The 144,179-nt window shown below is 39.4% G+C and overlaps 4 protein-coding genes across 9 annotated transcripts; all 4 read left to right on the top strand.

The window, feature by feature from the left end:
• Positions 1-55,865: 55,865 nt before the first annotated feature.
• erfl1 (Ets2 repressor factor like 1) lies at positions 55,866-62,749 on the top strand (the record flags this gene model as incomplete). Its single annotated transcript, XM_079241192.1, has 5 exons — positions 55,866-55,926; positions 56,606-56,840; positions 58,482-58,659; positions 60,278-60,407; positions 61,938-62,749. The coding sequence occupies 5 exons, from the start codon at positions 55,866-55,868 to the stop codon at positions 62,747-62,749; spliced, it is 1,416 nt and encodes a 471-aa protein (XP_079097318.1).
• A 5,682-nt stretch (positions 62,750-68,431) lies between these two features.
• Positions 68,432-113,515, top strand: arhgef1 (Rho guanine nucleotide exchange factor (GEF) 1). 5 transcript variants are annotated; one of them, XM_079240467.1, is made up of 31 exons: positions 68,432-68,487; positions 89,531-89,617; positions 89,709-89,822; positions 91,755-91,853; positions 94,497-94,539; positions 94,693-94,798; positions 96,707-96,847; positions 98,546-98,575; positions 99,281-99,386; positions 99,524-99,590; positions 99,754-99,783; positions 100,185-100,388; positions 100,849-100,987; positions 102,708-102,872; positions 104,155-104,351; positions 104,453-104,599; positions 105,049-105,131; positions 105,400-105,525; positions 105,679-105,793; positions 106,436-106,536; positions 106,687-106,761; positions 106,839-106,914; positions 107,387-107,554; positions 107,665-107,752; positions 107,839-107,931; positions 108,030-108,082; positions 108,184-108,315; positions 108,420-108,545; positions 108,752-108,936; positions 109,374-109,478; positions 110,368-113,515. In XM_079240467.1, the coding sequence occupies exons 2-30, from the start codon at positions 89,567-89,569 to the stop codon at positions 109,476-109,478; spliced, it is 3,165 nt and encodes a 1,054-aa protein (XP_079096593.1). In that variant the 5' UTR covers positions 68,432-68,487; positions 89,531-89,566; the 3' UTR covers positions 110,368-113,515. The 5 variants fall into 5 exon arrangements, with proteins under 5 accessions (XP_079096593.1, XP_079096591.1, XP_079096594.1 ...); XM_079240465.1 differs by having other exon boundaries at positions 99,521-99,590; XM_079240466.1 differs by having other exon boundaries at positions 68,448-68,487; positions 89,534-89,617; positions 99,521-99,590.
• Positions 113,516-115,740: 2,225 nt separating this feature from the next.
• Positions 115,741-117,856, top strand: cd79a (CD79a molecule, immunoglobulin-associated alpha). Its single transcript, XM_079240763.1, has 4 exons — positions 115,741-116,183; positions 116,786-116,901; positions 117,128-117,190; positions 117,397-117,856. Exons 1-4 carry the CDS (start codon positions 115,811-115,813, stop codon positions 117,520-117,522), a joined length of 678 nt encoding a protein of 225 aa, XP_079096889.1. The 5' UTR covers positions 115,741-115,810; the 3' UTR covers positions 117,523-117,856.
• A 309-nt stretch (positions 117,857-118,165) lies between these two features.
• Positions 118,166-140,978, top strand: lipeb (lipase, hormone-sensitive b; the record flags this gene model as incomplete). 2 transcript variants are annotated; one of them, XM_079239992.1, is made up of 14 exons in its annotated part: positions 118,176-118,256; positions 121,468-121,508; positions 125,819-126,060; positions 126,921-127,205; positions 127,823-127,913; positions 128,878-129,023; positions 129,383-129,568; positions 130,237-130,389; positions 132,674-132,818; positions 135,460-135,687; positions 136,559-136,759; positions 137,939-138,120; positions 138,843-139,109; positions 139,647-140,978. In XM_079239992.1, 13 exons carry the CDS (start codon positions 121,481-121,483, stop codon positions 140,049-140,051), a joined length of 2,559 nt encoding a protein of 852 aa, XP_079096118.1. In that variant the 3' UTR covers positions 140,052-140,978. The 2 variants fall into 2 exon arrangements, with proteins under 2 accessions (XP_079096117.1, XP_079096118.1); XM_079239991.1 differs by lacking the exon at positions 121,468-121,508 and having other exon boundaries at positions 118,166-118,256.
• Positions 140,979-144,179: the final 3,201 nt, after the last annotated feature.

Here is a 144,179-nt window from a genome sequence, read left to right as displayed (position 1 = left end):
AGCAAGACCTTCCTGACTTAATAAAGAATAAAAGAAATGAATCGGGTGAGTAAAGAACAAAAAGTAGGTATCATTTTTTTTTAAAGTGTTTTACTGATAAAATGAGTGCAGTGTGGATGGTCCAGATTTGTTTGTATGTGTTTCAACATTTTGAGATTGCACCATCTTGTTTATGAATCAGGACATTTTCAGAACATTTCTTTGGTGTTAACAGTTTTATCTCGTGTTGGGGTTGGTTGCATCTTATGCTTTCAGTTACTTAACTCCAAAAGTATGAACTGCTTTGCAATGATTTCAGAATGTTTGACATTATTTTCTCATTAACAAATCTAGCAGGATAGGCTTAAAGTGATGTCACTTTCATCACTTCTCTGATTTTTCCGTCACAGATGTACAGAAAATGTCCATCACTGGGACATAATTGAATTCAAAACAACACGCAAACTGCCCCAAGAGGCTTCAGCTGAATTAATTCTCATCACATTACAAGAGCCAGAGTGCCTTAGTACTCCCCCACTAGACCTTTTCCCAAAAAATTACAGCATAAACGAATTAATCTCGCTCATCATTGGGGTCTGTGCCAAAATTCCTTTTTAGATGAGGGATAACAAGTGATCTCTTGATACATAAAGTTATGTTTGCACAAACTTGCACTTGGCAAATACATCACTTCTTTATTTTTCCATGAATGAATCTATCACCTCCAAAATGATCGTCTTGTCTTCTGACAGTTCTCACTTTTGATGACAATCGCGCCCCTTCCTCCTCCTCATCCAGCCTAATGACACTCAGATTGATAGGGACCTTCACCATCAGCCCAACAAATGGCCCAGCATCAGGACCAGAGGAATGGAGCATAGTGGCGGATATGTAGATTGGGGGGCGCAGACAGAGATGGATCAGGGGGTTCATGTGTGGATAAACAGAGTGAGGTTGATTGCTAGCACAGAGAGGGGCCATTACGGCGAATCCACATGCTAATCATAATGAATCACTTACTTATTAAGCGTTAATTATGGCGCGCAAATACATCCCATGCAGGCGAGAAAGCAAAGAGGCAGGCGATGGTGCTTGCCACTGTTATGGGGGTGTGGAGGAGGAGGAGGCGAGCAGGCCACATTAATTTATTCTTATTTATTAATTTCCTTAATTAAAACAACAAGGCTGTGGAATAGCAGTGTTTTCTTTGGGTTAAACAAATGAAGGCCCTAGAAAAGCAATATGAAACCAGGCGTGGCCTGGTGTAAATATTAAATCATGTGAACTGATGGTGCTTGTTCAGCTGTTCATTATTAAAATAGCTTTATCCAATTGGGCTGCCCCATCTTACCCCTTTTCTTTGTTATTATACAGCACAGCAGCACCTCCTCTGTCACAGCACACACACACACACACACACACACCCATACACACACATACAAACTCATGTACTCTGGTAATGCGGATGGCAGATTTCATCATCATTATTCAGTAAACGGTTTACTTGCCACCCACACAATAAACCACAGTTGCTCCTTGAACGCATCCTCCTGAAAAGCCATTTCTTCCCTGTTTGGTTGCATGATGTTTATTCCTCCTCCACGTTGCTGAAGCTTTAGTTTGTCCTTTTTTTCCCCACACAGAATCTAAAAGGCATCACCTATTTTCACAAATTCATCCATCTCTTCGTCATCTCTCCCTCCTTTTCCACACTGCCTTCCCTCAATTTCCTGATCTCCTTCTCGGTCCCGGAGTGGGCCCACCTGAGCGGGCGGGGCGCGGTAATGGCGTTAATGCCCGGTAATGCGGGCCAGATATTATAATCTCGACACTGTCACATTGCGTTAGCCGTGGGAGACTGACGTGTCAATGCCACGGCGAGCAGGTGACGCGCGAGGCTCAGGAAGCGTGGCCCGGTAATCGCCCAATACAGACACATTTATTTTAGAGTTGAATATTTTTTGCCACGCTGCTTTTGCAGCGCAGGAGCAGATATTCAGGGCGAACTTGTTTCTGTCCGCTGCCAGGAGAAGAGGCACTAGATAGAAAACTTTCTTACTTTTTTTTTTTTTTTTTTTTTTTAACCCAGCCAGCCTTTGAATTTAAATATGGCACCTCACTAATACATTAATATCTTTTAGCAATCTTTACATTGCCCCAAGATTTATGTTGTTGGAGGGGGGTGGAGGGGGGTAGTGGGTGGTGGGGTGGGGGATATTAAGCATACTAAACCTAAAGAGGCTGTATGTATCTTAAGATTTTATCTACAACTACAGTTTATGGATACACGCATAACTCTTATTGCTATTATAGAATTGCGTTGTGTCTTAAGAGTCTGAAATGCATTATGGTCTATTTGGATCAAAACACAAGCATCAGTCAACAACCAGGATGTCACATTTATCTGTCATGTGTATCTGCATGCAGTGCACTGGAAGATATGACCCCCTTACCTGAGCTGTTCTCACGTTTTGTCTGCATTATGGTAACAACTTGCGAGGAAGGAAACTTATGAAATGCAGCTTGACTTTAATGCTCCAGATCTCACCACAACAGCTCACTGTGTCTCAGTTAGCGGTGTCATGATATGGGCTACTAATATTGTTATTGTTAAAAATGAAGCACTAAAACTTTGTTGGCAATGCAAAAATCCTTAATGTCACCATTTGATCTCAGCAGATGGTATCAAAATTCAAAGGCATTCAAATTGATGAATAGAATATATTTAAAGTTTCATCTTGTTGTAAGTGTTGTTAATTTGCAAAGAAAACAAAAGAAGCCGAATTTAAAAACAAAGCTGAATTTGTCATAACAATATAGTGATTTTCAAGTTTTCTTCCGATGATAGAATATTAGCAGTATCAAATGTGTTGTATATAATAATCGAATTTAACACAATATATATGACCACAAAACATAGTATCTGATTATACAGCCTAGACATACTCACTGCATGACTTCGAATCATAGATTGAAGTCATTATTTGATGCAATCAGTTGGTTTCTATTATAGGTTATGTATGATTTTTATGTAAAATGCCCTGTGACAACATTGTTGTGAAGTGGTGCTATACAAATAAAGCTATTTTGAATTGAATTGAATTGAATTGAATTGATGGTCCTGCGATGGATTGGCGAACTGTCCAGGGTGTACCCTGCCTTTTGCCCACGAACGGCTGGTATAGGCTCCAGCTTCCCCGCAACCCTGAATTGGATTGAGTGGTTCAGAAAATGAATGAATGAAGTTAAGTTGAGTTGAATTGAATTGAATTGAATTGAATTGAATTGAATTGAATTGAATTGAATTGAATTGAATTGAATTGAATTGAATTGAATTGAATTTGCTCTATCCAATATGTGGCATTTTCAGAGTTGTGTCATGTTTTTATTTATCTGTTTAATATTGATCCATATCAGTTGTCCAGACTGTAGCTTGTGGGGTCAGAATGAGTTTTTGAAGATCTTTATTGAATTCCTTTTTCACCTGACCGCCACATCTTTTAATTTGGACACAGGTAAAACTGAGGAACTCCTCAGATCAGAAGTCAGTGGTTAATTTGGTTTACTACGGTGGGTGACAGAGTTGATCCCTCTCATATTCATTAAAAGAAGAACTTCCTCATTTACAAAAATTATAATATTGATCTGCTGTCAAGAAAGTGACATAGAAGCACAACACTGTACTTGTGATAAGCTTTAAGTTGTTTGAATTGTTTCTGTGGCATTCTGTCCGCTGGGTTTTCCTCTATATAATTCCTACCCATTTGTGGAGGCAGTGGCAAAAGAAAATGATCGGTCTTTCACATAGCAGTCTCTACCTTCATGGGTGCACAGTTTGGCAGTGATTTATGCGCGTGTGTAATTGAGTGTTAATAAAAAGTGTGTCCGAAGTGCGTGTAATTGTGTGTTTTCAGGACACACCATGTGTGAGCTTATGTGTAATTGGGTGTTATCGATGTTGTGAGAGTAAGTTGGGAATGAAAGGGCAAATGGACAGGTTACTGTCCAACTGCACACTGAAAAGTTGAAAGGGTGCGCGCACACACACACACACACACACACACACATATATATATATATATATATATATATATATATATATATATATATATATATATATATATATATATATATATATATATATATATATAAAATAAATCTTGTGGCTGTTCATCATTTATATAATGATTCTTTTATTTATAAAGAAAAGACAAACAAAGAAGTAGTTTATAAGGTAAGTCATACATTGAGCATAAGAGAAGATCATCTAGAGGGCATACCATAAGTAATCATGAAGGTGCTCAAGAGGAAGAAGCAACATGAAGTTCATACATGAACAAGTTAAGTGGGCAGCAAAATAGAGTAGAATAACAAAATTATGATAGAAAAATATTAACATCACAGTATCTTAGCTGTTCCGAGGACTGTGCCCTTCTGGATGGAGATGTCTAATGTTTCTCCAATGTGTCTGTTGTAGCTGTTTCACCAACATGGGGAACACGGCCACCAGTTCTCCAGTGACTTCTTGAAATACTATTGTGTTCACCTTCTTGACTTTATCTAGTTCTTTTTTAAACCTTGGTATTTCTTCTATTTCTTGTGTTCCTTTTTCCTGATATTTCCATTAATGGGGATGGCTATATCGACCACTATCTTCCCTCTGCTGCATATACATGATCACTATGTCCAGTTGGATGGCCACCACCATTTTGTCTGTCTGAATCTGGAAGTCCTAATGGACCTTAGCTCTTGCTCTCCACCACCTTGGGAGGTGTTTCCCATTGAGACGTAGGAGTCTCCATTTTATATTCTGCATAGATGTTTCTGTAAACTGTATTCTTTCCCCCTGTTGTGGGGTACTGGATTGTTTCAGAGGTTTTTTTGCACCTGGAGTCCTGCCTGCCTGCGTGTGATACTCAAGGCTAGCTCCTGAGCTGAGCATATATATGCATATATATATGCATATATATATATATATATATATATATATATATATATATACACACACACACATATATATATATATATATATATATATATATATATATATATATATGTGTGTGTGTGTGTGTGTGTGTGTGTATAAAATATTGCATTTGTTAGTGTGTGTGCGTATGTGTGTGTGCGTGTAGCAGTAGTAGTAGTAAGGTGTGAGGTGCGGGTGCTGTTTAATTGGTGCGGGCTGGTCATCGATCCCTCCCGCCCAGCCTAATGAAGGCCTGATTGGTTTGTGAGGGTTGGCTGGTTCTGCTTAGCTGCCTCTGCCTGCTGCCCAGGCTGCACACACTACAACACATTCACTGAATCCAACATCATTCTCTTTTCTTGCTTCCATGGTCTCCTGTTTTTTCTCTGTTCCACTCTACATTTTTGTTCTGACTTTCTTTTCATCTTACTGTAACCCTCTCCAACTCCCTGTCTTTATATTGGTCCATTATGACCAGTTTACATCTGAATTCCCCCAAATTATTACCAAAGTGTGACATTTATTTGTACCAAAAAGGCCTTAAATGTACCTTGTATGTTCAAACCTGGCCCAAACTGTGTGACATTTTTGATCAACTTTAAATAAAGGTAGTTTAGTGTCAATAACAAGAAACATTTGTGATACTCTGTTTGCACATTCCTATGTACAGATATCAAAGGGCCAGATACACCATGTGAATCTTCCCTCCCTCTGGCATGATCAGTGTCCTGTCTCTTGTCTCCATCACCGAGTCACTCGTGTCTGTGTCTGCCTGCCTTCATATGTCAGCCTACGTGCCGACCAGTCAGTCAGATGTCACAGTGCTTCTCTTGTCATGGCAGTGCCCATAAATGTCTCTTTGTGTCATTCAGCTCTCTGCAGACACAGGCATTACACCACCCTGTTAATAGCTTTGTCAGATGGCCTTTTCACAGAGCCAGTCAGGAATACAGACAGCACTTCTATCAGACTGTGTGTGTCTTTGTGCATGTGTACATGTGTATATTTCAGTCACGGGCATCAACCCTCTGTTCAGGAAATAAAAAGCCTCTGAAGTATCTGCTACAGTCATGTATCAGCAAAATTCCTCTGATTGCCTTTACAGTCAGGTAGCAGAACAGTTGTCCTGTTGTGTCACTGGGTGTCACACAGAAAGCCAGCACATCTGTTTTCAGGTTGTGTTCAGTTTCCAAAATGCTAAAAAGTAACGTTACTCAGATTAATCGATCAAGCAAACAAACATTTTAGACGATGATTTCTTGATTTTTTGAGACCACATGCTTATAATCATTGGACATTATGATTAATGTATTAATAGGCCATGAGGTGGTAGAACAGGTTGGAGAATGAATTGCCAACTAATTGAAAGATTTTTGCCAATCCACAGTCCCTAATGATGCTTTGGTAATGACATGTAGCACTTTGCAATATTTTACATAAGTTAGCAATTTGCATGTCACAAATAAACATAGTCATGAAGCACAGCCAGTTTTTAGCACCAGTTTTACTGCAAATGGGACTGTAGTTTTACAAAATAAGCATCATGTTGTGGTAAAAATCATCTAAAACTGTGGTTTGATCCACAAGCTAATTTACAAATTGGGATTATGGTTCAGAAATCATACAACACTTGGTAAAATTGGTTAAGATTAGAACATATTCTTATTACAATATGTCTGTTTCCCTCAAGGGCACCATTTTTTTAATGTTAAATTGTATTTATTCTATGAAACAAGTCACTTTATGACAAAATCTGAGATATTATGAATGTCAGCGGCATCATGTGATCTTTTTCTGGTATGTTTGGACAAGAGGAAGGAAGTATTTTGATAGCATTGTTCTGACTGCAGGCAAAGCTTCACAAACAGTGTAAAAGAAGGGAAAGTACAATATGTATTAATATGCATTGCTAAAAAAAAAAAGAAAAGATAGAAATGAGGAGAAAACTGGGCCCATTTTGGCAGTTGCAGTTTTAGAGCAAAAGGGTGTCGTGAGCCCATGACACAGCATTGATCAAACTGCCTTTCAACCTGTGGTGCATCTTTATTCCATGACTGTCGGTCTGGTAAGGTAGTCGACACCTCTGGCCTCATATACCACAGTCCTCACCCCTCCAGCCGTTGCCAACAAACACACAACAGCATACACTGTGATAAGTGGTGTGTGTTTACAGCTTGTTCATTTCCACTCTCCAGCTCTCAGCTGAGAAAAAGAACGGGGGAGAGTGGGGGAGAAAAGAGACAGAAAGGTATAAACGATGGGGAGAGAGAAGGGGCTATCGGAAAGGAGAGGGAGGGTTTGTAGGGAGTGTTTTTGTCCTGAGAGAAATAGCCCTCTGGGTTGTAATTGGAGGTGGAGAGAGGAGGACACAGGGAGAGAAAGAGTGTGAGGTAGAGGAGGGAGGAAGAGACAGGAGAAATTGCTTGGCTGAGGCTGTGTGGGATGATAGTGTTTTTGACAGGTAAATAAGGCTGTGATTGTCGACAGTTACACTGCACCTCACTGACCCTCACACACACCGGCCTCTTCCATCTATATTTCACTCTGACACACATGCTGACTCTTTGCCTTGTTCATGTCTTCGCTTGCACGCACACCCAGCCACGCACACTGCTGTGCATGCACTCACGCACACAGGTGGGGGATTTTAACATAATATAAAGTTTGTTTGCATTATTTTCTCTCTTAAATGCATATTTAAAATGCTGCTGAAGTTACTCCACAACTTCATTTTTATGAAAAGACTCAACTCACCATAGGAGCACAGCACCGGCCATTTCTTCCAGCCAGTGCTCCTAAAGTTTATTTCACGTTTAGCACATGAAAATGCTTCAAAATGCACTTTGTATTCTCAAAACTGAAACATGGAGAAAATAAAAGGAAACAGCTTCAGAAATTACAGTTATTTCAGCACCTTTGACACAAAATAGAGCAAGATAAACTTCCCATGTATGTTGCAGGGTTTATTGCTAGATAGATAGATAGATAGATAGATAGATAGATAGATAGATAGATAGATAGATAGATAGATAGATAGATAGACTGCTGTTGTCTCTAAAACACCACCAGTAGTATCTCTTCTTCTTACCCCGTTTTCCCCTTCCTTCCATCTTCCCATTCTCTTTTATCAAGTCAACAGCCGCCTCCCCCTTCCCTCCTGCCTGCCCTTGCCTCCCTCCTCTCCTCTCCTCTCCCCTCGCTCTCTCCCTCACTCCCTCTCTCACTTCAATCTCAAGTGTTTTCAATTTTATTCTAGAGTGGAATTAACTACCCCCGATGTCAAATTGCCGACGAAATCGATAATAATATCTTTACAAAAGAGGATATTCCAGTCTCTCGCGTCGGCTTTTGAAAAATGGAAAATTTAGCCGAGATTGATTCATTAGTTGACACGTTATAGGACGGTATAAGTATTGATCGCGGCCTGTCATGTCCCATCTCGGCTAATCGAAGCTGAGGCGCTCTGTCGATGGGCGCATTTTTCATAATTCCGTCGCCGGGGAGAGAGACCAGCCGGCAGAGGCGACTGCAAGGCACACAGAGAAAAAGGAGGAAAGTAGGCTATAGGGGGGCAGAGAAAAAGATAGACAGTGGGGGGGGGGAGAGAGATGACTTCAGGGGGGGGAAATAGGTAGGGGGCAAAGAGTGGAAGAGCGAGAAATAGAGTGAAAAAAGAGGCATGGGGTGGAAGAGAGAGAGAAAAAAAAGGGAGAAAAGATAAAGAAACAAGGATAGACCGGTTGTGTGCGTTTGTGCGTGCGCACGGCTATACGCTCGTGTGTCCGTGCACCATCCCCAGCCCAGAGGCCGTGAGGTGAGGCAGAGGGGGGGAGCAACGGGGAGGAGAGGCTATGTTAATGGTGCAGGTATTGGGGCGTAGATAATTAATGCATTAACTAATTAAAGTCAAATGGGGGAGATAAGGAGGTGAAGGGGAGTATAAGGGAAGGGAGGAAAGACGGTGGGATGGAGAATTAGGGCGACAACAGGGGGAAGAATGGGTTTTAATGGCGAGCGAGGGGGGTGCAGAGAGGTGTGAAGAAGGAGAGATGAGTAGGAGGATGTGGAAGACTGAGATGAGGGGTGGGGGGGGGGGGGGGGGGTGCTGGAGTCGTGTGTGGAAGAGGAGAAGGAGGAGGAGGAGAAGGGGGGGGGGTCAGATAAATAGAAATTGAATGGTTTAGGTGCGAGCAGAGAGAAGTTCTGAGGCGGAAAAAAATATAAAGAGGAGCGAGAGAAGACACAACGACAATGATGGAGAAACTTTTGATAGTTGTGCAGTTCGTTTGGAAAGTTGGCGTGCTCAGGACTTCTAAGTCCAACATAATGCCACTCCTCCGGCAGTCATGTCACGAGCTTCACAAATCCAGGGTCTCCGTCAATCAACAAAAAGAGGTTGTTGGAGAGGAATGGAGCCTACCTGTTTGTCTTTTGCTCTCTAAAGTCTGAAACCCCATTGTTCCCCTGTTGGATATAGAGCACTAGATTACAGGTAATCACATTGCAGAAGAATCCATACTGGTTTTGAGATAAAAAGGCCAAAAAGGTAGTCTCTAACCACTCAGAAAAAAAAAATCAAACCAGATGCCCAAAAAAATACAGTTTTATGATGCTTTTCAAGGTTTCACTGTAGAACTAAGTTTCATTCATTTGCTATAAAATGCTGCCACATAGAAAACCCCATTGCTCTATAAGAGGAAGACGGGTGTGCTGGTTTTTGTGGCACTGACAAGAGTCCATCTTTAATAACTAAACTTCAGATCTGCAGGCGTGTGTCATATATTGAGATAGTTAGTACTTGTGATCACTTTTCTCCAGTTTTGCTCCACTCAATCAGTCAATCTTTACAGTGAGTCTCACAGGTTCTGACTTCAAGAAGATCCCAGTCAAGAGTCACTCTGTGAATGATGCAGTTGAGCTAAAAGTCTCTCATTTAGATTTAAATGTTGTGGTTGGTTGTAATCTGCCTGTAAAACATTTGGACAAATATTTGTGCTCTTTCTAAAAACATTATGGTCTAATATCGCCATTCCAAATCAATACTCATAAGTGTTTTTATCTCTTAAACTAAGCTTATATGCCTAAAATGGCACATCCATTGTCAGGGTGAGGCTGAAGAGGAGTGCAACACTGCTTTGCTCAAGCATCGTGGAGGCAAAGGAGATTAATTTCAGTCCTATGATTGATTTTGATAAACTAGCATGCATGGCGTGAGGAAGTCCTCTTGCACTGACAGAAAATGGGAGTGTGTCCAAGAGGCCGCCCCCAAATCAGCAATGATAAAAGTGGAGCTGAAATGGGTTGTGGGACGGAATCAAGAGAAATGAGATACACCAAATTAGAAGAGATTGGCCTGATGGACTTGGATTAGAAGGAAAAGAGGTATATAGGGAGGGGATGACGAGAAAAGGAGGAGAATGAGGGAGTGAGTGAGTGCATATGTGGAAGATGGGGAGAAATTGAGGGGAGGGGGGGTGGGGGGTCTCGGTACTTGGCAGTCTCTGGGTATCTCAGGTTCTCTCTGGCCGGGAAAGCGGTCGATATTTAATTGTTATTGCTAGCATGGAACGCACGGAAGCGGGGCCTGTACGAAAATTTCTCATTTATTTGGTATTCTTGTTTTCTCTCCTTTTCCTCCCTTCACCCACAGCCCCTCTTTGCGGGGTGGGATGGAGGAAAGTGAGGAGAGGTGTATGGGGTCTCGTGTGCGCACTGGGGGCAAATGGGAAAAGGGGATGAGATCCTTGGATGAATCTGAAAAGGGGAAAAAACACAACCTCCTCCTCTCCCAAGTTTAGTTGCACATCCCCCCCCCCCCCCCCCCCCCCCCCCCCCCCCCCCCCCCCCCCACACACACACACACACACACACACACACACCCCTCCATCACCTCCACCCCATCCCAGCCCACTTCTCTCCACCTGCCCCCACCTGTCCAAAATGAAAAATCCGTCATTTTCATCAAACGTCCCACCAAATATTATCTACACTCCATTCCCGAAGATCGAATCTTATTTAGGGGCAACGGGATTCGCCATCTGTTTTCAAATTTCATTCCCCCGTGAACTTTATTTTCCCTCTTCTTCGGACAGAATTATAACCCGATCGATCCGCTTTCTGGCTACCACCCGTCTACATATTTTCCTTGTGTGCAGGTCAATTTTCCAAACCTCACGTCCACATGAACACGTGCAGAACAGTCTGCAGCTGGTAGAAACTTAAATGCAGTCGGGCTGATGTGAAGGTGTGAGGTGGAGGTTCAGGCTCTGTTTGTTTTAAACCTCCCCCATCTCTCTGCGCTCTCATCCTCTCCTTTCTCCCCAAGCGCCCACGTCGCTGCCCTGCGCGCTTTCTCCCCTCGCGCCTATGACCGCTTCTCTTCACTTTCTCTTTCATGTTCTGCCGGCACTGCTCATGTAAAGTAAAACCTACCAGTTTCGGACAGCGGCAAGTTGCAGCGGAGTCCTTTTTTTTCCTTCTCAACTTTTGGTTACTCCGAGGATAACTTTTCATCTCCCGCTGTTTCCTAACTCCTTCCTTCGTTTTTCCTTTTCCTATCGCCCTACGACTGCTTTTCATTCACATTGTCGCTTATACATCATGTCAGAGAAACTCTTCACCAATGTAGTTTAATGCAGGAGGAAGGATGCGCTCTCCCATCTCTTAAATTGCGCGATTACCATCAGTCCTCTACGCACGTCGACAGGATTCCCATCAACCCAACTGGGAGCTGCCGGACAAGTCAATGAAGGTGCGTCGGTGAAGGTAAGCATCTTACTTCCTTATGCTGTTACGGACAGGTGGCATTAATAATTTAGAAAGCCGCCAGAAATTACAGTCTCGTGAGAAATATGATGCACTTTGGTGAGAGGGAAACAAGCGCACCTCTTGCAGAAATTGATTGATGGAGGCTTTCTATGCTTGTGCGCAAGAGTTGTCTAATAATACTCTGCGCGCTGTGCATCTCCCTTCAAATAGATCGCCAACAACTCCTGAAAGATTCTTTTAAAGTGGAAACGTATTACATTTGTGCAAGTGAGTCGTATATTTTAAAGACAAGTCTTGATGACAGACGGGTAAAAGTAAAAGACAGACTTGAAGCTCGGTCCAAAAAGTTGTCCAACAGAAAACTACACATACGCAAATGCGCTTACATTTATAACTTGTAGTCTATTTATTCTGTGAAATAGCCTAAAAGAAGTAGCCATAACCAGGCAGTAGAAGCTGACAGCACTGTAAACCACAGCTGGAATAAAACTACTGGAATATTACAGAATGTTGATGTTCCTCATTCTGTGTTGTGTGGTTTACATATTGTTAAGATATGACTGACTGTCAGATACGATCAAATTTAACATGCTGATGCTAATAAAAGAGAATTTCAATCAACTCAAGATCTTAGCATCATTGTTGTGGCCTGGGGTGGTCCGCTCGGTTTTTGTGATTATGAAGGAGTCCTTCCCAAACACAAGAGATCAGAGAAATGAGACTCCTCATCTTTGATGTGGCACTGATGCTCTGCAGAGCTGTAGCTTTGATGCAGGAATGCAGACTGACATGACTTTGTGAGATCGTGCAGTTATTGAACTTTTTTTCTCTACTTCTTTTCAAGTTTTACATTGTGTTAATTACAGTTATAAAACAGAAATGTGCACGAGAAGTCACCGTGACATTGGGTCTTTTATTACTTACATACACCGCCTGGCAGGTTGTCCTTTTTATTACCCTACAAATAAGTTTACGGTTGGTTTGATTTGATTAAAAAAAAAAAAAAATCCAAAACATGTTTATTTACATAGATTGTTTTACATTTAAAAAAGGAAAACAAAACTAATTTTTTGCACTGATTGAGAACTGATGCTCATTGTGAGTTAAATTTGTGATCTGCTTATCAGACTGTCCTTTGCGCATGAGTCCTCTAGTGATGTTCAAGGTGTCCAGAAAGCCCCCTCTGGATACCATCACATTGACCTCTTCATTGATTTCAAGTTCATGTCGCACAAGGTCACAAACATCCCACTGATAGCCCAGAATCCAATCTGCTGCGTGAAATGATGAGAGTGTAACACAGCTGCCGCTGTTAAATGCTATTTGGTTAATACTTTGAAAGATCAAGGTCATAAATCTGAACAAATGACTTGCAGAGTACTGACAGAGTGCAATCTAAAATGGGAGCTGTGCACCACAGTAGTTTTATGTAAGTTATTTAGTTTTATGTAAGTTTTAGCCCCCCTCTAAGTGATCCTAAACCTCTGGATGGATTGCAGTTTGAACCCACAATAATTCACATTTACTTTTTTTTTTTCCCCACCTATGTTACTTTGGCCAGAACTTTGCATCATAAAAACCAGCTGGGATTTGTGAAAAGCACTCAGATCTTTACAACTGCAGACACAGATACACTACTCAAAAGGTTTTTCACTGAAAAGACACTGAATGACAATCTTAAAACATGCACAGCAGTCACATTCTGAAGGAAGTCAAGCACAAGTACAAGTACATACAAATACACGGCTGAACAAAATAGCAAAGCTTTTCAAATACAGACTCAGGCCACACATAACAGTCCATCACAGTGATTTGCTAACATTAAGTGAGGTGCAGAAGCTTCAGAATTATGTAATAAAAGCAAAACTAAGTAATACAATAGTCATTGAAATTATTGTGAAGAATAACATCAGAATGTTGATTAATAAATGTATTTATATCCAGTCAGTTTGTACCTGTATGCAACCATTTTGAATTCTTGGTGCTGTATTTTTATCTAAGGGGCTCGTTGTTGCATACATCTTAGGCTTATTCTCAGGGCATCAAATACTATTTGTTTCATAAAAGACCTAAGACATATATGGTAAACATAGACATACATTTTTAAATAACTGATAATTTTAATGGGGAGGATCTCAGATTTTTAGTCGGGGTGAATGTTTTTAAGAACTTGAACCTGCAACAAATCTGTACCACTGACACCCAATACAAGGGGAGTTTTAGGCTTAAAGGTTTAGGTCTCAGTTCCAGGTTCCATATAAGAACTGACAGGATGATGATAATTTCCCTCCATTTTTATGTTATTTTATTTTTTTCGCTTTACCCTTGTCTCTTTACTGCCGATGTTTTCACTTCTTCTGGAAAGAACATTTCTTATTGACATTGATAATGTGTTAATCAATACAGTATCTTTGTGCTTATTTAAACCATATTAAATCTGTAGCTTCTGTTTGAATCAAGGCTCCGAAAGGGTCCTGTGCAAGGGAGTGTCCCTGCATTGATCAGGTATTAGCTTCACCCTCTCCAACGCCCAGCCACTTGTTTGCAAACACTGGTCTATTTCCAAGGTATTTAAACGATCTCTAAGCATGGAAGCCAATATTTATAGAGGCTTTAACAGGTTCATTATAGTCTGTGGGGATTGTTCCACAGGGGGGATGAAGCACGCATAAAGGGCCTGGCAGAGTTAGTCCCCATCCACTGAACATTTGACAGTACAGTCAATGACTCCAATCATTCCTCATCCGCTTTATGGCCACTTCGACATTTATAGCTGTTATGGGGTTAAAATAAAAGCATTAACGGATGCAAAGGGTAAGGTGGTGCATTTTATCAAGGTTCACTCTGTGTAAAGTCCATAATCCACTTGCTGACAGATGGTGCCACCCCAGGGTTTTGCTTCTGTACACACATTGTTGCTTCAAAAGAGGCATTTTGTGAAATGCAGTTTTGGTAAAGAAAAAATAAAGCCCCACTTTGGGAAAAACACATGTAAACAAAAACACTGGAGACATTAGAAGTTTTGTTCAAATTTATCTTTTGTAAACTCCTCATGTGACAAATATGTATAACCGTATTCATATTTGTGCAAAGAAATAATGAAGTTTAAATACCTTTTTTTTTTGCATTATTAATTTTGCAAGTCTCAGGTGGTTTCAGGTGTGATTTTAGACCACTTGTTGACTTTCTTTTCTGGTTTCCTGACGGAAACTCCACCATTTCTGCCAGTTTTTTTTCCAGTTTTTTTCTTCAAAACCTATCTTACAAAGAGTCCCCTTAACCTTGTAGCGCCTCTGTTTGAACTGTGACTAAAATGGCTTATTTGTGTTCCCACATTTTTCTCTTCTCTTTCGCCATCTTTCACTATTCCCAAAGCAGATTTTAGTCTGTGTGAACTCTGTTTTGGAATCACTGACCCCCCTCGGCTGTCTCCTCTCCTTTCCTCATCTCCCACTTAACCCCATATTTCACAGCTGAACTACGACTAATTTCCCCCCAGTCCTCCGAACAGAGCTCTCTATACTGCTCGAGCACGCTTAATTACCCACAATTAAAGCCAAACGCTAACGAGAAAATTGCTCTGTTATGAAATGACTTCAAAAGGACTAGAATAAGTAGAATGGATTGAAGGTAAAGTTGGGTGGTAGCCTCGGGTGGCAGGGAAGAGCTTCGCTGCCGTGTTTCCCCCTCAAGCTGTCTCAGGGGAAGGTGGCAAGCAAAGATTCTGCTGGCGATACCTAAAGCTGTAGATTACAGCTAAACTCAAGTGTTGATACTGAGAAAGCACAAGTGTTCACTTTACTAACGGAGGAGTGACTGTGGGGCTGCTTTGTTATGAAAGTGGAGAAGACTTTAGCTTTCACTTTGGTTAGAGTTCAACATGTACCCATGGTTGTTAACCCTGTAATGGTAAAAGCGGTCTTTGTTTTTTGTGTTTATGGCAGTGAGAAGCTACTTTTGTCATGATATAAACGGACACATTTTTGTTTTAATCTTGAATTGAAAGGTATTTAAATCAGTGGAGAAAATATAACAGATATCAATGCTTCAGAAAGATTCTCCAACAAGCAAAAATAATGATAAACTGTAAAAAAAATCCCTTTTGTTTGCGGCAGTTCGGAAACATGCCTGCGGCTGTAGCTGCCACCTGTTTCCAATGTCATGGGAAAAAAGCATTTTAAACTGCATTCAAGGACGTTTAAGTACAAGAAGAGAGAACTTGTCTGTGTAAAAGCAAATCCCAGTCACCCATTTGATCCTTGATCCCTCCTGCTGGTCAGTGGCAACCTACCATGCACTTTAGCCGTATTTGCATTAAAAGTTTCATTTATTGATTAATTACATCAACATGATTGACAATAGGTTGGAAGCATGTATACAAAAAACACAAAGTGGGATTAACTGAATCACTATCCCATACTGAGGTATAAACTGCCTTTCCATGAAGCTACAGGCTAGCTAGTTAGCATGCTAACTCCAGTCGACACCTGTGTTACACAAAGTGTGGGCTTCCTTGGTTTAGATTTAGATTTATTTTAATGTTTTAATTTTTTCAAGTTAACCTTCTGGCAGTTCTCACCTTTTACTTCCATCTCACAAACAAATACTACACATGCGATCACATTTGATGATTGCATTCAAATAATGCTGCGCGTAGCTTCTGTGACCAATGGATTTTTAATAGGTTGCCTGCACTCTATATGATGAGAAAACAGGATTGTTCTCTGAGCTGATGCTTATTACATTTCATTCATTTAAGCAACATGGGCAACCCGTAATCACTATACATGTCATGGTACATTTAGGTTTAACAAAAATAAATAAAAGGTATATAGAGTAGAGTATTCGCTAAAGAGGAATTTGTGCAGGATTTTCTCAGCCCCTGTTACAACTGGAAGAAGGCCTACTTTGTGCTTAAATGAGCTGCTGATTATTTTGCAAATTACTGCATTTAAAATATTTGTTGTTTGTTGTGTTTTAGGTTGCTGCACAAATCACATGACCTATCACAAGTCCCCTATTTCTGCAAGGCAATCCTGAGTGTAGTCTTATCAATAGCATCCTCATCTGTAAATACTTTTTTTTAATATATAATGAAAAGCTCTATTTCGCCAAACTCTTGGTACCACCAAACAGCAGCTGATGTGAACACTTATATATTAGTGTATCTGCTTCAATATGCCTGACCACAGACTCCATTCCTGTTACTAAGAAACAAACCAAGTCTTCCACACCATCAACAATCCCAGCCCAATCCAATCTACAGCTGGCAAAATGAAACAAATAAACACTAATTCAGATTATTTACGTCCAGTTTACACTTGGTGATGCAAGGTATGAGGAGAAGAAAAAAAGAGAGCTATATGGTCTTTTGGTAATTGGAACAGTGGTAGTAATAAGTGCAGCGGCTACAGTGATAACAATTAGATTTGATTTCATTTGAGAATGCCTCCACAGCTGCTCCCCACTCACCCCCTTAACCCCCTTCTTCCCCACGTTCCCTTCCCCCTCTTCTCCCTCCCCTCGCTCCTCTCCCCCTAGATTAAAGTGGGTGTGTTAATTCCGTGGTGTAGCGATCGAACAGCTCTGGCAACAATGGGAAATGGGCTATTGATCAGAACAGCTCAGATTAAGACTAGGCAGTCGAGCTCTTTCTTGCTCTCTTTCCCTTCCTTTTCTCTTCATTTCCCACCTTCTACTGCCTGTCTTCCTGTCTGTCCTGCTTGTGTCAACACCCCCCCCCCCCCCCCCCCCCCACACACACACACACACACACACACACACACACACACCTTTCTCTTGTCTTCCACTCTCAAAAAAGAGGTGTTTTAGTCCATGAGGAATTCCTCGTCCTGCTCCCATCTCTTCTCCGTGTCTCATTTCAGTACCAACTTTGCTTCCTTGAATCTTGTAAAAGATTGAAGCATATAGTATCTCTGAGTCAAAAAATGATTTTATCCTTTTAGCAGTTCTCTCTGTTTTAATGTGACAACCATTCACATTACATTTCATATCAGTTTGTCACACCAAGGCCCTTTGTTGTGCCACAATTAAAATCCATCCCATCAAAACACCTCACATCCTAAAATTAGCTGTCATGATTGTGCCGCAGGACGGAACACATTGAGTTTGCATTGAATAGACATAAAACATACCAAATGTGAGGAGACAGCAAATCCATAGAGTGAAAAGTGAGCTAAGAATCCCCTGCTCTACTTATATTAATTAACTCAGTCAATGGGGATGTGATAGGTCAGTTTTTCATCCTCTTCCAGCGCCTCCCCACTCTGTCACATATACCTCCCAGGTGTCAGAGGCTCCGACGCTCCAGCTGCTGAGCATGGATCGGCAGAGGAGGGAAGGAGAAGCTGCTAGAGTAAGAATAATCTGGTCTGATATTAGTTGGTTAGGGGTTATTGACGTGTTTCAGTGCGTCTGTTTACGTTTTGGCTCTTTTAGATTTTAAACAGTGACATGTAGAATTGCAACAAACATACATACTGATGTGCACCAAGCACACACACGCACACACACACACACACACACACACACACACACACACACACACACACACACACACACTACAACAGTCACATCAATATTGCCAAGACCCTCAAGGGATTCAGAGTATTGGCAAAGCTTTCATCTGCTGAGTGTGTGAGCGTCTGATTCTCTGCTCACGACACACGTGCACACACACATACACACACAGCTAACATATACTGAGAATATAAAAGAAGAGAAAGAAGAAAAAAGAAACAACTGCTCACGCACTTGCCCCAAAAATCGGGGCAAGTAGTTGAGAACAGATAGATTCACTAGTCCAGGGGTTAACAAGCACTGATGGAAGGCTGAGATCACGAGGTGACACTAGAGGGCGATAAAGAGGTGCATGGGTTGTTATGTGAATGTATGGTGATTTGTATATGGCTGTGACTGTGACCATGGCCTTGTAGTAGTGCTTGCAATGCTCCATTTACTCCCTGCCTCTGCCTCCCAGCTGTTTTGCATCATATTGTTTGTAAGCGAATAACATCAAACACAAGTCAGCTACTGATAATATCACCAATTACAATACCTGCAGATTAAACAGTTTGTAGACATTGACAGTAAATTTTAAATCAGATTTAAACATTTTTGCTGAAAAAGATTACCAAACTAAACTTGCTGCAAGATTAAAGTGTTTTTTTTCCCATTTGGTCATTGTTACTTTTACCTTTTGACCAGTGGTGACATAAAATGTTGGTAGTGTTCTTGCTTTGTTCCATTGCCATCTTAAATTGACGACCAGTAGGGACCACAGCACCCCATTGCTCCCACAACCTCTCCCCCATCCTTTCGATCTTTGCCCTCCTCTCCTCTCTTCTCCTGATTCCCTTGTCATAGACTCTGGCTCTCTGCACTCAAGTGGGTTCCATTGGTTTGTCTAATTGATTATTAAGTTGTTGATTAGGGATCAATTAAATAATTTAAGTTTGTTAAGGACAGAGTCGATACCCTGGCACATGGAGCTGGGCTGTGGAGAGCTCTGCCCATGCTTTGCAGGACTGGTTTAACTTATAATGGTTGATGGAAGTCACAAGACTTAATTGTGAGTTGGATTTTGCTCCATGAAAATTCCTGTGGAGTCGAGCTCAACATTTACAGATTTATGTTTATGTTTCCTTTATTTTATCTGAAGATCAATAAAATATTCAATACATGTCAGACACCCAAGTTTTCATGTGAAGCTTTTGGGTGGCAAAATAAATCCCACTCCCACTGACGGTTGAAACTCCCAGAAGTAACCACTTTCATTGTTTGTTTTGGAGGGATCTGGTGAGTGATTCAAAGTAAACAACTTGTGGTGTCTGGAGCGCAGTTATACCTTCAAGTGGAGGCGTGGAGACGCTGTAGAGGGGCTCCTCTTGTGGCAGCAAAGGGAGCCCTAAAAGAAGAAACGCACACCAGTCACAAACACAACACTGCGCTGCACACTCACACACACTCGCAAACCTCATATATGAGACACAGGAGCGGAAACGGGTCGAATCCTACTTCAAATTCTCTTTCCTCTCGGCTTGTCGACCGGGGAAAACAAACCGACCCGAGGCACAGCGAATGGGGATTTACTAATTAACTACTTACATACACGCACACACACACACACGGAGTGAGTGAGAGAGAGAGAGAAGGAGAGAGGGAGAGATGCACACCTCATCTTGTCGCTCCCTCCTCCCCCCCTCCCTCTGCTCTCCTTCCCGGGTTCAGGTTGTAGAGCTGCCTCTCCGGTTGCTGCCTCCGTGCACCGTCAGAGTGAATGCATGTGGATTGACTGGTCGCACGTCAGCCAGTGAGAACACCACTTCCAAACACATAAAGCGGGAGGTACGTTGTGTTATTTGCTCATTTTATCATTACAAAATATCATTGTCATTATTTTAAGTCCATTTGGAAATCTCCGGTTGTTGCGTTTGTCCCGAGAAAAACAAGTTGTAATTGTTGTGTTTTAACTGTTATGTTCCAAAGAGTGGGGACAGATGCTGCTGGTGGATTTTTTGTCATTATTACCTCTTGTTTAGCTCTGATTATTCTGTCCGAATCACTTTTTTTTATCTTTATAACTACATTGTAACTTTGCAACAAAAAGTTGGTTCGTGCGTAATTACGCAGGTTCCTTTTCGGGCGTTCACGGGAATCCTCGTGTCTTTTGGAAACACTCCTAAAAGTTCAAGTGCGATCCGCATTTTTCGCGCACACACTACTCGGGCTTGTCGTGAGCAGGTGTGAAAAGCTCTGCTGTACGCTCAGCTGTCTGCGCTGGCCCGGATTAGCCTTTAAATGTCTCTATTTGTAAAGGCGTCCAGCTCTCACCTCCACGCCGCCGTATCAATCAGTCAATTAAACGGCCATTCACGCGGCGAGCTGCACGAGACCTTAGCCGGTGCATAACGCTCTCCCCCCCCCCCCCCCCCCCCCCCCCCCCCCCCTCTCTCTCTCCATCTGATCTGCGTGTGTGTATGTATGTATAAGTGTTTGTGTGATTTGGCCTATTTGATTTACCTTAAATATGTCAGACGGTTGGTGTTTGTGTGAAATGTCGTGCATTCATCAGGCCCATTTGTTTGTGTGTGTGTGTGTGTGTGTGTGTGTCATACTTTGGCACATGTTTGCACATGTTGATCTGCACACACTTACTTTTTGGTTTGTATTTTCATTAAACTGATTAATAGATCGTTTAAATTACATGTTTAAATTAGTTTTAAATTTTCGACTAAAAGTTGGAGACGGTTTTGAAGTTCAGTTGAGTTTTTAAGAACATCTCAGTCATGTCTTGTGAGCATTTTTCAACATTTTTTAAACCTTCAGTTTTATAAAATACAGTACCCTCCCCCCCAAAGGGAAAAAATCAACCGAGCAGCCTGAAGTGATGGGCTTTTTGTGACCACCAGTCAATGCGTTCACCAAAGGAAAATGCTGAAGTTTACTCGAACAGGAGTGAAGCTGCTGATGTGTGTGTGTGCTTCCAGACTCGCTTGGGAGTTTGTTTTAGAAGTGGGCGCATCGATACAGTGCGGAGTCCAGTTTTTTTGAAAAAATATATATATATTTGGAATAATCTTTATTTGATATGGCTAGTCTCCCTCTCATATGATTTTTTTTAGGTGTTTGCTCCCTTACAACTTTGATGCATATTTATGCGCACCGTGGGTGTACTCCATCAATTATTTGTGCCAGTATTTTTCCAGATAAACAGTGTTTGTAAATCAATACATACATGTAACTATTGCAGATTAAGAGATCGATCAATGGATCCACCCTAACCCCAACCAATGTTGTTTTTCTGGTGTCAGTTATTCTCATTTAACTTTGCACAAAAACATCAGCCTGACTCCCAAAGAAGTTAGGAAGGGTGTGCACGTGAAAGAGTAAGTGCATGACACACACTGAAAAACAAAATTAAGAAGATTTCGGAAAATTCTATAAAATTATTAACATATAGGTATTTTATTTACTCTAAATTATTTATTATTATTATTATTATTATTATTATTATTATTATTATTATTATTATTATTATTATGTTGTACAGTTGTACTAATTTACCTTTTTTGGATTATGATAATTATTGTTACTTTATTTTTAGGGTAGAATAAATAAAATAGCCTGACTTTATATTCATTTTGTCTTTTTTTTAATTTTTTTTTATCATGGCCTCATACAATGTTTCCTGTCTGTGGTATACGTGTGAAGTCTTTCAGGCCAACCCGCTGGACGTCTCATCATCATGAACTCTATGTCCAAGAACTCAGTCTTTCTTTTCTTCTGCTTTTTTAAAAAATGGATAAGGTTCCCCATGATTTTGCGCCGCCTCTTGCGACTGTCTCCGTCTGTCTGCTGCCAATAGCAGGTGAAAATATTTCCGACAAGGAATGACATGGCATTTGGGGAATTTTTTCTCCTCGTCCCTCATCCTCGCCTGCTTCCATGTTAATTTCGTTAAGTCGTTCATATTCACTGTCATTGCAGTATTTAAACATTGCTGTTAAAAAAAAAAAAAAAGGTTTAGACAAAATTGATAAATATGTCTTCAGTTCTTAGTAGAACTTGCTTGACAAGCAGGCATAATATAATTTATTATTATTATTATTATTATTATTATTATTATTATTATTCTAAAGTGGGACAATTACTTGTAACGAAAATTGTGCATACAATAATTTTATTTGAAATTTATTGTTATTATTTAATTCTTTTTAATAATTATTATCATTATTGTTATTATTATTATTATTATTATTAATAATAATAATAATAATAACAATAATAATAATAATAATAATAATAATAATAATAATAATAATAACAATGATGATGATGATGATGATGATGATTATGATGGTGATGTTGCAGCGAACAATCATACTTTTTAGAGTTTGGTTGAAATAAGATATCTACTCCATTTTTTTTTTCTCTTTTACAAAGACGTTATTTTTATTATCATCATCATCATCATTTTTTATTTAAATTAGCTCAGATTTTTGGTTTAAGTTCCTCCAGTTGGGCCTAATAACTATTTAATCTCTGATTGCATTATTATACTGTCTCTGTTATTTCCAGTAAAATTCAGTCTAAATGAAACCTCTCACTTTGTTTATTTTAACACGTAACTTATCCTCGTTTTCTTTCAACGATATCAATTTTCAACTACCAAACTATTTCGAAGTTATTTCAGCCTTTTTCATCCGTCATGTGCCCAGAATTCAACTTTTCTTCTCTATTTCTTTCTTTTAACCTTCTTTTAGTTACGATCGCGATTGGTGAAAGTTTGCGGATGTAAGTCCCACTCCACATTTTTACATGTTTGATTTTCATCTTATCTTCCTTTTTATATAGGCTAATCTTGCTTATGAAAAGACATGTTTTTTATTTATCAAGGCAGCTGTGTCTATTTGGGGGGGTTTACATCTCTCCACCTACATCTACGGAAAAGAAACTTCTGACAGGTACGAGAAGATTGTTGGATTTTCCTTTTTTCCACCGTCTTCTCCTTAAAAATACTCTCATCCTTAATGTGTTGTCATTTGGAAAGCAATTTCGTATGATCAAAGTGTGGCTAGTTAGTCCGGTCAATATTCTTTCCAGCAAGCTTCTCAAATATCGATAACAAGACAGCAAAGCTCCCGCCGTGCTGCATTCAGGTCCTCTGTATCCGCTCTGCGTGTCGATAACCCGGGGGACATCCTGTGCGGAAAAAGAGATCATTTCATATGTACATTTCGGAGTGCTTTAGTGAAACTGGGGGAAATTATGTCTAACTTAAAAAGATTTTTCTGGAAAAATGCTTAAGCAGAAGAAGAAATACTGTAGCCTACCACTCTTTAAGGTCGTTGCAAAGACGCGACAAGTTGTTGAAGGTAACGAGTTTTTTCTTTTAGTAAATTCACGCGAGCATCTTCCAGTTGCTGCATGTCAGTATGGAGTCAATAAGGTGATTGATCTGTGGTCTGTTAGGCAGTGGTGGTCCTCCGGGAAAACATCTGAACACAATCGCCCAGAATCGGCTGGACACAGCTGGACACCTTTCCGACTTCTTTTTTATGTGTTTCAAAGTATGATTTCAGTGGAGGAAAGAAAAAGTCCACGCAGACGTTCCACTGAGAAGCCGCATGAACCATTTGTTTGTTTTTAGTGACGCCTTCGAGCGGTGCGACAGCGGCACTTTCTTCCGTCGCCTCCTTCTTCCCGGATCGGAGAAAGCTGAGCGGCGAAGAAACTCCAGTCCAGCCCGGGAGACGGTGATCGGGCTTCGGCCTCAGGTGCATCTCTGAGGCGGGGCGACGCGGAGGTCCAGGTGGGTGAACTTTCTCCTTTGGCTTCAGAGACTTACAACAACCATTTGAAACATTATCCCAATGCAGCGTTTGTCATCCTTCCTTACTGGTAAGATTTTATGAAGCAGCAAACTCGAAATTCTCAGTTTTGTTTTTTTTTTACTTTTACTTTTCCTTTTTTTTTTTGCCATTGTTTTCTTTGTCATATCTTGTCTTGTAATGAAACAGCACAGATGTATATGCAAATTATCTATGGTAATGTTGTCCACGTTCAAGATATTCCAGCCAGTAAATGTTTGAAAGCTTCACTCATCTCCTCTTCGACCTCCAAATTCCCTCCTCCCCGTCTTATTTTAGCCCCTTCATGCACCTTTGCATGTGTTTCATTATTTAAATCTCACTACTCTTTGCTAGACACTTCTACCTGTTACACCCAAAGTCTACAGGCAGCGGAGGAGTCCTTTTTGTTATCTCTAAACCACTGCCGTTCTCCTCCCTTCACTCTATTTAACTCCTACCCCCTACTTTGGCCCTCGCACCTCTGTTGTCTCTCGCTGCCACACCTGGTAACTACAAACTTGTACACAATAATAACAGCTAGATGTATCCATCTATCTCTCTATCTAGCCTGTCGGCAGTTAGTGGAGTGGCTGAAAGACTTGCAGGCGTGAAAGGTCAGTTAATCAATGGCTCACAATTTGACAAATCCCAGCGACTCTTATCATCCTCACGGGTGTTTAGGGCCGAAAGGAGGACCACCGAGATAAATGCTTAATCCTTGCTGCTCAGAGGGAGAGAGCAAGGCAGGACAAGCACTGGGGTGTTGGTAAGATGGGCATGCAGAGAGGTTGGGGAGCTGCAGGAGGAGGTGGAGGAGGGGATTGTTTTTGGAAGAGTTGGCGAGCAGACAGAAATAAAAGAAAGGAGACGTGGAAGTATCTCCCAGCAAAACTGTGAGGTGAACAAACACGCCTGCATTTGGAAACGACAGCTTCTGCTTTCGTCTGTCACGTTCAAAAGCATCAGGTGACTTTCTGGCTCTCAGATCATTGAATTTGCCTCTAGCTGGACAGGCCATGGACATGCCTTCTGGGCTGACATAAGTCCTGGTTCAGTCTTAGTTATTGCTCTGCAGCTGTGTGTATAGTTGAGAAAAACCCGAGGAAAACAAAGGTGTATGAGTGGTTGAATTCTCCTGTGGCATGTTAGCCCGCCTGCAGCAGTGTGCAACCAAGAGGAAAATGAGCTTTTGTCCACAAGGCTGGCCTCTTTTTTCCCTCTGTTTTTTTGAGCTGCAGGGGTTTGGAAGGTGGCACATTTCTTTGCCCTTACACCCTTAACAAATATCACCTCGATATCACATGAAGTCAGTTGTTTTTTTTTTTTCTTTTTGCTTAACTGTTAGCACTTTTTTATCTTGTGGATTTATCGGCATTTAATGTCATTTAGGTTCACAACACTCAAGTTGCCAGTAATGACAGTAATTGTTATTGCTGCCATTAATTTGCGTGTGGGCCTGCAGTTTTTAAGTGAGAGAAGAGAGCTAGAGCTCCTTTAGTGCTCACACAGACAGACGCTCATGTCCTTTATCGCCATCTCAATACAAGTTCGATGTAGCTCGATTGAGATTAGTTGAGCTGGCATGACAGGAGATCCCTAGTATTGCCAAAGCACTTAGGAGGCAATGACAAGACCACATTGACGCACGCGTACTAACACAACACTCCGCAAATGGCCAGCCTTGTAGCAGACTAAGACTCGCACAGACAAAGCAGCAGGTTGACAGCCACGTCAAAGAGGTTTTTGGCTAATCTGAAAAAGATGAAGTAAAAAGATGCTAGCAAGATGCGAAAGGAAGTTAAAAAGAGGGGATGAGAAATGATAAGCATGACAAAGTTCATCCAGAATAGATGAGAGAATGATTGACTCTCATGGTGGGTGATGAAGAGCAGGAGGAACATGGAGTAGGATAGAAAAGGGTGACAAAGAGGAAGAAGTGAGAGATGGGGACAGAAAGCAGTGGAAGCAGAAAAAGAAAAGGACAAGAGATAAATAGAACAAGGGTTTTGGTGGGGGTTGGAGAGGATAAAATGTATAAGAGTGATGTACGAGAAGTGGGGAGAGGAAGAGATTTACTAGAAGAGAGATTAAGTCAAGTTGTCCCCGGTCAGTCATTAATCCGATTTAAGTGCAATTAAGGTGAGACTGATTCCTTCCTAGAGAGAAAGAAATAGATGGAGAGGGTGAAGAGAGGGAGGGGGGGAGGAAAGAGGAGACAGAGAGGGAGACAAAGATAGAGTGATTGAAAGAGAAAAGTGGGAAAATGAAACAGGTGTCTGGACTCAGGATGCTGGTAACTGGACAAATTAGAGGTAGTACAGTGTATACTGCAATACAACAAGAACATCTGAAATATTTGATCAAATACATAAACCATGAATATGTTTTCTGCGACTTTAAGAATCATGCAGTGCTGACTCTTCACCAGCTATCAGTTCGACTCTTCATGTTAGAGCTTCATGTGAGAGAACTTCGCCGAGCGTGGACAGAAGTTGTGAAATTCAGTCCGAGTTGAAAATATAGTTGCTTTTTCACTTTGATCTCACGAGACAGCGAAGGGCAGAGAGGACACAAAGAGATAGAGCTACGCAGAAAGAGAGACAAAGTGGGTGAATCTCCTCTGAATGAAAATGAAAAGCACAGGAGCAATGAAGAGTTTCCCTCCTCCTCCTCCCTCTTCACCTGCAAGCAACCCTCCCAATCCTTGCTCGGTGTGCTCCGCTGTTCCAGATGTGTATCATAGGTCTCAGGGTCGACAGAGGGGTCCCTCCGCTGCTGTAGCGTTTCTGTGTCTATTGGGAGATGGTGGTCCTGATAGCTCGGCCGTCTGACACATACACAACAGTACATAAATCAAACGCGCACATGCACACGCTCGCTCCATTTATCTCCCTCTCGAGCAGTGCGGTGATGGCAGCGAACTCTGCATAGAGTCAGCGAGAGGGAGAGGTTGTGGTCTGTCTCGTTGTGGGAAAGTAATGGGTAGCTGCGAAAGGTTTACTTCTGTTGCTGCCATCTCTATTGTTCAGGCCTTTCCAGTGTCTTTGCCTCTTTTGTTTGATGTGCTTGAATTGTGTGTTCCACCCTCGACTACGAGTGTAATTGCAGATCCACATAACTGCAGGACAACAGCGTGTTATTACAAAGCTAGTTAAGGCAAAGAATGGCGCGAATTAAAAAAAAAAAGCCGAGGCCATGGATTTTGTTTGCAGAATTTTCGGGGTTCTACATGGAAATGGTGTTATGTGGTTTGGATTGACTTGCATCAAAACTGAATGCATGTTTTTTTTTGTTTTTTTTTTTAAAGCGTTTCGCCATTATTGGTCGAATACTTTTACGTCTATATCTTTTATATTGCATCTTTTTTTTTTTTTTTTTTGCGCTGTTCTCACTCCGTTAAAGATGCTTTCTGTTTTTCTCGAGCACATCTATTGCAGTTTCTATGAACTGTTTCTGCTACTCATCACAAGTCTCAGATTGAGAGGCCATTTGGCTGCTGTTGACAGGAGGGAGCAGCTATTGACAGGGCCCTGCCGGGGAGGCGTGTCTCAGGCCCCACGTCCAAAGCGTTTGTGGCGTTTAATACACTGTAGCAGTGGTCCTCACAGCCCTCGCCCTGCATGCTACTGCCATAGGGATCAATATGCACTGGGTTAGAGAGAAATGGACCATCTGATGCACACTCAGAGAGGGGGATGAGGGGAAAGGACTAAGAGCGACAAAACCAGCAGGGAGGGGTGGGGCAGTGTGGGATTTAAAGTAAAAAGAGAGGAACAGACTTGGAGAAAGGGGAGATGGCAAGACCAAAAGGAACAGAAAAGAAGAGAGGAAATTATTAGAGACATGGTTTAAAAGACATGGTGGCTGAGTGCTGCTCAGCACAGCGATGGATAGCAAAGGAGAGAAAGTGGTCAGAGGTTGAAAGAGACATTCAGTTGGGAGAGAAAACAGATTGGAGCGAACAGGAATAGACACCGAAAAAGAGGAAGACTCCAGACACAAGGGAGGATACACACAGGAAAGGAAAAAAGACATAAGGGAAGAGACGAGTGGGAGATGGGAAAGGAGAGAGGATAGAAGAAAGGAGGTGGGGAGAAAAACAGAGTGAAACGGGGGGGGGGGGATGCGGGGAAGGATGAGGAGGACAGGAGGGGAGGGGGGTAAAATTTCCATCAGGTTTTCAATTGGGGCGGATCAATAGTGTATTAGAGCTCACCTTGACCCCGTCTCTCCCCCCACTCCCCGACCCAGCACACAGGCCAAGCTACTCTCCCTCACAGCAGGGGATGGAGAGGGGGAGAGATTGCATTACGGCCTCTCTTTCTTGGACTAAAGTGGCAGAAAATGGCACAATAAAAGCAAGAGTGGACAGAAAGAAAAAGGAAAACTAAGTCACAGCCGGCAGAAACAGAGAAAGTAGGAGACAAGGAAGACGAGAGAGCAGAGTGAGAACCCAGCAGGTGTTGTGACACCGGTTTGGATGGAGCTTTCTGCGGGATGAAACTTGTTGGGGGGCCTCGCTGTGTTCATGACTTGAGTGTCTATATCACTATAACACACAAGCAGACTGAATTAAACAGGTTTGTCTACACACAACATGTGGATGCGTACGTCCATTCACACAAACTGCAGATACACATGGGCATGAGAATGTTTACTCTTCATCTCACCGGGTGAGTGCATTTCTAGTAGTTTGCTCACAATCCATTGAGTATATTTTAACCCACTTATGTATTTTCATCTCATAACCATAGCCATTTTCCAGCAGTGTAACTGTGTTTCTGCTTAGAAGAAATGATAAAATTAAAGAAGAAAGGTGAAATGACTGTTTAAGGTATTGTACAAGGTGTGTCATGCGTGAACTTCTGTGGTGGAGCACTTCCTGAATCCCATCCTTTCTTTCATGCTCACAAATTGTATTTCACAGTCAAATTTTACCTCACTGTAGCTAGCATGTTTGCTGTTTTAGAGTCATTCATGCCAAGTGAATCCCTGGACAGTAGAAAGAGCTGCAGAGAATAATGTGTGAGCAGAACAATCTTTACAAGACGACCCATCAGAACCCAAATTTCAAAATGATTATAAATGTTACAAAAACTTGCTAAATATGAAGTTTTGTGGTATTTCTGCAGTGTAGCTGTATCATATTCTCAGTAGTGACACCTGCTGTTTGAATGAAGAAAGCGGTGACTCCAGTTCACAACACCGTGTTGACACTTCACTTCTCATTCCCAGTTACCAGTATGGTGAATATAACTGGCTCAATCAACACAAGCGGACGTGATAAAGTCCACTTTCATACTTGAACATAATCACAAATTACAACGTCTAAAGATTTTTAAGATTGGCTTCATTGCATGTTGAAGTGTGAGCTGTGTCCCCCACATGAGAACTTTGCTGAGAAAACCATCATTGTGTAACTTTTAAGCCTTTTTTCAGTCAAGCTGCAATGCTGTGAAGAGAATTGATGCAGCTATCATGTTCAGTTGCGAGATAGTCTTCAGCCACTCGCGAGACCTATTATATTACACAGTTGTTATTCTATCTGCTGCCTGTTCAGGTCGTTAATCAAGAAGTTTTCTCACATAGAATCCTACACATTCATTCATACTTTCATTTATCAATTTGATGCATATGCACATGTACTTACATCACACTGTTTTTATATCTTTAGCTTTTTTTTTTATGTGTATTTAATCTGTCAGAAATGGTTCCAACAAGCAGGAAGTTTCACTGTGATCAGTGGTGTTAAGTTGACTTCACTGAGTTAGATTCCAGTAATACATCATTTTCTCTGCAATACGCCCCATTTTGTGGGAGTAACTGCAGGTCATTTGGAAGTGCAGCCATCAATAAAAGAGCAAAGTTACTGATGAAAAACTACAAGGATATAAAGTATAAATGTGACTAAAGAGAGTCAAGTCATAGAATCTCATCTTTAATACTAAAACTCAAACTACAGGGATTTTTTAAAATCCTAAATTATTAAGAGAAACTTCACTGGTAATCTCTCTCAACTCAAATACATGGATGTATCAGATAACGGGGCATCCCATGCTACGAGTTATTCTGACAATTACTGCCTCAGATTAAGCTGTTTAAGGGAAAAAAAGCAACATCTATAAACTCATGTGACCTAATAGTGAAGCAGATGTGATATGGAGACTGTTGCACTGTCATTTCTTGTAATATCTCCGATATTTTACACTGAAAAGGAAAAGGACAGCAGGTTAAAGCAAGTCTGAATGAAACAATGGTGACAGAGTATTCAGTAAGAACTGGAGGTAAAATTTTAGCACCAGTCTTGGGCAACAGCTTGCAAAGACCAACCCTAAAAGCTGGAATATTTATCCTGCACAGCTGCTTTAGGATGATCGTCAACATCGAGATTTAAGCACCTAAATATCAAACATGTTTGAGTTTGTGAGCAGTTGAGTGAGTCTTTTAAAGTCCTCACATTAGATACGGTGGGCTGATCATCGATAAACAAGGTCTCTGTCTAGATTTCTCCTCAGTAGAACGAAATGTGAATCAGGGTTAAAATGTCTCCCAAAACTTCTCTAAGCATATGAAAGCAACATATGAAAACAATTCCACAAACCTGATGAGACACAATCAAATGGTGATGCCTTTTTTTTTTTTTTTACGGGGAACTACCAGACAGTGAAAAGATTTGAGTACATCTGATGCAGGATACTGGTTACCACTGGTTTACCTTTAATGTAGGTGATATTATGATAAATAATGATAAATAATATTATGAGAAATAATGTACAACACATAAGCCTAACCTATAAATCATTTAAAGGTAGAAAGCTGTGAGCTTCAATAACATCTCCTGCCATGTCTTTTTATGCACCGGTGAAACAAAAGTGCAAAAATTAGGTGTTAACTTGTAATGATTTGCTTTACTTTGCATTAATATAGTTTTAGAGATGACTTTCTATAATGAAACCAAATATTCAGCACTGCTGATATGAGGTCTGACATTGTCCATGAGGTGCATAATAAGCTGGACATATGCACTTATATAAATATGCTGGCACCAACACATAGCATATACATATGTCTGCCCTCCCATCACTGGAGGACGGTAAGATTTGAGGACAGATGTAGGGGCCAGGGGTAGGGCGGTGATGTGGGGGGGGGGGGTTGCGGGGGGGTTGAATAAAAAAAATTGATCTGGGATTTTAGCATTTAGACACAGTTTACAAAGCGATATAGATGGGAGGCAGGGCGGCTGTGCGGGGGAGGACACTTAACTTTACAATAGGTCAGCTCTGCTTCCAACTCTGTTACTAACTGTAACCGTGGAGTCCCTCGCGCGCTCCGTGCTCACAGAAAATAAACACCAAATGCAATTCTCCGATTCTCTCAACGATCCATCTTTGGGCGAGCGCGTGATTTAGCTGTTTAGACAGGAGCCTGTTTGCAAAGGCGCAGACCTACTCGCAGCACCATCCTCATCTCTTCTCCACATTTCCTAATGCTGTTCCTATTGTCACCCATCCACCCTCCAGTGCACAAAGCACGCGCCAGACGCCCAACAACAGCACACAACTGCACCCCGCGCACGCGCACCCTATGTCAAACACACACACATACACACACACACACACACACACACACAGTTACACACAAACTTTGTCCCACTCACCGAGGGGGAGAAAAGGAAAGAAAAAAAAGGAGAGAAAAAAGAAATCGATCGCCGGGGATAGCGGTGCGCGTCGGAGGATCGTATCTTGTCAAAATAATATATTACCCTCATCCCCGCCTGATCGATGCGGTGGATTAGGGACGGAGGGCTCCCTCTCTCCCCCCCCTCCTCTTCCTCCCTCCCTTCCTCCTCGGTGCTTGGTGCAGTTTAATATTTACCTCCGTGAAAGAGCGGCCGCGACGGCTCTCAGCCCTAATTGATTCCGACACATGGGGCTCTGTGCTCAGGCTGCGGATGAGAGAGGGAGGGCCGGCTGGAATGCAGAGGGAGAGAGCGGGAAGAAAGAAATAGGGAAAGAAAAAAGGAGGATGAATAAAGAATAAAGACAAGATGAAGGAAAATAAGTTACGATAGTATAAAACAAACAAACAAAAAAAGCAAACTAGAGGAGATGTATGGAGGAAGAGAGATGGCACAAGTGGAAAATCTGAGCCAAAAGTTTTCAAAATGAAGAAATTAAGTTTCAAGTGTGATGGGGGAGAAATGGTGACAGATGAACTTAACACCGAGTCACCCCATTAAGAGGTCAGAGGAAATTGCTGGAAAGGTTCGAGATGGAGATGGCAGCGCCCATAACGCAGAGAGGGATGGCGATGTATGTGGCACAAATAGGTGGAGGGGAGTGGGATGAATGGAATGGATAGCAGAGAGGAAATGAATCAGGAAGAATGAGGGAAGCAGAAACCGTCGGTGGAAATGGGACTGCGCGTGGAAACGGCTGCGGGGAGAGAGAGAGAGAGAGAGCGGAGAAACGCGAGGGATGAGGGCAGAGGGGAGCAAATGAGAGGGGATTAAGAGAGCGACGTGAAGATGGATAGAAATGGAGGAGTGAAACATGACGGGTGGGATGGAGAGCACCAATAAAAACGCGAGAACGGGGAGGAACGAAATAAGGGGGATGATGGAAAAAAGAGCCTGGCGCAGAGGTGACAGAATGATATCAGGTGGGATAGACAGAAAACAGGAGTGATAGCGGAGCGAGAGGCGGGAGGGGAGAGAGGGACCATATTTTCCGTTGAAGGAACTGGCCTGTCATGCTGTTCCGCGAGCGCAGAGCGCCTCTATAAAATACAAGGAGCAGGCGGGTCGTGTCGGGTGACTTATGTGTATATCTAGGCTTTGTCAATATTTCTTTCTGTCGCCCTTCCTCTGTGCTTCCTCGATCCTTTGCTTTCTCTTCTTCATACCCAGCTTGCTTCTACTCCTTCCCAATTTGTCCCAGCTAAACACTCCTTCTGCATCCTTGTTGCCTCTTATTGTTTCCTCGTGTCAGCTGGACGCATATTCCAACAGTATAAGTTTCAGAAGTTAGTTGCACATGTGAACACTTACCTAACAAGACAAACTGGCACTGTGACTTGAGGACTTGGCAGGATCATAGTCCCTGATGATTCTCCATTATGAGACAATACTGCTGTTAAATGGAGGCTGACAGAGTGCCAGCGCAGACACTTTCATTGATGTTCGTGTCATGAAATCTGCTTTCACATCCAAAAGCAGGGAAACGGCAAAGTGGTGCAGATCTATCAAGCCTACATAGTCCTCGTTTTGCAGCGCCTCATCTGCATGAGTTTGTGGATGAATTAATGCATGTGTTTGTGTACATCTCCCAGTGAGTGTTCTCTAGTCTGTTTCTGCCACGATACAGAAGCACCGGGTGGTAGGTTGATTTATTCATGCGGTCCCAGGGAGGATTGCACCTCCTCTTCCTCATTTGGCATGGTTTAGTATCCTGAACACAGGCCTGTAGAGACCTAGGTCCATGGGGGGGCTTGACTTCCTGCAGGTACACTGGCTAAGTCTACAACTGGTGGATGAACAAATTACCCTACTCTACATTTTATGTATATTTATCAAGAAAACTAATCAAAACTTCTCCAAACAGTTTTCTTTCCAGCCACGTGAGGTTGCCCTAATTTTAGATTTACAGAAGCCCAGCTGAGTCCAGGTGGAAACTTGTGTTGATTTTCTTTTTAAAGTTTGTTTGCATGTGCCACAGATTGCACTGGTCTGAGTCGTGGGTCTCTAACAACCCAGTGTCAGAAACAAAGAAATGGAAAAAAGAAAACAGTGCTGGACAGAAAAAGTTGCACTCGAATGAAACAGAATTTCTTTTACAGAATAAGCAGAACATTTCCTATCCATCTCCATGACTTCCTCTTTCTCTGTACTATTGTTTCCCCTCCCTTACCCCCCCCCCCCCCCCCCCCCCCCCCCCCCCCCTCTCTCTCTCTCTCTTCCTCTGCTGTGTCTGTTCTTTATTTACACCTCTCCCCTGCTCTCTGCAGTGGCTCAGGGAGCGGTAACAGAAGTGTCACTTGTCATTATTGGTCTAATTCAGTAATCCGTCATCGTGCACTCACTGTATGCAGCACATTATACGCCGGCACAGCAGGTGTACTACGCACCAAGGTGGAGATTCGATTTGACACGCACACACAGGCGAGAGGGGCCGACGGGGGCCGGGGCACACGGAGACTGAGTGTGTGTACATTTGTTGTTGTGTGAAAGTGGAAGACGGAAACGAAAAGATGGAGAGATTGAATTTTTGCGTGCTTCCGTGTGTGTCGGTGTGTGGGTAACTGTGGATATGTGACTTTATATTACACGTTCAAAAAAAGTGCAGCAGCCCAAGCCTGTCTCAGTGAAGGGAAGAGACATCAGGAACGGCACAGGATAGAGACATGGCGCAGTAGCATATATGGAAACAATCATGGAAGATCAGGTGGTAGTTGTTTTTAGAAGAAAAGATATGTACTTATGAACAGCGAACAGCGAACTATATTATGGATGCTTCATATCCATTCATTTAGAATCTGCACTCATCAGATTTGGCGTTTGATGTGTCTTGTTTGTGTTGAAATGTTTTTCTTGACTTCAAAGTTTATGCATCTGCGGTGGATGTCTGTGTGCTCAATGCATTTACCCTCATCCTTTTATAATACAATCAACTGTTCAAAATAAGGCTATTTTAGAAGTGATTCACAATATTTGTGGCTCAAGATTTTAAGCAATTTTGTTTTATAAATAAGTTCATTTATGATGTTCAAAGAAAGTGCAGATTTTACCGTCTTTTCTTATCAGTATAAAGATGTCTGGAGTGTCTCTCATAGTAGCCCTCTTTATGTGTCTGAGATGGATAACCCTTTTTTTTTTTTACCCGAGTTGCAGTCACTCCTCTCTTTCCACAAAGGAAGAATAATAATAAGAGAAAATTGAGGTTGTGATTATAAACTGAAAGGCCAAAGTGGTAAGTTAGGTATTAAATACTTAAATGGTTGTTTTTGCCATGCTTTCATAGTTTTTTCCATGAAATCTTCTATTCCTGGGCCACATTTTCAGAGGCTTTCTTGCATTTTATTTATTTTGACAGCAATGGTTGGAAAATCAAAGCACTAAGCAGAGAGAAAAGAGCAATAAAACATGTTTTTATGGTCAGCATCTTTGATGCCTTCATAAGCTGGACGCCCACTCATTTTATTATTAGAATGCATGAGGTCCTTGTTTTATACTAATAATAATAAGATATGGGAAAGACTGTGGAAAAGTACTAATGGGGAGCCTTAAGGCTACTTCTTAGCCAGGAGTTATCTTCTTTCTCTTTCATGTTTCGTTGACAACAACAGCATGAATCTCTGCTCTGGCTCAGTTTTTATCTGCTTCATCACCCCAGTCTCTCATTCAAACATCTACCTTGGTCCAGTGCCAGAAATACTGGTTTTCAGATAAAGACAACGGAACTGTGCGATCCATGCATTTAGTCTGCTTGTTTGCTGGAACGCCTCTTTTTTTGTTGGTCTATGTGACCGCTGCATGATTTTAACTCAGAAGACTGACATTAGTGTGTCGTAATGTTCACTTGTGTTTCCATAATATTTTTAGACAGTCTCATTTTATTTTAGTAACTATTGAGTTTTTTAGTTCAAATGTACACATTCACCAATCTCGCATGTAAAAATATTAATTCAATTATATCTGTCTCTGGCGTGTTTGTAGGCAAGTCCAAAACATGCGATGCAAATCTGTAACTATGTATTTATTAATAGCTAGGCCTTATATTTGTTCTATTCCTAAAGCCAACTAACTACAACTCACAGCAGAATGAAAATGGAAGTCTTTAGACAACATGACGTTGATTGGTTCTCTTCCATTACAATCCACTTCACGGCACCACCTCCCACCCTCACCTCTTTGTGTTTCTGAACATGTAAATATTGTGCAGTTTTACATTTGACAGTTACTTGTAGTACAAAGAAGAAAACAGGTTGCTGTGTTTTAAAATGTGGACATGCTGCGTTTTAGAGCTTTGAAAGTGTAGCCATAGTTACCATTTCTGAGCCGTCATTAGGAAGCTGCTGCATTCTGCTTCGTGGATGAGCATCACATTGTGACTGCATTGGTGGAAAAACAACTACAGTTCCTAAAGAGGCCACTTAGAGCAATTTGATAAAAATGAGTCACTTCACATCATCACATATTCAAATGTTCATGTTTATTTTGGACATTTTATGATTTATTCACAATTGTTACATAACTCAGCACCTTTACTTAATATAAATGGAATCACAAATAGTTAGCTCAAGTGGCAGCTACCCAGTGTTGGTGCCATATTTGGCTCCAGAAACCAATGCTGGTGGCATTTAAGAGACAAACACAAGTCTTTAGAACTGTAATTTACTATTTGTTGACCTGATCAATATCGGTTTCCAAAGAATCAGTGGGTCAAACAGAATCTTATATGATATGTACACATGTAAAAAGTTTAGTTATTTTCTGATAGTCAGGGTGATATGACCTGCCCCAATCATTTGTGTCAGCATATATAAGCATGTCATCATTTCAAAGCCTTGATCATAAAACTTACTTTTGTTACATTTATGGGAGTTGTAAAAAAAAAATCTAACATTAAAGTTAGTCATGGTGTGACATAGACTGACCTCATTGTGGTGAAACTAACACACAACAAAAGCAATAAAAAGTGATAAAGACACAACAAAGGCAAAAAGTTACCTTCATCAAGGAGGTGGTGGAGGAGGTTATGTTTGTCTGTTTGCCTTTTTTTACATAAAATCTACTGGTGGACTTTCAGGATTTTTTTTCTGAGAATGGTTCTTTGTCCGACTTAGATTACATTAAATACTGAGAGTAATCTGGATCATTATCTTTATTATTGTGATATGGGAAAATTTTCAGTATATATACTGATAGTGCCACCATAAATGGTGCTTATCTAAAATAAAAATACAGAAGAAGTTCACAACAAGTTTTACAACATATCTAGAAAAAATCTGGATCCAGCAAAATTCTGGATCCAATGATCCAGAATGGAAATAAAATAGGGGATATTTGGAATTTTCACAAGTGCAAAATAGCAAATTAAGATATAAACATGCAACAAACTACACAACATAGCCAAGTCGCTGTGGATTGTTTATCAATGTAGTGTATACATATGAAATGAACATAGAACTATAACATATAGGGTGGAAATCACTATGTAGGTGAAATTGAGCTTCTTGGCGGAGGTCTGCAGCCTTCCGGGTGCTTTTTTATTTTACAAATGTTTTCTCAGCCAACTTTTATTAATATTAATGGTTGATATGTAGACCTGATTATTTTATCATGCTTGCTTTGCCCTATGGTAGGTCAGCTGTGCGTTTATTCTAACTTTAATTTACCTTTATATTTCAGATGAAAGGATTATAGCACTGCGCATGCTGTTTTTACAATCCAACATTCAACCACTCCAGCCCAATATTTCATATCTAATGTTCTCACACCTTGTTGCCAGTGTGAGACTGTTACAACAGCAGGGGATCCAAACTTCTTTATTCACTCTAAAGTGGCTCCAGCTGCATTCTGGGTATTTTTCTTGTGTGAACCAGGATGAGAATGAAGGGGTTTAAGGTTTGTGATAGTTGAGCTTCCCCTTCTCTCTTTATCAATGGCAATTTGTATGTAAGCGCACACCTCTGTAGTCCCAGCGGACAGTGGATTTCATCAAGTTCTTAACCCCACAAGGCTACAAATCCGGTTACCACTGTAAGTGTTTTAAACAGTTTAAACTATCACAGGACTCGGCGCCGAGTCCCAGACCATGTGCAAGTCACGCCCCGATCACGTCGAACCATATGAGTTTAACAGCATTTACTCTTCGCTTCTTCTAACATTTTGTTTTTTGCTTCATATAACACCTGCCACTTCCACCACCTTATCAAACTCCAGCTCTATGAGCTGACTCCGAGGGGATTCAATACTATTATTCTGTGAAAAGTTTTTGTGGCTGGTTTCATTGATTCATTTTTATCATTCCTTTTTTTTTCATTAAGAACAGGTTTGCAAAATGCAAGACAACTGTACATAACTTGTCTACTGGCAACTTATTGTGTTTGGATTTTACCTTTCTGTTGCTGAAATCAGTTTTTAGATTGTCTTGGGATCTTGCAAAGAAGCCTTAAATTGTTATAGTCAGCATAAAAATGACTAAAAAGCAATTAGAGCTTGAAGATTCAAGGAGTAAATGTCTGAATCATTATCGTTGGATAAAAACAGTTGAAGACACATTTAATTCAATTTATTCTTATTCATGCAGTTACTCATCTAAAGCTTGATCACTTCAGGATGTTTAGTTCCTTCTGGGTCTTTCTTGATTAAACACATCTTCTTGCTTTTCCAAAGTCATCCTTAAAGTTCTTACAGTTTATCCTCATGCAAAATGTTTTAAAACTCACAATAACTTTCCCATTTTACTTTCAGGCAATTCTCATCAGAGAGAATGAAAAAGTGGATTTGGAGAAGTAAAACCATTTGGAGAGTTACAACCACATGGAGTTGCCAGTCATTTGTAGCTTATCATTAATAATGCCAAAGCCTAAATACCAAGAAATATTCAACTATGGCCACTTATATCAGCTGGAAGCATAAAAGTTAGTTTAGCACACAAAACAGATGTACAATGCAGGTTTTCTTTGGTCCTATACCTGGAATTATTGCAAACTGAAAAACAGCGTTATAATTATAGAAAACTTTCAAAAAAGCATATTAATTGAAATAAAATGTTTTTTGTTTGTTTGTTTTTTGCTTTTTTTTTTTTTTTTTTACATGTTTAGCCTGTTCTTGACTTATAGCGCACCATAACCATACTCATCATCTTTCTTCATCAGAACCATGATGTATACATATTGCAAGAGTAACCCACGGGTCTAATAGGGGAAGATTAAAATGTTCATTATAACAAATCGAAAGTTTACATTGGCGCACTTACTTGGAGTTTAAGAGCTCATTTGCACGATAATATCCTAAAAAAAGAAATCGACGCCAAAGCACAGTAAGTTATTTTTCCTTGTGAAGTAATTTAATTGAAGCAGCCTGGGGTTAATGTGGTTAATGACATCATTATTGTTAAAAAAAAAAAAAAATAGTGGAGAAGAAAAGAAGACAGGGTGGTAGAGAAGATAGGGCTATGGTGACTTGTTAAAGAAAAGATGAGAGGTGATGCCAACGGTGTGGAGGAGAGAGGGAGAGGCAAGGCAGATGATGAATGGAAGGAGCATGGGGATGAGAGATGGAGCAGCATGAAAGTGTGTTCGGTGCGCGGTCCCGCTCCGAGGATGATGAAACGTTAATTAAAGTAAACGAGCTACCTGAGCTTCCCGGCTAACCCCCCTGTCACACTCTGTCAGGAGACAGACCCAGGGAGGTAGAGGGGAAGAAGACAAGGAGCAGGGAGAGGGTGGAAATTTGACTCTTGGAGAGGAGTTGGATAATCCAACTGTGGCTTTAGTTAGGTTGATTGCTGACAGTTTGAGGCGCACGTGCATCTGCAGAGCAGCAAATATTGATGAGTGTCTTTGAGTTTGTACTTTATTGTCACACCCCCCATGTGTTCAGTTCTTCTCTGGCATGAACGTCTTGTTGTGCAGCACCCAAGGATCCAGGTGACAACTTCAAGCTCGCTGAAGCAGCTTATTACACGCTTATACTGTTATACTGTTTGCATCAATTGCAAAGGAGTTTTTGACAAAGACAAAAAAGTAGGCCCCATAATTCCCCAAATGAAATCCCCATCCTCTTCCCTCGTGCATTGTTCCCGCCCGCGTTCCTCTGTGTGTGTAAGGCTCATTTCCCGTTCAGTCCACGCAAGGTTTATCCACCAAGATCACCTTTGTTTCTTTTTAATGCTCATATTCATTCAATTAATCTGAGCTCTAATTCGTTTATATATTTATTTACTTTCTGTGGCTATCACCCTCTTTTCTTTTCTTTTTTCATCTCTCCAACGATTATCCTGGCATCTAATTAGAAATCGATGCCGCTGGGCCGGCGGGTATTTGCAATGTGTTTGTGGACGTTGAAAACAATTCCCCGGACAGAAAAGACCGGGAGAAGAAAGAGAGAGGAAGAGGAAACGCTGCACTACACACCACACTGCACTGCGCACACGCACGCACGCACACACATCTTTTTTCTGACAGTCGACTTTTCCGCTTGCAGCTATACTTCTCTGTAAAAAGCTGCGGAAAAAAACAGAAAGAAAGAATACAAGGAAGGAAAAAATGAAAAGAAAATCACTTTTAACGACTGACGCGAGGGATTTCTGCAGAATTGTTGAGGATTGTTTTCCTGTCTTTTAGGAAAACAAACAAATCTGGCTGTGGAAGAGCACTTTAAATGTGATGGCCTACATCTAACCTCAGCCAAAAGCATTTATTACAAGATCATAACACTGTCTAAATTATTATTATTATTATTATTATTATTATTATTATTATTATTATTATTATTAAGCCTTCACTCTTTAGGCCTCATTACGTATCTTCGCTCTTTTTAAGTTTTTCTTGTTCAGTTTACGTCATCTTTAGAGAATGTAACTTATGTTTTTCTCAATGAACTAAGTCCATCATGCAGCCACACAACTATCACTTTTTTTTAGAGAAAAAAATGTAATTATTTTCTGGCCAGATAATAACCTTAAACTTCGGCAATGTAATTTCATTTTTAAACATTTCACTTGGGAAAAAGAATTTAAAAAAATTTCAGAAAACTGAAGTTTTTGGGTTTTTTTTTAAAATAAGGAAACTAAGACGTGGAACAAGGCGGAATAAAGCGCGTTTATTGTCTGGTGTTCTTGATTATTAGAAAAGAAAAAAAAAAAGACAGAACAAAACGTTCAGTTTTCACTTTGTTTATTTATTTGCTTTATATTTTATTGTTTTGTGCCCCAACCGAGGCTCTACCCTGTGTCACACATCTGGCTGATGCTCACTCCGAGCCCTCTGCATCCCGTGGAGGAGAAGTCGGTGTAGAGTCGACGCGTTAGCGCCATTATCGGAGCCAATCGAAGCTAACCGGATTACCCACTGCCAGATGAGGGGAAAAAAGGAGAGGAAAGAAGCAGAAAGAGTTCCAACCAAGTGAGAGAGAAAAAAAATGTAGGAGATGAGAGCGTCGCACTTTTATTAGTTCAGCTTTACACCACGCACGGTGTGTTTACGGGTTGTGTGCAACGTTTTATTGGCTCTTTCCATAATCTGTTTTCCAGCCGCTGCTTCTCTCTGTTGTCTGCGTTCGTCATCCCAAACAAGATGCACCAGCTTTTTCCCCCTCCTCTCTCTGGTTTCTGCGTGTCCCGTGACTACACGGGTTCACCAGTCAGGAAGTGTCATATCGGCGAACTCAGTGCTGGAGTGCCACCCCCCCCCCCCCCCCCCCCCCCCCCCCCCCCCTCTGGATGATACAGAAAACTGAATAACTTGCTTTTTCTCGTTGTTGCTTCACATTTCATCAACCTCTGTGATGCTTTACTTGTGCCAAAACCATCACTCCGGGCTCCTTAGTGTGTGTTGTGTTGTATTTTACACGTGTGTAAGTGTTTGCGTGTATGTGTCCTTTATTTTATTTATATATTTGTACTGGGTAGCAGTAAGCCACATTTGAGGCTCCATCCTTGCATTTTCTGTCAGTCTTTTTCCATCTTGCACTCTCATTAAACGTCCCCCCCCCCCTCACCCCACCCCACCCATACACACACAAACTCACACACACTCTCCTCTCTCTGAGTCTCTCCTTCTTCTTCCTCCGCGTCTCACGCTCCCCTTGCCCGTGGCTATATGATCGTGAAAAATGTGTTTACAAAACTCGCTCTCTTGCAGATCAAACCGTACGGACAAATCAAAGACTTTGAAGGGAGAGGCAGAGGAGAAGCGAGGGAAGACACAGAGAAAGAGAAAGAGAGAGAGGAGGGGGGTGTGAGCAGAGGGTGTGTAGAGGCCTTATAATTTTAAAATTCTCTGTGTGTTATTCTCTTTTTTTTCTCCCTCTTCATGTGTTTGTTTGTGTGTGTGCTTGTGTGTGCCTGCATCTCCTTTGGTAATACAATATCTTTAAGGCCCCCAAAACAACTATCTGTGTCTCACAGTTAAACATGAGATAATGCAATATTGATGTCTCCTTGTCTTTGCTATAACGCAATACTGGGCCCATTCTGGCTGGGCACTCTATGGGCTGATGGTGCCCTTGCACTTAAAAGAATTACTCTGCTCCTGTAATACATTTTAGACCGATGCTACACAAATACAGAATCCCCAAAGGAGTACAGTAAATAGTGAAACCAAAGCACTGAAATGACTTCAAAGCACCATCAAGAATTCAGCATAGGATTGACTTCAGACTAAGTTGTATTAGTCCAGCTGTCTCATCATTCATTTGCCTTCATAAGACGTTTTTCTGTCTTTGGCTTTGTGTCAGCAGATAGTCTAGATGTTGCGCTTCTCATAACCACTTATTTGTTCTCCTGTTTTGAGCTTTTTACTTCTTTTCTTATGTTTCGAACGGAGGGCTGTCTTAATAAAGTTTGTTAGACCCTGGAAGACGTCTGGGACAATAACTGAATTAGACATTAGCCTTTAGCTTAAAATTAGCTGGATCCCATCACGCAGAGACAGCTTGAAAGTTTCTAAACTGTAGTGAAGACATGAATATTTATAGGGAGAGGTTGTCGCCACATGTTCTGCAGGTTCTGATGTTCAGAGAAAATCTTTAATGATAATCGAGTTCTATTTAATGTTATTTGTCAGGTGAGACATATGCTAAAAGGAACTCTGACAGTATTTTTGCAGCAGCTCCCACTGATCATTAATCTTGATCCAAAAATGGTCTTGAGCAGTGATTATCACTTTCACTCCATTCCAGTCTATCCATCCATCCGTCCATCCATCCTTCCATCCATCCATCCATCCGTCCATCCATCCTTCCATCCATCCATCCATCTGTCCATCCATCCTTCCATCCATCCATCCATCCGTCCATCCATCCTTCCGTCTATCCATCCTTCCATCCATCCATCCATCCATCCGTCCATCCATCCTTCCATCCATCCATCCGTCCATCCATCCTTCCGTCTATCCATCCTTCCATCCATCCATCCTTCCATCCATCCATCCATCCATCCATCATCCTTCCATCCATCCATCCATCCATCCATCCATCCATCCATCCAGCCATCCAGCCATCTATCGTTCTGTCTATCCATCCATCCATCCATCTGTCCTTCCATCCATCCACCCATCATCCTTCCATCCATCTATCCATCCATCCATCCATCCATCTGTCCATCCATCCTTCCATCCATCCATCCATCATCCTTCCATCCATCCATCCATCCATCCATCCATCCATCTATCCTTCTGTCCTTCCATCCATCCATCCATCTGTCCATTCGTCTGTCCTTCCGTCCATCTGTCCATCCATCATCCATCCATCCATCCATCCATCCATCCATCATCCTTCCATCCATCCATCTGTCCATTTGTCTATCCATCCATCCATCCATCCATCCATCCATCCATCCGTCCATTCATCTGTCCTTCTGTCCATCCGTTCGTTCATCTATCCATCCATCCGTCTATCCATCCATCTTTCTGTCTGTCCTTCCATCCATCCATCCATCCATCCATCCCTCCATCCATCCATCCATCCATTCTGTACCACTTATCTGATATGGTGTATCAGATAAGCTGTTTAAGCTGAGTGTCGCAGCTTAAACAGCGACGCTCAGACTTCCTTCTGTGGCTACTTCTTCCAGCTCGTCTGTGGGGAATCCCAAGGCGTTCCCAGCCATGAGACATAGTCCGTCCAGTGTCTGACGGTCTTTAGCAGATTTTTTTATTCTTGTAACTGTTGCAGTGCTAACAGAAGAACACAATGTCTTTCATCATTTAGTAATGCTGAACTGCACAAGATCCAGCTTCTTCAGAAAGGGCACAGGCTGCATGAGCAGAGGTTGGTTTCAGAACTCATTTTTTATTCAGAAGAATCTTGATTACCCCATCTGTGACAGTTTGATGTTTATGAGAGGAAAGAGGATCTAAAACTTCCAGAGGGTGAGAGGAAGACGATAGAAGAAGGGGGGACTGAGGGACAAAAGAGGAGAGGAAGGGAGTTTGCAGGAATACTGGTAAAGGGGGTGAATAGAGGAGAGGTGAGGGGAAATGAGGGGGGGGGCAGACAGACAGGCAGGGGGAGCGATTATAGCAGGGTTTATGTATGAGCTATTGATTGAGTCGGTGGTGACTTCTTGAGTGGTTAATTCGGGAAGTGAGAGCGATAGAGTAACTCACTGACCAAAAAGGGGAGGGAGGTTGAATATGGTGGGGGGGGGAGGCATGTGATGAGGATGAGAGGAGAGACAGAGGCAGAGACGAGTGCATTTCCTCAGGTAAGAGTGCAGAAAATAAGAAGCTATTTTGCAAGAAATTATACTGTGCTTCTTAATTAGTAGGCTGAGAGCAGTGCTCTGTTCTTATTGTGTTTTATTTTAAGAATGATAATAAGCATTTGTTTCTTTTTTTTACACTTAAATCTCAGGATTTTGAAGCTCCGAGTCCTCCCCACTGGCACAAGCACTTTCATATACAATATATACACAAGTATAAGAAGCATGAATCACATTCATTTTCTTATTTCTCCTGTTTTTTGTTTTTTTTTTATCAATTAGGCATACAAAAAGATAATTGACTAAACCGGTATCATGTTTTTGTTTGTTTCAAGTCACTGCAGTCCCTTTACAGGTTTCTTTTGCTGATTTGAAGTTTTTCTTATGTCAGACTAAGTTAGAGGTTCTCATAAGTGTGTTATTTATGAGTTCTGAACATTTTTAATGACATTGCTATTTGCAGATATCATGCTTTACCACATGACCACACAACTCTGTGGCATGGGAGATAAGTTACTATTCTCAATCCTGCATCGTCTTGCATGCAACAAACATATTAACGTTTATCTCAGGAGTTTTATACAATCCAGTGCTGCCTCCATGGCAAAAGTTTCCATCTAAAGGTGAAGAAAAAACAAAAAACAATCTAAAAGACTGAAATAAAAATGTTATGAAACAAAGAACTTGTCAGCAAGACTAATAAAACATACTATATGATACCTGTGATGTTTGATGTTAAAAAGCAAAAACTTTGCAGACACACATATGTGTGTAGGTCACTTCACCCATTGATGTGACAGAAAATACTAATAAATTAGTTAAAGTTATCTAAAGCTTGCATAATCAGGATGCATAGTTTTAAAATGACATAAATTTTTGAAATTACAGCTATGAACCCATAAGGCAACAATCATTTTAAAGCAATCCCTTGTGTTATGTGATGAGACCAATATGGCTTCATTTAAAGTAGTTTAGAAACACTTGGGAACTTTTTGGAAGACTGAAAGCTGTCCTCTGAAACCTTTATTTCTCTGTTGTTTAAAAACTAGAAAAATTAAACCATCAGCTTTTAATTTAAGTTGTGAACTTTTTCCTTAAATTCATCCAAATTTTCTAGTCTGTCATAAACTGACTTATAAACATAAAAGCAGACTAATATGGGGGATTTTGATGTGACATCCTTCATGGTATCATCATCATCATCTATAATACCTGGTTTTCCAGTTTCAAACCCAAACATTGTTAATCTAGATTTCTATAAGGTGACCCGTTGTTTCTGTGACTAAAGTAACTGCACAGCCTCATTGTTATCATTTAATTGATTTACTTGTCTGGTAGATTAACACATATACACCCCCATAACCCTGCAGTGGAATAACTAGGTATAGAAGATGGATGGATGGATTTTCATTGGGACATTTCTTGCAAAGTGTTTTTTTTTTCTTTACAGACTAGATTTTTTCACCACCACCCCTCCTCTCAGACACGTGCACAATGACACGCACGCACCCATTCTTCTCTATAGGCGTGAATTTAAGCCCATAGGACACTCATCTGCTCGTTGGAAACAACAGATGGTTCCCTTGTTCTCACTGTATCACCTTGTCTGAGGAAGTCAGAATCAAGAGCAACAACTTGAACAAGGAAACTCAATGGTGTGTGCGTGTTTGAGTTGTTTAAGTGTATATATATATATATATATATATATATATATATATATATATATATATATATATATATATATATATATATATATATATATATATACGTGTGTGTGTGTGAGAGAGAGAGAGAGAGAAAGGGGGGAGGAGCTCCCTTATTCCAAATGTGTCCAATGCACACTTTGCTTTTCCATGCATGTCTCATAACTTCTTGGCTGGTAGGATATCCTGCAGTCAGGTTCCTAAAAGCCGCGCGCGTGAGTGGGCTACTGGTTTTTTTTTTTTTTTTTTTTTTTTGTTTTTTTTTTTGCATGCTTGAGCGTGTGTTTGTGTGTGAAGGTCAGCTCGCCGGCGCAGTTTCTTTTCCTATTTCTCTTCCCTCTCGCTCAGGTTTTGATCTCTCAGCCGCGAGATCAAAGGCGCTCTCTGGCTATTAGTCAGCGCGAGCCATTGATCCCTCATCGATCCACGCGAGACACAGCCGCCCCGTGAACACCGCACGGGGCTCCCCAAAGCTCCTCCCGCGCGTCAGGAGAGAGAGAGAGAGAGAGAGAGAGAGAGAGAAAATATAAAGAGAGAGACGGAGAGGTGAAGTGAGGAGAGGAGAACGCAAAGAAGAGAGATGGAGCATCGTGTGCGTGTGTGTGTGTGTGTGTGTGTGTGTGCGCGCGTGTGTATATTTTTGTACTTGCGCGGGCAGAGCCAAACTCGAGCTTTTTCTTTGCCGCGGGACATGAAACAATGAGGCTCGAGCCGGTTTTAATAAAGCGCGCTTTCCCTCCTTTCAACTCAGGCGCGAGGCGGACGAGCCGGCAGCGGAGAGCGATCGATAATTAATGACGATGAATAATTTAACCCTATCGATTGATACTTTTTTTTCTTCATCCTTTTTCCCCCTTCTTTTCCTTATTTTCTTAAGGCCAGCGTTCTATATCATACTAATACGGTTTCACGCGCTCAACATCCTCATCTCCCCTCACCTTCTCCCCAACTTGTTGTTGGAGTTCTTCACCTTTCATGAACATCTGAAAAAAAGAAAAACAAGTTCCTTTATTTATCAAAAGCTCCAGCACATGAACCGAGCTGGAGTCTAAACTTCACCTGGCTTCCCTCCATGAATGGGAATGGCCTTCAGGACAGATCAGGAATATATTCCGAGTGTTTTATTATGAGCAAAATTTCAAACTGTTGCCTCTGAAACACATCACATTGGGCCTCAGTTCTTCTTCAAAATAACAATTATTTCACATCACAATTTTTTTTCTTCCTTTTTTCAGCTGGATTGTGATCAGAATATTCAATTTCTTAAGTTTCTATGTGTGAGGCCAAGAAATAAAGAAATAAAATGGATGTAGGTAAATGGAGAATGTGAATGGTTTTCATCCATTCTCCCTTACCTCTGATATCACCTGTGAACAAAGAAGAAAAGAAAAAGAAAACAGCGGTCAAAACAGCATCCTGACAGCCACTTTACCACTGCTGCACTGTACCTTTCAAACTGAATTTACCTGGATGGTATTCTGGCCAGGCACTCCTGTCAGATGATAGTCTGTCTCGGCGTGAAGGACTCAGTATTAGCTTTGCCCCTGCAGTGTGAAGTAATGGGTGCTCTGTGGGAAAGCAAGCAAAGACCCTCAGTGCTCCTGTAACTATACATCTTGGTTAAATACACTGACAGTACTGCACTGCTGCCTGTTCCTATTACACCGGCTGCGCTGATTTCTCACCCTTTCATATGACAGTATGATGGGTGTACAAAATTCGAGATACAAAAGAGTGATCATGTGGAAATTTAGCTGCTGAAAAAGTCTCAATATAATGGTAAAGTATTATTGAAGGGAGTTGCTTGACTTTACTCTGTAAAAAAAAATGTTTTATAGAGTTTTGGTGATCACAGTGTGATCTGTGTAAGGGCGAAAATTTCAGGGAGGTGAAAAAAATTCCTTTTCACTTTCCAATATGGTACAAAAATGTTAAAAGCAGGCATGCAATGCAATGCCTTTTGGGCTATTCTGATGTTCCATGATCAAATGGGTGTGGTTTTTTTTTTAAATATTAATTAGTAACTAGATTTGAGATGTAGGGATTAAGAGTATTAAAAAATATTTTTGTTAATCTTAATGCAGGTTAATTTGACTGAGTTTGACACTGTTGTTGTTTATCTAAGTTTATTTGAGTCCACTAATTCAGCCATGTACAGGGAATCTATTTGTTAAAATACAAATACAATAAAAATACATTTGTATTTGTATACAAATACAAATAAAACTTTAAGGGATTCTCTATTTTTTTTTTTTTTTAAAGTTAAAGGTTAATAATAATTTAATAATAATTTATCTTGACTAGTTGCTAAATCTAGTTCTATATCAGAATAAGAGAAATTATAGGTCACAGATTGATATTTATTCAACATTGACTTTTCTCTTTACCATTTGGATAGGCAGGTTCTTTTTTCCCCTCTCCTTCACCAGCCCCCTCACCCCTCCTTCTCCTCCTCCTCATCTTCTTTCTCACTTCTGTCTCTCCCCTCCTCGTTTCTCTTCTCTCTTTCCTTCCATCTCGTCTAACAAACCCATAGCAGAGTCCCTCTGTTCTTCCACCCTGAGGCTGACCAGTGTGTCAGAGCTAACCAGGGAGAGGAACAGAGAGAGGGAGAAAGACAGAGATAGCGGGAGAGAGGCAGGCAGAGAGGAATTGAGAGGGAGAGGGTTCAGTCGGGCCTTTTTCAGGGGCAACCACAAAAAGGAAGATGAGACAGATGTACAGAGTCCGTTTCATCTTGTGGAAAAAGAAAGTGAGAGGCCAGACTTTTCATGCTTCTCACAGTTTTCTATCTTTTTATATCGCGGCCCATCACTCTTTCCTTCTTTAGACAGCACTGGAGACATAATGTTGCCTGAATGTCAAGCTGCCCCCCTTCCCTTTGCTATCCCAGTCACTCTGCAGAATTTCAAAACATAGTTACAGTGTATTCCTCACAGTTTCCTTTTCACTCCCATCAGTGGCCTACTAACCTTGACTGCACAAGCACAGCAGTTCCGGTGATGGGCCCAAACATGTAGAGCACTGAAAAATGTTTCGACTAACCAAGGATGTGTATAATAAACTCATCAGTTGATGAGGTAACATAGCTGTGACAGTCAAACAAGATGTCCAACCTAAATAACCATGTAGGTGTCTGCGTATCAGAGGCAAGTCAAATTTTTCCAAAACATAATGTCCAAGTGTTTCCACTTTCAAATTAATTCATTATGTCACAGACTTACACTTAGAAACATCACACCTGAGCCTGTGATCAATGTAGGGTAATTTTAGTACAGAAAAGTTATTTTTCTTACTGCAAATCATCTGTGTTACTCCCTGTTTGGTTCATGTTTAGTCATCAGATATTTTTTCTTGCATCTAGGTACTTAGTTAGGTTAATCAGAAGTATTTGATTTGGGTTAGGAAGCGTTCAAGAAATTCTCCATCTGTTTGTACCCAAGACATCATGTTGTTAATTACTGCCCCCTACAGGTTGTAGGAGGGAAATAAGAATAATATGACATCCACATCGTATTTATTCTCAAGTGTTTCCTTTAAAGTGAAATTGTCATTTTCTGACCTTTTAAAACACGCTTTGATGGCACAGTGACATTTAATATATATATTTCTGCAAATGTTGTTGCCCAGAAGCATCCCAAGGCTGAGAAACACACACTTTACAACTTTTTCTTCAAGGATGGTGCGTCACTTTCTGAGTTTTGCTTTATGCACCACGTCACACACTAGCACCCAGATATGAACACACTGGTTGTTCTGAATGTGCACCATGACGTATTGATTAAAGAAATGCCTGAAGACATTATCAGCTGAGGAGAGGAAAGAAGACAGAGAAAGGGAAAGAGCAAGAGATGAGACAAAAGTCAACATTTCACTGACTTTTATTGAATGGACAGAGCTCAGCATACAGATAGGATGCAAATGGTTGCTGAATTCACCATTATTACGGGGCACCTCACTGAAAAAAATCTATTTTTTTCTCATTTTTTGCCAATAGGGCTTCTTTAAGAAGCTTAAAATCCTCCAGTGCATAAAAGCATGAAACCAACATATGACAACATTTGCGTTATGTAACACAATGTATATTGAAGCACAGTCGTCACTTTCTGGCTGAACAAAATTCAAAAGTAGCGTGCTTGGTTGGGATAAAAATATGATCATAGATAAACATACAACATTAACATAAATTTGTATGGATGCCTCGGTTATAAAAAAACATACATAAAAAAGTTTCTCTCTTAGGATGACAAAATGATTAAACTTTTCGCAACATGGCCATTACCTTAGTGGACACCATATTTAAACTAAATGAAAAAAATGAACACATTTGTATCAATCATCTGTAGTTAAATGGATGCCGTTGATCTACTGACCACTTTCTCATCCTTTTACTAACTTCACCACCTGTTTCACAGCTCTAAGTTAAAAGTTATCAGTGTGAAACGTTTCCCTTTTTCACAGAGATGAAATTGTTGTTTATTACAGTTTTACAGTTTTAGAAATCAGTGCAACCACAGAACCACAAGCTAAACTAAGATAAGATAAGATAAGATAAGATAAGATAAGACTTTATTGACTCCACAATGGGGAAATGTGCCATGTCGCTCTAAAATGAAAAACAGGAAGAATAACTGTTGAGCAGACACCGCTGCAATGCTGACAGTGGCCCCATTTGGATGCAGTGTAGGCCTACACTATACAAAATAAGGAGAAACACAACTGAAGTTTCCTTTTGACCAGTCAATGTGGATTTTTTAAAATCAAGATTTGACTTTGTATGCCTATTTGATTTTAGAAAGGCCAAGAAATCCTGACACTTAAACTTGTCTTTATCCTATTTTGTGAGACTTTTTCTCAAGACTAAAGCAGTTAAGTTCCACAACCACAATAAAAGGTGAAAAAGTTACTTAAAATAAGTGAGGAAACGTATCTGTTGACCTCTTTCAGAGCATTTATTCATTCATTCATTATCCTAATCGCTTAGTCCGATTAAGGGTCGCGGGGAAGCCGGAGCCTATCCCAGCTGTCTTTGGACGAAAGGTGGGGTACACCCTGGACAGCTCGCCAGTCCATCGCAGGGCCTCTTTCAGAGCAGCAAAGGTTAAAAAAAAAAAAGAAAGTGAAATGATTTTTACACTCCAGCTGAAACAGCTTGTGGAGTATTTCTCACCTTTTAATCTCCAGTCAGCTGTTTTGTCCTTTGTAACCATTGCAGACATACAGCTCATTAAATTTTGGGTTTGTTCTTCATACATGTCAAGCATGACAAAAGCCTTTCACCTTTCCTCCTTGATCTTATGAACGTCTGTATCTTAAACACACACACACACACATACAAAACAGTGACAAAACCCTAACTCCTTCAAGCAGAATTCACCAAAGCCTGTGACTCATCAACCCACTGGAGGATTTTGAGCCAAAAGGATCCATTTGCTGGATGCAGTGTAGGCCCACACTGTACAAAATATAGAGAAGCACAACTGAGGTTTCCTTTTGACCAGTCAATGTGTTTTTTTTCATCAAGGTTTGACTTTGTATAGTAACTCCATACCCCTTTTGTCTGTTCTCACTGTTGTCAGGCTGCTAACTATGTGATCCATCATCCACATTGAGTTTTATGGTTGACCTTTTGTGAGGAAGAGGCCTTTTGTTTGGACTGTTTGTGTCCACAGCCACAAAATGAAATGCATTTGTGTTTGGTTTTTTTAATGCCCACACCTCTTCACTCTATCAGTACACCAGCATTTTCAGTAAACAAAGTGCATTCTCTCTTTGGGCTTGGTGAGAAGTTCATCAATACGGATTCAGTCAATATCTGTGGGCTCCATGTTCTGTTTTGTGTGCTGCTTCTCACTGTGTGTGTGTGTGTGTGTGTGTGTGTGTGTGTGACGGCTACCTGGATACCTGCGCGTTTGTGCCATGTCTGCTTGAGACTCTACAAACCACCACAATCTGTAAGCGTCTGTATCTGACAATCTGTGCATGCATGTGCGTGTGTACAAGTGTGTATCAGTGTGTGTGTGTACGAGGAACTGTATTCCCTTGGCTGCTAGTTATAATGTTTCTGGGGGTGATGGGGGGAACTTGAAAGCCCTGTGCTGCCCAAATCAAAACTAACAAGGAAATGATGGGGGCTCCTTTATCTCCTCTCTGGCCTGGGGGTCCGAGGGGGGCGAGAACGGGAGACTGGGCAGGGAAGAAAGGAGGAGAGAGGGAGGGAGAAAGAGAGATGGAGAGGAGGAGGAGGAGGAGGAAGAGGAGGGGGGCAGCCTGGCTTCCTCTTTGATTTGTAAAAAATGCATTACCTCCGAAATCAAACGGAAAATTACTGCGCTGAAGCAAAACGCAAAGAGCAGAAGAGAAAAGGAGATGGGTGGGGCAGGAGGGAAGGGGAGAAGACAGTGGATAGGTGTGTGAATAGAAAGGAGGTGGGGAAAAGGAAAGGAGAATTCACCTGTATAGATATGCAGCTGGATCGGAAAAAGGGAGGCTGGGTATAGATCTGAGGTGGTGCGTAGGTGGTATGAAAGGTAACTGGAGAGACCCTGACTGATAGGAGCACACACATATGTTTTCCTCCGAGGAGATGAGTCTATACATGCTGTGGACCATGAGAATATGGCAAATGAAATAGATGATGCAGTATTGATGACCTGTAGCCCACAGGGAAGAGGAAACTCATGGATTACTACCTCCAACACGTAGAATATATAATTTTTTTAAAGATCAGTCCTTGCAGAGGCCTTCATTCAGCTGGTTGTCAACATTTTCATAGAAGAACACACATCTAAAAATATTTTCGAAGTATAAAAAGGTGGATGTATGATTTTAAAACCGGATGCAATAAAATTCTGAAAGATTTGTATTAGAATCTGTCTAAAAAGGTTTAGTTTGGTGTAAAAATAAACCTGCTATTTGAACACTTGGGGCTGTGAGTGCAGGCAGGGATGCACGACAGACAGAAAAAGAAATAAGGACATGAATGATGAGTAGAAAAAATGTAGGTGAGATGAGCTGAACACTGGCTGAGGACAGAGAAAGCAGCTTAAAAACAAGGAGGATGAAGAGCAGGAGGAGGGTGAGAGGCGCCACAGTCCAAAGGCAAGAAGCAGGGTGAGAGCGCTGCAGAGACGGATAGAAAGCAGAGTCAGTCAGAGAAAGAGAGAGTGAGAAATGCCTGGAGTTAGCAATAATAATTTATACAAACACACCTTAATAATTCACGTTCCATTTCAATGCTGGAGGGAAAATCCAAAATTCACAGAGCATAATTAAATAGAGGCAGAGAGTGAAGGGAGAGATAGAGAGGCCGGCATTAAAGATACCAGTGTAGCAGCAGGGCATCTCTTCCATCTGAGCTTTGTAAAACAACCCTGATGAAACTGCAATATCCAAACTAGATCCTGTCTTGTTCGTCATGGAGACACTGAAATTTCCTTACCGTCTCCTGTCAGCAGATGTCTATATGCATTTATTAGGTAGATGTTATCATTATAAGCTCTCATTTAATAAAGCAGCCACTGCTTCTCCTCTCGCAGAAGCACACAGGATTGTAAAGAGAACATGAGCGCATGAAAATTAAGGTTTTTTTTGTTTTGTTTTTATTCACACTTGTGGCACTTTCATTTAAGGAAGCCAAGGTTCACATATTTCTGTTTTTCATTCAGCATGATTTTCTCTGAGAAAAGTCAAAGTCAAAATAGAACAAAAGCTAAATGATATGTGGTATATAAAGAGAAAATATGTCAGTTCCCATCAGTCTCAGTCTGTCTGACTTATTTTAGTGTGTGGTATTAAATGCAAATCACTCACCCTGATAAGTTTGTCTTTTAAATATTGCAAAGCCTGCTTCTGATTTGATCACATATTGTTGTTATTGTTGCTTATTTACAGTGAAATGCAAAAGTATCAAATAACTTTTGATAAATGAGTAGGTTGAATTTTTATATATTTCCTTTGAGTTTTTTAATAGCTATATTCATTAAATCATTGTCTTTGCTAGAATCTGGTGGTAAATATTCTACTCTTTACTGCAGCAACCAGACAACAGATCAGGGGCTTAAACAAAGCAAATAATGACAAATCTGAAAGTAACCTGATGAAAGTGAACTTTTTCACTACATAAAAAATGATGGAAAAAAGATCTCTGTTGCTCATAAATATAACAAAGATAATGATTATTGTGGATTATCATAGCATATAAATACAAAATAAATTTGTGGGGATAAAAAAAAAAACCACGTTTCTAATGCACTTGTAACTGTAAATAATTTCAAATCTGTCTTTCGGGAATTTTCCTTCACAGTGTTGTATCTTTACAAGGTGGCGATAAAGTAATTTATATCGGGGGCATAAACTGTCCTTGTCACTTTTCTCTCTGTAGGCAAAGAAGAAAACAAAAGCAATGAAAGCCGCCCAAATTCAAAAATGGTATTCAGACTTATTAGTGTGACACTTGGGATTTTAATTACTTTCAAAAGGTGGAGCTATTGCTGAATTAGACACAGTTAGTAAACTGTATCACAGTAAAAATGTTTGGAACTCCTTGTTCAGTATTTTTAGTCTTATTGCAGTTCAATAGTTTAGTTTTCTAATCATCCACATTCAAAATCCCATCATACATCCTAGTAAAGTAGCATTAAAATAGTGTATTATCGTAATTAAAAAGAGTTCATATACATATATATGAGTATATATGTATGTGCATATATATATATATATATATATATATATATATATATATATATATATATATAACTATATATATAACTATAACTATTGAACTGCAATATATATATATATATATATATATATATATATATATATATATATATATATATATATATATATATATATATATATATATATATATATATATATATATATATATATATATATATATATATATATATATCTGAGAGCACCCAGGGTTTACATGCTTGTAAGACTAGTTATATCACTTAAAAATAATAGTAATCATTTGAGATTGGACATGTTGAAAAAACAAACAAACAAAAAACTGTTTGAATCATCATTGGAAGGAAAACTTCAGATGGATCAAACACTGCTATTTAATTAGATTTCATAAGAGATCATTAAACCAGATTCACTGAACCCAAACAGCCCTCGGTACATAAATATGTTTCATTTCATGTGTAGTTTCTGGTTTTTCTTTTCATTAAAAACTTCACAAAGAACTAGTTCAGGCTTGATGTATATTTATAAATGTTGTTTTCAAGGTATAATATTGCTGAAATTTTCAGGTGGTTTTCAAAAGTCTGTGCAATTCCAGCTATTAGAAAAGCTCTATAGGGATGTCCATCACATTGCATCAGACACAGCCTCAGGTGGCCATACAAGACCACATCCATCAAACACCTTATCTGCACCAAAGACATATGAAACATAACCTTGCTATATTTCACATCGATTTAATGTATCATTTTGAACTCATGGCAGTTCTTTAGACCCTTATGCAATACTTCAATTTTCAGCAAAGTTTAAACTCTTCAATTTCAACTTACTGGAATAAACTTGGGTAACTATTGCTTAAGTGAATGATTTTTTTCTGTCAAATCCCATCTGCTCTGGTTTTTAGTGTCAGAAGTCTGACCATCTTCTTTGTTTTGTTGCAGGTGTTGGAGGCATGGACTGCAACTGCGTCAGTGATTTGCTGCTCCCCCCTGTGCCCGCCCTTTGGACACCAGGTCAGTACTGTCATCATGGTTCTCTGACTTAGAGGCAGGAGGCTTTATCTTTCCTTTGTTTTTTTTTTGTCTCAAATCTGCTCAAAGTTTTTATTTTAAATACTTCAAAGAACTCTCCAAATATAGTCCAAGACCAAATAGCCAAAACAAGTAAATTCAGTTCTGACTAAACTTAAGAAACATCACCATCATCATCAAAATAACATGATGAAATCCATATTTGATATTTAGCTTTAAAAAAAATTAAAATAACCACGCAACCTCATCGGCAAGCAAATTGAGTGTCTGGTGGTAATTGGCTCTGTTTCTTGTGTTTTCATGAGGCTAGCTAGAGCCAGATTTACTCTGCACTGAGTCAAAAAGCTACCCAACTTCATCTATGATGTGCATACAGTTGGCTTTTAAAATTCAGACTCAAGCAGCATCAATCAGATCTCCCCCAGCGAGCTGTCATCATCCCGCTGACCAATCTGTTGAGGCTAGAGGGCATTAACACAGACTAACATTGCTCAAGGCACATGCTGTGATATTAAACACATCATCCCTCACCTCCATCACTCATCAGTCATTCAGACAGCAATCCCCCCCCCCCCCCCCCCCCCCCCCCCCGAGCGAGCGGCAGGACAAACGACAGGCCTTAACCTCATCCTCTTGTTTTTTCCTTACTATCTCTGCGCAGGGTTTGCCTTCCCAGACTGGGCCTACAAGCCCGAGTCGAGTCCTGGCTCCAGGCAGATCCAGCTGTGGCACTTCATTCTAGAGCTTCTGCAGAAGGAGGAGTACCAGGGCGTGATCGCCTGGCAGGGAGATTACGGAGAGTTCGTCATCAAGGACCCAGATGAGGTGGCCAGGCTGTGGGGGATAAGGAAATGCAAACCTCACATGAACTATGACAAGCTGAGCAGGGCTCTGAGGTACGTTAGAATCAGATAAGACAATACTTATCACCCTCAGAATGCATTATTTGTTTAATCCGCACTTAACATCTCGCTTTTCCATGTTGCTGAAAGTGGAAAGATAAAGGTGGGACTTTTTCCAGGGAAACATCAATACCCTCAATTTCTCCTTATCTGTTGACATCCTAATGGAAAGTTCACCATTCAGCTGCCAAATAAAAAATTCAATAAGGATTTCAAAATGCAGCTATACAGTGAAATTGCTTGGACATCTTCAGAACAGAGAATCTGCTCAACACCGAAGTTAAAACAAGTTCAAGTTTGCGGTTTACATCCCCAATCATTCACACAATTCTCTTATGCAAATACTCACAACCCCAACTTATTCTCCGACCCCCCTCCCCTCGGCTTTCTTTGGCCCCTTGTTAATAGGGGCTGTCGTCGGAGTCTAATTGTTATGAATTAGCTGGGGCCACAATTAGCCTTCTTAATTAGCCTCACTTAATTGCTCAATTAAGGGCCATGGCACAATTGCCACGCAAAGCAAAACATGTACACATCATTGCACTGAGTTCAGCCACTGTGCTGATATGTACATGCTGCTGTTTTTGTTGATATGGTGTGCGTCTGCATAATGAGGCGCTGCTCAAACTATTTACTGCTGAGGCTGTGTAATGCATTCTGCATTTGCTACTCACTGGTATTGATGAAAGAATGGGAACCAAACATATGGAGGAACTCCTAAGATTTAACCTTCTTATCTCTTGATGACATATTCCCCAGTTGTTGGTTTTTGTTTTTTTTTTTATTTGTTGCATCCCCGACCTCAGCTCCTTTACCTGGGCCAGATGGCTCTGTGTTTACCACCAATCAACCCCGGCATTGTGGCACACTGTACACTGCGACACCTCTGTGGGTGGTAAAGGAAACTGGCATGATGACAGCTTGACATGCCCAGCGGGAGACACCAGAGGTTGTTACCATGGAGACCAGTCTTGTTGTAGCACCTCTTTCTAAATGTGCTTTGCAGTTGTAAATTGTGATAGCTTCGGCTTGTACATTTACATTAGTCCAAGCAGTTTCTGATGGTTCGAACTAAACACTCAAAGTGTAAACAGTATCTGATAAATTGATGCTTTTTGTTTTCTTTTGAAGAAATGAATTTGTTTGTTTCCATAGCTCATGTAATATTTCATCATGGTGTCCGTATTAGGTCTTTTTATTTGTGAAATGATTTCATTTCCTAATGAAAGGAAATATTTGTTGTGTATTATTGGTGTGTTTGCAGTTCAAACAAAGTTGGCCTTTTTGTTTCTTTTGTTTGTTTGGTTGGGGGTTCTTTTGCAGCTCGTTTTTTTTTTTTTTTTTACACAGCTTAGTAAAATTTTCCTTTTGAAAAAAACCCCTCATTGTATTGAATAAAGGCAGTGAGACATGAATTGATTTGCGAGAGGAGGAGATGAATAAAAACAGTGGGAAATCAGCATGGTTCTTTGCCTCACAGCACTAAAGTTGTTTACTTATTCTTTTCTTACAGTGAGGAAACACAGAACCTTGATGCGAGCATTAAAATAATCCTTCCCTCCTCTTTTCCTTTTTCCTTTATCCTTTATCACCTCTCCATCCCTATGTCAATACCCTCTCCTCCCTCTTATGCAGGTATTACTACAACAAGCGGATTTTGCACAAAACTAAAGGAAAGCGTTTCACCTACAAGTTTAACTTCAGTAAGGTGGTGCTGGTGAACTACCCCATCCTGGACATGGCCAACTCTCCCTTCTTTCTGGCCCAGAACCACTTCAATGGAGGTTCTGCCACACCAGACTGCAGCCCAGAGGTATGGAGGCTAGCATGGATGGCTTTTCAGACATATGTATACATAAAGTTGAAATATCAACTATATGATAGTTAATCATGCCTTCAACAAAAGGGCTTTCAAAAGGTGATACAAGAAAGTAAACTTGGTGCGAAGAAAAAAATGATGAAATGCACCTTAACACCTTATTCTACTCTTTAATTTTTTATCAACAATGATTTGATTTCAACAACTGAAAAGCACTCCACTCTTGTGATTTTTGTTCTTATATTTCTCAGGCCCCTGCTGTGCAATGCATTTTTTTTTTAACAAGAGAGTGGTGGTTCTCATCCCTGCTATCTTTTATTCATGATCTCTAATGGTGGTCATAATAGCTTAGCGTTCACTTATCATTTGCCCTGAGAGATTGTAAAATTTTTACAGATATAAATTGTATGAGAACAGTGAAAGAGCGCGGCATGAACAAAAATGTCCTAAATTGGATCAAAAATAATGCTTTGACTTTTCTTGTGTATCAAAGTGCTTAGATATTTAGAGGATTTTTTTTTTTTTAATTCAATTGAATGTTTCAATTTTGACTCTAAATTATAGATGTAGACGCACAATTTGTCGAAGAAGACTAATTTTTGTCTTGGATGTAAGTGCTGGTGTGCATTCAATTTCATTTCGGACAACTGACGTCCTAGAAAGTTACTTGAAGGTACAGTATTAGGCGAATACATCCATCATTTGTCTGTGCCGCTGTTAAGACGGGATAAAGAGATGCAGAGTCTGAAGGAGACCAAGCAGAGGGATGGTTTTAACTTGCCCTTAAAACAAAAGAAGACATTATCCCCTCCTTCTCTTATCCTTGTCTACAATGGCGTATCCATCTGTCATCGATTGAAAATGAAAGAAATAGAAAGCAAAGGGGTCGCATCAGATCAGATCAATGGCGGGTCATTAATGCGGTTTGTTAAGCAACGTAGATCTCCCAGCTTGGAAGTACAGTCTCGCCTTTTGAAACTTAGGGCTGCGAGGGTGACAGATACTATTGATCCACAGTCACGCTAGGGGGAAAAAAATCCCCCCTTTGTCCCCTTGATTCCTAAGATTCAACTGTTAAAATTATTCTACCTTGTCTTCTGCTCTTTCACATATTAAAAGAGAGGAATACACACACGCACGCACACACACACACACACACACACACACACACACACATTGTCGGCTGCCCTACTTCCTGAATGGATGTCATTCTCTCACATCTTTCCTATTAGTCTTGTGTCCCTTCACACAAACTAGCCTGCAATCTCATTTTCTTCTTGTCATTTATCCTTTGTGCCCACAAACTTAATCGCTGCTCTCCATTTGACTCTGTACTTTTCCTCCCTTTGAGTCTGTTTAGCCTCTGCGTCCTCCTACCTCCCTTTTACACTAAGTCCCACGGCAGCCCTTTTTATCCTGTCCTTGCTGTGACTGTGTTACTGTTTGCATCACACTCTGCGGAGTGCTGCTGTCAACACATGACGTTACCCTGCATGGTGCAAAAGCACATGTACTCAGCTTAACAGTTTTTGTTTTTTTTTATGGCAAAAACATATTTTTCTAAAAACTTTCTTCTTTTTTCCCCATTTTTTTTTTTTTTTTTGTCACTCAGGCCATCCAGTCTTTATTTCCTCGTTTGCCCGACACCGGCAGAGGAACATCCCTGTTTGATCGGGGGACCACGGCACCAGCACCCGAAGGAGATAAACTGAGACTGGACACATTTCCTTTTCTCAGTTCAGGTGAGCTAAAGGAAAATGAAAAGTTTGTGCTTCTTACATGCTGGTACACGATGAGATTTCCTCGCACATTGCTGAGATAACAAGGACAAACTTAGTTTATATGAAGGTTGTATGGGCAGCAGAAAAGAGATTTTAAACAAAAGGGAGGAGGAGGAGGAAGAGGGAAAGGACAGCAGAGAGAGGAACGAGGATATGGGGAGGCATGAACATTTATTGTTAAAGGACATAAGAGAGATGGCTGTTCCACAGCAGCCTGCAGTGTAGTTGCGCTTCAGCTGAGAGGCCAGGTTAGCTTGTGAATTATGCATGTTTGCAGTGGCAAGAAAACAAGCTGAAGTCTGGAGAAATCCTCCACCTGTTCAGCATGATTGTTTGCATTTTTCCTCCTTCGTCTCGACACACAAGCGCCAACAAGCAGCTGAAAAGCACTGGTGTGTTAGCGCTAACATTTGCTGTTGTTTGTATCTCTGCACGCTCTATATGTGCATCAGAATGCACTCAATTCTGCAACATGTAAACAGAAGTACTCGCACACACATGCAATCCTCATCACAAAACCTGCACCCCACCTCCTTCCTCTCCCCTCCGTTTGTCCTCAGGTCCTATTCCCCCCCTTCTTCTCTTCTCACCCTCCTTTCCCTCCCATGTGTCCCCGCTGTCCTAATCCCTTCCCAGGCAGGAAGGCCCTAATTGAGGGTGCAGGCTTCAGTTTGTGGCCTGTGGGCGCCCATTACTGTGTTTTCATAAGCAAGTGAGGCCTGCCTGAGTGATTCAATATTCATGTGTCTGCCAGCTACTCCTGGCCCAGCATGCAGAGACTTCACCACTGTCAAATTAGCCCTGCATAGTAAATAACCGAGTGAACGCGAGAAAGAGTCAGGCTGGGAGAGATGGAGGGTGCAGCAGAGACAGAATCTCTGAGTTGGATGTCATTTGGAAGGAAGTGGAGTTGGTTGAGAGGGAATACTTTTGTTTGTTCATGAAAATTTAATCCCCGCATCACCTAATATTTACCCCCCTTTTCAGTTATGAAATGATGCTTACAGGGAACTGAATTAAAAGGCTGTGCAGTGTTTAATTGGAAAAATGTTTCATCTGAAATGATACAGTGCCATGTTAGAACATGAGATCAACATTATTTATTTGTTACATTTTTCATTAATGCAACTGCGTTCATTTACTATCAAAACAGGGTTTCCTCAAATTTCATTTCAAACTCACAAAAAATGATCAGCCATTTGGAAGATTTGAGTTCCTTTTGATCAATTTTTGCTGCAGTGCAGAATCTTTGTGCTCACATGTGTTTTGCAGCAGTGTGAAGCGGGTGTGTTACACAGTACTGGCATGCATAAATGAACCATCAGGTTTTTTTTGTTGAAAGCAACTGTGCCAGAATTAGCCCCTGTGGCTCCTGATTAGAATTGCTAATACCACTGACAATAATTAGTGAACATTCTTAGATGTTGTATGTCAGGAAACCTTTGCCCCTTCTGAGACTTAACCTCCATCTCTGGATCTTCTCTGTCCTAGGTGCCCCATGCTACTCCAAACCCCCGTCCCTGCTGGGCCCTTACCCTCGCAACCCACCCTTTGACTACCCCTGGGGCTTCAACCCTTACCTCCCAGGGGCCTTCTCTCTCAATAACTGCCCCAAACTGCCCCCTGGCTCTCTCTACCCCTCCCAGTTCTACCCCAACCCTTTGCAAAGCAGCCTTTCACAGCTGCCTCACCCCTTTTCCTCCCTGCTCCCCCCAGCGGAGGCAGGTGGGGGTGAGAGGGGAGCAGCAGGGCAAACCGGTGGGACAAACGGCACGACGGGTGGTCAGCCAGCCAGACTCTGCCTGCCGCCCTACCCGGGGAGCCTGTCAATGGGTCGGACAGATATTGGCAATGGGGTGGCACTGGGGGAAAGGGAAAGAGTGGAGGTCAATCCCCCAGGCACAGGACTGAGTCTGGGGCTGGGAGCGGTCAGCTTAGGAACTGGAACTGGGACAGGCCAGCAGAGCCCCACAGAGAGGAGAGGAGGGGTGAAGCAGGACCCAGAGTCAGACTCAGACCTGGAAATTACGGATCTGAGCGACTGCAGCTCGGAGAACGAGCATGAATTTGGCATCAGGAAGGAGTCCAGCCTGGCAAACCGATCGCAGATCTTGTTGGATGGAAAGAAAGCAAGCGTGCTGCCGTCCATCACGTCTCTTCCCCCGCCAGTGTCCCCTCATCCTCTGAAGAGTCTGATGCCCATCTCTCCTCCTCCTCCATCCCTGCCTCCATCGCTTTCCCCTTCCATGGCTCTGCATGAAAGACACAGGGAGACAGAGACTCTCAAAATGATACACAGCTAAGACATTTTGTGATGCATCAACCATCTTACCAGTCAATACTCTAATAACTCTCTTCTTCTCTCCTGTCATTTCTGATACATTTTTTTTCAGCTTTGAATGATTAAACACTCAGTCACGCTTGATGGGTTTTTTTTTTTTCCAAGAAAAGCAGTTTCATCATTTTTTTGTTTTCTATGTAAGTTTTAAGTTGACTACAACCTGCTTAGAATATATTAGGTGATCAATTCACAGGGTGTCGGCTGCCTGCATCACCTTCTTGCCCTTTTTGTTCCGATCTTTCAAAAGAAACATTTGCCCCAGGTTACCAGCAGCAGAACTCTCCAGTTTGCTGCTGATTGTTGCAGAGAAGTCAACGAGGTGATAAATTACAACACAGCAATTACTGTCTTGAAAATTATCAACAAACGACATCCTTATTCTAACAGAACAAATAATACTCAGATCGATCCAATTTTACAGCTGTCTTCTAATTCTTTAGATTTGGATTATACACAGAAATGAGCTTCAAAGACATATGCAAATATTGCCACCTAGTGGTCATTTCACTGAAAGAATCGCCTCATCTTTGTAATCCTGAGGGATAGTTGGTCCTCCTTCAATTAGTTTGCACTTTTTAAAAAAAACAAACAATGTAACTGCTATTTCTTGTGGGTTCACTTAAATGCTGATTTTTTGTTTTTAAATCAGTGTTAACTGTGTCAGTCTGTGAATATTTACTTTGTCTGGTGGTTTCTTGCACATTTTCTAAAAGGAAAGAAAAAGAGAGCAGATGGAGTTGGACCAATTAAAAATTTGTATGGATATTTCCGTGTATATATTTTAATATGGTGTACATGACATTTAATTATTATTCACTATGATAAGATTTAGCTGTATTGTTGTGATTTAATTCAGTATTTAAATATGTTGGAAAATTATAAGCTTAGGTGTATCAAAGTTTAAATTATTAATGGCAGAATTTCTGCACTCTGAAGATGTTTTTTTATTTTGAGGATGAGGACAGAGTTCACGCTGGGAATTGTTTCAGATTTCCTCAACCCTGGTTAATTGTGCCCTTTGGTCATTTTTGCCAGCTGCCCAGTGAACAAACCCTTTGGGTTCTAAAAACATGCTGGTAGACTTATTTTTCTACTTAGCATTCATCCAGTGTAACTGTACTGTAATTAGTCAAATGTGAATAATATTGGTCTTTGCATTTTCTTTTTTTAAACCCCCCCCCCCCTCAAAATGTGTTTTGATTATTTTTCAATCAATGTTTTTCGCCCATGCCAGCAGCAGCAGCAGGGATATTTGGTCTGCAATGAGACATTAAAGAGTGGGAAAAAATATTTACTAAAACAGTTTATCTTTGCTCTCCCCAAATCCAATGAGCAACATCCTTTCTACGACCCAGTTTCTTAGCACAGTGAACACTAATGTACAGTTTCTTCACCTTTGCAGACCATGGTTTGTCAAGCAGTGGCGGTTTAATGATCAGTTGTGAAAGCTCTATTGTAAAGTTAATGTAAAGCTCTATGTTTGTTGAGTTGTTCCAGGAGAGGCCTCCATTCACCTCCATGTGAAGTTCACTAACCAACCGCTGTAAATACCGTTTCCTTTGTGTGTCTATGTGTGTGCACATCCAAAAATTGACAATGCAGTGAGTTTACCGGTCACCTTTCTTTGTTTTACTGTAAAGAGGAAAAATGGAAAGTGCAAAAAGAAGAAAAAGATTAATATCTTCAAAAGCAATAAATATTATTCTGGATAGTGGGCTGTTGTTCTGTTTGTTTAATGCATTCATTGTGTGACAGCAACAACAAGATGAAAAGGTTTAAAATTCAATTTCTCTCATGATTGTTAAATTCTTTGTGGAAATTTTACTCAAAAAATCAAATATTTTGTTATAAAAACAAAAAAACTTTATTTGACTACTTACTGCATTATACAAATAAAACCTTTATTGACACTTGTTGCTTCTTTAAAATAAACAGCTTTTAGGTAAGAAAAAAGTTAAATAATTTCAAGTTAGAGGATGATAACTTCAGAATTTTAGTACAGATTTTTTGTTATCAGTTTTGTTAAATTATTAAATCAGCCGACAGTAGTAATAATCCATCTGTTTGTGCAGCTGTGGAGAAAACTGACCTGAGTAGACACAAACAATGATTTGGGAAATCATGTTTATTAAAAGTAAAATATTTGGCAATTTTCAAGCAAACTGGTATGGATTTCTGCTTTCCCATTTAATTAGATCATACTCATAAAATGAAAGCATTGACTAAATAATCAGATTACTAAAAGTAATCTGCAAACTGTCATGCTGAGAACGTCATGCACATTTAAAACGCTGAAAGCACAGCAAACAATCACACACACTGCTAATTGAATTAAGCATGAATTCATTAGTAGTTTATACATTCTGTTAATAAAGCAACATTCAATATAATTGGGCTAATTTTATGCATGTAAACTACTGTTCTGCTGCTTTCCTCTCATACTTTCTTTCATAAGCCGGTAAGACACAGACATAAAGCATGTGCTAATGATAAGAAGAATGCAATAAAAATTGCAGTTGAGTAGAAGTTCATTCATTAAGTACGCTAAGTACATCACATGCACAATTTTCCATTCGGATGTTAACATTTTAATGCATAAAAGGTTCACATTTACTTTTTCATGTTCTATTACAGTACTTACACAAGTTTCCTTATCTAAGTGATAAAAAAAGAAACATTTCCCTGAGATCTTAAGAACAGAAAATTTGCCATGCGTGAAGCCTAAAAACATAAGGGAATACCTCCACAGTTAAAAAAAACACACACATTTGTGACCATGAATGAGATGATGAAGAGCAACGTGAGCAGAATGAGAAGTTGAATGTGTTAGGAAGAGCTGTGATACGAAATGTTTCAGTCTTCATTATTCTGAATGTTCTCCATATCTGGTGTTGAATGATACATTATTTTATTCATTTTTACTCGGTACTGGTTGACGACATTCTTATCTTTACACAATTTTCCCAGGACTTAACATCTGAGGCCAGACTTTGCTCATCCCTCTCATATGTGGTGAAGAAGTTTTAGTTGTGCTTTGTAAAAATGTTACCATCCTCTAAACTAAATAATAAATGGAAACTTATTGCGAAATAAGTGCTGGTCCTAGAAGATTATAGTCATAGGACGTAATGAAGTGGTATAAAAAGAGAACCTTAGAGATGCAGAGTATCAGAAGTAAAGATGGGTGGCACTTAATAAAATTAGCAAAAAAAAATCTGTGTCCACACATTTTCTACAGTGAAACTGTGAAACCTTTTGTATTTTATCATCAGTGGTAGATTGAATCATTTAAATATTCATAAAAGATGCATGTTAAACAAACACACTCATCTGAAAATCCGAACTGTATGTTTTGGGTATAAAATCAGTGCACAACCTCAGGAACCTTCCTGAAAATCCAGTCTGTAAAAAGTTCATGGTACAATCTACAAATGCAAATCTGTCAAAACAAAAAAGAAGCCAAATGTTCCCAAAGCAATGTCATCTTCACTAGATCAAATCTTATTTAGAATGAACTGAGGACAAGTGGAAAACTGGTCTATGGTCAGAGAAACCAGAATTTGACATTCTGGGGATGTGGGATGAACCACTCTTTTTGCTGGCCCGCTTTATTATGCAGGAGAGTTTAGTTTTCTGATTGGTGGTGAGTGAGTGATTCTTGGATGAAATGTTGAAGGTCAAAGCCGATTCAGTGAGTGACTGATAAACTATGGTAAAATGTCAGTGTTGATACTGAAAGTCTTCAGTTTTCTCAGCTCAATTTAACATTTATATTAATTTTGATGTATTTTGTCATTTTTTCACCTAATACTCCAGAAAAACTATTTGGATATTAATAAAACATTCTTTTCAAGTAAAACTAATGACTAGTTTGTTAATCAATAAATAAATAATTAGGTGGAACATACATAGGTCTGGCAAATGACTTATCAAAATGTTCCTATATCTCTGTGCTGTTGATAAGGAGTGATGTGAAGAGTACTACAAAAGCATTGAATAAGCCACTATTTCATGAAATGAACAGAACATACCAATGTTGAATCAATATTGAGATATGTTGTTTTCAGTAGCCGGCCTTAAATGTGTATATATATATATATATACACACACACACACACATATTGGCTGCTTTTGTCCAGGGATCTCTTTGTATTCTTTAATTTTATGTCCATCACAGACATGATCTTTGCATTTTTTACTTTTATAAACATTATTCTTTTGTTGCCCCTCTTCCAATGATTCTGAGTGCTGCTGCAGTGCGGACTTAATATTATTATTGGGGTTTTTTCCACTTTTATAAAGGTTCAGATATTTCTGTTCTGAGGGCCAAAAACAAATGACCCTCATTATACTGTCGTTAAAATGCAGATCGGCTGTTCGTGACCACGTTTGTCCACAGTGTGGCGCCAGAGGGATGAAAATAGACATGAAACAATGACCTTATGAGAGAATGAAGTTTGAACCTGGAGCTGAACTCTGGAGACACTTGTCGTGATTTCACAGACAGTTCATTTAAATAGTTTCATTATATGACAAAGAATCGATTATTTCGCCACAATGCTTTAGACTAAAAAAAATACTGAAGAAATAAAGAAAACAAGGTAAGTCAAGGTAATTTAATTTATATAGGACATTCCATATATGAAGCAAACAAGTGCACAAAGTTACAATTCTACTAGTAAGAGGATGAAGAAAATAGGAAAAAAGAAGAAGAAAAAGACAATAAAATTAATATGATCAACATTTGATGATTTTTTAAAATAGATCTTAGATTTTGGTCCTACTCATTCATTGATAGGCTTCAGTGTGTATTTTACTAGTTAATGTGAACATTTCCTGATTATTTATTTATGTATTCTTTTTTTTACAATTCTTTTTTTTTTTTTTTTTTTTTTTTTTTACAATTCTTTCTTTATTGTTTGAACTGTTGTACGTTGTGTTGTAACTTTGCTTTTTTTTTTTTAAAAATTTTTTTTTTTTTACCATCTTTGTTTTGTAGGCCTGACGTTTTTTGTGAACTAATTGTGTAAAGCTTTGCATCATTTGTAAAGACAAACGTATAATACATATTCGTTAATTTGGTAAGAGAGCAACTTTCCAGTTTTCACCTAAGTTAAATACAGATCTTACCCAATATCATCTAAATATCCAAATGTCTTATTGGGGTCCAAACTATACGTAGAATAGTATATGTTTTACCACTGTACTGTTCTCAGTACAGTGGTAAAACATGCACATTTTTCCATGGGCAGTCTTGGACAAATACTTAGTCTTACACTTTCACAAAATGATAATCAATACCGCATGTAAATAGTAGCCTAAAGAAGCCCTTCGTGTCTGTGGATCAGCTCAGGATGATGCGGTGGACTCAGTGGGGACCAGTTACTGTGTAACACAGTGCGGAAACAAGCCTTTCAAATAGTCTACATTACTTTTTCTTTTTCTTACCATTAAGCCGTGAAACAACAGCTTGAGACAAAGAGTTATATCACTGCTGCTTGTTTGTATTTAGTACTGTGGTCAGCTCTGTACGTTTTAAACATTAAGTTGCTATTTTTTTCTGAGCTCATTACTCAAAGCCGTTTTTTTTTTTCATGTGTACTTCCGCGTACTATGTTTTTTTTCCCCCACTGACACACGGCAACTTTCGAGCAGGAAACCCATTAGACGTTTCGCCCGTCGCTTTCTCACTATTTACGGGTAAGCACATCACTTAAACAACCTTCTAACGAAGTTTATAAGACGTCTGAATGTTTTCGGCTTTGTTTTGGAACATTTAAAGCCGACATGGATGTTTGTTTTACCGACGGTAATGGCTTAACTCCCCTCTCACAACCCGAGCCGCAGACGGCAGCGTCCGCATACAGGAATGCGGTGCTCGGATGGCTGCACGGCATCTCGTCTCAATTTGGAGAAATATTGAGTTAATAACGGGTTTAGTTGTAGTTCTCGCAAGTTTTTTTCCCCCCCCACTCCACGGACATGTAATGTGGGTCTTTTGAAAAACTTGCAGCTACAGTGTGTGAGAAGCTTGGAGGTTGCCTGTAGTTGGGTAAAACTTCTTCAGGTAGCAGAGTTGTGTATTTTCTGGCAAATCCATTGACAATTTATGCAATTGTGTATTTATACCAGGCCACAAATCAGTGTAATATTCCCAAAGGGAGTTGAGTTATATCATTGGTTGCAGCGGGAAGTTTGTTGCAGATGACTTGTAATATATATATATATATATATATATATATATATATATATATATATATATATATATATATATATTGTTACAGATGTTCTTTTCCAATGTATCAGGTGCCCAGCTGAAATGGGCCGAGGTAGGATACTTGTTGGCAAACTCAGCTGTAATCTGGCAACAAATCGCCAGAAGTCTGTAATCTGGCAACAAATCGCCAGAAGTCTGCCAACCCTGGTCCAATACTTGTTGCCAGATTTGGTCAGGCTGTGTGTTGGACTCGGGCCAGTTTATGCAGAGAATTGGGCAGTTTAGCTGCATTCATACTGACACTGGACCACGTTGGACTACTTGAATTTAGAGACTGATACCAAGTTCAAGTTAAGGGTTTTGATTTTTCATTAGTGCAAATGTTGCACTAATGTGATTATTTGTAATAACCTTCCAGATTTGGGTCTCTGTGGACCCCAAAGTAGCTTAATTTTTTTACATCAAGATAGAACTTTGAATTATCTTTCATAAACAAACTTTTAAAAAACACTTCATGGCCTGTCTTAAGCAGAGTTCACATAGTTGCACCCAGGATTATGATTACAGGGTCCTTAAGCGTTTTGTGATAAATTTTTTTTATTTCTATGAACCTTAATCAGTAAAAAAAAAAAAAAAAAATGTTTTCCTCAACATGAAAGGGGGTCCTTCCCTTTCCAGACCACTCACTGATCAGATCAGACTATATAGAATGGGGGCTTCAGTGTAGACAGTGTTCAATAATTAGTGTCTGCGCATTATTGATTATCAGTAATGATTTTGCTTTGTGAGACATAGGGCATTTGTGTGCAGAATTTCCTGCCTTTGCCGCAAACTAATTACTGCAAATTATGTTGTACTTCATTATGTCTCCGCCATCATCAAGTAAAGATTACCCTCTCTGTAGGTTGAGCATACCAGTAAGCCTTCACGTTTTTTATTAACAACACAAAGAACAGGTGATCAGGCTAGTTTTGTGCTTTCATTTGTGCCATTTACACCTCCATGCTCTGCACGCCTGAGCTCTGCTTAAGCAATATTAAAATTCCAGTGCATGTTAACAACTTTTAAGTTTGTCCATTATTCGATGGATTGTGTGAAGGGTGTTGCAGCTGGTGGTTTTTTGAAACTGTGACGTATTCCCAGCCAGACGCTGCACCCAAGAGGCCCCATGTGAAGCAGGCCTTGCCACTTCCTGTTACGCTCTGTTAGACTAGAGGAGCACTGCACTTGTCGTCTTTCTCTTCCCATGTTTTGCAAGTGCAGGCTTGTCTGGAGCCTAAAGGCTACCTTCTCTTCCTTTTAGAGGAATGTTGACTATATCAGAGTTGCTGTGCTGCTCTCTCCCTCCCTGTCTCTTTCTCCATTGTTATAGGCCTACAAAAACTCACCCACATCCACTGACTGTTAAGGGGCAGAACATTAAGCCCGGGTAGTACCACAGTGAGGTTGTCAGTGTCAATGAAAGATGCCCAACAGCTGGAATGACAGGTAATGGCACCCACAGTTGAACAGCCAGGGGGTGTCCTAAGGGCTTGGAGCTGTGTTGCTGGCAAGCTGATAATTTACTGTAGTCAGGCGTGGACTTCAAAGGGAATACAGGTATTCTTTTCTGGCTGCAGTAAGTTTGACGAACAGGCAGCAGATAATGAGAGACAGAATGGTGAATCTAGTGGTGAAACCTACTGGTTCTCCCTGCATGAGTTCAGAGTGTACAACTGGGCAATTAATTGAAACCAATAATCAATCTCATCTTGCCTATGTCAATTATTTACAGTGTTTGGAAATCTAAATTTCTCTAAATATGGAAAAATACTAATGACACGAACATATATTTTTAGAATTTTGTGTGTTTTAATTTAACTTATTTCACAATGTCTGCTCGTGTTATGAAAATATTTGCAACACAAAATTTCAGTTAGCTATGAGGGCTAAAAGTAAAATGATACGGAAATGATTGCTATTTAATGATAATAGAGGTAATCTGTTCAATTACTCATGATATTGACTTAAGGTTACACCGGCCAGTGTGAGCTCAGAGGTTGAGGAGGGGTGAAGTTAGAAGTAAGTGTGCAGAGTAGTGCATGAGACGATGGTTATGCTGCGCTGCGGCAAACATTTTACCTGAAACCGCAGCTAATGTCACCGCTGTGTTGTGGCACATTGGGATCTTCTATGGTGTAGTTCTGCAGCCTTTGCAAAGATCAGTTATTGATATGTTATAATGGTATGTCAGTTCCTTACTTGTAGTTGTTACTGGGTCATTAACCAGGTTAGCCTCAAACTGATAGTTCCTTGTGGTTACCCAGTCTGTTCATGCTGCTTCAGTTAAGTTATCAAGAAATGCTCTTTTAGATTTTCTTGAGGAAATCACTTTGAGACCAGATTTCTCTTTTTGTGCATCATAAACAGATACAGCAGAGTTACAGCAGAAAAGACAGTGTGACAGGTGGAAGTAATGAAATTAGCAACAGCTCAATTCATTTTACTATTTCAGTCTTGGTATTTAGATGATTTTACACAAATGGCTTGCCAGAAGTGTGTTGTGAAGTTATTTGTATTACGAGAGTTTATTAAAAGCTTCAGAAAGTAACTGCAGAAGCCATATGAGCTGATGTGGATGTTTTGTTTATTTCTGTTCATTTCTCACTTTGATTTTACGTCTGCAGTCTTCCACTCAACTGTAATCTGTTATGTCATAAGATGCTGAACTTTTTACATCTTCTTGACCACATTTTGAAAGGCACCTATTGTCATCAAAATCACTGATTAAGTTGCATGTACAAATGCTGTAGAGATATATGATTTTAGGCTAAATAAAAGAGGAGAGCCCGATAACTTGCAGGAAGGGATTTGGCAGGTTTGCAGAGATGAGATAGTTGTAACATGTATTAATGCCTCTAAGCTAAAAGCAGGGATGTGAATTTCCTGATGCAAAAATCCTTGCTCTAATAGATAATTACAGTTTAACACCTCACTGTAGCCATGTGCACTCTTGCATGCACAAAGTGTAAACCCCCACCTAGTGTGAGCCTTATTGAGAAGAACAGGCGATTTAGCGGGCGAACGGCAGGGTACACCCTGGACAGGTCGCCAGTCCACTGCAGTGCCAACACAAAGATACAGGCAACCCAATTCAGTCTCATTTTACTGTTAGGAAGAATTTGGAGTGATTATTCCATTTTACTAGGGCTTAATGATGTTGGCAGAACACAATATGCAAGTTATGGATACTGAATATTGCAATAATGAAATGACTATAAAAATACTTCATTACATGATGGTGTGGTATAATAACTGTGCATTACACTCCTACATTTGAGCGTGGTAATTAGTTATTGTCCATTCACAAAAGCCTTCCGCTACATCATTATTACACATATTAATGTCCTAAAGAGTCAAGCCTGAATGTGTGAAATGAAAAGAGGTTTAACATAACATTTCCTACAATAAATATCTTTTTGTGCATTATCACACTTTTGCTATGATGGCACCACTCTTTAATGTTTTATCTGTTAGTGCACATTCACATCAGCCTTTTTGATTTGAATCCGAGTCTGTTTGGTCGGAAAGTCCACTTCATTCAGGGAAACATGAATAAGCCAAACGAATTCTGATTTTGATCGAAGAAACAGACCTGGTCTGCTTGCAAATGCAGGTGTTGGCCCATATCAAGCAGACCAAATACAGGAAGCGGACTACAACAAAAGTCACTTCCTGCATTTGGCGTGGTATTGCATTAGAACGTAAATGGATATCGATCACGTTAAGAATCCTTTGCCTCGTCTGTTGTTCATACTGCGGTCATTGTTTCAGTGTATTTCTGCAGTATACTTGCATAAGACAAAATAAAAACCAAAAACAGCAATGATTTCGTCTGCATTTTTAACTTGCAAGTGGAAAAATCTGAGTTTTCTTCTTCACATGGGTCTTGTCCTCTCTTTTGCTAAATACTAGTGCAGCGCCACCGTTGGTGGGAATGTGGATATATATGATTCTAATGGTTTGCCTAGTTTGACCAAAGTGCAATGTGAACACAGTCTCGGTCCACGTGGAAAAGCCCCCGAAAAACTGAGCCGAGTCTGCAATAGGGGACTCGGGTATTCATGGTGAAATCAGCTACTACAGATTAACATGTAGTTCTAACAAGGTACATTTCAGTCTCTGTTGTCTGTAACCAGAAATGGAAAAACGTCAATATAAATAGCCTGGATTATTCAATATGCTATTGCTATAATAATCTGTATTTATGGAATATATACTGATAATATATACTGTGTATCGTGTGTGTGTGTGTGGCCTGAATTTTGGACCAGTTTCATTACTTTAAATGTTACTTATTTTATAAATGTTTCAGCTTGAAATGTGTTTTCAGGTGAAATGAAGAGTGGATCCACTTTATCAGAAACAGCCACTCCAACTATAACAGTTTTAATTAATTGCTAATTCAAGTTCAGCAATCTATCATGTCTCGTTATGAGTTAATATGTTATATCTTAGCTGATATACGTAATACAACACAACACGTTACAGTAATCTGCTGTCCTGCTCGAAATAACTAACATTATATACTGGAAACTATGTTATCACTTGAACATTGGATATGAGACTCAGGCTATAAAAAAAATCTCTTTTCTCAGCAGAAGCTCCATCCGTTTTGATTTTGCTCTGTCCTTAGACGAAATGTTTTAACTGAGCCTAAGCCCAGCTGCTGTTCGGCAGTCATACGGTATGGGCTTATTCATAAGACAGGACTTTTTTTCCGTGAAAGTAGCTCACATGGGCAGCTCAGTGTGTTCACCTGCCAATCTCTGTCATCTCTCTGTTGTCACTCAGACTTGTCTGTCAGAGTAGATAAAACTCGCCCCGCAGCATGTGTGGTCAGAGTGTGTGCCTGAGACATGTGAGGTGTGTGTGCAGTCATGACACAAACACACACACAACTGAATGACCTCTTCAGGGTCCAAAATGAATGCAGCCCGGTCTCAATGTGCTCTTGCACCTGATGATAAGAGGATTTTGTGAAAGTTTTAAGCCAGAGCTGAAGCAGCTTGTTTCTTTACACACTTAGAAAAATAATACAAGGTTAGAAAATGGAAAGAGTTACATCCATCTGTCCAAGTGTGAGTCAGAGGGACGGCTGGTGAGCTGATGTGACGAGAAGTGTACAGGCAAGAGGAAATGGAGAATGAGCTCTTTCATTGAGGGTCCATGTGGAAAAAACGAGGCTAGACGCAACAGATGATGTTTACTCTTGAGGAGTGAATAAATGGGGGGTTTGGTTGGCTGAAAGCTCTTTCAGTCAAGTGAGTGTGTAGACAGTGTGCTGACTGTATGTTGGCACCCTGGCCTTTACAAAAAAGGAATCTTGTATTTGTCACATTGAAATAAGTGTTTACTTTGTATAAGTGTCATTTGAAAACTTCAAAACTTTATTTTCAAGAAGTACAACACAAAAAACAGTTTCTGCTTGTTGACATCAATTGAATGTTAATGCTTGGTGCAACTAATAAGGATTACAACATGTTGTACTTTAATCGGACACCTACTTAGAAAAACAGTGTGAGAGCATAAATGTCTTTTTGGTTGGAAAAATGCGCAGTGGTTGCATTTCAGGGTAGATTTGATCTTGAAACTGTTCTGTCAAGCACGCTAGTGCACAATTAATTTGTCATACCAAAAATAATTTGGATATCTCTCTCTTCAAATTGCTGATTGAGAGAATACATCAATTGTTGGGTTTATTGGATGCTAAATAATAAAGTGGAAGTCAACAGCCTTGTTTTATGGCTTTTGATGAGTGACAATGGGTCATTCATGTTGAGGTTGGATATTGATTATGATCAGTACAGATTTGTGCTTAGTATTGAGTCAAGTCACTGCACACTTTAGTAAAATAGAGATAACAAAAAGAGAATGTTGCATGCTTGGATTGCACATCGTTGGCATAAGGTTTGCAGCATCAGAAACCATGGTGTGCCTGTGTGCAAGTACAGAGGCATATTTTGGCAATGTTATCCTTAGAAGCCTTAAAATTCCTACTCAAAATATTTGGTATGAGCCCTGGTATTTCAGCTTTGTTTGGTCTTGTCTTAAAATCAGCTGCAGTGTAAATAAACTTACAGGCATTGTTGATACATAAAATAGATTTGTGAATTAGTCAGGAGCAATTTTTGCCCAAGAAATGCTAATCAGAGATTTCTTTGTTTGGTCTTTAGCAATTACTGCTCCCTGCACACACACACACACACACACACACACACACACACACACACACACACACACACACACATGGAAGCAGTTAGGCCAAACTGGAGGTTCACTCTGGATTGCCAATCCATGCCTGTCGATTTGCCCAGCCAATCAGCCATTTCCATGAGGCCGGTGACCTCTATATGGGGATAAGGAGAGAGTGGATGGGCAGTTTGTTGGGGTAGGAGAGTGGAGTTTGCATTTGCTCTAAGGAGAGATGAATAGAGTGAAGGTCTGTTAGGCTTGATTTGAATATGTATCGATGGAGACAAGAGGAGATTGGAGCTTGTTATATGGATAGTTTGTTAAACAACCTTAACATGTTAGCATCCACTGGGGAATCTTTCCCTCAGTTATGTAGGGATTGGGTTTTTCCAGTATCATTAAAAGCAGTCTACCCAACTGAAATCCTATGATTGAAGGTTATTGATTTTGTGCAGCAGTGTTGTCCAGCTAAAAACAAGATAAGGTTATTGCAGTAAAACAATATAGCAAGAATAGCTTTCCTTTTGTTGCAGAAATTAAGGACAACATGTAAGGCAATGGAAAAGAAAACCTGCTTGTGTTTTCCTGGCACTATTGGCTATAATCTTATTTTAGCCACTACGTAATGGTTAAATTATATAATTGGCTCTTGTCTAGTGGATATGAATGCACCGGCTGTCTTGGAGCAAAGGTACAAGAGGCTGCTTTATTTTAAGCTGGAAGTTGAGAAGATGAATATAAAGAGAGTATAATTTTAGTATTATTTGGGGATATGTAACTTGTAGAATTTAGTGGGATAGGACAGAGGATGTCCTCTAAATGATAAGGGAAAAAATGCTCGACTAAGCACTATTATGTATAAACACCTTCAGTGCAGAGGAGCCACTCCCTCTTTCTCACACCCACAGACACACACACACTTATGTGACTTCCCCTGTTAATGCAGTCAACTGTGCAACACTATCTTCAGTATCTCAGCATGCACCCACTGTCCTGTGTTGTTAGCTTGCTGTCAGTGCAATGACAAGATTTCAGGGATATCTTTGCCCCCTGTAATGCTCAGACTGCTGTTCTGCTACCCTTTTATCACTGAGCGAACATACCGACATTCAGTCACATTAGTCCTTGTTATCTTGAAATGCCTTATCTCCGTGAATTGAGTCTTATCTTTAATCAAGTCTATGTTTGTCGAATAATTTAAGATGTTTGTGTTGTCTGGGAGCCTAATCTGTTCAGGAGAAATGTCCTTTTACAGGGGTAATGCAAGTGATTGTTGTACTTTTTAAGTGGAAGTATTTGGAGAGAAATGGTTAAGATTGAAGCAGCAGAGTTTGGAAAGCCATGGCTTCAATGAAAAAGTATGGGTCAAGTATCAACACTGAACCTCCAAGACAGTTATCATAATGCATCTACGTTGTGTCCTTTATTCAAATCCCCTGTGTGGTAAACACAAATTAATTTGTGCAATCCTTTTCTTATTATACTGTCAGTGCAAGGTTTTCTTTCTCAGACTTAAGAAAGACTTGGATGCAAAGTTGGCCAGAAGGGGTTTGTCTGCTTGGAATTTCACAATTTAGTAAAAAAAAAAAATTCTGCATTTCACGTCTAAAAAAATTCATGTGCATATGTTATAATTCCTAAATTTCATAAAAGTTGTGTTGTGGAAAAACAGATTTTCCCTAAATACTGCAACTGTTTTTTATACCAAAAGAAGCATGTTTAAACAACTTATTTTAAAGACCGGTTCACCCGCTAAACCCGATTAACTTCTTTTCCATCGCCTTTAATAGTGTGTTTACCCATAGTCCAACTGAACTATCTCCCAGGGGACAGTCACATAGATATGGTGACACAAAATGATGGCATTACACTGTATCCTGCAGGCTGTGCTAGGCCACAGATTCTGAAAATCATGAATCTTTTGAGACAATTTGAAACAATCTTTCGAGCTAGTGAATACTTTTTACCCTACCTAGCACAGGGAGTAAAATTGATCTCTGTTCTCTGTTTTTCCACAATTTGTGGCTTTTTGTTTTCAGAGCTGCCACATGAAAGGTAATGGTTGGAAAACAATTACAGAGACAGAGTTTTTCCAATTTTAAGATCAGTACATTACTACAATAGATTTTAAAAGAAAGCCATTGTCTTTTTTTTTGCCATTAATTGTGGCTGTCATTTTTGATGCTCTAATGGCAAAAGTATCACGATCTCCCCATAGTAAAGAGCCCTTTAAAAAACTCCTAGATCCATAAATATTTGAGTTATGCTTCGAACAGACAGACAAACCAACGCTGTGGATTACATGACTTCCCCCTTGGTGGAGATAAAAAAATATGGGGAACTAAAGTAATTTTTGCTACACAATCAATCCCCCTCATTTGTGAGCTCAAAAGTAAATGGACAAATTAATATAACTGCTAAATTAAATTTCCAGTGCTAATACTTAGCTCAAAACCCTTTGCAATCACTGACTGCCTGTAGTCTTATAGACATGACCAGACGCTGCGTGTCCATCGTTTTAATACTGTGCCAGGCATTTACTGCAGCAGCTTTCAGATGCTGTTTGTTTGAGGGTCTTTCTGTTCATAGTTTAGTCCTTAGTAAGTAAATTTCTTTTCTAAATGGGGCTGCGATTAGGTGACTGACTTGGCCATTTGAGAGTATTCTTTCCTTTTTTCTTTTTCTTCTTTTTATTTTAAAATGGGTTGCTGGGTCCTGGGTTGCTTTTGCTGTGTTTTTGGTCATTGTCCATCTGAATTATGAAACACCGCCCAGTCAATTTGGCTGAATTTGAGCTGACATGATGTCTCTGCACAGCTCAACATTCATTCAGCTGCTGCCATCCTGTGTCACTTCATCAAGAAACACGAATGGTGCATTCAGAGCGGTCCTTTTTATTTGAATCCTCATCAATTTGCTGGGAAAGTCTGCTGTGTTTTGTGTTTCAGTGTACAAATGGATTCTGATTAAAATCAAAGAAGTGATCTTGGTCTCCCTGCAAACATGGGTTTCAGTCCGTTTTAAGTGGACCAAATCTGGAAGCGAACTACAAATCAAGTGCATTGTGGGTTCAGCAAATGGCTCCATGGGTAAACGCAGCCAAAACATGCATGTGTTGGACGATAGGGGGCTCAGGTGGTCAGAGATGGAAGAAGTCTGCTAGGATCTGATGCAGATCCATATTCAGTAGTTATGTGTTAGAAACTCAAATTGTTTCGCCTTACCAGTAGGTGAATGAATTTTCTTTGTTTTGTGTCTGATCTTCTTTGGTCATTCTTGGTGCAGTGCTGGTTCTGTCAGGTGAATGCAAAACGTGACTTAAAAATTCAGATTCATTAAAATAGTGCAGCATGAACACAATCTCGGTCTGGAAAAATTTAGCACCCCCAACTTAGCAGAGGCCCTACTCAGACCGAGTCTAGTGGACTATTCTGGTGCACCTGAAGAACCAGTACCATTGTCAGTCATGCATGCCCAAGACATCACTATGGTGGCCCTGAAGTAAAACAGTAATACAAAAGCCAACCCCCCCCCCCCCCCCCCCCCCCCCCCCCCCCCCCCACAAAAGCTGCAACAGAAGTTTGCGTAGAATTTAAACTCCATTTAATGGATGAAAAATGTGATAATTTTCGAAAGTTTAAGAAGTGAGTAAAATACTAATGATAAATTATGTTTATCAATTGGGGTTTGTGCTATTATAAATGTTAAGTGTCGTCATGTATAGATAAAGAGTTATTACTCTTTAGAGATGGTAACATCCATTGCCATAACTTTCACAGTTTCCCACTTTGTGCAGCAAATTGATATGGACCTGGCGGTCTTTGGGGTTACAATCCCATTCACGATGAAGCAGATTACATAAGCAAAATTTAATTTGATCACAAAAGACATGATCTTGTTGTGATCATTATTAGTATACTTTTGAAATTGACACCATTAAAAAAACTATATGGTGTTCAAGACTTAAGATTGATCAAAATGGAGAAAAATATAATGATACCTTTTTTTTTTTTTTTGTTACGAGGTACTTCTGTCATTTGACATTAACTTTCACATTGCAGTAAAAAGCCTGTTGTTAGCCAGTGTTACTGAGGCTTTTGCCAGTGAAGAAGTGACTTGAGTAATCCTGGTATTGCATTCCTCACACCTGCCCAGTGTCCCTGCTGCTGCCATCCAAGAACACAACACACCCCATTCAGTGCATAGACCGCACTTAAACTTTTGCACACGTTTGCCATCTATTTATGTAGCCAATTCTTTGTGACAACAAACTACATGGCAAAAACATGTAATATAAAATAAAATGCTGAAAGCCTCTGGTCAAGGTTGGATGAATCTAGGGTGTGAACTCAGCTATGCCTTGGTGATTTCTTGAAGCAGATGTGTAATTTGTCAGCTATAAGGTGTTAGTCTCTTCTTTAACATTGGTTTCAAAGGTTTTTTAGACTTACCAAAGTGTTTCAGATTTACATGGATGTTTGTATTTGTGTGCAAGTGCTTTCATGCTTCCACTGCACTTTTTGTTTAATTTCCGTTGCAGCCCCCTCCCTTTACCGTCCACACACACCCTCCAATGACATGCTCAGTAAGCCTCTATCTTTAATTTTCATATTATATTAAAGAACCTGTCCTGCCACATCAGGTTTATTAACTTAAGACCAATCTGCTTATGATACAAGTTTGAAAAAACAGGTAAAATCAGTTTTATTAGTTTCGCAATTGGTCCAGTTGTATATACAGATGTGCATGAAATTTTGTGTGCACATTCTACATGACTGAAAATGAGGCAAGTTTACATTCTTAAAGAAAACTCCAAATTAATGAATAAAACAAAAAAATTAGACTTATTCTTTGTACTTTAAAAATATCTAAATGTTGAGAACAATGGTCCAAAGTAGTGTATCTGTGATTGTGCTGTGATCCAGTTACACAGCAATATCTGCTTCAGCTTGGAGAAATTCCAACCCATACCGCCCTGCAGAGCCACGTACACCATTGTTCAATGTTCTGATGGACTCATAATCTTTAAAAGCTAATATGAGAGATGTGTTGGCTTCTTTACAGTTATTTGGGTTCTTCTCTGTCAAAATATACTTTGCTTCTGGACTATTTGGTGACTCCTAAAATGAAAGTATTAGCAAAATATGCTCATAAACTCCTGTACTTATAAGCTGTCCTCTCCCTCTCACACTCTTGTACACATTGTTCCTAATTTCTTTGTCTAGGTTTCGTTCAAACTGTGCAGTTACTTCCTCTTCTGGTTCCCATGTGAACTTACAGAAGGGTGGAGCAGCAGGTTTGTGTGATGCCTTTTTGTCTGTCATGTATCTTACAGAAGCACTTGTGGGCATAATTTTTCCACATGTTCTCGTTCTCTTTCTTGTGTTCTTTCTGTCTCGCTTTCTCTTGCTTGCTTCTCATCTGATAGGTCATACAGGAAATGACTCTGATAGCTTCCTGAGGAAATTACACCCACTTCCTGTCTGTGTGCCTTCTTGTTTGCCAGTGCCACCCCCATTTTTTTCCCCTAGTCTATGTTCAGGTGCCTCAGGGAGGAGGCTCTGGAGGGGTGATGGAGGAGTATGACTGGGAGGAATCCCCCCAGTCACTGCTGATGAGGCTTTTTGGCCTGATGAGTGAGCCAGATAAACAGCAGCACAAGCACAGCAAGCTATAACCATTAGCTGTAGGGTTATTTTTGGACACTGCCCTCATAGCATGTATAGAGGACAGGACACTGCTCATTGTAAGTGAGCATAAGATTAAAATGGCAACCTGCACTTATTCAGTGGATTCTGTGGCCAGGTGCATCTAGTTTTTGTAGATGATGGAATCTCTAAGATTCCTTCACTGACTTGTTTTTGTTGTTGTTACTCCCATCAACTGCCTTCATAAACAATAGAATAATTTCACGCTTGCTTCTATGGCTGTGACGATATGCTTTTGTCCCGATTTGATTCAGATCTTTTGGGTGCCAATTCAATTTTGAATTGCAATTCTCATGATTCTGCGATTTTGCTGGTTTTTGTACACTAAAAACATAAAACAATAAACAAAATGTTTTTTGCAAGTCATTTTTCTTGATTTCAGTTAGGAAACAACCACACAGTACCCAGATCATCATTCTGCTGCTATAATGCCCAAGAAGACATGTGAAAAGATCAATTAAAAACAATAAAAATGATAAAAAATTTCATAATTTATTATTCTTATTTATTTGGGGAAAAAAATTTAAATTGTGAAGCAAAAAATCCCAATTTTTAATTTTTCAATTAGGTTTTCCCACCCCTACTTGCTTAATTTCTTCACCAAAACTTGTCTCACAGTTTGACTTTTCATATCCTGTATGTGTTTCTATTTGATAAAAAGGGCAGAAGAACTGCTTATAAAAAATACTTATTAGTCACATCTGTGTAGATGTTCCCATTGGACAGAAAAGACCAGTTTGGATGGAGATTGAGAGGAGTTAAGTTGTCCAAATAACGCAGAAACAAACCAGGTATTTTTGGGAAGATCTGAAACCTTGTGGAAATGATGGATATAACCCAGTGAGCATCAACCCAGACTGCAATGCTGCTTTAAGGAAATTTAACCCCCCTTGGAATTTTCTGACTGACAGACTTCTCTGTACATTGAATATTTCCTCTTCCTTTCCCACAGGGGCCATTAACAGTAAGTTAGGATTCATGTTTATAAAAGAAACATGATGGCCTTGATCTCCACTTACACTGTAGTTTTTCATTTCAATTTCCTGGACCATTGCAGGGTTTTTGTTGTAAAATTCATAAAAAGATCATATGCAAACAATTGGAATACTAGAACATACAGGACCAGAGTCTGCATGACTGCTAATTACTGGATGCTGTGCTTCATGTTTCTATTTTATTCAAAGGTTAAGAAATAAATATTTTATGTAGTTTTTAAACAAAGAATCTGGACTAATTTGTGTATAGCACACTTACTGAAACTTGGTGAACATGGTTTTCCTACCCTCTCTGGTAATATTTAGAACTCTGGTTCACCTTTAAAGAATCACATGTACTTTTGCTTTGGTTGTTATTAGAAATGGCCTTGGTGGCATATTTAACTACAGCAGTGTTAAGGCACAACCAGCTTAAAGATTAAAGTTTTATCCACTATAGGTCGCCAGAAACAAGATGGCCCGTGATTTTAAATTTCACCTTTTGTCAGGTTTTGTTTGCAGCTACTTCAATAGGATTTTTTGACCATTTTTCATTGCTTATTACAAATAAAGTGGTAGGTGTTGTTGCACTGCAAACTTTAACCTTTTCTTATTGCACAATTGAATTAACCTCACCCCTCTCTCTTTTGACAATCATTATCCAGGAGCTTGATTGACATGTGTGAGCATCTCCTATTGCACCATGTATGCTGAACATACCCAAGCTGGGGTGAGGTCACAGGTTAACTCCTTCTGTGCTCATGGTCAGAGGGTTTTACATGAACTCTTATTGTTTTAACAGTTTCACAATGGATCTGGTGCTTGCATAAGAGCTGATGTAACTGTGACTGGGCTATTATTAGACAGCAATGACCTGGTGGAACTATTAAATGCAGAACAGTGCTACTTGTAGAAAAGAAGTGGGTGCTAATTTTATTTTATTTTTTATTTTTTTTTATTTTTTTATTTTTATTTTTTACTTATATACAGCAGTAAACCTTGACCTAGTCAGCAATTGAGAAGAATCCTCCCGTAAAGGCCAGTTTTCATTACACCTACAGCTCCCCACAACCAGGAATGGACCCCTCCCACCTACATGCACAGTCTTAACACACACACACACACACACACACACACACAAAGGCATGTTCGCTTGATGGCTATCATTAGATTGATGCCACCTGACACTTAGTTAGTACTGGAATGTGATGAGAGGGAGGGGTAGCGGGCAGCTGCTGACTCTCAGGAGCACCAGAGTTGATCTCTGCACTCCTGGGACACTCTGTTCAGACTCTGGATACCACGCTTCTTTCTTATCCACTCCACAATGGCTGCATGAGTCAGGAAGGGCCCTCACAGTGTGGAGCTTATGCCAGCAATCATGTAATGGAGGTGGGAGGAAGATGGTCTGCTTACTGTTGAAACTCAGACTGATTCCATCTGTTGCCTGAACTGTGCCATATGCTGGAATGCACCACTTGGCTCCCTTTAGTTAGAGCAGGCTTCCGCTCCTGCTCCGGTATAGTCCTGTGCTCCTTAAATCCGGAAAGGAACTGACCTTCCCTACTTTCTTTTGAGTAACCGCAATTAACTTCCCGCTGCCTACCCCAATTTGCCTTTGAGTAAGTTCATGTATTACAGTTACTCTGAAATAGACCAAGACATAACAATAACAGTGGATTGGATTTAGGATCTCTTGAAATGAGGAGCCTGAAATGCTGAAACATGCAACATAGATGCAACAGTCAGCTTTCCTCAAGGTTGTCAAAGCATGGTCTGCTTTTTATATTTTAAATGAGGCACAGCAGCTAACTGTGAACTAAATAGAAGTTTTTCACTGAGTGTTTGCACTTTTAGGGCTGCATACTTGTATAGTTAATTCACTAATCAATTATACATTTACAGAAATGATTAACCATTTAAATGATTTTCTTTAAAGCAAAAAGATAACCTGACAAATACTGAGAAGAGAGATCTTAAACAAGAATAACTGCGTATCCAGACTTTCATTAGTGTTAAATAAATAATGGAACAACATAACTCAAACAGTAGAGAAAAAAAATAGCAGAATCCTCCATGAAGGGCAAAAGAATATGAGTAGTTCAAGTTCATCCCTGAATCATTAATAACTGAGGGGAAGGTTTGTTATAAATATTCTAAAAGGGCATTTTAGGTGAATATGACTGGATTAGGACTTCCCCATGACAACTTCAGTACATTAAACTGTCATGAGCAGCGAGCAGAGAAAAAAATGCCTCTTGCTATATTTACACCAGAATGTATAATCTATACCAACCACAGGAAAGTATCTTGCCAGTGCAGAAGAGTGTGGTTGTACATAGTGTATAAAAGTAGGGAAACCAAAATGCTGTGAAGATTTAAAAAAAAAACCAAAAACATAGCAGTGTGTGACTTTAAAAAAATAAATAAATAAATAAATAAATAAATATATATATATATATATATATATATATATATATATATATATATATATATATATATATATATATATACTACTCAAAAAGTTAGGGATATTTGGCTTTCAGGTGAAATTTATGGAAAATGCAATATGTTCATGCTACAGTGATACAATATCATAAAAGTAAGACATTTAAGTAGAAGGATGCACTACTGATTTCCTCATCTCAAAAAATTCATTCAACACAAAAGGTAACAACAATGGTAGTTACACCACAACAAAAAATTTGAACGTCTCAATATCTCGTCATGTGCCCTTGAGCATCAATTACAGCTTGACAACGACGTCTCATGCTGTTCACAAGGCAACTTATTGCCTGCTGAGGCATGGCATCCCACTCTTCTTGAAGGGCAGCCCTCGGGTCATTCAGGTTCTGGGGTGCAGGGTTTCGAGCCTCTACACAACGGCTCAGCTGATCCCACAGGTTTTCAATGGGATTCAGGTCTGGAGAGAGTGCAGGCCATTCCATTTGAGGTACACCAGTCTCCAACAGCCGTTCCCTGATGATGCGGCCTCGATGAGCAGGAGCATTGTCGTCCATGAAGATGAAATTAGGCCTGTGCTGTTCATGTAGGGGCACAATCACTGGATTAATGATGTTATTCAGGTAGTATGGGCTTGTCACTGTACCATTCACAAAGTGTAGGGCAGTTCTGTACCAAGTGGACACCCCTGCCCACACTGTAACACCGCCACCACCAAAAGCTGGCCTGGTGACAACAGTGGCTGATGCATAGCGCTCTCCCTGACGTCTCCAACATCGTTGCCGGCCATCATTTCTGCTCAGTGTGAATCGACTTTCATCAGAGAACAGCACTGAGGCCCACTGGTTCCTCGTCCAGCGTAAATGCTCCCTGGCCCATGCAAGACGATGATGCCTGTGCCTGGTGGTGTGGTCAGGTACCCGTGCAGGTCGTCTAGCACGCAGACCACGCTGATGTAAACGGTTTCGAATGGTCTGACGTGACACTTGGGTGCCTCTCACCTATCTTAAACGTGCCTGGAGTTGAGTGGCATTCATCATCCGGTTTCTCAGGGCAGTGTTCACAATGTAGCGGTCATCAGCACGGGATGTGGCCAAAGGACGTCCACTTCTAGGCCTTTCTGTGACTCTTCCAGTCTCTCGATATCTCTGTTGCAACCTGCTGATGACACTCTGTGACACTCCAAGCTCAGTGGCCACTTCTGTCTGAGAACGTCCTGTTTGAAGCATCGCATGGCAAGGGACTGTTGTTCCATTGTTAGGTGTCGTCTTGGTCTTATGATGTCAAAATGTGAACAGCATGATGAGGACAACTGTTTAAACACCAGCTCTAATTGAACCAGGACATTTATTGGTCAATTCAAGGATCACACACCTGCCGTGATTTCTGAAGTTAAACTCCTTGCTAGAGAACAGCAACTTGTGCAGAATTTATTGAAACATTTAACAGTTGGACATGTGCATTTAAAAGCTTAGAGAAAATCACATTCAGTTCACCTGTACAGGTTTGAATGCAGTTTAGGCTTGTTGTGAAATTTCACCCAAAAGCTGAATATCCCTAACTTTTTGTGAATAGTGTATATATATATATATATATATATATATATATATGTATTGTTCATGATGTCATTTATAGTAGGTCTCAGTTTCTTAACATTTCCACGTAGTTGCAAAAGTCTTGTTTGTTTATGAGATCTTAAAAGGAAAAATAACGAAGTGATTTTGTCACATGTTAAGTTAGCTATTGGCTTGTTGTCATCAGGCCCTCTGCAAATACTTGATGGTAAGCCAATCAAAGTGCTTTTAACATGTTTAATCAGCTGAACATTTATTAATGAGGGATAATTGTTATTAAGCAATATAACTGAAAATACAAGCAGTACAGACCTTCCAGGTGGGCCCTATGACATGTTGTAGGCCTAGTGTCCAGGATGCATAAAGGCCAAGGTCTATAAGTTTGAAGCACTTGGCATGCAAAGAGCTTTGCCATAGGATCATTCACCCTAGAAAAACTCCAAAAGGCCCACCGTTCCCACCTGGTTTCTAAGCACATGCCAACACTCTTATGTTTGCTCCAAGCTGATATCATTATCTATTTCCATCATCAGGATAGATACCATATCTTATTTAGAGTCCTTAGTTCTGGAAACATACCCTCATGATGAAAGTAATGGATATAATATGAGTTATTTAAAAAGTTATGTTGACGACAGACAGACAGAACAACTAACACTTCTGATAACTTGATGTCTGCCTCGGCAAAGGCAAACTGTTTAACCCTTAATTAGTTTTTACAAAATGCAATTTCCTTTTGATTTTTAATTATACTAAATGTGTGTGAAAAGTCATACACTGATCCGGTGAGTGCAGAGGCCGAGATAACGTGTGTGTGTGAGGGAAGGAAAAAAGCTTGACTGGTTGAGGTGTAGTGCTGCCTGCATCTAACATATTGTGGGAAAATAGAAGTTCAGCAAGTACAGTAGTTGGCTTTTTGCTGTAAATTTTGACTGCTTGTCAACCAAGATGAGTTGTAGTTGGGGCAAAGCCAAACAATAACCTCTATCTCAGACATTCTGAAATAAAAAAATGTTGTAAACATTAGTTAACTTAAAATTTTCTTCTATTTCGATCAGATGAGATTATGATTTGTTTATAAAACTTTACTTCAGATATAAAGAAGCATTTTATAATTCCACCAGTAATTGGCTGATTTTCCTGTACTTTTTTAATGTTGGTAGATATTGTTCTGAAGGCAACAAAACAATTTTTATCAGACTGCTGGTGGAGTGGTTTTGGTGTTCTTGCAAAGTGTTGCTGACTCTTTGTATGTGTGTCTGAGTGAAAGAAAAATAGAAACGCTGTGGTTATGGTTGTGTATGTCAATGCAGATGTGCACCCCCGGCCTGAGTCTCTCTGTTTAACTAACCCCTCCCACGCATGTTGCTCCAACACTGGCCTTTCTCAACCCACAGTCCACTGGATATGGCCATGAATGAACACATTCTCTGTCTCTGTCTGTTTCCCAGTTTCACTCTCTATCTGCCACCAGCTCTCTTTTGCACTGTTGGTGTACAAAACCTCACCTTGACCTCAAAGCATTTATCAGACCCTTACTGCTTCCACTGTACAACTACACTGAATCGGGCAAATCTTCCTTGTCTTAACTGTCACATTTTCTTATAAACTGACCAAAGTGACTTTTCAGGTCCCGCTTCTTGATCTGCAGAACCACAGTGTCTTGTATTATTACACATATTGTTAAAGGATGTCTTACAAATTTCACAGAACTTATGGATATGGGAACCAGTGCGTTTAATAAAAACATTCCTCTTCCTAACTGCAGATAGTAAACATGCAGCTAGCCTGGAATTCACCCAATTTCTAAGAAAAAATGGGATAAAAGGAGGCAATGAAAAACCTTTAGTCTGGTTTACAAAAAATTGTTTGTTACTTTCTTTTGTTGCATTGTTTTGTTACATAAATTATAATGTTTCATTCCAGTGGAGCACCAGGAGACTTACTACAGAGTAATATCAGCTGAATTGGTTTTATTGTCTTGATGAAATACAAAAGGTATTCCCTGAAAAAGGCATTTAGATTTCATCTGAATTTTCCTTTCAATACCAATGAAACATTACTGTATCCCTTTATTACAGATGCTGGTGGATGCATTGTTAATAATTAAAAGCCAAAAAATCTATAGTTTGTCAGACCACAGGACAGTTTTCCAACTTCTGCTCAATCAAACAGGATGTAAGGTCAAGAGAAGGCAGCAATATTCTGGATCTTGTAGATGTTTGATTCCTTGAAGTATAAACTTGCATCAGTGTATGCTGCACTGGCGTGTTCACCAACAAAGCTTGCAGAAGTGTTTTTTTTTGTTTTTGACATTGTCCCATGCACACAGAGATTTCTGTAGATTTGCTGAATCATTCAATGACATGCCCTACTGTTTGTTTTGTTGTTTTTTTTTGCTCGGATCAAACCTTATAAATGTTTCTGTGAAATCAATTTAAATGAGCCTATTATAAACTGCAAGAAGTCAAAAATGGAAACTAAATAACTATTTTTATTTTGATTCACATCTCGCTCACAAAACTGCACTCCTGGAGAACATGATAATCACGATTGCGTCATGTAAACCCTTCTTTCGAATACTTATATTTCTCCACAAATGCTTAAAGATACTAAACAACTTCTAAAAGAACTCAATTTGAAAAATAAGACAATTAAGAACAAAGAGTGTTTGATTATTTCTACTCCCTTCTACTGAATAATGAGCATGAAGCCCTAAAAAGGAAAATGAAACCTGCCAGTTTCAAGTTTGAGTAGAATTCATTTGATTCTGAAACTTTGCAGTAATCAGGTATGCAATAAAAACTGCTCCAGTAAAAACGGGGATCAATGAACTCATTTTTCCCTTCCTTCCTTCACAGGGACTCTTGTTTAAACATCTTACACTATGGCCACTGTACTCTGTGTTCTTCAGTGGAACGTTTTGATGTGTGTTTGTGTGTGTATTGGGTGTTTCTTGGTGGCGGCTCTGGGTCTGTGGCCTTTTGGAAGACTAAATACAAAGGTTATGTGCTGTGTTTTTTTTGGAAGAGGAAGTGGTGGAGGGTGTAATGGGTAGAGGAAAATTTGTCACTTGTTCTGATGCTTATTTATTTATTTATCTGTTTTGCAATTAATAAATTTCAAAAGCAAGGATTGGGTTAAAACTTTTATTTCAGATCATATGAGTTACACATTAAAACCAGGAGAGTTTGTCATGACATCTAGATGTGCTGAGCAGTTCATTGCTGGTCAAAGTTCAGCTGTAATTTGAAAAAAACAGGCTATTCTGCAATTTAAGTTTTGTTTTTTTTTTTAAATCTAAATTATGCTTCTTTTTTGTTAAATTGATTTTTATGTCATAGTTTATGTTGTTAATTCTCAGAAACTGGATTGGAAGCAGGGACATGTTTCTCTGCTTGATGTTATTTTACACTGGGAAAGTTCAATATGTCCACGCTCTGATCTGGCCTCATGTCTGGTTCTGCTCAGCGGGAGCTCAGGGAGTTAAAGCGATAGCCTACCAGTTCAAAGTGTACCACTTAATAGTTGCTAATTGTCTTGTTTTCTTCTCCTCTCCACTCTGTTTTTCAGCAGGGTCTCTTTGGAGCTCAGTGCTCTAACCCAGCCATGAGCATCATCGGGGCTGAGGATGAGGATTTTGAGAATGATCTTAATGATGTGAGTCAAGAGAAGATTTAACATTTCCATCACCTTTCAGTTTAATTTCTTTTATGTCTTAACTCTCTCTCCTTTTCCATGTCCATGGCAGGTGAGTGATGACCAGTGCACGCACTTCAGCAGCATAGAGCAGTTGAAGGATCGGCCGACTCACCTGCTGGTCTTCATGCAACATGTCATTCTACAGTTTGATCCTGCTCCGCTGGTGAGATTAAAACTCGCAAAGTTCATTACCCTCCATGAACAGATAGATTTCAGCCTCACTTGCTTGATTTCAGCATGCACTCATCCAAATCAGTCCTCTGTATCTGTAGTCCCAGAACTAAGTATTGTGCGGGTCCTGAAAGATGTGCCAAAATGCCGGCAGTATAGGGGTCTCTAACAATGGCTGGTAGCCAATAAGAACAGATATGATCCGAAAGTGAGAGCGATACGGCATGCATCTCATTTCACCGTGTGTGGTTGTACTTTGAATCTCCCTGTTGTTAAATTGTTGCCCTGCCTTGTAAGTATTGTAGCTGACATGATGACCAAAACCTCTCACCCCTTCTATAAACTCTGGGAGCAATGTGAAGCCACTTTCAGCTTAAGATTCATACACCCACAATGCAATAAAATGAGCACCTCTGCTACTCCATTCCCACAACAATCAGACTTGACAATGTGCACAAAAAATCATTTAATTATTCACCTGCCCAGTTACTAGATTATGGACCTGTTTATGCCCTATTTTTTTTTAATATATTTTCTTTGGAGAATCTGTTTTTACTTCTGAGTTGCTCTTTGATGTTTTCCTATTGTTCTGTTTTTTGTCACCATTCTACTGGAGCTCCTGACACGTTTGTTTCCTCACTGTTGTACCAATAAAGTCTTATCTACATTTTAATGAATTTTCTAAACAATGAGATCCAAATATCAAAAACTGTATATCTAACAGTTTCAAAAGATAACTATACTTGAATATTTTATAACCACACTCATCTTATTGTTACTTCTGGGGCTTTTTTTTTACTTACATTTTTGTCCATCACCTGTTAAAGCCCATCCTCTGGCACTCAACTTTAAAGGATTTACTGTAATGTAGCATTTCCCTTCACTTGCTGGATGTTTAATGGTGTGCGGCTTTTCTGATAGGTAATATCATGACCGCCAAGTCTCATGAATATTCCAGAAAAACAGTCACTACAAGACAACAGAGGAAGTTCACTCTATTGGGCAGCTACAACCACATCATTCTCAAAGTCCCAGCAACCAGAGGACTTACTGGGTTTAGTCAAAAAGCAGTGACACTGGCAACCACTTCAGATGTGGCATCTAATATGGCAGGCACAGATGTGCCACATTCTCATCCCTTCACTGTTCTATGTAATCACCAAGTGTATTTCTGTGCGAAATACAGTTTAGTGGTGACTTCTGTGCACACCAAAAAATATTGTAATGTTAACAAAGACACAGTCTTGACAGCATTTTCCATCTTTTTGTGACAACACAGGGCAAATAAGCACATTTGGACATCAAACCAAAGAAATAGCTGCACAAGCTGGTGTTGCAAGCCAAATTTCCTATGCTCTCCACTCGACAATGGAGTTTTTACCAGAGTTTTAAAATATTGCACCCTGTCAAGAGTTCTTAAGAATATTTGTTTGCATGAGACAAAAGCTTAATTTGAATGAATAAACTAATTTTTGGATCAAGTTCAAATGTTGTATCTTGTGTAAAAACATACAAAATGAGATCTGTATATCCAATGATTCAGTGTATGTTTCGAGTGTTTGTCTGGGTGTTAGTGCTCCTATAAAGCATGCCTGTCCTTTTCCCTTTATTCTGCATGCAGACTCTGTGACCCACCCAGGTACCGTTACACCTCTTACAGCTGTGAACGCCTTCTCTCCATCACCTCTTCCCTCTTTTGTCACTGTATTTGTTACATCTTGTGTTGATGTTCTTTTACAAAAAAGTGTTAATTGTGTATTTTAAAAAAAACAAAAAAACGTGTGGTTTGGATCAGAAATTGCATGTCTAATTTTCTGCTTTTGGTTTTAATGTGTTCCCATCTTGCTACACAAAAAATGAAGAACTTTTAGGTTGTTAAATTGCCCATGACTAACAGGTGATTTTGTTTTGTCTTCCCACTCAGCTGTGTTACCTCCATGCCGACCTGTTCAAGAACCTCAATGCCAAAGAGACCAAGAAACAGTTTGGCGAGTTCTACAACAATTTCTTGGACAAGGGTGCAGTAAGTACAACAATGGATAAATGCAGACTTCAAACAAAATGTAGTAAATTCAATAACAAAAAGAGAAATACAGATGTTCAGTGGTATGGTGGTTGCACCACTGCCTCGCAGCAAGAAAGGTCCTTGTTCAGGCCTTTGCTTGGGGTTGTTCGAGCCCCGTGTGTGACACTGTATTGTAATCTACTGATTACTGGATGGATGAAGAAATGCACATATAGGTAAAGCAGAAAAGTACTCCATGAGATACAGTGGAGTTAAAAAAGGAGGACTAACTTAAACCTAATTTGTGACTCCATCTTTGTCCAAATTCAAAATTAGACTGATGAATGTGTTGATGTCAAAAATATGTATTTTTTATAATGATGGTAATAATTATTCACAATCATTTTCTTGATTTTTTTATTTTAATGTTTGGTGAATTTGAAATCCAGCAGCTCTACTTTTTTTGCTTTCACTTCTCTTTTTTTTTGTGTGAGTGCTCCTTTTTCTTACTCTTTTTTTTTTTTTCTTTAAAGGGTAAATAAAGAGAACTGAACTGGTTAAAGCAGTCAATACAATATTTCAAGCGGAAACAAAGGCAGACTTAAGAGTTTGGAGGCAGAGAGGGAAGGATGTCACAGCGATGCGACATCCTGTATGACATTCCTTCACATCTAATGTTAGTCAGAGAAACTTAATGTTGTACACACAGTCTATATTTATACACTAACAGAGCAAGCAGTGTGTGTTTCTAGCATTTTCTTTGAGCAAGTGCAGTTAGTTTTATGAACCTGTAACAGATGTTACCCCTTTTGAAATGTTGGTTTTGTTGTGTTTTATATTTAAAATAAAGTCACATTTTTTTCCTGATATATCCAAAGGATCTACTGCAGGATTTATACAGATTACATTGCTTATTACTAACTGACACATTTCACATTACACGTTTATGCTCTGGTTATATTATAATCATTATATTTATCATTATTATATCAATACTTTATTAATACCAGATGCTAGTGTGATATGAATTGACTGCATAGCATGATTTTAAGATTGTATCACCCTTTAGACCTTTTTGTTGTCTTTTAGCATTTAAATTTTTATTAATTTCTGTTTCTGCCTTCTGGTTTATACTGGTAGCATAGCTGACCATTCAAAGCACTTTACATACATGCCACATTCACCCATTCACACTCATACCCTAATATGCTCTCCTTCTCTATATTAGAGAAGAGAATTATATTAGAGCATATAATTCTGATTACTAACACACAAGTTAGAAAACCTGTGATTATTTAAACAAAGCTGGCTATACTAATGACTTCCAGTGAGCCGAATTAACTTTGGTATAATATAACCTGTGATGACAAGAATCTCCTTTGTTTTGGACCAGTGAGCTGTTTCTATGTCCTTGTCTGTAGATTTTCTATTGGCAGATACTTTCCAGAGGAGTTTAAAAGTCTGAAAACCAGAAGAACATAGCTGCTGCAGTTATTTAGACGTATAAAAAAGCCAGAAAATCACTCATCAGATTTACAGTGTCCACACACACAACTTTCACATTCTAGCTCTAAAAACCAAAAAAAAAAAATGCTTCTTATATTACATTAATATTGTCTGATCTTAATACAAAAGATAAACTGAATGAAGGATTTGTCTTAATAGTTTTCTTTTTCTGATAAAAATCTAACATGAGCATGTTTGTTAACATTAACTGGAAATGAAGTCCAGGGTTTTTCTATAACATTAAATACTTGGTCTCCGTAGTGAGGTCTGGAGGTGGAAGTGTGATAATTATACACCACGGAAATATTATCAAATGAGAAAACCTGAAAACAAACAAGTGTGTGTTGGCTGATTAATATTGTGTCTGTGACCCAAAACAAATCTGTGGTGATTAAAAATGCATCGATTTCCACTGCATTTTATTATTGTTGCAGATCCTACATGACCAAATACCATTTCTGTTTATCCCAGTTAGACATAAAAGCAATAAGGCCCACTTGTCTAAAGTTCTCTTGTACACTGTATACTAATCAGCTACACTCTGTAAGCTGCACTGATGAAAGAAAAGCACACAGTCTGATCATGGGTTTGTTTGCATGTTAATGGATTGTGTCAGTTCTGTTTGCTCCCCTCAGTATCTGTATGTTGTCTTACATCATTTCTCCCTGCACACCTGGCCTTTGTCACTTCCCCGTTGGTCTTCCTCCTCAGAGCTATTGTACTGCACATGTTCATCAGATCAGCTGCTTTATTCTGCACTCTCTCTCCTCTTTCTGTCCTTCAACCCCACGGCTTCCTGTCAGGATCGTGGGAAAGCCCCATAGGAGAAATCTTTTGCTGTCAACCTTGTTGAAAAAAGTACTCCTTTTTTATGAACCTCCTAGAACTAACTTGGTCTATGTGGTTATTTTTTGTCAGTGATAGAACGTTGAATAAATGTATAATAGGAGTATCTGTTTATTCTCGCCTTAAATGTATTTATTTCTAGTGTTGAAATGCCCCCTTGTGGAAATGTTTAGTTACTGCACCATAATGTTTTACCTCAAGTGTGCTTGCATCATTAATTAGCTTTCTTTGTTTAAACCTTTTTGTTTAAATATAATACAGATGCATATATTTCTTTGTACTGATATTGTCATTTGAATTATATTGCAGATTCTTAGAGTGGTAATGCCATCACAAATCGCAAATGAATTAGGTAAGATATTTCCCAGTACTGTTTATACTAAATTTGGACTTTTTTTTTTTTTTTTAAATTATTGAATGACTTTCAAACCTGCTTTATATGTTCCTCTTCATTAGGGAAAGTTATTTTTCATTTCACTCCCTTCTCTTCTTTTCCTTTCCCAAGACCGAAACCGACCGGATCTAATCTCAGATGACACACAAAGGCGTTATGCTCAGGAGATTCAATCGCTGCAAGTTGGTGAAGTGGCCAAACAACTGGAGGATTTCAGGTGAGATTCTCCCTCTCACAGACTTCTTATAAGCTCAACGTTCAGGGAAAAGAAAAAAAAACAAAACAAAACAACTGCTGATGCAGCAGCATACTTTGTCAGTCATCTGTTGTATGTTTAAGCAAGTCCACTTTCTGTGGGGCAATTTGTCCCACAGACACCACTTTCTGTGGTGTCTGTGGGACACCACAATTTCTCCTGTAAAATAACAACAATGTCTGTATTTCTATGCATAGTAAAGAAAAATTACTTTTTAAAATAACCTTTTTGTCCTATCTTTGTTTTCAGAAAAGTTGTGAGTTTTTCTTAGTTTAATAATGATTAATCTTGCAAAGTAAGACTAGGAGTTTTTTCAAGTTGAATCAGTTACATAGTTACGTGTACCAGGGCTTTTCAATTTGGTCCTATGAGGGCCCCAATCCAGCTGGTTTTCCATGTATTCTTGTTCCAACACAGCTGACTCAAATTGAGTTGTCGTTCAGAGCCTGATAGGCTGAGATCCATTTAATTTGATTCAGGTGTGTTGGATAAGGAATAGGTGGAAAACCTATTGAATCGCGGCACTCGTTGGACCAAATTGAATACCACTGATGAATACTTTTACTTATAATTGATGATGCTCTGTTTTGCTAGCCTTTTTAATTGTGCCTTTTGATAAGATAACAAAAATTATTCCTTTGTTACCTGTTTCTGTTGCTCACACATGCCAAATAAAGGAGGCACATTCCCACATTTTGTACGGATATAGGCCTACTTTTCTTCTGTTACCTTCTCCTTTGCCTGTTCAGCAGCATCAGCAGCATGAACAACTGTGAACCCACATGCAAGCAAGAAGCTTGCTGGTTCAAGCCCCTGCGTGGGGGGTTGAACAGTGGTCTTTCTGTGTGGAGTTTGCATGCTCTTGCCGTGTATGCGTGAGTTCTCTCTGGGTACTCTGCTTCCTCCCACCCACAAGTTATGCATCTTAGGTTAATTACTACTGTTAATTGGTCACTTATTACTTATAAGACACTTTGAAAAAGTGTCTGCCAAATGACTGTAGAATAGAATAGATTTTATTGCTAGCCTTTGAATTATTAATGAAACTTTTCTATAGTTTATTTTGGTGCTTGATAGATTTTACTGTGCACTTAAAAAGCTATGGGTTTGGTGTATTTAATTGCACGATACAATCTGATTGCAAAGGGCCCAATATTTAACAATATTTAAGAAGGAAATTATAGTTAAGGTTAAATATCCCCATGCTATAATCCCCATGAAATAATTGACAAAAATGCCCATATGTAGATTACAATATTAATTATATTTTTAATAATCCAACAACTTTATATTCCTCTTTAATCACTGTTAATGCTTTAACATTAGCTTTGTTCTCTCACACAGCAGTTAAGTGTATACTTTTTCCAATCCTTTTTTGAACTTCTTTAAATATTTATCTGATGATGCAATAGTACTATTATTATTATGAGTATTTAAGTTTTCTTTCCTTTTGTATTTATGTATGTAGGTAGGAAGGTAGAGAGAGAATGTGTGTGTACTTATATTTCTTTTTTTTTTTAAATGAATGAACTAACAGTGGACATCAGAGTGATGACAGTGGAGATTATGTGCTCAGGAGAGATAAAATTATTTTTCTTGAGCTGATGACAACTATGCTTTTAACCATTGTACAAGTAATCTTTTGCAGTTTAGAAGACAGACCCTTTTGTAACACAAACTGGTAACTGGGCATAAACAAAAAGAACAGCTATATTCTTAGCTGATCTCATCCACCACTGCTGTGTTTCACACAACCAGACTCGAGCCCCGTCTTTATGTCCATCCACATTTACTTTACTATCACAGATTGTCATATTGGTTTAATAGAATTTTTGGCAATTTTCTAACTTGCTGCTTTGTGTGATACAGGCAAAAGAGAATGATGGGAATGACTCCCAATGAGGCTGAACTGGTTGATGTTGAGAGTCATCATCCCACTGATCGCATCCCGATGGAGATGAAGGAGAAATGCGTGGCTGAGAACCTGCTAGAAAAGATGTCTGAGACACAGTGGGTGTTTTCTCTTTTCTTATTACAAATTACTTTGGGCATAAAGAATGGAATTTTCAAGTGAGATATGAATACAAGATCATAATGTGTGTGTTTTTTTTTGTTTTTTTTTGTATTTTTAAATGATTTCTTCAACTTATAATTGCTAAGCAATGAAGTTATTTATTTCTACTTTATCTTTGTTTGTTTCCACACTCTTATTTCAAACTAGTTATAGACAACATCTGCTTTACACATTTCTAATTTATTATTACGTATAGAGGAAGATCCACAAACATACCAGATTAAAGGGCTGCAGGGAAAAGGGTGACTGAAACAGAACACAACAGAGGATAAAGAAACGAAGAGGGCAGAGGAAAAGATGGAGTCAGTAGTGCCACGCTGGCAGGAAGGCTCTCTGCTGGCATCTTGCCAACTTGGGATGGGGGAGGGGGGTAATGCAGCAGTAGAGAGAGACTGGAGCTAAAGGGCCAGAGGGTTATCAGTGTAGGATAACTTCTGCCCTGAGCACAGTTAGATAGAGAAAGCATAAGATCTGGAGAAAGTTAATCTATCCTTGACCCTGTAGCCAACTACAGTGTTTCATCCTCTATGAAAAGCAAGTCAGACAGAGGAGGAAAGGAGGCCAAGGAGAGGGAGGAAGGCTGTCTAACTTAATCTTTTCGGAAATAAAAAAAAAACCAAAAAACAAGTAGTTACAGAAATGGAAGGAGATTCCCTGTGTATAAGCTGCTCTCATCTTGTGTATCAAACCAGTGGGAGATACATGACAGTGGAGAGGACAGACAAAAAAAAATCTCTGTCAAAGACATTATAATTCAGCTCTCAACTCACTCAGCTGCCATCACACAGTTGGATTGCTATCTCCTTCACACAAGTGATTCTTTCAGCCTCACTCCATCCAGTCCTCTTGACAATCATCTCTCTATAACTCCCACACTCTCCCACATTCTTGCACCCGATCACCCCTTCACACACACACACCTCCCCTCTCACTTGACCACAACACAGTGACCTCACCCCTTTACTTGCTCATTGGTCTTTCTGGTGATGCAAAGAAAGCGACCAGCCCATTTGATTGGATTATGCAGGGAAATCACAGGAAAACCACTCCCATCCTTTATGTTCATCTCAAAATAAGTGTCAAGTTTCCACAGTCTTGCCTTCATGTTGCATCAGACAGAAACATGATTAAATAGATGTTTCCACTTTGCTGGAGCATTGCTCACAGTGGATTCGCGTTGCAGACCTTTTAGAAGACAGAGAAGCCTCAGCAGATAGATTTAGGGAGTCTGGAGACAATAGTTTGACTTCTGTGCAAATCTTTTAGCATGCAAGTTGATTTCTGATTTACAGAAACAAGCAGATGTGCAGCTTTTATTGCTTTTGATTTCACATTTTTTAATTTTTAATTTTTGCATTTTCTTTCTTTTTTTTTTTTTTAAATCTTAGAATATGATCAGTAGCTTTTGTTCTGAACACAACAAAACAAAAGTCAGCTTTGAGTTGGATCAAGAGAAGCTTCGTAATTTTAGATTCCACCGGCCAAAAACGGAGTTAGTTATCAGTCGAGCAAGAGAAAGGAAAAATGCTACATAAAGGGAAAAGGTCAGGTTTATTTTGCATCACCAGTAATGGTACTATCTTTTCCCATCTTCAGTAGAAAAGCAACTGACATTGTTTTGTCTTTTCTTTCAGGCCTGCAATTGTCTCAGATGAGGAAAAATGGTGAGTTACTTTGTTTTCTTTCTTTAAAAAAAATAAAAATTACAATAAAATTTGCCTTGTTCTTTTTGAGACTATGCATATGAATTTGTGTATGATTTGATTATGGCATTTTTAGTCTGGGTGTGGTCAGTTGGTTTTTGCAAACTGGTTCATTTGCACCAAATGCACTTTGAATTATGTCTTTTATTTTAGTTGAATATATAGATCTTTGTCAAAAAGCTGCTTCTGCATAGACATTTTCTGAAATTACAAGATGCATTTTACATTCACTATTTTAAACATTCTGCACATAAATTTAACAAAATTATTCATCCTTGTCATGTACATCTTTTTCGCTTTTCCCCATTCGCTTTTTCTTTCAAGTCTCTAACGTCTGCTGTAATCCAAGTGATTTCTCTTTGCCTCAGACAGCACGTTGTCTGGAACTGTAGTGTCTTGTAATACAAAGCAGCTCTGTTGTAGGCACATACACGATTTCCCCTTCCCAACACAGTTTTAAACCCCTCCTCCTCCTCTTTTTTTTTTTTCTTTTTCCTGGGTCTAGAGCTTTTTTATTCACTGCAGTCATCATTCATTTATTTGAATGTTACTTAGCATTACAAGAAAGATTATGGAGATAGTTATTGTACATTTTATTCACCATTTGATGTAAATATATATGCATGTATCTATGGACTTTAATTCTTGTTTTAACTCTTCTCTTAGCCAATCCATCTTTTCTGCGGTAGCTGTCTACATGAAGCACCTTGGGGTTAAAACCAGGGCGGTTGAAAGTAAGAAGTCCAAAGGAGGCTTCTTCAGGAGACAGAAAGTAAGTAGTACTTTAAGGAGAAGCCCCACCATCAGTACAGAAGTACACCTTCTTAATACCATCAATGAATAAAATTAAACAAATAGTTTTTTAAAAATGTCCTTTTTTTTTTTTTTGTTTAATTTTTTTTCTAGAAGAAAGAAGAACCTACAAAGGGCAAGCCCAGAGTGTTCCCCAGCATCCCAAACTGGATTGGAGGCAGTAGTATGTATCAAATATGTTGTCTCTGAAATTACATAATGAATGTCTAAAAATGCTTTTGAGGTTTATGAAATAGCTGTGACTTAGATTGACACAATAATTTGTGATATCTTGACACATTGATATCTTTGAGAACATGTTTTTCCACCCTTCTTTCCTGTTACAGCCGAGATGAAAGTAAAACTGGAGACTGAAGGTACTCTTTGTTTAGAGTCCATCTCCCTTTGCATCTGTGGAATGATCACATCCCTACTAATCAAACTATAAGCATGTCTGCATGTTCCATATCAGTCTTGGTGGGGCAGCTGAGTTTGTGTTTCCAGGAAGTTGTGTGAATAAGTAGTTGGGGTGTCCAGAGGCTGCTCTCTTGAAGGATTTTCCATGTTCCCTTGTATCAAACTAACCCTCTCGTCTACTGCAGAGACCCTGATTGCATCATACATGCTAAAATAGTCTACCTCTCACAGTCTCTGTCCTCTTTTTTTTTTTTTTTTTTTTAATTAACTGAATGAGGTGCTTTTGGGTCATGCTATTTGACAGCTACATTATTTGACTTGCAGTCATGTTAATAATTTTCATCAATTTTCCCCTCCTCAGTGGATAAGGATAAAGTGGCTCCAGATCGTAAAGGCATAACACCTGGCAGAGGCTCCTTGAGTGAACCTGCAATCCCTGCCCTCACCAGCAGAAAATCTTGTTCCAGTGGAGGCTCAGCTGCTCTGCCTGGGTTAGAGCCCACTGACGGGTCTGCCAATAACATCAGCACCCCCACTATCAGCCCAGAACCTTTAAATCTTGATGGTAAAATTGCTCATTGATCAATTACACAGATCTATAAGTTCAAATTATGTTTTGAGGTTCTTCTTATAGTTTTTGTTTTTGTTTTGTTGCATTGTTTCCAAAATATAAATGTCATTATGGGACTAATGGGAATTTTCTATGGATGTATTCCCTGGAGATTATCGTCATATTAGTCTAAATGGGAAATTATCACAGTTGGAAAATGTTCTGGATTAAATGATTGACTGTGCTGCTTTACAATCCCAACACAAAATCAACAATATCTAGCATGATTAAAGCTGGAAAATATGTGAAGTGCAATAGTATTGTTTGATAGACAGAAAGAGAAAGTACAAATACCCTTGTGAACCTGTGGGATATGGTACCGTTGTGATATTGTGTCAACTTTTAAATTTATTTCATGTTTAGCCATAACAATTCTGATATTAAAAATGCTAAATTTACTTTTGTACTCCTCTAGGCCCCTCAAGCAATCGCTTGGAGCCTCCGACTTTAGATGGGGGTGATGTGTCTCCCATTGGGTTGGGAAGTGGGCTTACCATCAGGGAGCCCACCTTATCCAACGACCCCCCTCCAGAGGAGATTGTGGAGAAAGACAGGTAGGAAGGATGGAGATAAGTGTCATCAAAGTCTAATGACTCAAAGAGAATAAGCATTTACAAGATTAGAGATAGTAATCAGATTATAATTAGACATTTTAGCATGGGTTGTGTAAAGACAAATGACCAGTGGAAAGGGGTGGGGGAAGATAAATGTGTCTGAACTGCGCCGGCTGAGGGAGCGTGGTAAGACTCCCCCAGCAGTCTGTCCCTGCTGTGTGCAAGCTTTTGTCATGCTACCCGTTGCTCGCAAGCTAACAGCCTGCAGTTTTGAGGAGGCTGACGAGGTGAACTCAGTCCCCCTTGCCTTCCCTCTCCTTTGTACCCTTACTCCTTTTTCTTCCTCATTACCGACCGTACAATCTCTTCCCACGCCATTCTGTCTCTCTTGCTTTTGTGCGTTTCATCTCATTTATACAACCGAGCTTCATTGCAGTTTTGTTGGCATCATTTTGTACAGTTCTGTCATATTTTTCCATTTAATCCAGGAAACTGTTGGTAGTACAGTGGTTTTTTCCTCTGGGCTGATATTTATTCCGGTAATTGTTCTGCACCTAAGCTTCAGCTTTGAATGTCATCAGGAGATCTGGATATTTTAGTCGGAATAATAGTATATTGTCTGAACTTTGTATAAATATCTAAAATGGGGGGAAAAGTTGCTAACTTTGCCATTGTCTTGTTATTATTTGTGAAAAGTGAATAAACCAATTAGCTATCTTTATATTAGCTGCTCATTCCATGTGCTTTCCTAAGTGTCCACGTTAGGGCCCGTCGTCCGCCTTGCTTGTCTACTCCATTTGTGCGGTTACATGTTCCAAGGGCTTTGGCATTGTACCTATCATGCAGCTCTGGCAGTGGTTGAAACATACCGTTAGGATATCTCATTGGGGTGTGGATATGCATGTTGTGGTTATTACTGTGGCTAACACTAGTGTGAAGGAGAGTTTATAACAGTGTGGTATCCCGTGTTTTTGCAGACGGAAGACAAGGTGGGTGTCAGCGCCTTGACAGAGTCACGGATGTTGCTTCAGAGCTTATTCTGATCACACAGAGAACACAGCCCTCACATGCACACACAACTTACATTGAGCTTTGTGCTCCAGTGCTGATTCAACACACATGTGGTTAAGTATCTTGAATGTAGGAATTGGCTTGATGATTGAGATCAGATGGATTTTTTTTCATAGCTTATATGTATGCACCTTGTCAAACTCGATAAGCAGTTTAGACAGAAGGATATTTAAGGTGTATAACTGGAAGTTATTGTACAGTGCAGTGTCTAGAGGCAAAATGGTTACTTTACATACTTTTATCAATTGATGCTAAGATGCTACCATATCCTAATTGTATGAAACATGCTTTATGTTTCATGGTCTAATCAAAATATGCATGTTAAATCTCGTGCATATTTACTTGTCACTTGATTTGTCTGAATTTCTCTTCATGTAAGTGTTCTGATTAAACTCCTCCATAATTCTCTTCATCCTGATAATCAATTTAATTTAATCATAACTGACTGCATCCAACTCACCCCTCTACTGTCATTTTCCTCTGTTTTTTTTCCAATGATTTTGGCATGTATTCTACCTCTTTTCTCTGTTCTTCCTGGCACCTTTTTTTTTTCCCTCTCACCTGTCCTTTTCCATCTTTATTCTGTCTACATCTTCTGTCATCCCCATCTTCCTCTTCCCCCATCCTCTCCCACCTTCCCTCCCTTCAGTAGGAAAGTGGGGCGCAGTGAGAGCGCCCGCGTGGATCGGCACTCATCTCGCCGTCGTGGCTCATCTCGGGCCAAACAATCTCGTTCCCGTAGTGACGTGGACCTCCAGCCTCCTTCGGCCTCGACGACACCACCTACCCCACTCACACCCCACCACCTCCATCCGTAAGATGGGCCAAGCTCCTCTCAATACCTCTCTGGCTGGAGAGGTGCACAGCAGGGACAGACAGAAGAAGCAGGACCAATATAGCCAATCCCAGTCAGAATATTTAGGAAGTCCAATCATATTTAGAATACTGTTGTCTTTGTGTGAATTGGCAGAGGGTACACGTGCGCTCCCTATAAAACAGATCAGTCAAGCTGGTAGTTTTCTTGACCTACTGTTGAGTAAGATGGTCATCTGTTTTTAATGTACAATGACCAGAAAGAAGAGAAAAACAGCTGAGCAGCACTCTCATTTCCTCAGAGACATTTTGCTCCTAAAGGAGAATGATTTTTGAGTTAGTTGAGTAATTACCGTGTGGTAAACATTAAATGCTAGCTCTTTATTAAAGATTAGGGGTTTGTCGAATGTAACTCTTGACAACAAAGTCAGCTCTGCATCAGTACTTAGGACTCCAAAGGTGGTGAACTACACAGTCAGTTCAACTTTATTCAACCATTATTTTAATTCATTACAGTATTTACCTTAGCCTGGAAGTGTACCCCCAAATCATGCCATTTGTGTTTGTGCACATCATAATCTTTTGTTCTGCAGTAGTGTGCCAGCAACCAGCAGTAGTTTAAAGCCCTGTGCTTTGTAAATAAACCACCAGTTCAGATTGTGACTGTTATATTTATTGTTTATTGACACTTCTTGGAGAGTGATTTTAAACTATCACCAAGTTTCCATTTGCTGCGCTTCTCTCCATCACAAAGACAGACATGGTTTAGCAGAGGAACTGAACATGAACTGATGCAACTATAAATGTTCATTAAAGAACTTTGAGCTGTGTCCATTTTAGAAAAGTACTGTAGAAGTGAAGTAAAAATTTTAAATTAAATGTATTGGACACTCTTAGCTGAAACAGTAAACACATACATGAAGTTATTTGTTTGTTTTGCTCTGATTCCTAGAGGAGATATTGTTGATTGGGCTTCTTTTGTTCAGTTTTTTTTCTTTTGTTTTTGTGTTTTGTTTTTTTTTATCATAACCAGGCAGTGGTCTTTGTTGATGTGGTGGCCTTCCAAGGCTTGGACAATTTTAGGGGAATTGCTGATGAAATATATTAGTAAAAATAAATGTATGTAAACATAAAATGTTAGTCCTGTGAACAATCAGTAGCTAGTCAGGGGGTGGACTTTCTAAATGCTATTACTTTGGCCTGTTATTTATGTCTGGTTCTAATATTCAACACAACCAAAAGTTGATGGTACCACTCTAAACTATGGTAATTTCTCTCTGCAGCATTAGTGTTGATGGACCAGTTTTAGCTCCAGAAGGTCCAGGCCACTCCCCTCCCAGCCCCTCCCCACAGCTGGAGGAAATGGATCCACGTTTTCTTGAGCTTGAGCAGGACCCGCCCAACTGGAGGGAACTGGCTCAACCTGATGCTGTGTCCAAACTAAATAAGAAGGAAATCAAACGTCAGGAAGTCATAAATGGTGAGATGAAGCAAGATGTTAAAGTGTACCGACAAAACAAAGTTGCAATTGTGCAATGTTTTTGATGTTTACAGTGCGCATTCTCTTTTTTTTCCCCTCAGAGTTGTTTGCAACAGAGCATGCCCATGTGCGAATGCTAAGTGTCCTTCAAACAGTCTTCTCCAAGCCATTAGAGAAGGAGGAGCTTCTCACCACAACTGAACTAGCGACCATTTTTCCAAACCTAGATGAGATCATTGAAATGCATTGTAAGAGTTAAGATCAGTTATGAGTGGTTTTTTTTTCTTTTTGTCTATCTCAACACAGCAAAGAAACCAGCTCATTGCATGTTTATTATTACATTTTATAACTGTGCAAATTTTCATATGCAGTCCCATAAAGGTATAGTCCCATAGCTATATATATCTGGATATATCTATATATATCTGTAGCTATATATAATATCTATATCTATATATATCTATATCTATATATATATCTATATATACATACACACACACACCCATCCATCACCTATACTTGCAGTGTTAAAAGTTGCGAGTAGAATAATTAAATCAGCAAACTTTTAATAATTTTGCTAAAGCTGGTTTTGCTCTGATCTTCTACATCTATCTTGTTCAGTACTAGTTTTAATCCTGAAGCAGAGGAAGGTTATAAGACATTCTCAGTATTTACTGAAAATCTTTGTGACTTTCAGATGTCTTCTACGAGAGCCTGAAGAAACTGCGTTTAGATGACAAATTTATCGTAAAATCCATCGGCACCACATTATTCAACAGGGTGAGATTTACTATTTTTTTTCTCTATTTTAACAGAATTTGTATTTTCTTTTATTGTTTTCTTTAAATAACAGTCCAGATGATGTGTACAGTCTTGTTCATTGGTTATTAAACAAGGTATGATATTACAGGCATGACTAAATCTGAGAGCCTTCTATGAGGGTTAAAATCAGTATTTACACTCAATTTTTATAACTTCTTTTGTAATTTTTCTAACTTTTTTCTTTTTCATTTATCTAACACAATGTATGACTTTATGTGTGTTTCAGTTTGGTGGCACAGAGGGAGAATGGTTCCAGAAATTGACCGCCCGGTTCTGCAGTCACCAGTCGTGGGCCCTGGACCAGATCAAGAGCAGGCAGAAGAAGGAGCCACGCTTCAACTCTTTCATACTGGTACGACTAGCGCCCTCTGAAACTAACTCAAAAATATATTTGTGCAGGTTCAACAGATCATCATAGATGGATGCACCGGTAGATGCAAGGAGTCTAAAAGGTGGCATCATATCACTCTGACTCTTTCCCTCTCTGTACGTGTTTCAATCCCAGGAGGCAGAGAGCAAACCTCAGTGCCGCAGGCTGCAGCTCAAGGACATTATTCCAATAGAAATGCAGAGGCTTACAAAGTATCCACTCCTGCTGGAGAATATTGCCAAAAACACAGGTGTGTAAATATTTGTGTGTGTGTTTCATGTTTTTTTTTTTCTTTTTTTCTCCTTACTTTTGTTGCCAGAGTGCCTCCATCAATATGCTATTACTAATAAGGCAGTTAATCTTATTAATCTTAATATTAATCATTTATACTGATGAATTGTAAATATATATTTTCACTTTTTGGGGCCAATTTTAATAGAAAGACATTATCTGACACATTATATGGCTGTCAAACCAAACAACTTAATTATTACAATCATGTAAAAAGTCATACAATCTAACATTTTTAAAGCTTCTGATTAACACTACAATATGTTCTAAGACATTTAACAGTATGTGTGTCACAATATAAATGATGAATCAACAGAGATGAAATGCACATTTCTTTCTTCTAAACACATATTTTCATACTGCTTAGAAATATCTCACCAGTGGCTCAGACTTGATTAATAATGTTGTCAGAGAAATTACATTTTCTTATTTGAGATACATAAAACAAAGAAGAAGCAGAATAGTTTATTTTAACTTAGGTTTTAATGAGGCATGAGGTGTTGGGAGAGAAAAGCAGGTTCATGTTGTTTTGTGTTTCTTGTTTGGACCGCGCTGTGAAAGGTGTGTTTTCCTCAAGTCTCTGTTTTTGGCCTCTCCACAGAGAACCCAGATGAAAAGAAGAGCATCCAACAGAGTGCAGACTGCTGCAAAAAGATCCTCAACCATGTCAATGAAGAGGTTAAAGTGATGGAGAACCTGTTGGTAAGAATCACACTAAGCACTGCTCAACAAACTGTTATGCAGCAATTGGGCACCAACTGGAGTCTCGTGCCTTCACTGTTGACACACCAGAAGGTCTCTGTTATAATACTGCTAGCAGGCTGACCCTTCAATCTCTTACCTTGCTTCCAGACCTTAAAGGAGTACCAGCGTAAATTGGACACTTCAGGACTCAAACCCAGTAATGATCTATATACAGAATACAAGGTATTGTCCTGACAACAAGTTTGTTTAGCACACGTTTTTTGTTGCATTTCTGATTTTTCTCATTCCTTCTTTTTCAGAACATTGATTTGACTCAGAAAAAGATGCTTTATGAAGGTCCACTAATCTGGAAAGTTACCAAGGAGAAAGCTATTGGTAAATAAACACCATCATGGGGTCAGCATTTTTTTAGCTTAGAAAATGCAACTAAGTTTCGCTTTATCTTAATAGTTAACAGTGAATTTATTTAGCAAAATATTTTCAATGTGTAGTATTTCTTTTTCATTAAAAAATTTTAAAACTGGAGTATATTTTGGTGGGAAGTGGTGTACATTTTCATAATTCATTTCTCTTTTTATATTTGAATATTTTAATGAGTGCAAAAGAAAACCCAGCTGTACTGCAGCTGGCTGAAATTGACTTCCCCTTTTAATATAAGTTCAGATCAGTCATGCAAATCTCCAGAATTTTAAGACTGAAACAAAGGCTGTGAACACTGCACACATTTTGTATTTGTAATACATGTCAATGTTTATTAACTAAACTTTGAATGTGTTGAATAATATCTGTGGAGCTAATTAAGCGATTTTATTCCCCTGTCTGACTTCCTCTGCTACCTGTCACTCAGACGTGCAGTGTGTGCTGCTCGGGGACATGCTGGTGCTCCTGCAGAAGCAGGATGACAAGATGGTCCTCAAATGCCAAAGCAAGAGTATTATTGCTGCACAGGAGGGCAAGCAGATGCTGAGCCCCATTATTAAGCTGGACTCTGTCTTCCTCCGTGATGTGGCAACAGGTTAGCTAAACACAACAATCACCATGGCTTAACAGACAAATACAAGTCGCATCTGTTTTAAGATCAGTGTCACAAAAACATTCAGTTACTATTCTTTTTCTGTCTGTCAGATCGAAAGGCTTTTTATGTGATATTTACTTGGGACAGTGGTGCTCAGATCTATGAACTAGTGGCTCAGTCTATTGGAGAGATGAAAACGTGAGTGTCAGAGAGAATCCTTGGATGAATTGGGTTGATTTAAATCAAAAGCTAAAGCATAACTTTATGCATCTGTGTATTTAAAGGTGGACTGATGTAATAAAAGCAGCAGTGGATGATTTGAAGAAGAGTGGAACACCCAGGCTATCACTGCCCCCTGGAGGTGGAGGAGTCCCCATGTATGTGCTTTTGTGTGAAGAAAAAAACAAAATAATTGCATTCCACAATATACTGATTTCTAAATATCTAATTTTTTATGATGTTTTCGATCCATCAGACCGAGTCCCATTTTGAGTCCTACTGAGAATGGAGCTCTGAAAAACAGCAGTGGTGAGATCACAGTAGACCTTAAATCTAAAGCACTTCATCATTACCAGAATACACATTTCTGAATTTTTGAAGCCAAAGCTGAGTTCTGTCATCATTTGTAGATCGTGATAAAGACGGCTTAATGGATGACAGGTCCACAGATTCCAGGAACAGACTGATGGCTTTTCTATCTGACTGGATAGGCCACTCCAACAGCAATCAGGAGAAGGTGGCCAGCAGCGCTTTGGACGAAGGTGATGCAGGGTCTTCCTTTCAATATTTGTTATTGTTTATTATTTTTCTTTTCATATTTGCTGGCCTGTGCTAATAAAACTATGCGATCTGTCTCCTCTTGCAGTCATGTCACTGAAAAGACTCTTGATTGGCAGCATCAGTCTGTCCGAAGACTCACAGCTTGATGATGAAAATGAGGAGGAGCAGTCAGAAAAACCTACTCAAGAAACAGATAGCTCTCATTCAACGGGTAGGCTTATTGTGCTTTTCTTTTAAAGATGCATGCATTTATTTGTGTTTGGAGTTAGATGAGTAGCTCAGCTTTATTGTGTGAATAATAAGTTAATTTAGTAAAAAGATCTTTGTACTGCTTATAATCACCTTTCTATTCTAAAATGTTTTGCCACTTAAAGCACAACTGTAGGCAGATGTGTTAAATTGTCTATTTGTCTACAGATGAAGCTCAGCCCACAGACAAAAGTGCTGGAGAGGTGGACACCAAAGCTTGTGATAAAGAAAGTGCAAAGACAGAAGACAATGAGGACAGATGCATCAGCGCACCCCTGGTGTTGACCCAGGAGAGGATGGAGGAAGTGAGCAGGAGGCTGCACAGCCTGGAGGACCTACTAAAAAGGCTACAGGTGAGAAGAGAGGAAGATGGATGAGAATATTGAGAAGGGAACAGGTTGTATGACAAGAGCAGAAAAAGATGTAGGACCAAAAATAAGAAAAAAAGGATGATTGGAGTGGATCGAGACGCAGATCTGGGCATTGCAGTGAGGATAACTTAAGTAAGGAGTGAACAGTGGACAAAATGGGGCCAAATGGTACTAAGAAGAAACTGAAGAATAGAAAACCTATCAGCACTGCTGTTACTGCTCTGCTGAAAATTGTCTTGTGAAATTGGACTTCTATAAAAATGGCTATTATGTCCAGCGTTTGCAATGGGATGTGTCAGGGAAGCAGCAAAAGAGACAAAAAGAGGTTGTTAAGAGGAGGAGGCTGAATTGCGTATGTCTGTAAATGAGTTTGTTCTCGGTTCCTAAGGTGATATTGATATTGATTTTGTGTGTTGCAGGCTGTAGAAGAGGAGCACCAAAAGCTGCAGGAAGCCCTTTCTAAGCTTTCACTGGAGGGTAGTAGCTTGCAGCTGGACACCATCACACTACCTGCTGGCCACTAGGTGAGAACACAAGCCTTTAGGATTAAATCGCATTCAAGCTCTCATGATTTCAAACCTGATTAGTTTCCCAATTTAGCGAGAACTGTTTGTATTAAAGCCGGTGTGACCTGGGACATGTCTTGTCTTGTTATTCATCAAAATTATATGAAGGATGATGCTTGGTCTTGGAAGACTGAGAGGCCCCCTGACAAGATTTTCTTTAAATGAGAAAAAATAGATATTCTGAAGCAAATAGGACTTTATGTATTTATTAGTATGGTATTTTTTGTCAAAGGTAAAGGTTGAGTTTCAGTGCTGTGGGAAGAAATGAAGTCCTTCATATCCCTCACCCAAGTTTAAATTCTATATTAATTCAGTAACTTTGGATTAATTACAAAATAAACACAAGATAAACCATAAAAAATATTATTTGTAAATAGAACATCAAGTAGATTCTATTAACATTAAGCCTAATTTGATCTAAATAAAAATATGATAAATGAAATATGTTTTGAGAAGTGTTTTCAGACTCATTGCTAGACTGTCAACCTCTAATATGTGAAATAACCTTCATACTTAAAATTAAGACTTCCTGTTTTTTTTTTCTTTTTGTTTGTTTGTTTTTGCTGTTGGTTTTTCCTGAGGTGAAACCGGGGTCAAAAACTTAAGTAGGTCATTTCCTGCATGTTTTTTCAGCTCCATTCACGTCTTGTTTCCATTTTGACCTAGTAAAATCTGATTTAAAAACAAAAATGAGAAAAGAGGTGCATGTATCCCCAGGTCCTATTAAGAGTTATTTATTTCATTTAGTTTATTTCATTTACTCCATTATCCTTCTAATTCGTTTTAAAAGTTGTCGTCCTACATTTACGCTTTTCCTCTCTGTTGTTTTCACTCCCTTTTTTTCTAGGTTTTTACTGGTTCTGGTTCGGGTTGAACGACTTTCAGAAGCTTTCCTGGAAATCGCTTAACCATCATACGTCTTGCCTGGACGCTTGCTGCAGAATTACATTGTATCACAGCTGTTTGCAGCCAAGCAGGAAGTTTTCTGCCTGCCAGATGAGTGTAATGGCTTTGAACACAGTGCAGTGGTTCAGTGGTGCAACATGGGAAGTGTGTGCATGTGTACGTGTGTGTCTGCTTGGTTGCATGCTTGGAAGAAAAAGAAAAAAAGATGGATATCCTACTTTTAGTGGGAGGTTGTTTTTGGAGAGAAATGCCAAAAGAAATGAAGCAATATTATGCTGTGAGGGAGTTGCTGCCTAAGAAAATATAGTGATTTCATTCTGTTGTAACACACATACGCACACAAAAGACATGGAAAATAATCTACAGTAATTCCAATTAAAATTAAAATGTACAATGAATGCAAAAGCCGTAAAGTGTTGATGTAGCATTAGAGGATATATTGAAAAACTACTGCTGATACATGTTATTTTTAATCTATGCCAAAGTACAACAGCGATGCACTTTTTTCTGATCAAAACAAGTTGAACACACACTGTCTTTGCTGAAATTATTTAATCTTTTTGATTCAGTTTGTGATCATGCGGGCTTCATGTAGGCAGCCCTCATTTAAAAGAAGCAAGTAAGGAAGTGTGTGTATGTGTGTTACAGAGTTTTTAATAAGGACATGTTTGTTTGGAGGGTTCTTACAGTTAGTAAGTCTCATGAACACATTTATAAATAGTGGCACTATAGGCAATCACGCTGTTAATAATGGGGACTTGTTTGTATGTACTTATTTTATTTATTCCTCTGAGTCTTGTTAGGTCAGTGAGTACCCTCATCCGAGTGATACATGTTACAACACTGTTCCAAAAACAGAGAGGTTTCCACATCCCAAACCTGGGATGTGGAATGAACATCAAGGTTTAGATGAAAGATTAGGTGCAAGTCTGAGAAGGGTATAGAGGTTGGTTTGGTTTGTATCGCTTTAAGCAGATGATCATGAGAGAATGTGGAAAAAACATGAGATTAGGATTTGTGCTAACTCTGCTGATGTAATATGTAGGCATGCACACAGAGTTATACAACCCACAAATGGCCCAGTACTGCAGAAGTGTGTAAATGTGTCTGCAGCATTTCTGCAGTGTAAACTTCCCCCAGAAAGAGTTTACAACTCCTGATCCAAAAGAACAAGCATTGTTTGGCTTAAGAATTGTATTATATGACTTTAAATGATTACATTCGTGGTGACATTAAAAATAATAGCAACAAAAAAAAAAAAAGAAGAATCCTCCCTTAATATTTCTATCAGAACTGAGCTTTGTATTTTACTGAATGGTTGATTGTAATTATAATTGTGCTAAAATTTCTGAGTAACAGAATAACTGAGGACCAAAGACAAAAAGGACAGTTTTATCCTCATTGATGCTGCCATTGCATCATCTTTATAGTTGCATGTCCCAGAAGGCTGAATAGTGACCCATTAGTGTGGCAGCGCTTTTCCAACTGCTTTTCCTTCTTTCAAACTACTTTGAAGTTTGAAAAGCACATTGAACAATGATGAAAATGTAGTTTTTTAGGTCATTAATGAATGTATAAGTAGATACCAAGATGAAGTATATTAAAATGCTCAGGTTCTATGACCAAACTCAGAATCTACAGGTCTCTGGTTTCTTACATATGAACAGCTTCTTTAACCAACAAAACAGTGGGGGGAAAAAAAGCTGTACATGCTGTACTATACTGTCCTGCAAAGAGGATTAGAGGCAAAGCACTGTTAAAGGTTCTGGTACTAAATTGAGCATGTGGGACCTGCAACAAGACAATGAAGCCATATGAGCCTACAAAGGAAACTGAGGCTTGCAGGAAGGAAACCTCTAGTCTCATTCCAGTGTAGCTTTTACTGGCACTGTAGTCATGATCACTTCCTATTAAGCATTGTCATCATTTTGGAAACAATAGATTCTGCATTCTGGACCTACTGAACCTCAGTATGTTAACTCAGTTGAGTCGCTTGAGTGCTTGAGTTGATTTTGGCAAGTTTTAGAATTACAAGTATATTTTGGAACATTACTGCCATTTCACTTTTTTTTTTTTTTTTTTTTTTTTTTTATAGTAATTGTACATAAATCTGCTTGAAGGAATTGAAATAGAGAATGGAGGTACAAGTAGCTGTATGTGCCTCCATATGACCTGCTTATCTCTCTTGATACTACATACTTAACGTTTCTTACTGCACAGTTTTACCAGACATTTTTCTGTATTTCTGATGATTTACTTCAACGGATTAGGGAAGCTTCTTTATTCTTTTTTTTCTTTTTTTTTTCTTTTTCTCTTTATTTTTCAGAGAAACATTTGTAATCATGTACTATGCATTTGCTGGTGAGAGAGACCGGAATTGTCTGTAATTTGTCTATGCATGAATTAATTTAACAATTATGCAAATATAACCACAACAAATATCTTTAGCATCAACCTGCTCTGAACTGTTGCTGCTGAGCAAGCCGATGGGAAATATTTGTAAAGAGAACTTGGTGAGGGGTTTTAAGCCGTAGTTTCCAGTGATGGCTGTATGCTTCACTGACTGATGACCATTGCAGGCACTTCTCTCTCTTTCTTTCAGATGTTTTTTTTTCTTCATTTATTCAATATAATATGTATAAAAAAGTGTATTTATAGAGTGGTGCCTTCTTCTGTTTGCTTTATAAAGGGCTCTTAAGTTAAATACAGTCATGATAGTTTTGGTTGCTTTCATGACTGACTTCACACAGTGAGAAACAAGTACAGTAAACATGAGCGATTATCTCTGGATGCTAAATGGATGGGTTCAGGGTTAACTGCTGTTTTCATTTTTTATGTTTTTTCACTTTTTTCCATCTTCAGCAAGATTTAAACTTACTCAGCCAGACAGTGCCCTGTTTAGCAACCACACTGCTCCTTGTCATACTGGGCACTGCTGTCTTGTCCATTCATAAACAATTAATTTACAAGAACTATATTGTGTATTTGGTGTTGATTTTTATTGTGTAAGAGGCTCTTAAATGATGTATACCTGAGGAATATTGTGGTACGCATTTGTTTTTTAATTCTTTTTTAAAATAAATTGGGGAAATAAATATCTGTTTTGTCATTTTATAGTTAAAACACAAATGTAGATTAGCTTGTGAGTTATGTTGAATTTGTTAAACTTTTGGCACCTGCGGTCACTTGGAAAAAGCATTGGATTACATAAAAAGTATTTCATTTTTCATATCAGTAAAAATTAAAGTAATAAATTAAAGCATGCGGCTGCACGGTGGCGCAGTGGTTAGCACTGCGCCACCGTGCACAGCAAGAAGGTCGCTGGTTCGATCCTTGGCTGGTTTGGTCAGTGGCCTTTCTGTGTGGAGTTTGCATGTTCTCCCCGTGTATGCGTGGGTTCTCTCCGGGTACTCCGGCTTCCTCCCACCATCCAAAAGACATGCATGATAGGTTAATTGTGAGCGTGAGTGTGGTTGTTCGTCTCTCTGTGTGGCCCTGCGATGGACTGGCGAGCTGTCCAGGGTGTACCCTGCCTGTCGCCCAAAGCCAGCTGGGATAGGCTCCAGCTTCCCCGCGACCCTGAATTGGATTAAGCGGTTTGGAAAATGAATGAATGAATGAATGAAATTAAAGCATGAGTGAAGTTTATAAAAATTCCCACAAAAAGTAAAGACATTTGTGTTTGGTTGATCATTTGTACCATTTATTAGTAGCAATTACTATTTGACTATATATTGTTGGAAGTTATTACTTGTAAGGATCATGATTCTGTGGAGTTGGCAACCAATCAAAACACATGGTTAATGCCTCCCATAAAATGTGCCAAAATTCACTGCAATTTATATTGGTACTCACTCTTATGTAGAGCTGCTTTGTGGATTGGATGATTACGCTCTCCCACAGTAGTGTAGAAAGAAATACATATATAGTTTTGCCTTTTTTTTTTCTTTTTTTTTTCTGTTACAATTTATTGATAGACATTGTCAGTATTTTGTGGAGGTTTTCCTGCACAGTTAAAACAGGTTTTAACCTTCTCATGCAGGTTACCAGCCTGGTAACATTGTATGTTGATTGGTAACCCATTTCTCAACCAGGAGTTGTTATAGGTCAACCAGTTTAGTCTCTAGCAGAGATAACATACTCATGCTGGTCCCACAAGTGTTCAGTCAGATTGAAGTCAAGACGTTAACAGGCCATTCCATTCTCCCCACGACAATATTCTGAAGGTACTCTGATGATCTTGGCTGTGTAGGGGAGAAGTTAGGTCCCAGATTTTGTTTTTTAATAGAATTGGGTTCACCACTGGCTGTAGAACAGGGCCATTCAGTTCAGTCCTCCAAGGGCTGAAATCCTGAGGTTTTCAAAGTTTCCTTGCACCAATGCATCTGATGGAAATTAAGTGGATCCAACGTTCTGTGAAGTTCTTCACAATGACTCATGAATTTGAGTCAGATGTGCCGGAGCAGGGAAACATTAAAAAAAGCAGCAGGACTGAAGACCCTGTGGGACTGAATTAAATAGCCCTGCTCCAGAGCTTCATTCTGATATGTCTTATCAATTAGTCTGTTGAGACACACCTAGCATACCAAAATAAGAGTAAATAAAAGGATAATAGTGTATTTTGTCACATTTTCCACAGAAGCATGAACTTTGCAAGTTGTAATTGACTAATCAGGCTCTTTAGCAATGAATACAACACAGAGGGCTGTTATTAAATAGGTGAAACTGCCCACCAAGCACACAATTCCTTGCTTTTTGTGTTAAAATGATGCGTATATGTTGATTTTTAGAGTTCATGTTCAGCTGTCATGTTTGCGTAAATGTGGGGCGGTTCAGATTCATTCAGGCATGAATCCTGACAGGCAAAAGAGAAAACGCCTTTGTGTGTGATCACAAATCAGGAAGAGTGGATCATTATAGTCTGTAGTTGAAGCTGTGTTACTTCATTAGGCTTTTTTTTTCTTGAATTCAACATTTACAGAAAGAAAAAAGAATGGAAATGGGATTAGCTGTATTCTTTGTGCTCTGCAGCTTGGCTGGTAAGTCATATTTTAGAAAGGCTAATTCTTTTCTTTTGTCTCATTTAAATGAATACATTGATTATGTTCCTATATATTAGAATTCATAATTAAGTTGTATTCATCTAGTTACTGATTTTAGAGACAATTAGGGATTGCTATGTGCTTGCAGGTACTCTGAATAGTACTTTTAAATTGAGGCTTTTTAGAGTTCTGCTTCAGTGAACCAGATTTCCTGTCTGAACAGATGGCTATGCTGTCAGGGTTGAATGTTGGTTTTGGTAGGTGATGCAGTATATTTAAAACTTTCATCACCTCATATCCAATGACAATGCTGGTCAAACTTCTACAGTATATCCACACTTGATGAAACAATTTGAAAAAATGAACCAAAAAGTTATTCTTGCTTCTTTTGCAGGTAGTACTGCTCATGATGAGGTGATTTTACTGCCAGACAGACCCTTCTTGAAGGTGCAACTTTCCAAATCGGCTTCCCTTGAATGCTGCTTTAAAAATGCACCTTCGAATTTCACCTGGGAGAAACGTGATGTGTCTGACAAGCTGTATCATGTGAATAGTAGTGGGGAAGATATCATCCAGATATCATATAAAAAGCCGGAGGGGGAGGTGTGTGGCAACATCACCTTCCGGTCAGTCCAGCTGAATGATACTGGGCTGTACCAGTGTAAACTGATTAACACTCAAATCTTCACCCCTGGCACCTATATGCAAGTATACAGTAAGTGTAAGTGTGTGTATGTATCAAGTCAAATAAGCTCTAAGCACCGCTTACATTTCATAAGACATAAATCCTGTTAACCTGAGTCTATCTGAGACTTGTGTGAATGACAGCTTCCATATATTCTGCCGAACAGCTAATCTTTGGGAGACTGGTTCATTACAAACTGTTGCACAGTCAGTAGTTAAAAAGGGTCAAATTGTGTCCAAGCTAAAGTGTAATAGTATTAGTCTCACTGAAATGTATTCTGCATTTTAATCTCATTAAGTACAGATGGCAGATGTGGAAAGGTAAAGCCATCTAATTGTTGGGATTATGTGTGCGATAACCTGAGTTAGTTTACAGAACATGTTCTGGCCACACAATACTATCAACTGTATGTTACGCTGTGGTATTCATACCAAACAAAGCAGTTATATAAAAACAACCTTGAAATGAATCTCTTTGTAAGTCTTTTAAGCAGTTGTAGTAATGTGGGTGTGTGTTTATTTTAAAATCACTAAAGGTTCTCTAACATGTCCAGTTTCATCACAAGGAATTACAGATTTTGTTTATTGATTATTGGAACAATTCTAACTTCTGAACCCTTTTTGCACAATTAGAGCCAATGGAGAAACTGATCATTTTAAGTGAAAGCACCAAAAACACAATCCTGACAGTTGAAGGAATCTTATTGTTGCTGTGTGTGCTGTTTCCATCTGCGATGCTTCTGTTCAAGGTCAGAAAATCACACTAATGAAGTATAATTTTGCCAAATACCTGTTGCAGTAAAAAATCTGAATCATACCAGAAATAACTGCGGTTTGTGATAGAGCCCGCTTTAACTATTCTTTGGTCAGAAGACTTTGTCTCATATGGATATTTTTTTTAAAGGATTTCATGACTTCATTAAATTTTAAGTTGCAGTGATGCAAAATGTCTTGCTTTTGTTTCATTTGCCACAGTCAAAGAGTCTGCATGAGCTTGAAATGAAGAAAGTTGCACGAGAGGAGGAGAACATTTATCAGGTAAAGTTTAAATGAATCATCCTCTGATTCAAACATAGGTCATGGCAACCATTTGAGAGGGAGTTTTGCAAGTCTGTTCTTACAGGAGGAAAAGACGTGCGAATGAACATGCTGTCTTACACCACAAATTCATTTGATAAGAGTGCTGCATGTTTCAAAGGCTTTTGTGTTCACTTGGGTTTCCTTGTTCTTATTGCAAACACCAGGGACTAAATCTGGATGACTGTTGCTCAACATATGATCAGATTGAGCGTTCCCAGGCACAAGGTCCGTACCAGGATGTGGGCAACATTATGGAAGAAACAGGAGAAATCCAGCTGGAGAAACCATGAAGAAAAGTGGAACGACAGTCAAATGTATTTTGAGAGCTAAAGATTAAGAGTGTGAAATTTTAACTCTTTGCAACACGTGTTTTTATGGAGTTTATACATAGCTGACATCATAGTATGTCACCTGATATCATGTTCTTTGCTTGCTTCATCAAAACAGGAGCTGTTTACAGTTTATTTTACATCAACTTTCATAAAATCAGGGCTGTGCCAGCATTTTATAATATAAGTATGTTTTGTACATTCTGTATTTGTCATGTTTATAAATTTGGTTGAAATCTTGAGTAGCTCCACTGTGGAACTGCTTTTCATTCTTTTTTGTTTCTAAATGCCAAAATATTTGCTTTCTTAGATTTTTAAGGGATCTTGATTAATAAAAGCGTATAAGTAAAATCCAAAAGAGTTTTATATTGTCTGTCTTTGATCTTTGTCTTAAATATGAATGAGGAAAGAATTGATGTTCTTCCAAGTTGTACAACCAGGGCAACCGGGCGGACGCTTATCTGTTTATTAACGTTATGATTGGCTGTCAGATCTCAACGCGGTTATTCATTGGCTTAAATTTTGGCAGGGGCGGGACTTTGGCGCTGGCAGGTAGGTATGTAGGGGAGAAATGAGAGGCGCTGCGTAATCAGAGTGGGCGAAGATGGCGTCGAGTAAGAAAGGTGGAGGTAATGGTAGATTGGAGAGAGGCTTGAATGGAAGACGCTCTTCTAGATTCAAAGAGGGACCAGTGGGTGAGTTTTTCTGTGCTGTGTCAAACTCACCCCCTGACACTGGTTCTTGTAAAGATTCCCCCATGTAGACGCTGTCTCCTCCCACAAGCCCCGGTTAGCAGCTAGGTTAGCCGCACTAGAGTATCCGCCACTGTGTTTATATCAACAGTTTAGATCTCGTGAGTGTTATATTACATTAAACAAAGAGATATTGATCAAATATGCTGGAAAGTATTAAGGTTTTGCTGAAAGAAACACCCACCCAACCTTTGTCGCTGGTATACCGCTAGAAGCATCTCTTAGTCATAGCTACCGTATTAGTGCTGACAGTTATAATGTTAGCAGTGATAATGTAATCGCCTTAATAGATTTTAACTAGCGTTAAATACACATGCATGTATTCATGTAAACTTTTTTTTTTATTTTCTGTGCCCTAAGCTTCAAGCGCTGATCCTGACAGGACCCACCTGAGCAGGTATTCCAGGCATAAACAAAGAGGGAGTAGGACTAGATTAACGTGATTAAGCAGCAAGCGTGAGACTTGAATGGGAGGGAGGTGTTGTCCTGCGCTGTGTATTAATTTATTAAGGGAATTGATGGTGACGCCGTAATGAGTTCCGAGAGTGGTCTGACTCAGTCAGGCTGATAAATGGAAAGTCTGAAGGATGGTAGCCTGCAGGCATTGTGAGACAGCTTCAAGAAGAGACTTAACGACCTACAACCCCACCCCCTCTTGCTATTTTCTAATGTTAATCTGCCCCCAGCTTCATCATAAATACAACAATCTACCCAGCTCCTGTGCATTACTATTAGTCATGCCCTCCTGTATTACATTGTATTTTATGATACAGTTTCCTAAACTCCCTATTTGTAAGTGCTGTGTTTTAACAGGGTTAGACCCACATTAGGGAATCTTATGTATTTAAAAATAAACATGTTGACACTTAATTTTCACAAAATATGATAATTAAAATTGTGAATTCCTTTTTAATTTGTCATTACATTAACGAACTGAACTTAGCCCTAGATTTGTTGGATGGGTGGAGGTGTGCAGGCTTATTGTTACTAGTTTCCTGTTGTTGCCTTTGACCTTGTAAGTGTGTGAAGCTCCTCTAAGGGGGCATTACAGAGCCCTTACAGGGCGCTCTTCCTCTTTCTAGGTTTCTATTTTTGAAACATGCCTTCCATAGATACACTTACAGTGTAAAAGACTTATGGAAAAGTTATAGAAAAAACTCGCTAAATTTCATATTTTATTAAACCTAAGAAATAATATAAACACAGGAAAAAAAAAAAAAAGTGTCCAGGGGTTTAATTTTCTGCCCATGTGACAGATCTTGAGACTTATTGGTTGTAAGGACAGATGAGTCCTTTGTGCCAGAAGGGGGAGTTCCACTTCAAGGAACTGTCAGTGTTTTTATGTCCTTGGGTGCATATTGAATGAGAGCTTACATTTCTAGATAATCTGTTTAGATGTGATAAATGGAAAACCAAAACCAGTGGTAAAAGTTTAAAATGATCAATACATGTTCTGTGCAACAAATCATATGGGTAAAAAGAACTACTTTGGCACTCAGGCAGTAAAAATAAACAGGTTTTTCCAGACAAATAACTACTTTCTGACTACATATAAGAACAAAACTGATTCAGTTGGTTTATTCCTTTTTTTTTTTTTTTTTTAATTAATTGTACTTCTGATCTGCGATGGACTGGCGAGCTGTCCAGGGTGTACCCTTCCTGTCGCCCAAAGCCGGCTGGGATAGGCTCCAGCTTCCCCGCGACCCTGAATGGAATAAGCGGTTCGGAAAATGAATGAATGAATGAATGTACTTCTGATGCATCACACAGTTAGAAACGGCAAATAATGATTATTGGCATCCGAACAAATGGTCAGTGTTTGATTTATAAACTAGTTTGTGCATCCCATAAATTTTCTATAAAAATCTACGTAATGGGAAATGCAAGTATTTTAACTTTTCTTTAAGTTTTCCCCTCATTGTCAGCTGATGTTTTCTTCTTCTACATTTTACCTTTAATTGGAAAAGCAACAGCAACCACTATTCGCTTATAGCGAAAACACAAAATACACAATTTATTTGCCTTTGTGCTTATTTTACTGTGACTTTTCAGGATACTTTCCATGAAAAAAGCTTATAAGCTTGCAATCAACATGCGTTAAGGTCACCCAGAGAAATGGAAAACAACTCTTTTAGTTCAGTGAGTAAAAATAGCCATAAGAACAAATATTGCAGAAAAGCAAAATTTTTTCTTCATGAGTGTAGCTGTTTTTGTGTATTTTCTTCACTCGGTAAGAGGTCACATCTCCCTTAATCGAGTTATGGAACGGTCATCTGTTCTATGAGCCAAAAGGCCCTCTCTGAGGACATGAATATCCCTAGGAAAAATGTTCTTGAAATTACATTATCACCATCTGTTTCTACGTTTTGTCATGTTCGCTGCAGTCTCAGTGGAGTCTCGACAATTAATATTTCTAAAGAATTTAGACATTTAAATGAATAAAACGGAACATAGTACTACCAAAACACTGTTGTACCAGACTATAACAAAGCATAGATAGATGCATTTTTATTAAACTGCATGAATATAGTTCTTGCCACTAACAGAAGGTTTGATCATTCGATCAAGGTACATTTTATTATAAAACCGTTATTAGGTGAATTTTGGGATCTGGTTCATTGATCTATTAAAATTTTAAAGCCAATTTCTAATCTTAATTAATGGGGTGCCTGATAATGGTTGATTTGACTGCTTTCTGTTGTCATTTCTTCAACTAGCCTTTGAAAATAGAAAGCAAATCATATTAAAAATGATTGAACATTTTCCTTTCATGGCAGTGTTGGTGTTTTGCCAAGTAAGTTAAAGGTGACGGGGTGTTGCAAGTTAAAAGGCCAATAGCAAAATAGCCTGCTGTCATAGGGAGAAAGTTAACTGGGCTGGAGAATGTTTGTTGATTTTTTTTTTTTTTTTTTAAGCTTTCTTTGTCGTTGTCCCAGTGAGACATGTGAGAAACCAGAACATAGAAAAAGGGAAGGGCAGCATGTTGCTTAAGACGGGCTTACATACAAAGGCTGACAGCTGAAGACGCATTGCGAAAAACAAGGAAGAGACAGACACAGCAACAGTCAGAAAATCCTCCCTGCCACCCTTTCCACCCCTTCCCTCTCTTATTCTCACTCTCTTTTTCTCTATTCTCTCATTGCTTTCGTCAAAGAGAGGAGACAGACATGGACAAAGCCTTGAACTCAGATGCTGGTAAACTTTTTATTTATTTTTTTTACACCTGTAATTGTTGTGCTTTTCAGTTTGTTCTTCCATCCCCATCAGTTTTATTTTACACAATAGGCAATCCACAGTTAACTTAATGCAAACACAGTTCAGACTGGGCACCCACAGGAGCCACTGTCTGTAATCTTGGTGGTGTTGGTTGACGTACATCATTTATTAATACCCACTCTCATCTATCTTTAATCTGGAGAGAGCAGGTACAACATAATAGTGGCGTATAGCGGCTACTTGCTTTAGTAAAACATAAAAAGACCACGTTGAAATTTAATGTTCAGTTCTGACATAATTGGAGGTGACCAAGGACGTTTGCTGAAAAGACTGAGGTAATAGGTGAGTAGGTGAGTCATGTCTTACCTTGTTTTTCCTGTTTTTGGGAATTCTGTATCAACAGCAAATCTGTAGTGCAATGGAGCCTTTGGTGTCTCACTATGTGAAGCTTTACCTTCAGGTTAAACAACAGTGAGGTCTTTATTTAACCATGGTTTAGACTGAGCTTTTGGTGAGATGGCACTGGGTCACCTAGCTGTGTACTGAGCATGATATTTGCTCATGAAATGCTCACTGAAGTTGGATCTGGGTATAATGTCTGCTGACTGCTGTTATTAAGCAAGTTTCTGAGCCGCTTATGCTGATCTGGGTTTGTAAAGTTCATCCCTTCTTGCTCTGTCAACATCAGCCCTATTGGCTCACACAGTTGAGAAAGTTGTGTCCCTACTTCAATTCGGCAATACAATTTGTATTTTGGCGTTGTGCTCAAACTGGTTTGACCTCTACAATGTGGCTTGTTTGACTGGACCAGTCACTGTACCTGCTAAGACTACACTGCTGTCAGGCGTTTTCTGGATATGGATAAAAGTGCATTTCTTAGCAGATACAGAGTGTTGTGGTGTTAAGCATGAAGTAACTGCTCTGTGTGTTTTTATGCTGTGATCATTCACATCTGTGTGTAATCCACTGGTTGTTGACTAAATCCTGAGGTGGAGCGATCCCGGAACTGTAATTAATGTGTTTCTTGGCTGTTAGACTTGCAACACATTGAAAACACTTTCATCATTAATCATCATTGATGTTTGTGGTAATTTGTTTGATTGCATGACATTATAGTGAGTTGATGAAAACTCAGATGTTTTTCTGCTGTATATTTGAACCCTAGAGAACTAAAAAGAAATCTGTTAACTTGATTTCAACTTGCATAATTTTTTTTTTTTTTAAAAACATAAGTTTAAACTAAACTACAGAGCAAATGTGTTGTGCTGTTATTCAGAGACCAACATCATCCAGGATATGAAATACCCTCCAGTTGTTCTAACCTAAAAAGTATTACCCAGAAATCCTATTAAACTCTGTGAGGTCTGTGACACATGAGAATTAGATTTAGTATGCCTAAAATAATTTAAATAGCACAATGTTAATTCTGTTTTCCCACAAAGTTTCCCTTGAAATTATGGGATGGATCATCTCAGATGGAAAATTCCTTTCATATGGCTGAATCAAATGGAAATTAGGCAAAGGGCCTTTTGATAAAAGAAACTAAGCCAATATACAGATCTGTAATTTAGTGGTTAGTTGGCATAAGGGTAGCTTTTCACAAAGCAAAGTCCTCATGTCTCTAAACTGGCTTCTTATGGACACTTTAGCTCAGTTTTTGTGTTTAATAGGAAATTGTAGCTCTTGATGCCTTAATGCTGCTCCTCCTAAAAAGCCTGTTCACAGAAGAATATACTTTGTTGTCTCTGCAAACATAATATTTGCTGGCACCATGGATCTGTAGTTGTTAGTCTGATTTCACGTGGGTGTTATACTGAATTGTTATTTAGAGCGGGGTCTTATCCCAAATGCCATTTGGAAAAAGTCTTGTTCCAAATAAAGTCTTCAGATAATTCAGTACTTGCTAATCATTCTGTGGCTTATATGCATCAAGAGCAAACTACTGCAACTAAACATGTTAGCATCAAATCTGAATGAGTGCTCTGGTGCAGTTTCCATCACAGTTACCGACATTTAACAAATGTGTGTTTGATAAAACACAACACTAGAGTGAGATCCAATTTAGTACTTTAGGAGACAAGCAGAAACACGAGTAGTGGATCTTTGACATTTGCGTTGGTGTTCGTAGGATTCCAGTCAGTGAAACGCCTCAGTGCTGTTCAGACTCTTCTGCTCTCTGGTTTTTCCACCATGTTTTGTTCAGCAGCTACGTGTTTTTTTATTTTCACAGCGAGATGGAAAGGAAAAAGAACTCTGCTGAATGTTTGGTTAAGTTGAGTCAGATTGCAACTTCTTATCGGTTCTCTCACACACGTAAGTCTGCTTTTAGGACATACCATAGATGCTAGCTTAAGTGGAAAATGTCTGCTATCATGTAATATCAAGGACATCATCAATGGCAGTTTGCAGTTGAAACTCTCATTTTCTTTCTCTCTGTTATTTACATGCTACATGTGTGCAGTCAGGTATACCAAGATGACTGATCTGAGTTGAAGCAAATGAGCTGAAAGTCAGTGTTAAGCATATCTTGATTTTAACAGCTTGGTTCAACTTTCCCTTTGTTTCATCTTAGTATCCTCAGAGCCTTGAGACTTTTTTCCCCTTTTCTTTCAATTTCATCCTCATTTATTAGTTAGGCCAAAGGCTCCAGACAAAGGACCAAACGAATGAGCAGACTGAATAATTCCTGGCTCATTGGCAGGTTCTGCTCTTTAACAATTAGGTTTAGAGTCAAGTTAATGGGTATACTTTTCCACAAGAATTCAGCTGGGCATAATTCAGTCATTTCCTTCAAAGTTTTTTTTTTTTTAACACAAATTCAGATCCGTGTAGAAAATTGTGCCGGTTCATTAGACATGAAGACATGAAAAGTAAACAGGATTTGAGGGATGTGGCAGTAAAGACATGAAAGCAGATGGGCAGCAGTAGCAGAGATTTTTCATTCAGTAAGTGTTCTTGTGAGAAGTTGACTGGCTGATGAATGTCTCTGCGGATGTCAGGGGGATATGATCCCCCCCAGCACACTGAAGTAGCCCCTTCTATTACTCATCCTAAGTGTCAGGGAGAACTATAATAATTGTGTGATTAGGGTTCTAGTTTTTCCTCAACCCTTGAGACTGTATTTCACTTCAGAAGTATTGTTTCACTTTTTCTAGCGTTCATAGACAACCCCTTCTCCCCCAAACCATAAGTGTACTTGGAGTATTTGCAGATATTTATTGAGCTGCTTTTGCTTAGAAACAAACTCTGCTGCAATAGGATGGTACAAGTTTTATTTCCAAATAGTTAAGGATGTGTGATGAATGTCATTTTACTGTTCATTAGGTGTTGATGATTTAAGACAGCACTGTCAGTGGTTTTTAACTGACTGTATTTCCACCTGCAATTAATGTAGAAAATGAAATCAAATTCCCTCCCATGTTTTAGTCTTTCTCTTGTCCTCTGTGTATCTCTTACCTGTCTCTCAGCATCCCAGTCACCCTATACAGTAAGTATCAGCTAGTTTCCACGACTTGTTATGGAAACTTGAGGTGTCAGGTGACTCAAGAAGAGCACTGTCCAACAAAGGGAGCCGAAAGAGACATGGTGCCGAATATTTACTCCAGATTTGAGTAGAGATATGAGCACACCTGATAAACACATTCAGCTGTGTGTTGTCAGCTGTATACCTCCCTTTGGGACACTTATGCGAGTGTGTTTGTGTTTTTCTCAGTTTCTGAGTAATCTGTTTGTTCCCAGCAGCATGATGTCAGCAGAGGGCCTCTGCCTATTCCTTCTGCTCCTCGCATGCCTGCCTACATCTTGGGGGGATTTTGGCTGCTCAGCCTGGGTTTACAACTTTTCATTTCAGGGCTTGCTTAACACATTTGAATCAATAAGCTGCCATACACCAGACTACAGGGGCTTAGTTAATGGGACTAAGAACACTTTGTTTAAAATAAGGCTCCAATGATATCTCATTTGGTACATTACCCATCACATGTTTATTCCTGCTGTAGGTGTGGAGTTTTCCTTCTTTATGCTTGTAAGATTAAGCGGCCACATTTTTTGTACAACTACAGCAAGTTATACTATATCTTTTATCATGTTGTAAAAGTGGCATCCGAAAGGTGATGCAAGTAGTTGCAACATGAGTGTAGAGTATTAACATACATGAGAGAATTAAAGAGTGTTTCCCGACTGAAGTATTTTTAGTTATAATAATTGGACCTTTTCTTAACAAACCCAAGAAAAAGAGCTATTTTTCTGTCTTGTCATCTGCTTTCCTTTTCTTTTTTCCCTGCTCTTAGTGATGGACACCAAAGCAGTGTTTGCAGCCCTGTACAGTGTGTGCGAAGAAAATGCCGCTTTCTTCTCAGGAGGGGCCAAAGGGTCACAGGCCGACGCAGCACGTCGGCTGGTGGAGACCATGAATCTGATCCAGGACCACGCTCGCAGTCTGGAACCTGTTATTTCTGGCTTTGCTGCTGTTTATCATCATTTTGACTTTGACCCACACATACCTGCAAATGGCTATCGCTCACTGGTCAAAGTAAGCTATCTGAGGTTTTTTATGGTGTATGAGTCAAATGTTTTTTTTTTTTCTTTCTATGCTTTCCTTTAAATCCTAGTGAAACTTGGATTACTAGACTCTTAAACTTTAACACATTGTGATAAATATTCTTTCTCATGACAAACTACTCATAAGTCTGAGTTATTACTTTCTTTCAAGGTCAGTACATTTATTTTAGAGATTGATTTTTATGTTGCAAATCAGGTTAATAAAATCCTTTAGCTACAATGATCCACCACTATTGTATCCACTGTACTTTCTTGTCCTGTTATTGATCAAATATCCTGACCTTCAGTTGCCGCAGCTCACCACATCGGATTGAAACTAGCAGCAAATGAATGCTGCTCTGTTTTCTAGCCTCTCGATAGTCAAAATTCTAATCCTTCTTATCCCTGCAGTACGGCTTGCACTAATCTGTAACACCCTGGTGAAGTGGAAGTTTTTTTTGTTTTTTTAAAAATTTTTCTTCAACATGCTTACATTTGGACACGCTGTCGCACTCGTTTTTTTTCCTGTAAGCTTACCACACTAATCTTAATTACAACTTAAGCGCACCCAGAGGACGTCCCTCTTTAATGAGCACAGTGTAAAGAACTATGAGTTGTTCTAATTCAGAATAGATGCATCAGTTTCTATTTATATCATCCCAGGACTAAATAGAATTTCATGAAAATTGTAGGCTTGCATTTACTGGTGTTTAATGTAATTGACAGTCATTTTATCTAATCAAGCACAGTAATTTCAAATGTAACTTTTTTTTTTTATGTGCTTAAGCTGATTTTATTTTTTTTAAACTAATCCCTTAAGATTTAATGATATACTCCTGGTACTGTTTCTAGGTTGTTCGTTGCTGCCTTCTCCACATCATCCACAAGGGGCGCTACATCGCGGCCAACCGTCGCAGCATCTTCTTCCGAGTAGCGCATAATGCCAGGGAGATGGAGGCATACTGCAATGCACTGTGCCAGCTGCGTGCCCTGCTATACTTGGCTCAGCGCATGCTGCATGACAACAGCCGCGGAAACCTGTTTTTCCAGGATGAAAGTGGACTTAGTGAGAGTTTTGTCCGTGAATACTCATCCATGCACAAAGGTTGCTTCTATGGCCGTTGCTTGGGCTTTCAGGTGAGAAGATCTTTCTCACGTAGTAAGTACAATGAGAAATATTAACATACAGGGAGGATTAGCATTGCCTCTTGCTCGATGGTTGAACAATTTTATTTTACTCTTAAAAAAAAAAAAAGTGAAACACTGAGCTGAAGTTACTTTCTGTTAATAAAAAAATAAAAAAGCAGCCTTAAACACAGTAGTTTTCACATTCAGACGAGCAGCTGAGAGAATTCATCTTTGCAATTCTGATTAAAGGTCAGAATATTGGCTTCAATCTTAAAAAGATGTTGAGGTCAGGAAAGGAATGCTGAGCAACAAATTAATCCTGTTGAGAAAGGAGAGAGGAGGTGGATGGATGAAGCTGCTGCCTCTGTTCTCCGTTGAGCTTAATGAGATGTGCTGAACCCTCAGTGGACAGAGGCCAAAAGAAATCTAAAGGGGTGAAAAATGATGAAACCTCTTTTATTAATTTATAATACCTCATCCTCCTCTGATATTCTGAAATACCCCTCATCGGTATTTCACTTGCTGTTTGAATGGCTTGAGTTTTACTCTATTTCTTGTTTTTAAATTTAGCACAGTTTGTGCATTAGAATTTCAAGTATTTCTCTGTATTTCTTCTTGTTTCTTAGTTCACTCCAGCCATTCGACCATGTCTTCAGACCATCGCTATTGGCCTTGTGGCCTTTGGAGAAAACTACAAGCGCCATCAGTCAGGAATAGGTCAGCATTATCTCAATCAGCAGTTGCACCCTCTAGTCGTCCAGCCACATTGTTCTCATTCATTCATCATTCTGCATCGCTCCTTGGCCCCTGACTGTGTACCTTTTTGATGTTGTGTGTTTGGATATTAGATGCTCTTTCATCCTTTAGAATCTCAAGGGCTAGCTAGTGTGCTTCTTGTATTTTTCAGAATGTTTTGGGCAGGCACACACAAATATGTACAAAGGTAGATATAGAAACGATGTATCATGTGCACATTCGTGCAATGCACACATATGCAGACATATAAATATTTGATATTGGAAAAAGAATGATCCCGCTCTCATGGTTTCTTATGCTCTATGCTGCACCACAGTGGACACAGGAGGTATTGCACCATATGGTGAGTCTACTGGAACCTCTCATATTTTTTGTAGGCTTCTGCATTGAACTTAGAAACTGAATATGAATGTATCTGGAGAAATAATTTCTCACCACAGCTAGTTTTTGGTAGGCAGTAAATATAAGATTGATATCTGGGTGAAATCATAATATAGTGTAGTGTTTTTTGTATAAACTGGTGCAAAGGTCTGAAGCTTCCTTGATGAAAGAACTGTTAGACATGCTTGTGCTAAAGCCAGCATATCTTGTTCAGGTTGGTTATGGCTCCATACTGAATCCGTGTTTCTGAAGCTTGCTGTGTCATTGCAAACATTTTTAATCTTCCATCCTTTCACCTTCTGGCTTTTTTTTTTTCCAGTTAGTGCAGCTTTTTTGTTCATCCCTTCCTTTACTCATTGCCACTGATTTGACTTTGTAAAGTCTTTGCTCTCATTCTCGTACATTAATTTGAGCTTTGTCTTGTACTTCGTCCCTCTCTTCACCTCTTCTCTAACATTTTTTTTTTCCTGTTAACTCCAATCATGCTGTGTCCTCTCCTTTTTATTTGTCCTTTTAATCGTGTCCACCTCTTCCTGCTTCCCAGGGGTGGCAGCCAGCTCTTTCTTTACCTCAGGGAAGTATGCCATTGACCCAGAGCTGAGAGGGACAGAATTTGAACGAATCACCCAGAATCTGGATGTGCATTTTTGGAAAACCTTCTGGAACATCACAGAGACTGAGGTCCTTTCGGTGAGGAGATTGTTTATTAACAAACATGCATGTTTATAGGAGTCTGTGTTCTACTGGTGTTATCATTGATTTGCCATGCACAACTATCAGTGTGCTGCTTTTTTTTTTTTTTTTTTTATGTAATTTTGAAGCTGTGTCACATGTATAGTACTTTCCTCTGGTAAAATTCTGTTTCAGTCTTTCTGTGGTCTGGCCTACAGGCCATTAGTAATGATAGAGTGGACTTCAATTTATTCAGTAGGGTTTATGATTTATTCATTCAGTTTCTTTCTCTCAAGTGGCCTGACGATCTCTTGAATGTACTTTTTTTTTTTTTTTTTAAAGCTCCTAGTGTCCATCTTTTTTGTCCTTTCCTCCAGAGTCTTGCCAGTATGACCTCTACTCAAGTTAAGGTGAACCGAGCTCTTTCTGTGCCTCCTGTTCCCTTTGACCTTCCGCTGGCAGGAAACCACAGAGCATCTGTAACCATAGCTCCTCCATCAGCACACATCGGCACTGCTCCGGTTCAGATGAGACTCATCTCTTATGACTTGCATGAAGGACAGGTACCTGAATCAATATTCAACTTGTGCTGTTGTGGCATACTTTAAAAACTCAATAGCAAAAAAACCCCCAAAAACCTTTTCATATTCAAATTTTATGCAAAACTAAACAAGCCTGTTTTTTTTTAACAAGCCACACTTGTGTCTCAAGAATTCTACAGGCGTGACTTGATTTATTCAGTCTTGTTAAAAAGACCAATACCAGAGAGTAATAGTTAATTTCAGAAATCCTTAATGCCAAAAACGGTATTTTCAAACTGTTGATTGTCAGTGAAATTTCTCTTTCTGGGCGGTTCTTTCACCTCTGCTTTGTGATTTTAATTTAATTCAAGGGTCCTTCTGTCTTCATTTAAGCATGTTTTTTCTTTTTTTGCCTAGCACTTAACCAGATATTCTATTAAAATACAGTTTAAGCCAGTGATCATCCTCTGACAAAATCTCTTTTTGCAAATAAAAACCTTCCACAAGCAGAAATCCGCCATCCATTTATAAATGTGAATTAATGCGTTGTTGCATAACTAGTAGTTAATCTAAAAGAACCTTAGATACCGCATGCAGTTTATCATGAATCCTGATCATGTGAATTGTCTGACTTTTTAGGCAGATCTCATCTGTCTTGTTAATTTTAAAGCTACTCTCATCCACAATACCCTCTGTCTCTGTCTCTCCAGGACAGTGAAACTCTGCTATCTCTCTCCCGCTCCGAGGGAGGTGCTATCTCTTTGTCCCTGGGACTGAAAACCAAACGCCTGCCTTCCTCTCCCTGCCTCCTCATCCACTTCCATGGGGGAGGCTTTGTTGCCCAGACTTCCAAATCCCATGAGGTGAGATGGTACAGAATCTAACCTAATTTCACAAACTATTTCTTTTTTTTTTTTTTTACAAGAGAGTAAAATAATTACCCCAAACTGTTATTTATATAAAAAAGAGAAAAGAAAAAAAACCCAAAACAAAAAAAAAAAACATCGTGGGATCACTCCACACTGTTGTCTCAAGCTAATTGTAACTGAACTCCAGGTAATTAGTGTTGAAGAGATGGGCAGTACCAGACAGAGAGCCCCAGAGGTTACTGGGGTTACTGCTTTTTCCTCTTCGTAGTGTAATAGGTCATTAAATTAATTATTTTTGTTATTAATTCTGTAGATTTTAGTAGAGACACTTTGACCATATTTTCTGTCTCCTGTTTGTGTATTTTATTCTTGTATCCTGACATGGACTTTATTATATTTCTCAATTTAATTAATTTATTTTTACAAGAGAAGCTGTTGTTCTACATAGAATAAAAATAGAGATAATTATCATTATGGTTAGTGCCCCAGCTGCATGCTTGTTCCATTACTGATGTGGCCATCTGTAGCTGTCCAGTCTTTAGCTGTTGGACGACGGTGTTCTGTGAAACTGTAAAGGATGTGGGCATCCTCGGTCTGCAGCTGCATAGTAACTTCAGGATGAGAGGGAGGAATCACAGAGGTGAGGAGGGCTGTCATGTTGAGTTAACAGAGAATTGTATAACTCCACAGAGAAAGATTACCCCAGGCACTAATGGAAGACTTGTCAGACTGCCCTCTCTTCTTCTCTCATTCTGTCTTTTTTTTTTTTTTTTTTTTTTTTTTACAGGCTCCCTCGCAATCCTGCGAATATTTTAGAAAGTCCTTTTTGTCTATTTAGTGTCCTTCCTCAAAGCTCCTTTTTTCTTTTCTTTTTTCCCTTTCTTTTACATTTTGACACCACATATTTGTCTCCCTTCTAATTTTTCTGAGTGCTTCTGCTGTCGGAATCCCGCAGGGAAGGACAAGAAATCATGAACAGAAAATTGAAACTTTCTGATGGTAGATGCCAACGTTGTCCCCTGATGCTGTCTCTCATGTCCTCTGACTAAATAGAATTTGACCTCAGATTCAAGAGCCTGTGGTGGTCTCCTTGCACAGCGAAGGAGATGTAGTGACGTCTGTGAGTTTCACTACTTGGTCAGAATGTGAGGTGTCCGATCATTTGCTAAAGGATTGTAGTTTAACAGTGTTTTTGTCTGAAAATGAGCAAGAATGCGGTATTTATTTCCTCTTTGGGACCTTGTGAATGGTTTGTGTATGTGTTCATTTGGGGTTGTTTCTCTTTGTGAGCTGGAAGCCGTGTGTGTGTAATGAGTTTCCAGAGTAATGTAGAATTAACCATTCTAGGTCCCACGTAAAAAGGCACACCTTTTTCTTTTGCCATTTCTTCTGAGTGCATCCTTTTTATTTTTTCATGCGATTAGCTGTCTGACTGACAGGCCTGGTATTACTGCAGACAATGACCAGTGTTCCCACTCAGTATCACTTCCTTTTCCACACCTTTACCAAGCCATGATGCCTAAACAGAGCTCAAGATTCAGTCTTGAAATTTCCTTTGATTGATAGACTGTAGAGACGCCACAACTGGCTTCTGTTTAGTCTACCTTTTCTTCTTTCAGTGGTGAGTGAAGCCACACACAAACATGTCAATCCATCCATCCTCTTAACAGTTTAATCCAAAACAGGGTCATACAAACATGTATACACTGTAATTTTGCTGGCATTGTGTATGGAAATGTCATTTTTATAACATCAATGAAAGTGTGCTGTGTAGTGAGAGAGGAGATGCTTTATGGAAAGAGTAATGTGTCACAACAAGATTTAATGCCCTTCTTGTGTTTCAAGGTCAGTGCATAAGTACAGTAAACACTTAACCTGACTGTAAGAACAATAAAGGAAAATCACTCTGGATTCTGGCTGTTGGTTTTATAGAACACTTTTATAACTCACAACACCTCCATGTCTCTTTTCAGTGTGTGCGAATTAGGACATGTGGGCAACTTTTATTATTACTGTATGAAAAGAAATGGAGGTGATGGTGGGGGCAGCTCTCATACTTTTTTGTCTAGACTGTAAGCCAAAAAGCAGAACGATAACATTAGAGGGATACTAAGTGTTTATAACTTTTTATCCTCGTCTTTTTTTTCCTTTCCCTGTTTTCTTTTTTTTTTTTTTTTTTTGGCAACTGTTGTCTTTTCTTTATCTAAAATTATATGTATTCTAAAGGTTTTCCCATTCATAACTCTACACATTGTGTCTTCATATATTGTTTGTACAGCCCTATCTAAAGAGTTGGTCCCAGGAACTTGGTGTCCCCATCCTTTCAGTGGATTACTCTCTGGCCCCTGAAGCCCCCTTCCCTAGGGCACTGGAAGAGTGTTTCTATGCTTACTGCTGGGCTCTGAGAAACCACCACCTACTAGGTACATGCATCAAACACATGCACATCACACATCATTAGCTATACTTAGGTTACAAGGTGCTGAGTTTTTAATCTGCCATGTTCTGTAACATATTTAAAGTAATAAAAATGTGTTTGTGGGTTGTTTACAATTTACTCAACCTCTCATTATTAATATTATTATTTTTTACAAACAATAATCTACATTTGTAAGATACAATATTCTGGTAAACAATTTGCGAATACAAGCGGCTGAGTTTGGCTGCTTCTTCAGAGGGTTTGGCCTTGTCATGCTGAGAGGGTCAGTCATCCACGAGGTTCTTGCACAAGTGTAGGTGGCCCTCTGCTTTGAAATTAGCTAGTTTAAGTTGGTTTGGATTATACTGTCCCAATGTCTTCATGTTTGTCCCTCTGGAGGTGTTAAAGCCATATTTAATCAGAAGGAATCCCTGGAGTAGATCCAAGACACACTAAAGAGATAGATCTCAGGTGGCTTTGCTCAAAGCCAAGAGGAGGCTGACCAGTAGGTCATCCATCAGCATAGGAGGGAGTGTATCTGAATGTCTTACATCCTTAATTGTAAAAGGCTTAAATGCCATCTATGCTGCTGCTGCTGTAGCGTCTCACGGTGTGAACATCCACCGAGTACTAAATTCTTTTATCGCCATGTTAACTGTTCACATCCTACAATTCTACAAATTTGATAGACCCGCAGTTCCAATTCAAGATTCAAAGCTTTTATTGTCATGTGCAAAGTAAAGAAACATGTTTCCCTGTCCAATGAAATTCTTACTTTGCTGCTTGCACTGGATGCCAGGAGTGTAGAAAAGCAAGAAGTATACAATCAAATGATAAAATGGATAAATAACAATAAGATAAAGAGAAACATGCAAAATACAATGGAAATAAACAATCTTTGAAGATTGTACACAATGAAATATATGTTATCTATATTTTATGTACATGCTTGCAGATATGTGCAATCTTTGTTGTGCAAAATGGGTGCAATAGTGTGCAAACTGTTAGTGTAGACATTCTAGCAGTTACATGTGCAACTGTATGTAAATGGATTAGCAGCTGTATGTAAAGAAGTTAGCAGAATTTGACAGCCAGTCAAACAGAATAAATCCTTCATCCTAAAAGTGCAACTGGATTGTCCAGGAGTCAGAAATAGTGCAAATAATCCACATGCAGAGTATACATGGATACGTTCCAATGAAGTTGGGACTTTGTGTAAAACCTAAATAAAAACACAATGCAGTGATTTGCACATCTTTAACATATAATCACCCTAATATACAGTACTACAAAGACAAGTTATTTAATATTCAGACTGCTAAAATATTTGGTGGGAACCGACACGTGGACTGAGAGAACATGCAAACTCCACACAGACAGGCTCCAGAGGAGGTTTGTATTGGGATCCTCTTTGATATGAGGGGAAAGTGTAACTACCAGAGCATTGTTTATCTTTTTTCTGTTTAAATTTTTTTTTTTTTTTTAAACAAAGTATGAAATGTCATATTTTCACAAGTGTTCAGTTCCCATAAGTTGTTTAATGTGGAGCTATGAAACATCGTGATTGTTATAATAGACTTTCAATTGCTCTATAACCAGACTGCCCAAGTCCTGTCATCAAGATCTACAATACTACATCCCATAGATGCATCCTTTCTGAAACACACATCATTTAAATGGCCAAATTCCTTCATGCACATCATTGAGCTCTGCAGAGGCCTGGTATGGAGATATTCATGTGATTGAGGTGTGTTGGAGATAAGTTGCAGGAGGGTGGATCTCTATGAGGACCTGGGCATCCCTGCTCTAAAACTTGACTGGGCCTTGATTTGGTTTCCTGAACATAATTGCAAATATACTTATTATAAGTATCTTTATCTTTATATCTATTATAAGATACATATTAAGAGTCACAGCTCATGATGCATTTCAAAATGGAAAATGAGTCATGAGGTTGAGACAACAGTCTGTAAGTCTGCCGTAAAACAGAGAGCCCACTCAGGCCTTGATGGAAGTGGCTACACAGAACTCATTCATCTATACAGACGCTTTTACACAACAAGTGCACAAAATGCTTAAAGGTTGCAATCTTTATCAAAACAAAATGCATCAGCAGTTTTTTTTTATGAAAGGTAGATAAGAGAGGAAGGTTATGAGAAGCCTTCAGTTGCCTCTGCAGGAAGCTGTGTGTGTTTGGCGCGTGGTTTGTTTCTGCTAGTTGCCTTTTATCTGCTGTGAGGATTCATTCATCACATGGAAATTGACCGTGCCCCATGCTTCCTGCTCTCCATTTGCTGTTCAGCAGTATCAAATAAATTTAGATTCTCAATATTCAGACAGAAAACAGAAGACATCCGCTCAGTTTGGGGTGCAACAATTGAACAACTGAAGCTCACTGTGTCAAATCAGCCATGATTGAAGTGCAATATGTGTTTGTGTTGTCATACAAAGAGAGTGTATCGGTCCTCTGAGGCAGACTGTGAGGCAACAAGTCTTTATAGCATCAGTTTGGTGAAAAGAAAAGTTGCTGCTGTTTTGCAATTTAAAGTTTTGGGAAAGTGTGTTTTTCAGTTGAGTATTTTTTCTTTCTTTCACATTATTATTCCATGTTTTTATTATTATTGTTTCTGTTTTAATCTTTCCAGGATGGACTGGAGAGAAGGTGTGCTTGGCTGGTGACAGCGCAGGAGGCAATTTGTGTGTGACAACATCAATGCGTGCCGCTGCCTTTGGTGTACGAATGCCAGATGGCATTGTGGCAGCCTATCCAGCTACCCTGCTGACGGCCTACGCATCGCCCTCCCGTCTACTGACGCTCATGGATCCCCTGCTGCCACTTAGTGTGCTCTCCAGGTGTCTCAGTGCCTACGCAGGTAGGAGTGTGTATGCATGTTTGTGTGTTTTTGTTTTTTTTCTAAAGCATTTATCCAAATTTTTGTTTGTTTTTTTTTTCTTTTTTTCCTGTTTTTATTAAGGAAAGGAATTTGCATAAACTGTTTAAATTGGTCCTGTCTTTCTAGCATATCTACTAAATGATTAGGATAAGCAATAACAATTCAACCAACTATCTTTTGGAGCAAAGATGATTATTAAATTAAGATTTCTTCTTGGGGCAGGAATCATTGTTTCCATTTTCAGCTGCTATAATTTAATTGAGTATTGCAAAAATTACACCTGGTCCTTTTTTCTACTCATCATGTAATTGGTTAATTTCTGCATAGCACTTCTTCTTGTGCAAAGGAGCGTATCATTATTCATAAAACTGTCTTCTGCTCCTGTATCTAATTGTTTTCTTAATACAGAATATGCAGACAAGTGTAAATAATGTAGTCTTTACAGAAAGCAAGAAAAAGCCTTAATTTACACAATAATTGTGATAAATTTCAAGTAATGGTGCTCTTACATATTTTGCCCGAGTTGCTTGCTTATTTACTGCAACTCTAGTTAAACGGGGCTTTTTTTTATATATTGTTAATAAAGCTTGTGAGGAGCAGTGGAAACTTGTTTATTTATATTTTTTATATCAATATCACACAGCACACACTTACTGAACTAAAATATCTGTTTTCCATCCATCTGTAATGCAAGCAGTTGTGGGATGGTAAACCCTCCCTAACAGTAGTTTTCTTTACTTACTATATATTTTCTATGATTGCTTTGTGTTACTTGCTTACTTTGCCTGCTGAGGAAATCCGTGATCTCCTTTGTACATCTCTTTTTCGTCCCTGTGCATTTTATCTGAAGGCAATGAACCCCAGACTGAGAAGCAAGTAGAAAAAGTGAGCACGCTGAGCCTGGTGAGGAGAGATACAGCGTTGTTGCTGCGAGATTTCCGACAGGGAGCCTCCAACTGGATCCACTCTCTGCTGGATTCCAACAGAGCCTCTGCCTCCCCCAGCACAGCTGCAGAGGCACCATCAGAAGCCCCTGATGCACCTGCAACCGGTGTGTTGTTTGTGAGTTGGTGTGTGAGTGTGTAGGGATTACGAGCATCAGAACTATGTGGGTGGCTTGTAAATGTGATGCTTGGCAGCTTTTACATTTGAAGTTTTCTATAGATGCAGTCTGTTTGTGTCTTTGATCACACTTCTGCGCTGACAGCACAGCTCAGGTGTTGTTTGTGTGTGCTTGTTGTTGTTACCTCTTTTAAGATGTTTTATTTTTGTTTTTGCTATAAGTAGTCCTCATTGGTACCAAATTCTGGAACTAATGAGGGAAACCTTATTCCCAAAGTCCTGTTTTTTTTTTTATTTGGGACCACATGTGGATTTAGCACAAATTAATGTTATGTTTTCAGGCTAGTGTTTGGGGAAGGCTGCTAACAGTAAATCTTAATGAGAACTGCTGCTGTGTGTGAGTTTATAGTATGTATGCTGTTTTCCTCCCACATATTCAATGTATTTTGCCTGTTTAAGTATTATTTGTTTAAAAAAAAACATTGACAAAAGTTCATTCACACCTCATGGTAAGAAGGTCACTGATGTGGACCACTCTTTTCCACCATTTGCCTTTGCCTGCCTAGTTGGATAATTCTCTGTATCCCCATTGGTAGCAGAGTCCCTATTTAGAGCAGCAGTAGGCAGCCTTGACAGTAATTGTTAATTGAAGCCACCATGAATCTGAGGAGGACCTGTAATTTCCATTGTAGCCTCATAGTTGGGTGACACCATTGCAGCTGTAAGCCAAATCTAATGAGGGTGTCATGGGTGGATGTATATTATTAAAAGGCCATCATGGTGCAGAGATGGTTCATTATTTAAAAGATGGGAGTTCGGTAGTGCTACTGAGGAGGCCAGCCATGATGCTTTCAGCGGTGTGACAGCTCAGGGTGGGCAGAAAATGGCACAGTGACAGCACTTTCTGAATTTTATCAACCTACTTCTCTCTTCTTTTGAAGAATTTTAGGCTTTTATCTATTTGGTCACCCAGAAGACATGTAAAGGTGGAAATTATGTATTTTTTCTGTGTCCTCCAACTATAATTAAGCCCAGGTGATTTAGAGTTGACCTCTTTGAACTTGCATTGTATACTTGGTGCGGTTAATGGTTTTAATATTTTAAAGCCGTTTTTGTTTTTTGAGTTTTACTTCTTTCATTCGTCAGTTTCCTGCTTTTTGCTTCCCAGACACGGTGAGGAAAAGCATTTCTGAGGCAACAATCTCTTCTCCGCACGCTGACCCGCCTGTGCCCCGTGAGCCATCAGAGTTCCCCTCCAGGAAATTATCTGTGAAGAGCAAGACTTGTCAGGACTTGGGAGCACACAACAATTCCGTTCCCCAAAGTCCGCCGCTGGTCTCCGAGCGCACAGTATGTCACGCTTGAACATGTTTCCATTCAGATTAGCTTGCTGTTAGCTTATGCTTTTATCTGGACAAGGTTAACACTTTAAAACAACCAGGAGCGGCAGTGATCAGGGATTTGACCTGCTTTTACAGGAACATGTGTGATGTGATTGTTGCACCATTGCAGTGAGGATGAATACCACTGAAATCTTGCTTACGATCAGGTTATATCTTGTTCCACTCAGTTTGCTTCAAAAGGATTTTTCTGTTGAGTTGCTGACTTTTTAAGAAAAAGTTTTCTAGCATGGAGGTATTTAGGCTCTCCGTCATATATTATCTACCCAGAAGCAATGTGCATGTTTCACTTTGATGAACTCAGCTGAGATTATATCACTCATCCTTCCCAAACGGGTCTGGCTTTAAAATGCTCACAGAAAATCCAAACCTTTTGGTTGTGTGGGTACTGGCAAGGTGTTGCAGATTATCTCTGCATGTATTTTCTCACAGGCAGATTGGATTAGTGCCTAGCTAGTGGAAAAATGGCATCAGAGAAGTGACGTAAGACACTAAATTTGCAATTTATTCTTGAAGTAAGGCCTGTTTAGTGAAGACTCAAGCATTTGGTTAGGGATTTTAGATTTCTTTAAGCACTAAGAGATGTCTTTGAATGCGAAAGCAAGTTTGCTTCTAAAATATTTTAAGCTTTTGCCTTCCCCTAAATGACTGCTCATCTTTTCTTTATTGTAGCTAGAAGATGTGAGTTTCTTTCTCACCAAGGACCAAGATCCGTCCATTCCCTATGACCTGTCCTCTGTGGCCATACCTCCCCCTGCTGGAGAGGATGGATCAGAACTGAAGCACCCCAGAGAGTTTCCTCTGGGGTTCGAACCTCTGCGCTCTGAGCAGCTGGCTGAGATGAAGGTGCAGAGTTCTCCAGTGGTTAAGGATCCTTTCTGCTCACCACTGCTGGCCCCTGACAGCATGCTGAAAGGACTGCCACCTGTACACATAGTGGTAAGAAAAGTGATGTTGTGATCCATTTACTTCCTCTCTACGAAAACCTGTTGAATTTGAAGTGCACTTAAAAAAAAAAAAAACAGCAACAATGTAACCACTTTCATTTTGAAGTGAAAATGAGGACTTCTGTTGATTTTAGAAGATGAGACGTGGAGATGGTGTTTTCAGAATGAATCAAAAGTAGCTTTTTAAAAATTCTATCTCAAAAATCCTCCATTGCATACAAGGGGGAATGGAAGCAGCTTCAAGATGAGTGTCCAGAGATTTTGAGTGTTTACAGTGACAGGACAGGTCAGACCGTGTGGTTTTTGTCTGAGGAGTGTGTTGTATAAAAATGAGGAAGCTAGTGCTGATTTTTAAGTGGCTTTAGTGAGTCAGCAAGTGTGAAAAGAAAGCAGGGACAAAAGCAACTGAGATGCTTGGCTTCCTTTTCTTCATCCCTTATTTAAGATTCCCAACATGTCTGAAGGGAGTTTACATTTGCTTTTCCCCCATTCCTTCTCTTTTCCCTCTACTTCTCTCTTCCCATCTCAGGCTTGTGCATTAGACCCCATGCTGGATGACTCGGTGATGTTCGCCAAGCGTTTGAGGAGCATAGACCAGCCTGTCACTCTGTGTGTGGTGGACGACCTCCCCCATGGCTTCCTCAGCCTATCGCACCTCTCCAGGGAGACGAGGGAGGCTGCCAACATCTGCGTGGAGCGAATTCGTGCCGTCTTCACCCAGAAGGACACGCCCCCGGAGCCACGTAAACATCGCAAGCTGGAACGGACCGATAGGAGCGTATCGGCTTCTTCTGGGGATACTGGTTCTCTCTTTGTTGGCCCCATTGAGGAAGCAGAGCCAGCTGTTGGTAGAGGGGCTAAGATAGCAGATGGGGAGGGCTCAGTGGCTGTGGCAGCCCAGAATAACACTGACGCTGGTGGCATTGGTGCTTAAATAAGGCGAGATTTGAAAGAATAATAAAAGAAAAAAGAAAAAAAGGTGACTGAAGTTCACCCAAAGAGTGATGGGAGGAAGAGTAAATGAAAGTCCGACTGACGTAGGCAGTTCCATGCCGAAATGAGAGATAAAGGCAGGATCCTGAAAAGCAGGAGGGGGCTGGAGGGGGCAGTCTGCGAGATTGCTCTGTGTTTGAAACACAAAACAAGAGGAGGCGTAGCGCTGAAATGCATCTCCCTCTGCTTTACAATTCCGCTTGTCTGTGCAGTGTTATGCACCATTGCAAATCTGGCAGATGAAACAAACACGCCCACTTAAAAGAGTTACATTTCAGAATGAGATGATGATTCAAAAGCTCCTTGGATCAAAGACCAGCACCCTCCCACATGCAACACACTTAAGAGCTGCTGTTAGGCAGCAGAGGCTCGGACATAAAGCAGCGTGGAAGATTCGTAAGCTGAGGCCTGAATGGGTGATTCATCTAAGCCGAGACGGACCCTTATTAGATGGCGGTGGGCACAGTGTATGCTTCTGTGTGTTCATCAGCATTAAAATGGCCACTTGTCCTTCAGCAATTCACTCTTAAATTAGACTTAATAACTCCACATTGTGTTATTCGTTAAGCCAGTTTAGCAGTCGATGCAGAATACTTTGTGGATAGAAACTCCGACTTTCACCCAAATACAGCGCAGAACTAGAACACGATATGGTGAAACAAGGTGAAAGACTCCAAACTGCATAGTTAATATCATTTAAGCATTCTGTTTGGATGATATTAACTCTATGTAAGAGTTTTAGTTTAGTTATTTATAACATTTAATGTTGCTGTTACAATCCCCCCGAGTCGTTACAGGCTTGTTTTTGATTTGTGCACTACACTGTTTAATGTAACCATTTTATACCATGGTTATAAATGTGCTCTCTATTTACCGCTGCTACCTTGACACCAGCTGCTCTGACATCCCTGGCCTTTCCAAAACAGAAACTATAAGTTATAACAAAGGGACAGCGTGTCCTGTCTCACAGTTGCCTTTTGCTTTTTGTAGTGGTGATGTCAGTAAGCCAAAGACTGCATTTTATTAATCAGGATGGTGAAAACAGGATGCATTCATTTGAAAACATGTGCAGAAAAATGTGGTCCCATGCAAGGATGCAATGGTTCTCTTTTTTTTTTTTTTTTTTTTTCTCTCTCAATACTTCAAGACTGGAAAGACTTTTTTTTTTTTTTTTTTTTTTTTTTTTTTAAATTCTCCTCTTGCAGAAATGGAGTTGAAGTGGAGCAGTAAAAAGCCCAGCTCTCAGCTATCAATGCACATTTTAAACTTGACTGCACTGATTTCCTCGCGGGTTGTCGCAGCTTATTTCCAGGTGTTGCTCACTGCTTCTCTTTGCACGATGTCAAAGCACCACTTCTTTGCAGCCTGGGGATCTCTGCCCTGACAGCTCCATTTTCTTTACTTTTCTTTTTTGTTTGTTGTTAACCGAAGACCTTCAGGCAAAGCTTTAGGACCCCTGCTGTGAGACGCAGTAGCAGAAGTGCTGTGTAAAAGCCTCTCACTTGTATTTCCCTGACTGAAACGGGGCCACTGGTCCAAATATTTTTCTGCCCCCTTCTACCTTTGGGTGGACTCTGTTTTTGAGAACTTCAGAGCAATCTGAGCTTGTTGTCATCAAAGCACTTTGAAGTACACAAAAATGTCCTTCAGATGGTTAGTCCATATATCAGGTCCAACTAAATATAGTTGCCAACAATGCTGGCTCTGTCTGCCCCTTGCCTGGTAACAGTGCCGAGGTTGCCAGGTCTGCAGAGAGGGACGCTGTTTGATGAATAGGATTTAGCTGATGCTCTGAGTGCAAAATCCTTCCCCTGAAGAAGTGCAGGATTTTCAACAGCAGTCATGCTACAGGATTAGACCACACTCGGTTCTGTCAGCTACAGAAGTACTTAGTGCAATATTTTTAGTCAGATTGATGGGAAGAACGAAGCCCGTGAAAAGGAAAGAAGTTTTAGAGTCGCTTTCTGAACCGTTGGACTGAAGTCTAAACTCATTTCAATAGCCGCTGTTTATGCTCACTGTGCACTTTTGCTGCAGTTGTTGATCAGTGCAAGTTTATTTTGAGCTGCAGCTTGTGTATGTGTCATTGTTTTTTCTCTTCTCTGGATCTTTTTTGCTCTGATGGAGCCTATATGTACACACTCGCTTGATTGTGAAGTCTGTTTTATGTGGGGAAACATGAGCTTCCATGTGGGAGTGGCCTCTTTTGTGTGTGTGTGTGTGTGTCGTGTTCACATAAAGACAAGAATGACACTTTACAGTCAAGAGACTATTCATTGGATTAATTATTTGTTGCTGATGTTAACCTCTCTTATGTTGTCAAGCCTGTAAGGGACAACAGTCTTTTGATATGCTGTGGATAGACTTCATCATCAATGTTGAGAACACTGCAAATGATAGACAGCTGAGCTGATAGATGATTTGCACAAAAATGTAAAAAAAAAACTGTGTCAAATTCTTACACCTACCGTGTATTCGCCTTGACATGCCTCGTAGCCCGATTGCCCGTTCACCTTCATGAGTGCAGGTGATGGCCTGAAAAGCCCATCTGGTGTTCTGGTGTGATGATTTTATAGTAGTCAGTGTTAACTTTAATTTCCTTGTTCCTGACAAAATCAGGGCTTCTTCTGATGCGTGTCTGCTGACTGCAGCAATAGGATTTCATTTTAGCTGTAATGTTAGTTACTCATAGTTTATGTGTTAGGAAACTGATTTTATACTGTAATCTTCCCTGCAAGGTGTGGACTTAGTGTTCTTAACTTGTTTAGTTGTATTACTCACATGTTTTGTTAAGACTGAGTTTTTTTTCCCTCCCTGCTCATTCATAATGGGCTAGTTGATTACTTTAACCAAGGCAGCATTTATAGGAAAGTTTCACATAAGAATTATTTTTATTTTCAGTCTCTGCCTCCTCAGTCAGAAATGCAGTGATTCTGCTTATTTTTGTGCAATGTGTTTTAATAACCACAAGCTTGAGCTTCACGGTTTATGTACCAGTTTGCAGTAACAGTTGATTTAAAGCTGGGGAAAGTTTCTTAAACGTTGATTTGTTTAAAAAAAAAAATAAAAAAAAAAATTCAACAGTGTGTTAATCTAAAATCAAGCATTTCCCAGAAATGCTTCCTTATGACCTGGAAATGACTGGAAAGAGTTGGATTTCTTTCGTTTATGGTTTATGTTTAAAGCAGAGCCAAAGACCACAGCATTAGAAACAGATGTACTGTCCTTGCTGTTTTAATGTTCACTGTTAAATGTTTAAAATGCAGGTTGCAGGTCAATGTCACAGTCTGTCTGCACTCCATATGCACATCATGCTGCATCGGTCAAAATGTAGTTTGATTAGTCTTTTAAAAAAATAGGGGGAAAAAAAGAGAAAAAAGCCATATAGGATAAATATTAAGTTTACTTTTTATGTTTAAATTGTCATTTTTCTGAAAACACCGTAAGTGCAAACCTGTGAATAAAAACAAAAAAAAAATGTATATTCAAGATTATAATTCATGTAAAAATGTTTTTCTTTCAAAGTTTATTAATCAGATTGATTGCAGTTCGACTTCTGCATTTTCTCTGCAGGTTCCATGGCAGAATGATATATATGATGCACCATGTGTAGGCTGGTTTCTTCCTTTGTTGATTTTTATCTAAATAAATATATTCTGGCATAAATACTGCAGTTTTGTCCAGAATTCATGTTTTTATTTTCTTTGCATGAATAACATTTTTTAAAAGTTTTTTTTAAAGGGTTTTTTTTTTTTTTTTTTTGTGGCCTAGAACCAAAGATGAATAATACACCATGCTTTCATCTATTTATTTTTACAGATATGAAGTTTGCAGCGTGTGCACGTAGCTGGAAGATTTCCTCCCATTGAAACATTACAGTTCACATCCATTGCAAATGTTTTCTCACTGCATTGCTCATTTGATAAGTTATTTTCTGATAAACCCAGCAACATTTAAAGATAAATTTGACCGGAATATTTCTTCATAAAATATTATGAAGAAATATTTTCTTCATAATATTTTGGCTGAACTTTCTTTACATTAACCAGATATTGGACTTAAAATTTGA

This window comes from Telmatherina bonti (assembly GCF_933228915.1).
Source record: "Telmatherina bonti genome assembly, chromosome: 5".
In the NCBI taxonomy this organism is placed as follows: Eukaryota; Metazoa; Chordata; class Actinopteri; order Atheriniformes; family Telmatherinidae; genus Telmatherina; species Telmatherina bonti.
The sequence above is the reverse complement of the archived record's forward strand: the minus strand, read 5'-3'. Positions and strand labels throughout refer to the sequence as shown.

Excerpts from the sequence above, each read along its gene's own strand:
- arhgef1 (XM_079240465.1), top strand. The coding sequence starts at position 89,567 with ATGAGCATCATCGGGGCTGAGGATGAGGATTTTGAGAATGATCTTAAT. Across the intron at positions 89,618-89,708 it reads TTGAGAATGATCTTAATGAT|GTGAGTGATGACCAGTGCAC; the intron begins GTGAGTCAAGAG and ends TGTCCATGGCAG. Across the intron at positions 100,389-100,848 it reads AGAACCTTTAAATCTTGATG|GCCCCTCAAGCAATCGCTTG; the intron begins GTAAAATTGCTC and ends GTACTCCTCTAG.
- cd79a (XM_079240763.1), top strand. The coding sequence starts at position 115,811 with ATGAAACAATTTGAAAAAATGAACCAAAAAGTTATTCTTGCTTCTTTT. Across the intron at positions 116,902-117,127 it reads CTGCGATGCTTCTGTTCAAG|TCAAAGAGTCTGCATGAGCT; the intron begins GTCAGAAAATCA and ends CATTTGCCACAG. Across the intron at positions 117,191-117,396 it reads AGGAGGAGAACATTTATCAG|GGACTAAATCTGGATGACTG; the intron begins GTAAAGTTTAAA and ends TGCAAACACCAG.